At 50.6% G+C, this 138,952-nt stretch overlaps 4 protein-coding genes and 1 long non-coding RNA gene across 8 annotated transcripts in view; 3 read left to right on the forward strand and 2 right to left on the reverse strand.

Annotated features, from left to right (window-relative positions):
* Positions 1–18,953: 18,953 nt before the first annotated feature.
* On the forward strand, positions 18,954–26,569 carry Arsi (arylsulfatase family, member I). Its single transcript, NM_001047881.2, is given in 2 exon segments — positions 18,954–19,520; positions 24,383–26,569. Coding segments are annotated over 2 exon segments (1,722 nt in total). The 5' UTR covers positions 18,954–19,209; the 3' UTR covers positions 25,794–26,569.
* Positions 26,570–33,285: 6,716 nt separating this feature from the next.
* Positions 33,286–95,199, forward strand: Camk2a (calcium/calmodulin-dependent protein kinase II alpha). Of its 3 annotated transcripts, XM_087592199.1 has the most exons (19): positions 33,286–33,682; positions 49,190–49,284; positions 55,345–55,404; positions 59,491–59,545; positions 60,326–60,391; positions 60,478–60,550; positions 63,933–64,035; positions 65,740–65,823; positions 65,935–66,029; positions 66,870–66,992; positions 67,313–67,396; positions 68,536–68,578; positions 72,286–72,326; positions 77,350–77,382; positions 78,348–78,396; positions 84,746–84,821; positions 87,153–87,247; positions 91,596–91,824; positions 92,066–95,199. In XM_087592199.1, the coding sequence occupies exons 1-19, from the start codon at positions 33,621–33,623 to the stop codon at positions 92,067–92,069; spliced, it is 1,470 nt and encodes a 489-aa protein (XP_087448325.1). In that variant the 5' UTR covers positions 33,286–33,620; the 3' UTR covers positions 92,070–95,199. The 3 variants fall into 3 exon arrangements, with proteins under 3 accessions (XP_087448325.1, XP_087448326.1, NP_037052.1); XM_087592200.1 differs by lacking the exon at positions 92,066–95,199 and having other exon boundaries at positions 91,596–91,828; NM_012920.1 differs by lacking the exon at positions 77,350–77,382 and having other exon boundaries at positions 33,580–33,682; positions 92,066–92,101.
* Positions 95,200–99,217: 4,018 nt separating this feature from the next.
* Positions 99,218–102,715, forward strand: LOC147999823 (uncharacterized). Its single transcript, XR_015642572.1, has 2 exons — positions 99,218–99,534; positions 100,439–102,715. It is a non-coding gene; the product is annotated as an uncharacterized LOC147999823 (long non-coding RNA).
* Positions 102,029–121,354, reverse strand: Slc6a7 (solute carrier family 6 member 7). 2 transcript variants are annotated; one of them, NM_053996.2, is given in 14 exon segments: positions 102,555–103,490; positions 107,084–107,251; positions 107,785–107,885; positions 108,066–108,165; positions 108,636–108,767; positions 108,839–108,951; positions 109,655–109,779; positions 109,901–110,004; positions 110,811–110,945; positions 112,128–112,266; positions 114,586–114,820; positions 114,927–115,058; positions 116,598–116,781; positions 121,238–121,354. In NM_053996.2, coding segments are annotated over 14 exon segments (1,914 nt in total). In that variant the 5' UTR covers positions 121,271–121,354; the 3' UTR covers positions 102,555–103,277.
* A 5,274-nt stretch (positions 121,355–126,628) lies between these two features.
* The window catches only part of Cdx1 (caudal type homeo box 1), an 18,304-nt gene continuing 5,980 nt past the window's right edge, over positions 126,629–138,952 (reverse strand). The window contains 2 exon segments of the mRNA NM_001419633.1: positions 126,629–127,716; positions 128,198–128,343. Of these exon segments, the coding sequence (NP_001406562.1) occupies positions 127,486–127,716; positions 128,198–128,343 (377 nt within the window). The 3' untranslated portion in view covers positions 126,629–127,485.

Here is a 138,952-nt window from a genome sequence, read left to right on the forward strand (position 1 = left end):
TTCCTAACGCTGCTTCACAGCCACTTCCCTGTCTCCGCACAACCTCCACCTCCTCCCCTTTTAGTTGTTCCACGTACAGTGGCCCAGACAGCATCTTCCACTATCTCTGATTTTCTTTTTTAATGATCTCTTGGTCTATTTCTCATTTCCCTCTCTAGCAAGTCCATCCTGTGATGATACAGACCATGTCTGTGGTTATCTGCCAGCATTAGCAATTCTTGGCTCCTAGGTCCTTGGAAAGTCTTGTTCTGAGCTCTGTGCTCAGTGGCAAGCACTTAAGAAACACATGTTAAACAAAGGAATGAGTGATTGGATTAGGAGAACACAAGAAGAGACCCTGGCCATTGTGTTCTATTATCTTAGCCATAGCCACTAATCCCCCAGCACTTTCTCAGGGTCCTGTGCTATGCCTAGGCACTGCATAAGGGGCAGTGCCTTCATCTAATTCTGGAGAGGGGACCCTGGCTCCCCCTTTTTCAGAGGCCTAGAAAGGAACTCAGCCTAGAGAGTACTTAGGATGGTCTTACTAAGGAAGAGACAGAGTTGAGGCTGCAAGTCCAGCAGCTAGTTAGTCTGTGGCAGCCTATGCTTCTATCCCAAGCCATTGCCCCCCAAAATAGGAAGCCATTTGTTTAAGGAAGGGTCATTAGGATACTAGGGAAGCTTTTTACTGCCTCCCACAGTCCTCTCCAGTCCTCACAGTTTCTAGAAACTTTTTGCTTGGTGCATTCTCACAGAGAGCATGCAGGGTCAGTAACAAATTTCCAGACAGCAGAAGTGGCTGGGGTCTCTGAGTCATGGAATTGGTGTGGCTATCCCTCAGGCCAGCCCCCATGCCTTCAGGCCATGACCTGAATCCACTGTCAGACTTCCTTCATCTCAGCTAGCTAGAGGACACTCCAGGTTCGCCAAGACTTACAGGAAGAGCCTGAGGCTAAGCTCTCGGGCTCTGGGCTCCCAGGAACGCTGCTGACTCATGTAGCAGGACTTCTGTGACTCAGAAGTTTCTTAGGCTCAGTCCTCTGGTCAGATGAGGGTCTCAGTCCAGTACTAGACACACCCAGAGGACTACACACATCAGGGGTTGCTATTGTGTAGCTCAGAGCACCTGTTCTCTGCAGGCCTTCATTTATTTCCCTGTCTGTGCACATCATACACATGTCGTTGATTAGGGTAGTAGACTCAGCAAGACACAGGCAAGGCAGGGCCTTAATGGTTAGAAACAAGTCTGGACTTTATGGGTGCCAAATCTCTGGCCTGGGAGTCACAGGTTCTAGTCCCACCCCTGACACCCATTTGCTGTGAGACCTTGCGTCTGGGTTGGGCAAGCTACGCTACGCACTCCTTAGGTTCAACGCTCGACAGATTGGCTCCTGGTTTGCTGCTGAGGGCACTTATGAAACAGCAAGGCACAGGGCAGCCTTGTTGTGGTTCTGCTTCTCATCGGGCCCTGCTGGGGCTGTGAGAGGGCAGAGTGGTGATGGTAGGAACACTCAGTAGCCTGCACAGGTCTGTGATATGATGTCATCTTTATGTACCCCACCCCCAGCATCTATGAAGGCCAGCTTTTCGTAGACAGGGTACCCTGTCACCATCTGGACTCTTACCACATTCTGTCCTCTGCTGAGCAGGCCCTGGCCCTCACTCTGTCTCTCCAAGGGCCTGTGTAATGCGGTGAATCACTTTTAAGCCTTTCTGAAGCTTCCGTTCAGAATGCATCTCCCACAGATATTAAAATGATGGCAAGAATCTACAGCTGATGACATAAGAAATGTCTGAAATACATTGTAAAAAAAAAGGAGACAGAATAAAATGCATCTCTCTCCATATATATACCTCTCTATAAGTAGAAACGCATAGGGAACAAAGTCTAGTGGGATATGTATATATACATGCATGTTAATTAGGATAATCTCTGAGTCATGAAAATGATGTTGATCTTTACTTTTGGTGAGGTTTTGACATCTTCACGCAACAGGAATATTGCTTCTATTAACAAACAATTGAGCTTCTTTTCAATTAAGAACTTCACCTGTCCCCCAACACCAAGATCTGAACTGGCTGGCTGCTCCTGAGTTGTTGCCTGTGTTTAGGTAAGTCCCTTCTGTCTTCACAGCGGTGTCAAAACACCAGAGGACTTGAAGAATGCCTGAGATATCTTAGCTCAGAGTTTCAAAGGTCAGGGGTCCATGAACTCCTCAGTCTGTTGCTCCTGTGAGGTAGCACATCATGGCAAAGCAGAGCTGTCTACTTCCTGGTAACCGGGAGACAGAGATGTCAGAGAACAAGCTACATCCCTCGGAGGCAAGTCCCCGGTTGACCTACTTCCCACCAGGACACACCACCGAATGGCTCATTCAGCATGAGCTCATGGAGCTGGGGCTTTATGGGAACACTTCATAGGCAAGCCATTAACGCCAGGCCCCACTTTCTATAAAATGTAAAGAGCTGTTCTCTGTAATATCTGAGTTAACATTCTTCCTGATAGAACTCTTCACGGTTCGGGCTAGCAAGGTAGCTCACTGGGTAAACGTGCCTGCGGCAAAGGCCAGCCGTCGGAGTTTTATCCCAGGTCTTAAAGACTGGAATGAGACAACCAACCCCTTACAGAGCTGTTCTCTGACTTTCCCACAGGCATCGTGGCAGTTTTGCACCTGTACATTCACACACAGAATTTTCGAACGAATAGATAGGGGCTGGAGAGATGGTCACTTTTCCAGAGAATCCAGGTTCGATTCCCGGAACCCACGTGGCAGCTCACAACTGTAACTCCAGTTCCAGAGGATCTGACGTCCTCACATAGACAAACTCCACGCAGACAGACAGACAGGCAAATACCAATGCACATAAAATACAAATATATTTAATATTAAAGTTAACAAATAAATGTTTTTAAAGCTCAACGAAAAGATATACGTCTTTGATGCCCAGCAAGATGCTACCTGCTCTCGAAGCGCATCAGCATCATTTAGGATTGAAATTACCTGAATCTAAATAGCCACGCACAGCCAGAATTACTGGATAGAGCACTTCTAAGCTCCCTACACTCTGATAATTCATCGGGCTGTCTTATTTATAGAACTCAAGTCTCAATCATTTCAGGCATGTGATTCCTCTGAGCCATTTACCTTCTATGGGAACTGCATGTCTCCTCTAAATCCCGCCCCTAGGTTGTGTTCATTGGTCAGCGTAGACACTTGACCCAAATTTAGCCAATCAGCTCCTCTCTGGGGATTTAAATGTTTATGTGGTAAAATTGGTATAACCTAAAACTGAACATCTTATGGCAAACAATTCAAGGGCATTTAGTGCACTTATAATTTACAGTTATCATGTTGACCTAATTCCAAAACCTTTCTGCCAGCTCAGAAGGAAACGCTGCCTAGCCCCGCCCCGCCCCTGCTTCCTCCGGCCCTTGGCAATCACTGAACTGAACTCGCTCTCTACGGATTTAAACCCTGGATGGTTGACACACTATGCGAACCTCTGCTTGTGGTTTCTTTTAGCCCGTGGAGTGTTTTTGACATTTACCCGTGTTGTAGGTGCATTGGTACTTCATTTCTTTTTATAGACAAGTATTATTGTATGTATTTACTAATTTGTGTGTCCATCCACTGAGAGGACATTTGCGGTCCTCTCACCTTTGGGCGGTTATAAATAGTGCTGCTGTGAATATTCATATAAATGCATCTATTTAAGTCTCTGTTTTCAGTTATTTTAGGTGTTTACCTAGGAGGGGTGTTGCAGGGTCCTAGGCTTAACGTTGGGAGAAACTGTTAAGTATTGTGGCTGCTCTATTCTACGTACCCAACAGCAATGACATCGGGCCTTTTCGGAACTCTTGAGGGCAACTTACATGCAAGAGTGGAAATTATCCCCAGAGTTGTAAAGGCAAAACATGAACAAGTCCCAGACACCCCTGAAGCTTAGCTGCGCCCTGTGTCGTAGTCACACTGTTAGAGAATCCCTGTTTGCCTGCTTACTAGTTGGGTTGTGTCTTGATCGTCTCCCTCTTAGTGTTACAAGATCCGGATGGCCCAAGCTGGATGCTCGAGGTTGTTCAGGGGAGAACATAGACTCCCCAGTTGGAGATGAAGAAACCCCCCCAACACAGCTGGATCCTTTTTTGGTTCTTATTACTCCTCCCCAGGCCTGGAGACAGGACCCCAGGCAGAACTTAGATGCAAACTTGAATCCTGGCAGTTCATAGGACTGGGGAGAAGACGGAAGAGGCTTGTGGTTAAGGTGGGTGGGGGGTGGGTTGTGTGGGAGATGGCTGGGGTTCCCTTGAGGACAAGGTGGAACATGGAAATCAGAAGGGAGGCCAGAGGCCAGGCTGGGGGAGAGGGAGGAAGGGTGGAAAGAAAAACCCAGCAGGATTGCCAATGTTTAGATGCCCTTTACCTCCGTAATTGAGACAGCCTGTTGGTGGCCAAACACCGAGGCATGTTCTTTAGGTTCTGAGAAGTGACTCCAGTTTCTGGGGAAGGAGAGTGATGGAGAAGGGTGGCTCTGCCCCTTGATTCCCCTCCAGGCTTACATCTGCCTTTCAACCTCACTGCCTCCCCTACCAGGGGAGAGCACAGGCATCTGTTTTCCTTAACAGGACCCATGAAGCACAGAGCCCCAGGATGAGAGCCCTAAGAATGTGTGAAGGGGAGCCCCAGCTGTAGGGAATGGGGAAAGGGCCTACAGGGTAGAAGCAACCAGTGTCTGGAGGAGGAGGAAGAAGGGAGAAGGGGAAGAAAGGGAGCCATAGGTGAATGCTGGGCACGCCTTTGATAGGAATTGATTTCGGGATTATTATCCACAAAGAGAATAGAAAGATCATTTTGCCTTCCCCTTGGATGAAATTCTCTGTAGTATTTTTAAACTGTGTGTGCATGCCTGCATGTGTGCATGTGTGTGTGCAAGCATGTGTGCGGGCAGGGTGTGTGTGTGTGTGTGTGTGTGTGTGTGTGTGTGTGTGTGTGTGTGTAGGACAACTTGCCAGACTTGGTTCTCTACATCTACCGTTTGAGTCCTGGGGATTGAACTCAGTGGTCAGGCTTGTCAGCAAGCATCTTTACCACTTGTCCACATACACACAGTACACCCCTCTAGCCACCTTGCAGGTCCTCCTTTTAGTTTTGTGAGCTGGAAGGCAGGAAACTGGGCTTCACGTGGAGCTATGCTATGTGGTCTCTGTCATCCGCACTAATTTTCTTAGGACTGCCTTAACAAAGTACCTCAAACCAGGTGCCTTAAACAGTAGAAGCGGGCTATCCCGTATCTCTGCAGACAGTCAGAGATAAAGACATTGGTAGGGTTGAGCCCCTCTGAGAGCTGAGGAGGGCTTCTCTCTAGGCAGTTTTCTGGCCATCTTCCTGTGTTCCTTGGCTTGCAGAATCATCACTATGGCCTCTGCCTTTGTCTTCATGTGTCATTCTCCCTCTGTCTCTGTGTTTCAATTTCCTGTTTCTACAAGAACATCAGTCAGAGGCACCAAGGATCCCTCTGGTTACCTCTGTAAAATTCTTGGTTCCTGATAAGGTCATGTTTTCAAGGCCTTGTGGTCTAACATATCTTTTATAAGGGAATGCAATTAATTTAACCTACAGCATGATACTTATTGTATGACACTATATCCTCCAAGCAGGATGGTAGCCATTTTGTAAGACCATCTGCGTCTGCTTGCAAAGCATCATAGAACCTATCTCAAACAAAACACAACAAGCAAACAAAATACAACGGCTGCAGTTGGGGCTTGTTGACTTTTTTCTTTTTTCAAACATTTATTTATTTTATGTACATGAGTACACTGTCGCTGTCTTCAGGCATACCAGAAGAGGGCATCGGATCCCATTACAGATGGTTGTGAGCCACCATGTAGTTGCTGGGAATTGAACTCAGGACCTCTAGGAAGAGCAGTCAGTGCTCTTAACCACTGAGCCATCCATCTGTCCAGTGTTGACTTTTGGCACTGATATTCTTTCCTAGAAGGAGTGGATGGGGAGAGTCATTTGATCCTTAATTGAATAGCCAGGAACTCTTCCCAGTTAGTTGTTTGCAATTCTGACCTAATTGCACATGATCTTGGGGGTCTCAGGGAGAGTCTGGAGTACACAGGCTTGGAAAGACTAGGGGAAGGGGGCTCTATCCATGTAAGCCATTAAGAGGCCATCACCCATGCTGGGAATGTCCACTGCAGCTGCTTTAGATTTCTGTTTCTGCTCCTGCCTGTAACCCTTCACCCACACTCTGGAAGTCAGTCTAATAAACTCATTGGTTCCCTAGGGTGAGCTTTGGTAGAATAAAGCTTCCTTTTGTCATTGGGACTTTATGGAGAGGATGTGACATTGCATAGTCTCCCTCCAGGGAGAAAACTCTCGAAACCCCATCAGAAAAGAAAAACCAATTACAGCACATTTATAACTGACTGTATACATTATGTTAGAGAGCCTCGTTCTGAAGGGAAATAGTTCCCATTTTGTCGAAGCGTCTCCGAGCACTAAGCCTTCTGCTCCCAATTTTACAGGTCTGATAATTGGAAGAATTTTCCACAGCCTGCTGTCTGGCTCCTCTGATTTAGTGTGATGGGGCAAGATGGGGCCAAGGTTCCTCCATCTTGTGTTCTTGCTAAAGCCATTTCCAGGTTTAACTAGAATCTGATCTCCTTGATGGAGAATCTCATGGGAAAGGACCCAACTCTGTTCACGGAAGCAAAGGTCAGGATGTTCTAGCTAAGTTATCTTAGCATTTGTTAAAACTGCTCATGCGTATGGAGCCTCCTACAGCTAAACACTCATCTTAGCTTCTGTTAAAATTGTTTGCTTCAAACTGCTTGTTCTGTGAAGCTCCTACTGCAGCTGCTGAGTTGCCCGGACAAGAATTTCGCCCTTTAAAACTTTATGTTCTGGATACTGGGAACCATACCTAGGTCCCTGAACACTTGAGGACCAGCTGGAATAAAAACTTATGGTTGGTTCTACCCTGTGTCTGAGTGGCCATCTCTGATGGATTACCCATAACATTTGGAGGTCCCACTGAGACCCAAATGTTTGGGGGAGCTTTCCAGAGATGAATACTCCCTCAGACACAGTATATAGCTGATTAAAAGTCTTTATTCCAACAGGCTAGGGTCACACCCAAGTGGTTGGGGAGGAGGGTGGAGCAGAGGGCTGGAATAAAAACTTTCAATGGGCTATACACTGGGCTATACACTGTGTCTGCGTGGTTATCTCTGGTGAGCTCCCTGTAACATTGTTTCTATTGCTAGGCATGAGGAGATATGCTGGCGTCACCATCCAAGCTTGAGCTTTTGTATTGCTATGCAATGTAAGTCATCTTGTTGAGCCTCAAGAACAGTGAGAGAACTAGAGAGCTGGCTCAGTGGTTAAGAGCACTTGTTGCAGTACTTGGGAGGCAGAGGCAGGCAGATCTTTCTCTGTGAGTTTGAGGCCAGCCTGGTCTACAGAGCAAGTTCCGGGACAGCCAGGGCTACACAGAGAAACCCTGTCTCAAAAAGCAAAAAGCAAACAAACAAATAAAAGCACTTGCTGCTCTTGAAGAAGACCTACGTTCAATTCCCAGCACCCTCTGTCTCTAACTCCAGTTTTGGGGGATCCAATACCCTCACACAAACATACAGGCAGGCAAAACACCAATGTACTTGGAATAAAAATAAATAAAGTAAAAAAAAAAACCCAAAACTTAAAAGAATTCTGAAAAGAGCCAAGGATATGCAGGTGTATTCGTCAAGGTTCTCTAAAGGAAGAGAGATGATTAGATATTCAAGATTAGATGATTATTCAACCATGGCCAAGAAAAGGCCATGGATTGGATGGTTGTTCAGTCTATGAGACTGGATGTCTTAGCAGTCCCAATCTGATCCTGGAATCTCAGGAGGTCCTAGAGAGCTGCCAGTCTCCTGTACATGGTTGGAATCCTGAAGAAGTAGGTTCAAACACAAGCCAAGGAGTGGTTCAGCAACAGGGCAGATGGACATGCCCATGACACTGAGGGCAAGAGGGCAAAGAGCAAAGGCTTCCTTCTTCCCTGTTCTTTTACACCTGAAGGTACGGCCCAAGTTTAGGTTCTTCAACCCTCAAAAGATCCAGATTTAGGGAGGGATTTCCCACTTCCAACAATTCAATCAAGAAAAATCCCTCACACTTGGGATTTTAGTTCATTCTAGATGTAGGCAAGTTGACAACCAAGATTAGCTATCACGATGGGATTTAGAAGTCCACCAAATACAAATATTCAGTGCCCTCTCCCCCACTCCACCCTGAGTCAGAGCTCTCAAATGTCATAGCTATTCCGAGACTGCCAGACTTCAGGAAAAATGACAGTAAGGAGGTTGAGCGGAGAGAGGCACTGTCCACATTGGGCTGCAGTTAGCCCTGCACTGAAGCGAACCCTGGGCTGCAGCTGAGCTGACTGGGAAGCCAGTGGCCATGAAAATATACTACTGGGCCTCCTTTGGTGGCTTGGGGAGGGGTTCTGGAAACTTAAGATACGTGAGTTTCATGATGGGTGCGCTTCAGGTCTGGGTCTTACGTCTTTAATTTTTAGTTGTTAGTCAGAAGGTTGAAACCAGAGGATGAGAACTTTAAGACCTGCCCTCTCTCAAAATAAAAAGGGCTGGGATGAAACTCAGTGGCAGAGCATGTGTCCTAGGCCCTAGTTCAGTCCCCAGCACCACAAATATCAGTAGGTTAATTAATTACTTTAAATGATTTCAAATATCCCCCTCCCCCCGAATTGAGTCCCTTCGGGCAAATTTCAGGTCTTCCCCCAACCCTTTTCCCTCTCCCCAGTTTTGAACTTGCCACTGGAGCTAGGGATATTGAAACTGTTGGTCCAAGCACGCTCCTAGAGCTGGCACACCAGGGGAGGGTGGAGTAGTTTAATCAAGGAAACTCTATATTCCGACACCAGGAAAAAGGAAATGGCTATGACAGACAGCAAACAGGTCTAGCATACTGTTGGACAGAAGTCTGACGTCTGGGCAGACCCTCTGAGAGTCCGGGTCTCCCTGTGTATAACATGAAGAGCTTGGCGACACTGCCAAAGTTTAGTCTGCCCCGGCTCCCTGCTAGGAGCAACTGTGAGGTCTTAGGGAGATCAAGAGCCATAGTATTAGCTCACGCTGAGGCCTTGCCAGGCAGGCCCTGTGTGAAGAAGTAGAACCTTTACATCTTTATTTTTGTTTTACAGCCATCCATCCTGCTGATAAAACGCAGCCCGGGAGAGGTTACAAGGCTTGAACACTGTCACAGGGCCAGGAAGGGTGGAGCTGGTGTTGAAAGCAGAGCCCTCAAGCATGAAGCTATATATAAACTGTAAATAATTTTACAGGCATAAGGGATTATTACTAACGGCCTGTGCTGTTAATAATAGTAATTTAAAAAAAAAACCCTGAAAGGGAAATTCAAATAAATTCAAACAAATGTTTGTTTAGCACCTACTATGGGCTCACCAGGGGCTCTGAAGGAGAGACATAACTAACTGTGAAACAGACTCACTCTGATCTCCAGAACCATAAACAGGCCCCAGGGGAGTGTGTAGAGCGAAGGCCAACAGGGTCTAGAAGGCTGTCTTGGAAGAGGAGGCATTTGAACTGAGCTTTAACGTTTAAAGGGCTTCAAAAACTCTCTCTCTCTCTCTCTCTCTCTCTCTCTCTCTCTCTCTGGTGTGTGTGTGTGTGTGTGTGTGTGTGTGTGTGTGTGTGTGTGTGTGTGTGTGTAGGGAGGGAACCTACTTGTGAGGGATCTAGACTGATCTAAAGAGCTCTTGGGTGAGGATTCACTATTTCTATGCAAAACACTTTCACACCAGCAGGAACTTCAGAAGTGATTGCCCAAGTAGAGAGCAACAGTTACCATGGTAACAGAAGCATGCTTCATCCCTGTCATTAGTGAGCATCCCTGGTTCCTAGCCTTTAGCCAGGCCTGGAGGCAGCAGCCTGGGTCCCTGGGAAGAAAAGCTTGGCAAGTGGTCCTTGGGCTGTGAGTCTTTAACTGGGCGGCAGGTCTGATACGGGGTCTGGGAAGCCTCTGCCTATGAGGGCTTCATGACATCCTGAAGGAACCAGATCAGGTTGTGGTAACTCTGGGAGGGAATGGGAAGGACAGAGGCTCAAGAGTGGCTGCCAGGGAAGGAAGTGCTCACTGTGGAGGTTTGCAGCCCCAGCCCCCAGGACCAGCATCACTCAGTCCCAGGGCTCCTCAGACCTCCCAGGACCTCCGATGTCCCAGAAAGGGTGTTGGTCTCTCATGCATCACATGCAGAGGGAACACTGTAAGTGAAACCTCCTTGCCTGGTAACTGGAGAGCGCCGTGGGGAATCTAGTAAAGCAGGTGTCTCTTGGTTTGTTCCTCGGTGGGACCCGGGTGATAATTCATAGGACATAGTTCATAGGACTGTGAGAATGAAGTGAGGCCGTTGGTTTATAGAGTCACACTGATAACCTGGCACGCAGGTTCAGTAAATGTGAGCTTTTAAAATACTATTGCTTCTGTGTGTGTGGGGGCGCACTCGCGTGTGAATGCTTAGTCTGGGTCGGTATGCTTGCAAGTGTATGCGTGTATACCTGAGCTTGTGGAGGTCAGAGGACAGCCTCAGGTCTTGTTCTCAGATAGCATCCTTTATGGATGTGTGTGTGTATGTGTGTATATGTACATGTATATGTATATGTATATGTGTGTGGGGGGTGCGTGCATATTTTGACATGAGTCCCAGGAATCCACATGTTTCTGTTTCTCCAGTGCTAGCCAGTCTAAGAATGCACTACTGTGTGCCAGCTTTTTTTTTTTTTTTTTTTAAACAAAAACAAAAAACATAGGTTCTGGAATTGAGTCCTAGTGCTTGCAAGACAATGGCTTTGTTGACCGAGCTATCTCCCCAGCTGTGTTATTGCTTCTGGATGTCAGCTTGGTATGCAGGGTCCCTGCCTCTTGCAGGGCTTCCTAATAGTTTATGCTAAAAGCCTATTTTAAGAAAGGTAGATGGGGCTGGAGAGATGGCTCAGCGGTTAAGAGCACTGACTGCTCTTCCAGAGGTCCTGAGTTCAATTCCCAGCAACCACATGGTGGCTCACAACCATCTATAATGGGATCTACGCCCTCTTCTGGTGTGTCTGAAGACAGCTACAGTGTAGTCACATAAAATAAATAAATCTAAAGAAAGAAAGGAAGGAAGGAAGGAAGGAAGAGAGAGAGAAAGAAAGGAAGGTGACATAAACAGACATGGTGCCTGAACCCATTTGCCTCCCATGTGCCCAAGAATTGTCCCTAAAAAAGGGACACAGCTTATATTGAATGGCAGTTATGAGGATTACGCTATAGGCAGCTTGGCCCATTGAAAATGTCGGAGGAGGAAAACAAGAGGATCTTGGCAATGCAGACTTTTGTCCTTGTAGAAATGGAATCTAAGTGTAATGACAGTATAATCTGAGTATAGGGATGTTACGATTACAGCAGTGGATTGTGGGAGAGCCTGCCCCAAACTAGGCACTGTGCTAAGAGTCGGGGGAATCTTACCTGTCATCATCCCACAACAACCTCAGTTAATCGGTTTCCTTATTTTTAACTTTACAAATAAGGAAACGTCTGACACAGAAATGTTAACTTTGGTAAAATTTACGTAACTACCAAGTAGAAGAGTGGGATTAGAACATGGGCTCACGGGTTCCAGACATCTCATAGTTAACTAGGACATGTCTGCGATGCGTGGGTCTGTGCATATGGAAGTCAGAGGTCAATGTTAGACATTCTTTTTTTCGGAGCTGGGGACCGAACCCAGGGCCTTGCACTTGCTAGGCAAGCGTTCTACCACTGAGCTAAAGCCCCAACCCCTACGTTAGACATTCTGATCACCTACTTTCTACCTTGCTTTTTGAGACAAGGTCTCTCACTGGTGAGTGAGACCCAGAGATCCCTCTGTCTCTGCCTTGCCAGCACCAGCATCACAGGTGTGAGTTTTAATTTTAAAGGCTATTTAAATTTGTTCTCTTTTAAGTGGGTTATTGTCTAGTAAACTCAGGTCCTCGTGTTTTATAGATTGAACCATCTTCCTAGCCTGACATTCTTCTTTACTTTTCTGAAACCATGAAGCCCTCACTTTATGCAGAGGCTCTCTAGTCCCCTTGGGGACTGGGGGACTAGAGGACAGCTTGTCAACCTCTCTTTTGGGGGAGACTTCCATTTGTCTTGATAATCCCACTCTGTTTCTCTGGGATATTACCTTTTTCTTTGAGGAGAGAGAGAGAGAGAGAGAGAGAGAGAGAGAAGGGGTTGGGGGGCCACATAGAGGGAAACCTTGGCTGACCGTTAAGGATGGTGGCTTCCAGACATCAAAGTGGGCAGAGCCCCGGATGGATGGGCTGGAAGCAGGCCTAGGTCCCCTTAGGCTTTCCTTCCGAAGCTGGCAGAAGCCCTGGGGGGGAACTTCTAAGAGCCAAGAGAACAAGTCTTTTCATGTGGCCTTCCTTTGAGCTGGCCTCTGGGTGGGGTCAGGGCCGGTGGGTGGAGGGCGGGGAGAGTGTGGAGAGGTGAGGCCACAGTCAGGTTGGGAAAACAGATTGGGCAGCGGCTGTGAGTACAGGGCGTCCATTGTGCAGTTGCCTCTTGCTTTCAATAACTGGCTCTGAAGAATGTTTCATTGAATGCCAGAGAAAGGAGCCATTGAAATGCCTGGGGCTGGGGCTCCATGAAGGGTTAAAGACAGGGGCTAAGGAGCTGTGGCTCTTGCTGCTCCTGGCTTAGGGAGATGTCCCACACAGGGTTCCTGAGCACTAAGATGGGACTCAGGGAGGCCACTCAGAGGGTAGGATCTTGCAAAGATCAAGAAAATGTGGGGGCTGGGGATTTAGCTCAGTGGTAGAGCGCTTACCTAGGAAGGGCAAGGCCCTGGGTTCGGTCCCCAGCTCCGAAAAAAAAAAAAAAAAAGAAAATGTGTGAATTCCCCCAGAAATACTAATGGGTAACCCCTTGTAAAATAAGGAAACCCCTTTCTTCCATGAACCACATTGTCCAAGTAATATTTAATAATCGACAGGCCTCCAAAATGCTCTGTGGTCCTGCCTTTTGGGGACCCTGACCTATGAATAAGCCCGTCTCCCCAGGAATTCCTAAAAGTGTCCCAGGTGCTCCACCACTCTCTCCATGGTACAGACAGCATGACTTTCTTAAGACACCTCTCATCTTTCTAATGATCCTTAACTATTGCAATTATCACTGTCCTCCCAGAGAACATGGGCAGTCTGGTAAGAACAGCCATCACTAAAACAGGTGACTGAGGAAACCTGGGAACTTTCTTTGGAGGGATTTTCTCCAAAAGGAGCAGCTGGTTAGTAGGTTATGGTTGGGCTGTCAGAGGGTACCAGAAGTGGGGTGCAGTATCCTCATACTCGGGACCACATGCATTGTTTCCAGCTCTGGAGGAGTGTGTGGGCCAAGATGTGCATGCCTTTGAATGCAGGTACCTGTGTGGAGGCTACAAAGGACAGGAGAAAGGCAGGCAACACGGTCTACCACTGAGACTTGCTGTAACTAACCTTCAGTGCTATAATGGTTCAGCTCCTTGGTTGTCACAGAACTCTCAGAAGACTTTACTCTCGCCAGAACCCAAGTGCGAAGGAGGGATGACCTAGGACTGAAAGGTAACTTGCACTGAGCACTTTCACATCAACCATTCTGGGTAAAAACATTAAAAAACAGACAAGGGGGGTTGGGGATTTAGCTCAGTGGTAGAGTGCTTGCCTAGGAAGCGCAAGGCCCTGGGTTCGGTCCCCAGCTCCGAAAAAAAGAAGCAAAAAAAAAAAAAAAAAAAAAACCCAGACAAGGGGTTAAGGAGATATCCTGGTAAAGTCCTTGCCATGTAGGCCTGAGGATCTGAACTGGATCTCCAGAATACATATTAAAAATGTGAACATGGTGGTATATGGTGATTCGGTAGGAGGCAGAGTCAGCAGGATCCCTGAGACCTACTGGCCAGCCAGCCTAGCTGTTTCGAAAGGCAAGGTGAAGAGTGTTCTGAGGAATGATACTCTGATCTTTGAAGACATGGACACACAACACACACACACACACATACACACACACCATATATACATAGAGACACACAAAGAGACACTCACACGTACACATACACACATACCACATACACACATACACACATACATACACACATACCATATACACACAGAGATGCATGGAGAGAAACATACAGAGAGACACTCACACATACACACAGACCACACACCACACACACACACACACACACACACACACACACACACACACAGAGGCATTATAGATAGTCGTATAAACAGTCTCTCGAGTAGGTTTTAAGTAACCCATCACTTCCTCTGTTCTGGGTGGTGACTAGGTGATGCCCCTGGATCTTTTCTGGAAATAGAGGTCTTTGCTATAGTACCACATGCTAATATAGCATGAATTCTCAGGCTTTTGGAATTCACCTGCCTGATTTGGTTTATTCTTGTTATTTCCCTCTATTGCTTTTCTGTGTGCCTAAGTTACTGTAAAATAGGCACTTGCCTCAGCCACCTTTCTATATGTCCTCTGAGATGTGTCTGGTACTCTTGGAATGGGAATAGAATGATTTCCTTGTAAGAACTGTGTTTAAAGTAATAGTCAGGAAGCCTGGAGTAAGGAAGACTTAAGAGGCTCTCTTCCTACATAAGGGACTGAACTCTGTGATATTTCTGATGGTCAGAGGCCCACTGTAAATCTTGTAAGGCTCTGCTATAGTCCAGCCTAGACAAATGCCCTTCATTGAGATGCCAGCACTCATAATCAGTATATAGGGTCTTTGCCAAGGACTATAACCAGAAGGATCTATCTAGCCATATATAAAATAAGATAATTTTAGTTCAAAGATGACTAAATATATATTTACATCTATCCACTCACATGCATACATGCTGCGTATGTGCATTGTGCACACACACACATGCACAGATATAGCAACAACAGAGTCACAGAATAGACTCACCCAGTTTTTCACTTTAATGTTTCCGTACCCTAAAAAGCTATCTTGGGGACAAATAACTAGGATGATGTCCCTTTTAAGTTGGAGTAACCTTTCAAAGTCTTCTCGTATGTCCTTCTGTTTTGGTTCAGGAATCTCACTTCTAAACAGGTGGGCATCTTACTCCTTTCTTGCTTAGATCTGGGAACGGGGAACTCACTTCTTTCTGAGTCTAACTTCATGGGTGGAAATGAGATCTCTGACAGCTAGGAAGTAATGGGGCTACACCCCTGCCATGTCTGATCTGCATTTCGTGGGAAGATGTTAAGTTTCTTGCAGTGTTTTGATGTGGATGTCTTGTGGGGGGAACGGGATAGGAACACACTTATGTGAATGGGAAGCAGATATTACCTGAGTGAGTTGGGCGTCCACGGCAGCGTCATTTAGGAAGCAGCTAGGTCTAGGAAGCCCAAGGCCCTGGGTTCGGTCCCCAGCTCCGGGGAAAAAAAAAAAAAAGAACCAGGAAGCAGCTAGGTCTGGAGGCATCGGAATGTTCAAAGTCTGGATTAATTTGGCCAGAGGGTGGCCCTGAACTTGAGATACCTTAGCGTTCTGGGTATGTGTGTGTGTATTGGGAGGTGGGTGGGGCGGGAATACTGATGGACTTTGTCCCAGGAAAGAGGGCAAGTACCCTGGGAAAGACATCAACGAAGATAACCAGCTCATCTTGTTAGCCACTTGATCTGGGTCTGCGTCACACTGTTTATTTCCACCCTGTGGTTTCTGAGCCTTTGGAAATGTCTGCTCCAAATGTTCCAGCCTTGGAAGCTGTAATGGTGTTTAAGATGGAGCTGTGGGTCTGCATCTATTTCTCTAGAGCATTGATGGGGACGATGACTCCTGAGACACACTAGTTTTCTACCCTGGGTTTTGTGGATTACCATTAAGTGTGGGGAAACACTGCACCCCCACCCCCACAGCCCCAAAGTGCTCCACCCACCTCTTTTCCCTGGACATTCACCCATTGTTGACGTCCTTTTGTTAAGGGAGCTGCCTGAGTGTTTACAAAAGAAATCCCTTAAACTGGCCTGGAATCTGCCTCCTAGGGAGCAACTCTAAGCCAAAAGACTCGGTTCTCAAAAGCAAGGAGCAGAACAATGAACCATCTGCAGCCGCAGAGCGTTGAGCGCTGACTCTGAGCAGGACACTTCACAGAATGTGAGTGTCTCACATTTGTGTGATTATCTCATTTCACAGATGGAGAAATCGACAGGGAGAAAAAAAAAAAAAAAAAGAAAATAACTAGCAGGCCCCAAAATAAGTGGTAGGATTTGAACTCAAACAGTCTGATGTCAGACTTGTCCTCAAAATATTGTCTGTGTATGACAGCCCCCATGGGGTTATGCAGCCTTTGAACCTATCTTTTTAGACCTTTTGGTGGTGGTGGTGGTTGGGTAGACTAAAACTCCAGCTTGTTCACCTCATCTCTCTTTGTGTATGAGTAAGGGGGAGACCACTTGGGCCAGTAGTTTGGGACAAAAGCCCTGGTCCTTGTGACCTCTAGTGACTCACCTTGTCACCCAGGACAACCTTGTTGTAGCCTCCGGATCACCATTTTAGCAGCCGCTCCCTCTGGGGGCTGTACTTTTCCTGTCCTCAACATCTTTTTTGCCAGAACAACAGGCTGCCTTCCCTTTTGATAAATCTGGTCACCCTAAATATGGGGCTTGGAGCAAACAGGAGCACTGGCCCTCCGCAGCCTCATTTCCAAATGCAGATTCGAATGGCATATGCTATTTTGGTGGTCTGGTTTGCTTCCACACATAGTGGGTTTTAGCAGGAGAGGAGGGATCTTGGCAGGGGACAGGTGTTAGGAGGGGAAGACAGACCTGGGAGTCTTTGTTTCTAAGACACTGATGGTCACATAACAAAGGAAAGTTTGGCTTTGCCCGCCTCCTTTGTTGGCTAGCAGTGTCCGTGTTAAACAGTGAAGTCCTAGATGTAAGACGGCTCAGCAGGAAAAGCCACAAGCTTAATGACCTGAGTTTGACTTCCTCAAGTTGTTTTCTGACCTCCACACGCAGGTCACAGCAGTCTCCAACCCACCCATATACACACATAGAAAACTAACTAAAGAAGTAAATAAATACAGCTTAATAAAAACAAACAAGGGGCTGGGGATTTAGCTCAGTGGTAGAGCGCTTACCTAGGAAGCGCAAGGCCCTGGGTTCGGTCCCAGCTCCGAAAAAAAAAAAAAAAAAAAGAACCAAAAAAAAATAAAAATAAAAACAAACAAAAAAACCCTGAAACTTAGGCAGAGCCACATTAGTTCCTGCCCCACCCCCGCCCCCACCTGCGCAAAGGTCGGTACTACTGCCTGTGTCCAAAATGACAGTCTGTGGTCACCTCAGGCTCGATGCTGACAGGGAAAATGCTGACAGAGAGAAAACCCACTCTCAGCATTCCTCAGAAACCTGTGAAATGGGTCTCTGTGTGCTAGGATGAGCCACTTCCCTCTGCCCCCCAGGCAGTGGTGAATGGGGTATCTGGTTCTCCATTGATATATACTACAGTGACATAGCAAAGCTCATGCTAACCCCCAGGCTCCTTTGGTCCCTATTAACATATACCTGTGGTGCACATCAAAGCCACTGGCTCCTCTTGCTAAGCCATTCCTCCACTATGCTAACTCCTGGGTCATTCAGTCTACAGGCATCCCTTCTAACCCAGTGGGTTTCCTTTATGACAAGTATATCATCTCTCTGCCACCCTGATAATAGTCACCAATGTACTATCCTCACCACCACACATCCCCGGTAGCCATGACAGCCTTTGGGCTCCCCCAAATGCCTCTGGCTTTTTCTAGGACATGTGAGAGAGCCACTCAGCAGTTTTATATTTACAATAAACCCGTCTTTGCATCTGTGTAGTGGTCCAGTTCAGTGGTCTCACTGGGTCCTTGCACTTACTGGTTAAAGTTGCACATGGTCACTTGGTGGCCCGATCTATTCCTCGGCTAGGTTTGCTGTGACCCACACAGGGCTTAAGTTAGTTACAAACACTTAACGATTGGAACAGCCACTCGTGTCTCACCATAATGCTCGACTTGAATGTCCCATCTTACCTTCTCAGAGGGAAGTTGGCCCAGGTGACTCCAGGAGTCCATTAACTCATTCTTCCATTGCACTCATTCAAACAACAGGGTTGAGAACAGTGTTGAGCTCTTACTGTGCATGGAGGGAACCCATGGATATAAGATGTATACAGCACCTCTGCCGTCTAGACCTGGGCGTGCACCCTAAGCACCTAAGCTAAGGTGTGATGTGAGGAAGATAAGAAGTGAAGGGAAGGGAAGCTGGCAGAGCCAGAAGGAAGCTGCCACTCAAGAAATACGTCGCTCTGTGATTTAGCAGAGCGAGTTCCGTGTCATCTCAGGACCTTGGTCTCTCCATCTCTAGAAATGACCTAGTTGGCTCGGAAAATGAACTAGACTTTTCTAGGGCTGGCATTCATATGCTAAGACTCCATGATCAAGGAATGTCTGGCCGGACTATTCCGGAATTGTTCCACTGAATTCCAAGCAATCCCCCTCCCTTCTCTGGAGTCCCGGCCAGGAGCAGGCCTTAGAACTAGCGGCCACAGCGGGTCTGGGCTGCTTGCCTGGGGGCGGGGCCTTTTTCGGCGTCCCACCCCTCCACCTGGGGCTCAGCCGGGCAGATGTTACAACTTTTTCGCAGGCTCTTGGGCTGTGTCCCTTCCCAGACCCGCCCAGCCCGTGTCTCCCTCCCCTTCCCCCTGTGGGGTCCTGCCCACCTCCCAGCCTGAAGCACTGCTTTGCGGGGACACCGGGCGGGGTCAGAAGCTCAGCTAGGGGAATTGGGGATCGGGGGAGGGAGGAGAAATGGAAAGCAGAAGCGAGGGAAATTAAGAAGCGGGAGGGATCGGGGTAAAAGGGAAGCAGAGAGTCCGGGGATGGTGGAGAACACTTTTGGGAAGCTTCCACTCCACGACTCGGGCTGGCCCGTCATAGTTGGGGGAGAGGGAGCGGGGGCTGCGGGAGGAGGCTCGGCGCGAGCCTGACCTTCCCGGAGCGCCCTGCTGCAGGGCCTCGGATCCTGGACGAGACCCCCGGGGGCTCTCACTGCATCCAGGCGAGCGGGTGGGCAGGCGTTGCGCCCCTAGCGCGGCCGGCTCTAGGTCCTGGGAGCCCCGCTCGCCCAGTCCGGCGTCGCGATGCATGCCCTCTCAGGATTCTCTCTTGTCAGCCTACTCAGTTTGGGCTACCTGTCCTGGGATTGGGCCAAGCCCGGCCTTGTGGCTGATGGGCCTGCCGAGGCTGAGGATCAGCCTTCGGCGGCTCCACCGCAACCTCCACACATTATCTTCATTCTCACCGATGACCAAGGGTACCACGACGTGGGATACCATGGCTCAGATATTGAGACCCCAACGCTGGACCGGCTGGCAGCTGAGGGCGTCAAACTGGAGAATTATTACATCCAACCCATATGTACGCCTTCGAGGAGCCAACTCCTCACTGGCAGGTAGGCATGGCCCAGACCCGTGGCACACCCAGTTGGTAGGTTACAAGCCCTGCAGAACAGCTCTCTCAGCATGGACCTGAGAAACACGTGTTACTGACTAGCTTTACCTGCAACATCTGTTAGGTCATCTATAAGTCCCTTGCCTTCTTTGAGCCTCTGTTTCCCCAACTCTCATATTTCAAGGCTTCTGATCATCTTTGAGACCTTCTCGAGTTCCACGGTTTGTTCCTTTGTTTAATTAGAGGAATCTTTGACTCTCATTTTGAGTTCTGTGTATATCGACAGACATAGAATCAGTTCAAAAGTCACTTAACTCAGTATCCTGGTCCATAAAATGGACTGAAGGACAGTTTCTATCCTGAGAAGGAATAATGAAAGATGAATGAATTATATGTAACTTGCCTGGCTGTCAATAAATGACAGCCTCTGTCTGTATTACTGGAAAGATTTTGGTTCTATGCTGTTGATAGCTCCATTTGGGAGAAAACCAAGGAGCTAGTAAGATGCAGAGACCTGTAGTCTGAGACTGGTTGCTTCACTTCTCCAAATCTCCACATTTTTTCATCTGAAGAATCCTCCCAAACTGTCTGAAGAGACCCCAGGAGTGTTGTGTCCTCTGTAGGGGGCTGCTCCCTGGTGGGACTGGGGATTACCAGAGTAAAGGCTGGAAACAGAAGTTTGTGGAAGGCAAACTCCTTTTACTTAGAAAATCCCTGGGTTGGGCCGAAGCTAATCCTCTTTGGAGAGAGGCCATCAAGCTTTGGGATCACTACTGAGATCTCAGGATCATGGCCCATCTCTCTCTGTTTCCTGGGTGGGACAATGAGGCATGGAATCAGGGAGAGGCAAGCTTGATGCTTCTGCCCAACTTTAGAGTCTTGTGAAAGAGAGGGTTGCGAAGTCAGATGCTGGGCTGGCAGCATGAAGCCTTTTCTCTTTCCACCTGTATTCTGTCTGCCTTTAGATCCAGGGAATGTGAAGAAGGAGGGGGTGGGGAGAGGTGGGAGGTTTGTGTTGCAGATGTGGCTTGGTAGTGGTGGCAGACCCTGGCATGGGACAGTGGCTAACACCCCTCCCCCCACAAGAGGGAGGACAATCTGCATTTTGAGTTTTCCAGTTGATGTTTCTCTCCCCAGATTGATGTGACTTTGGTAAGCTGCTGAATGGGCATTTAGCGCAGCGCTCCAGGCTCTCACTGGTGAAATTAACAGAGCATTACAGGGCTAGCCAGTGTCTGCCCTCCACCCTCTGCAGCTACCTCTGCCTCCCGGATGCTTACTCCATGGCTTGGCATTTGCTTATGCAGCCAGTCCTGTTTGGTGTTGTTGGAGAGAGCCAAAGTTTCTTACGTTCGTTACTCACTGACAAATGGACTTTGGCAAGACTTAGCTGGCCCACCCACATTACAAATCCATGCTTCAGGCACCCCACCCTTAAGTGGAGACACTCAGCTGGGATTCTTCGCCTTACGGTGCTTCTCCTGTCAGTTCCAATCATCTCTCGGCTTGCCCAAGACCTGGAGAAGCTGTATCATTCACAGGTTTTGTGTATGAGTTGAATAGACCTGGGTCTAAAGCAGTTCTACTGTTTTGCCAGCTGTCTGACTTTTGGTCACATGCTACACTTTGGAGGCTTCCGTTATTTGTAGAATGGAGATTATGGTAATATTTCGTACATGTTTTACAAGAGAGGTTTAGGTTGGTGAGATGTCTTAGCAGGTACAAGTGCTTCCTGGGTAAGCCTGGTAACCTGAGTTCAGTTCCTGGAATCCACTATGGAAAGAGAGCTGAGCCCAGAAAGCGGCCCTCTGACTTGACATGGGCATGTCTTGCCTTGAGTAGGCCCAAACTCATGCACGTATAACACACACACACACACACACACACACACACACACACACACCCCTAATAATAAATAAATAAATACAATTAAAAACAAAAAGGAGGCTTAATAGTGCAGGTCTGTAATCCTGTGAACTATTTAGGAAACTGATATAGGAAAATTGAGAGTTCAGTGCTGTAGCCTGAGTTACAGAGTTCATTCAAAGTCACCTTGTGAGGTTCTGGGTTAAGATAAAAAGTAAAACAAACAAAAAAAAAAAAGAGCTGGGGATACAATACAACTAAATGGTAGAGTGCTTACAGAGCATGCTCAAAGCTGGAAGTTCAACACACACACACACACACACACACACACGCACACACACACTCACTCACTCACAGTCACTGGGTTCAGGGAGAATTAAATGAGATAATGCCCTCTGTGGCCCAAAGTCTTAAGAATGGCCTTAAGATAAGGAAAACAGTCTGTGTCAAATACCAGACTAACTCAGCTGCCTAGGGGCAAGGACAGGTGTGTGGAATTCTAACTCCCTTGTGACATTCCAGGTGGCTTTACTTGCTACTATTAAAGACACTTCAAGCAGATCTCAGCAGCAGAAGATGTGGTACAAATGTATAAAGGAAACTCAGGAACCCGCAAGGCATCCACTACTACATTGGTCTGAGGGAGGGCTTGAGCTCATAGCAGGTGTGGGTAGAGGGGAGTGCTGGTCTCAGAAAGTCTGGGAGCAGGGCAGCTCTCAGGGATTTCCCATTCCAGACAGCTCACTCAAACTTGCAAACATCAACTGGTCCCAGGAGGGAGGAGGGAGGCAGACTACTTTTGAAAACGCTGCTGCTCTGAGTGTTTGGTTCTGTGTTCAGGTCTCCGCGCTGCCCTACTGCTGAGTGACCTTGAGCAAAGCCCCTTCTGCCCTCTGACCTTTGTTGGTGCTTTTTTCTTTTCTTTTTTAAATTGATGAAAAAAACCAAAAGAGGATTTAGTTCACTTCTGGCTTCCAAACCCTCTGAATTAATTCATTCATCATTCATTCATTCATTTATTCATTTGTTCATTCCACTAGTAAATGAGCAAGCTTTAAATATCACTGAGGTATTAGGAATACAATGACAATCCTATTCTATATCTCTGGGCCCTAGAACATAGACAATTGTAATCCTAGGGCCAAGTAGACTGTGAAGGTGTGTACCAAGTCCCTGCTGCAGGAAAGGAAGAAACAATGTAACAACTCACTCTCTCTTAGAACCCAGAAACAATATAACAACTCTCTCCCTTAGAACCCAGAAACAATGTAACAACTCACTCTCTCTCTTAGAACCCAGAAACAATGTAACAACTCACTCTCTTAGGACCCAGAAACAATGTAACAACCACTCTCTTAGGACCCAGAAATAATGTAACAACTCACTCTCTCTCTTAGAACCCAGAAACAATGTAACAACTCACTCTCTTAGGACCCAGAAACAATGTAACAACTCACTCTCTCTCTTAGAACCCAGAAACAATGTAACAACTCACTCTCTCTCTTAGGACCCAGAAACAATGTAACAACTCACTCTTTCTCTTAGAACCCAGAAACAATGTAACAACTCACTCTCTCTCTTAGGACCCAGAAACAATGTAACAACTCACTCTCTCTCTTAGAACCCAGAAACAATGTAACAACTCACTCTCTCTCTTAGAACCTAGAAACAATGTAACAACTCACTCTCTCTCTTAGGACCCAGAAACAATGTAACAACTCACTCTCTTAGGACCCAGAAACAATGTAACAACTCACTCTCTCTCTTAGAACCCAGAAACAATGTAACAACTCACTCTCTCTCTTAGAACCCAGAAACAATGTAACAACTCACTCTCTCTCTTAGGACCCAGAAACAATGTAACAACTCACTCTTTCTCTTAGAACCCAGAAACAATGTAACAACTCACTCTCTCTCTTAGGACCCAGAAACAATGTAACAACTCACTTTCTCTCTTAGAACCCAGAAACAATGTAACAACTCACTCTCTCTCTTAGAACCTAGAAACAATGTAACAACTCACTCTCTTAGAACCCAGAAACAATGTAACAACTCACTCTCTTAGGACCCAGAAACAATGTAACAACTCACTCTCTTAGGACCCAGAAACAATGTAACAACTCACTCTCTCTCTCTTAGGACCCAGAAACAATGTAACAACTCTCTCTTTCTTAGAACCCAGAAACAATGTAACAACTCACTCTCTCTCTTAGAACCTAGAAACAATGTAACAACTCACTCTCTTAGGACCCAGAAACAATGTAACAACTCACTCTCTTAGGACCCAGAAACAATGTAACAACTCACTCTCTCTCTCTCTTAGGACCCAGAAACAATGTAACAACTCTCTCTCTCTCTTAGGACCCAGAAACAATGTAACAACTCACTCTCTCTCAGTGAGTTGTGAGAGACTACAGACAGGAGTACAGGGTCTCATGTACCCGGGCTCTGTGCTAAGTTTATAGCTTAGAGCTCAGGGATTCACTCAGGTTTGGAGTCTGTGTTGGAATGCAGAGCCTGCTCTTCCTACTAGCCATGTGAGTCACTGAGCTTTAACGGTTCCTTATTTGGGAGGTGGGAATAATAATATGTACGTCCTAGTTTGCGGTGAGGATTTGGAGAGCCGATTCAAAGGGACCGTGATGCTGAACACACAGCAAGAGCTTTGTGTTAGCTCTTGTGGCTGTCATGCTCAAGCCTGCCTCGACTCTTCATGCACCAGCTTCCTGGCTGTGAGGTCCTGGGCAGTGGCTTCACTGTTCTGAGTATTCCATCTCACCTATAACTTGGCATACCTACCTGCCCCCCAGATGTGATAATTTGAGGTAAAGTAGTGTAGGTGCTTAGCTCTCTGCCAGTATCTGTTGCTTTTGTTACTCTTCTGGCTGGTGTCACTGGACTAGGGTCCATCTCAGGGTACACTTAGAGGTTGCTTATTGAGAGCACTGTGGTCTGTAGCTCACTTTTGTTTCCCCTATATCAATCTCTCACCCCCAGGTACCAGATCCATACAGGACTACAGCACTCCATCATCCGCCCACGGCAGCCCAACTGTCTGCCTCTGGACCAGGTGACGCTGCCCCAGAAGCTACAGGAAGCAGGCTACTCCACCCACATGGTGGGCAAGTGGCATCTGGGTTTCTACCGGAAGGAGTGCTTGCCTACCCGCAGGGGCTTTGACACCTTCCTGGGTTCCCTCACAGGCAATGTGGACTATTACACCTATGACAACTGTGATGGCCCAGGGGTTTGTGGTTTTGATCTGCATGAGGGTGAGAGTGTGGCCTGGGGGCTCAGCGGCCAGTACTCCACTATGCTCTATGCTCAGCGTGCAAGCCACATCCTGGCCAGCCACAGTCCCCAGAAGCCCCTCTTTCTCTATGTGGCCTTCCAGGCAGTACACACACCCCTACAGTCACCTCGAGAGTACCTCTACCGCTACCGCACAATGGGCAACGTAGCGAGGCGCAAGTACGCAGCCATGGTGACCTGCATGGATGAAGCTGTGCGCAACATCACCTGGGCTCTCAAGCGCTATGGTTTCTATAACAACAGTGTCATTATCTTCTCCAGTGACAACGGTGGCCAAACCTTCTCAGGGGGTAGTAACTGGCCCCTTCGAGGACGAAAGGGTACTTACTGGGAAGGAGGTGTGAGGGGGCTGGGTTTTGTCCACAGCCCACTGCTCAAGAAAAAAAGACGGACCAGTCGGGCCTTGGTCCATATCACAGACTGGTACCCAACACTGGTGGGTCTGGCAGGTGGCACTACATCCGCTGCTGATGGACTTGATGGCTATGACGTGTGGCCAGCCATTAGTGAGGGCCGGGCCTCACCACGCACAGAGATCCTACACAACATTGACCCCCTCTACAACCATGCCCGGCATGGCTCCTTGGAGGGTGGCTTTGGCATCTGGAATACAGCAGTGCAGGCTGCTATCCGAGTCGGAGAGTGGAAGCTCCTCACTGGAGACCCAGGTTATGGTGACTGGATTCCACCTCAGACACTGGCCTCCTTCCCTGGCAGTTGGTGGAACCTAGAGCGGATGGCCAGCATCCGCCAGGCTGTGTGGCTCTTTAACATCAGTGCTGACCCTTATGAACGAGAGGACCTAGCTGACCAGCGACCTGATGTAGTCCGCACCCTGCTGGCTCGCCTGGCTGATTATAACCGTACTGCCATCCCTGTGCGTTACCCAGCTGCGAACCCTCGGGCCCATCCTGACTTTAATGGGGGTGCTTGGGGACCCTGGGCCAGTGATGAGGATGAAGAAGAGGAGGATGAAGAGGAGGAAGGCAGAGCTAGAAGTTTCCCCCGGGGTCGACGCAAGAAGAAATGCAAGATTTGCAAGCTTCGATCTTTTTTCCGTAAACTCAATACCAGGCTGATGTCCCACCGGATCTGATGGCTTGGGGTGGCAGGGAATCTCAGTTCCCCTCAGATACTGTCCCTTTGCTGGTTCTCAGGGAGAAGGCCAGGGTCAAGTCTTCATCTGCAGGCATGTGGAGGAGGGAGGGCACAGAAGCCCTCAGCTGATTAGGGTGGGATTTGTGGTAGGGCACAAACCAGGCTGGGATGCCTGAGTCACGGTCCTGCCTCTCTCTTGATGTGTTTGTTCTTTGCCCTCAGGTTACCTATAGCAGCATTCTGCCTCAGTCTCACCCCTAAGATGAGCTCTGGTGACTTTAGAACTCCAGTATACACCTGTGTCTGGGGCCATGGCTGACCTTGCCACCTTCCAGAGGACATGAGTCCATGACCTTTTTTTCAGGTTTCTGTGGTGCTCTTAGATATCAGCTGGAGTAGAGGCAGCTGGCTGCTCTGTTGAACAACTCAATGAGAATGGACAGTGTAGGCTCTGAGGATCTTTAGATTCCTGGAGCCTCAAGACTTGGGAGACTAGTAGAACTCTTTTTGTCCCCAGTGTCAGGGGAAACTGGCTGGGCCCTGAGCCGCTGCATAGAGAGGGTGGGGAAAACAGCTATGAAAGGAGCCTTTGATTTGGCCTTGAACACAGTTCTTCCCCACAGGGCCTTGATTTCCCTACTTGCAAAAGCATAGGGAAATGTTAGCCCCGGCCCTGCCTACCTCACGGTGCTTTAGAAAACTGGCCAAGCTGATGGTTGTGGAGGAGCCTGTGAACTTGATTAAAGTGCCGTTACCCAATGGCAAGAGACGCTGGTCTGCGTGTGTGCCTGTGTGTCCTGGGGACCTGTGAGAGCTCACTGCTAGCAGAGGGAATAAGAAGGAAGGAAGGTCCTACTAAGGTTCACTATGTAGCTGCAGGTAAACCCCTGACCCTCTTTGGGTCTCAGTGTTTCTCTACACACAGTGAATGATTCAAGAGTCCTTACTACAGGTGGTTCTGGGCACCCCTGTGCACAATTGCATCTGGGGGTGGGGGCATAGGCTCAGTAGCATTGAGGAGGGGGTGGTGCTTGCAAAGCCTGCTAGCTGCATAGCACCGCTCCATCCGCACACTGCGTTCTGCATATCTCCCTTCAGGTCCCAGTCAGCGCAGTGTGTGTGTAGGCGAAGGCCCTGCTGTGAATTTTGAAAATAGTTATTTTTGTCACTGGCAAAGGAGGCCTGTTAGGACTCGTCAGCTTGTGGATGAGCGGGATGGGTGGAGTGGGGTGGGTGCGGTGCCATGGGGGGTTGCCACTGCTTGCAGGGCTGCATCACCCGGGCAGTGACTGAATCCTGCAGGAAGGACGTGACCATTGCACCCTAGACCTTTCCTTAGCCCAGCGCTTTATTTTTTATTTTTTACCCTTAAGATTTATTTTTAATGATGTGTAGATGCGTGTGCTGGTGTGGGGGCATGTACACGTGAGTAAAGGGCCCCCAGAGGCTACCAACATCAGACCCTCCTACAGCTGGAGTTAAAGAGGGTGTGAGTTGTCCAATATGGGCACTGGAAAATGAACTGTGTCCTCTGAAAAGGCAGTGTGTGCTCTTCACTACCGAGCCACCATCTCTCCAACCCCTGTTCTCTTGCTATTTCTCCTCCACCTGTATGTTTTCCCTCCCTTAATAATGTTGATGCCCAGATGGTAGGCCCAGCAGAGGATAGGCAGAAGTCTCTGGGCTCCAGTGGCTGTCGAGTTTTTTGTTTTTTGTTTTTTGTTTTTTTTCTGTTCAGGAGGGAGGTTCTGAAGAAGATGCTGGCTAAGGTGGTATCTTAGTCTAGTGTATCCCAGAAGGGCTATTCATAGTCTGCCCACTGCCCAAGACACTCTAGGCCTGCTGGGAACTGTTTTAACTCTGCCTGCTAGCTTGCCACACTGGCATACAGTTTAGGCTTCCCTGTAGACCCAGGCTTTAGAGAACTGCACGAGTACTTACCTGAGAACCCCTGCCTGCCAGGACTTTCCAACTTCCAGTCTTGTCATCCACTTTGCTTCTAAGGACCCCTTTAGGTCCACAGGAGCAAGACTGTAGATAGTGCTTTCTGTTCTCCCCTGGGCTCCAAGCTCTATTCCCTAAATATTCTATTCAATCTGGCCCCAAGATGTAAGGGATGATTGGTGGCTGAGGCTGGTGTCAGTTTCTGAAGTTTTGAAGAGAAGGATCGGCTCAAGCCCCCCTCTGTTCAGTCTTCCATTCAATGCCAAACTCCATGAACTCAGAGTTCTCAACCCAGATGCCAGCATAGCCCAGAAACCACTTGAGTCTCGGTCTGAAATCAGGTCCTGAAGAACTAGTGGGCAACAATATATGAGGCCAATAGTTTCTAGGGTATTGTATTGAGAGGTTCAGCTTAGCAGTCAGCGTGGCCACAACCTGTTCTTTACGGTGGTCCAGGTTCCCCCTTAACAAGCACACCCGAATCTTTACTACCTGCTGGTTCCCGGTTGGCGCCTGACTTAGCATTACTATGACTGTGATGAAACACCATGACTAAAAGCAACGTGGGGAAGAAAGAGTTAATTTTTACTCAGTGTTCCGTAGAATGGTCTATCATTAAAAGCAGTGAGGGCAGAAATTCAAGCTGGGCAGGGACCTGGAGGCCAAAGTTGATGCAAAGGCCATCGAGGGATGCTGCTTATGGGCTTGCTCCTCATGGCTTGCCTAGCCTGTTTTCTTATAGAACCCAGGACCACCAGGCCAGGGATGGGACCATCCACAATGGGCTGGGCCTTTCTCCATCAATCACTAATGAGAACATTTCCTGCAGCTGGATCTTATGAAGACATTTTCTCAGCTGAGCTTCCCTTCTTTCAGATAATTCTAGCTTGTGTCGAGGCAACTTAAAATTAGCCAGCACAGCACCTCTAGGCTTGTGCTTACCTGGGTCCCTTTGGAGAGAACAGGGTGGAAGGGCACCAGAGGCAGTCCCTAGGCTACAGGTCTTTAATGGGGCCCCTGTCTCTCTCTGGACTGGATTAGATGGCAGCAGACCTGTTAGCTAGAAGAGTGAGATTCAGGTGAGAACTTGCTTTGGCTAGATCCCAGCTCTGGAGTCCTGGCCTCTAATGGCCAGCTCCCTAACAACCAACTAGAGCCATATACCTGTGTCCCCTCTTCTTCCAGGCACTCCTGGCTTCCCTAGGACACAGGCTAGCATCCTGGCAATGCCAGGAAGGGGCACAGCTGGGACAGAGCAATGCTCAGGGAGTCAAGAACTCCAGGCTGTTGGCTTGCCCACCACCAATGTGTGTACCTGTTAGAGAGTAGTCTCTGCCCCTTGGTTCCCAGATCTAAGGGATATGTGTCTCCTAAAGGCTTCTCAGCTTGATATGAAGGCCTAAGAACAGGGCAGGAGTGGTGAGGTCACACAGACCTGGATCTGGTCCCTGGGTCTGAGACTTTATGGTTCTGTAGAGTGGGATCAACACACCTATATTTACTGCATTGCTGTACAGTCCAAACTGGCTCTAACATAACTGCTTCATGTCCTTGGGGGTCCTAGAAGGAGTATTTTGCCCCTGATCTTTCCAGGAGGGAATGAGATGGGGAAAGCCCTATCTCCAGCTATCTTAGCATAGGAACTGAATCCCCATCTGCAGGGTGTGCATCTCTGCTCCCCTCAGGGAGGGCCTCTGCGTGGGGCACCTTGGGGCACAGCGCTTCTTCCCTTTCCTCCTCTCTTAGGCCTGGCATTTACTCCATGTACTGCCCTGACTCAGTTGTTCTCAACTCAGACCCTCACAGCATCTCTCTTCTTTCCTGGCCCACTTTCTGCTCAGCCTGCCCCCAACTTTTGCTGCCCTTAGTGGGACAGGTCTCATGGGGACCATTTGTGTTTTTTGTTTTTTTTCTTCCTGTGGTGATTTTCTGTGGTGGTGGTATGTGCTCAGGCCCTGCAAGACCCTGTGACATTTAGCATATGCATGAGAGCACAGGGAGAAGCTATCACAGGGTGATTAGGGTTGTAATCCTCTCTCCCATCCTTCCCTTGTCTCCTGGAACTCAGCCCAGACTCCTGTCCCTCCCATTGACACGAGCCAATCTCTTTCCGGTTTTGCCAGTGCTGGCTCAGCAAACTCCAGGGCTCCCACCCCTGGCCATCAGCCCTTGGCACACAGGCTTGTGCCTGAGTGCTGCACACGTGTTGCAGACGGGGTACACGTGCTGGACTGTTATGCCTACCGTGGCCCCGGGGTGTGGGAAGTCTGGCAGAACCAATCCCCCTCCTCCCGCCCTAATGCAATCATCAGCGTATTCTATCATTGCCACCCAGGCATGCTTGACTCCTTGATGCTGGCCACCACTAGGCACAGCTGCCAGCTTTGTGGGCACAGAGGATGTGGCGAATCAGTGGTCATGCCTCCTCAGTGGAGTGGCAATTGTACTCAGTACGCAGGTGTCTATGACATGGCAGTGCCCACATCCCCGATGTAGTCTCTAGACCCATCTAAAGACTAGATTTAGTTTCTAGAAGGTCCTAAGAGGTATGTACCCATGCAGGTGTAAGACAGATCCCCACAGGGTGCTTCTGTCCACTATCAGGTGGGTCTAAGGTCCTAGGACCTGCCTATCCCTTAGCCCTGCATGCAGGAGAGAAAGGCATCAGTGAGAGAAGGGATAGAGACGGAAGGACACCAGAGAGGAAGGAAAAGGGCATGAGTAAAAAAATAAGGAAAGGAAGCTAGAAGCATGGAAGGATAAAGATGGTGACCACAGTGGAGTTAGGACCCCGTGGTCCCTGTCAGAGACAGGCAGCTGTCAGGCAGTCTGTGTCTTCACATGCCTCTCTGAGCCCCCGGGGCTCTTCTAAATGCTTTGCTAGTCTCTGAGCCAAGCACTGCATATCATCTGTGGGGAGTGACAGGCCAGCACTGGTCCACGAGGATGGCTACTTCTGTTCACATTTCCATGGTTACAGCCTCAGCACATTCCTCTTAGAGCTTTACTGATTTTAAAGCAGTTACCAATGCCCTCGTCCCCTAATAAGTGAGGGTCCCAGGGCCCCCCCTTAAAGTCCTTGCTGTTCGTTTTGCGGAATTTACTGCAGATAAAGCCAGCTCCTGGCAATGTCTAAACTATGAGGTAACCCCCAGTAAGGTCTCAGAGATCAGTGCCCCAGAGAACGTCCATGGTTCAGGGAGGAGTATGAGGAGAAAAGAGTTCTAGTTCCTTAATAGTTTCATCTGTATCAGCCACTGTGTTCATCTTGTTCCAGCCACAAAACTGCCTTACTGGTAAGGAATATTATTTACCCAGTTTTGCACTTGAAGAAGTCCAGAGAAGTTAAGACATTGATTCAAAATCACAGTCTGTAAGTCAATTAGCCACTGATCATTGATTGACACTGTTTCCCCTGGGCAGTGGCTGGGTGGTCCCAGGGATCCCCTTAGAGCAGTGGTTCTCAACCTGTGTGGGTCATGACCCTCTTGAGGGGAGAATATCGAACAACCCTTTTACAAGAGTCGTCTAAGACCATTGGAAAAAATAGATATTTGCATTATTTTTCACAACAGAAGCAAGATTATAGTTATGAAGTAGCGACGAAAATAGTTTTATGGTTGGGGGTCAGCACAGCATGAAGAACTGTATTTAAGGGTTGCAGCATTAGGAAGGTTGAGAACCACTGGGCTAGAGGATCTGAATCAGGAATATGGACGTACGGCTCAGCTCCATTCCTGCCTTCCTCTGGTGCCTCTAGCCTTGGCCATGGTGTTCTGTGCCTGCCTGCTACCCACCAGCTGTGCTGCCCTGCAAGCATAGGCCTTTCTGCTCTGCTCTGAATTACCACGTTGGCGGCAGAAGCGGGAAGCGTATTGTGCGCAGAAACAAAAACGGAGTGGTTTTTCTTTTTTGTTTGAAGGTGGTAATGGTGCAATTAGTGGCTAAGCCATCACCCCCCTCCTCCCTGGCTTGCCTCCCTCCTTCCTCTCCACCTCCTTTCTTTTTCTTTCCTGAGAAAAGTGGCTGAATTGGAAAGATCTCCCGTCAATCTTTCTTTCACTGACTCAGGAAGAGGGATAGAGGGCCCCCTAATGTTTCTAGGATCCTTGAGCCTCAGTTGGGTCAGGTACTTGTTGGTACCACTATGTCCCCATAAGTGAGGTAAGCAATACAATGATTTGTGGATTCTGAGGAGCACATTGGAAAGAGAGAGAACTTGCACTTCCAGGTCCTTTTATCTGTCCCTTGTTCACTGGGGCAAATGCCAGCTTGAGACCATGAGACCTCTGCATGGTCACCTGTGAATGGAGGTCTGTGTGTGTGTTCAAGAGCAAACGGTGGTGTGGGAGTGCTCATGGACTCACTTTAAAACTTCTTGTTTTTTTGCCTTCTGGAAACTGAGAACCCTTCCGGTTTTCCTACTTCGCAGAATCCATTTATGGCCTTTGGCCATTCCATCTTCCTGGGGGTCTTCTGCTAGGGCGACCACCTCCCAATTTTCTAGGAAATTAGATGGGGCTCAGAGAGCTTCCTCAGTGATTTGCCCAGGGTCACATGGTAAATGTCAGGGCAAGAACTTGAACTCAGATTACTAGTCTTAAATTCCATGCCTTGGGGGCGTGATTTGTGGCTGCCAGTGTGGTTGATGTACACAAGTGAACTCATTAGGGAAGAGGACCAGTGAGTTTGGGAAAGAAGACTCCAGGGCAGGGTATATCCATGCCACTGGCCCAGCCCTGGGGGTGGGGGAGGGGGTTGAGTCCGGCCATGCTCACCTCATTATAGTTGCCTCTCCCCAGTCCTACCTTGATGGGAAGTACAAGCAAAAACTGGGACATGAGCCCCAGGAGACCAAGTCTTCATGGTCCCTCTGGGAGGATGGGTGGGGAGAGCTTGTGCAAGAGGCCTCAGGAGGGGCCCTTCCTGCACGGTGCTGGCAGGTAGGGGTGAGAAAGCAGACAGAGCCGTTCCTTCAGAGTTCTGGGTTTGCTCTGTACTTTTCCTCAAGCTAAGGTGACAGTGTGATACACACAGTGGCTAAAAAGCAGAGAGAGAGAGAGAGAGAGAGAGAGAGAGAGAGAGAGAGAGAGAGAGAGAGCAGGAGAGAAATAGGGACAGAGGCTGAGGCCAAGTCAACCAGACCAATTCCCAGAGGGAGCAGAGAAACCATTGCAGAGACTACAAGGGGGAAGGGAAGGAGAAAGATGAATTAGCCATCCTTCCCCCTGTAAACCTTAGAACCCAGCTGTTGCCAGGGCAACGGGGCAATACCTGTCTCTCCAGAGGAGATGAAGTTGCCAGGGTAACTACATCCTGTCTTTCTCAAGGACCATCCCAGAATGTGGCACCCACTAGCTGTTACCATAGCAACTGCCTCTTTGCCCCACTTAATCCCATCCCGTCTGTTAAAAGGGCCCTATAGTTGGAGGTGGGGGAGGTAGGAAGAGAAGATCACTTGTGGACTAAGTTTGTTCACATCCCCTTCTCCAACCCCCTCAGTACATCACCCTGGGAGAACAAGGTCCACTTGCTTCTGGGCCCACACAGTCCTGCAGTATTGTGTATATAAGGCCAGGGCAACGGAGGAGCAGGTTTTGAAGTGAAAGGCAGGCAGGTGTTGGGGAGGCAGTTACCGGGGCAACGGGAACAGGGCGTTTCGGAGGTGGTTGCCATGGGGACCTGGATGCTGACGAAGGCTCGCGAGGCTGTGAGCAGCCACAGTGCCCTGCTCAGAAGCCCCAAGCTCGTCAATCAAGCTGGTTCTCCATTTGCACTCAGGAGCACGGGCAGGCGAGTGGCCCCTAGTTCTGGGAGCAGAGTATCAGCATCCCAGTCCTAGTCCCGAGCCTAAAGCCTCGCCTGCCTGCCCAGTGCCAGGATGGCTACCATCACCTGCACCCGATTCACGGAAGAGTACCAGCTCTTCGAGGAACTGGGAAAGTGAGTCACACCTCGGGCAGTCCTAGAGGGCATGGGGATCAGCCTCTTGGGCAGGGGGGCGTGTGCCTATGTGACTAAAGCTCTCCCGTGCATGCAGACGGAGGCGTGCAGCATGATTTGGAAGCACTGTGTATGCATAGGCTGTCCAGAGTTAGGCGTTGACACATTTATGTGCCCAGTCAGCCTGGTTGTGTGTGTGTGTGTGTGTGTGTGTGTGTGTGTGTGTGTGTGTGTTGGAAAGGAAGCAGATTGATATTGATGGTATTTGCACACACCTATGCATACAAGTACACACGACCTGGGTTCACAAAGATTTTCAGAAACTTGGGGTTTGAAAGGGATTTTCCCACTTGGCTGGGTCTGAGCTGGAATCTTTTCTGTAGTTGTACTTAGAAACCTCCAGTGACGGAGAGACTTCACCCCCGCCCCCTCCCCCCTTCCATTCCCCCTACTTGGAGATCCTGACTTTAGACTCTATGCAGGGCAGCTAGCTTTTCTCTGACACATTCCTTTCTGCTTTCCCAGCTTCCTTCCAGGAGCGAGAGCTTCAGTGCTGAAGGAGTTAACGTAAAGCAATCGAGGTGTTGGGAGGAGGGGAAGGACAGTCAGCCAGCTGGGGGTGCCACTGTGGCTGTGTGCACAAAAACTGTGGTCCTTTGGCAAAGTTGCCTTTGGTGTTATACCTCTATACCTTGGGAGGCTGCGAGGAGAGAGGTTCCCTCCAGCAGAGCAGCAGGCAACAGACATAAGAGGTTTCTAGATGTTCCCAGCTGGGTTGTGGGGGTCCTGGGATGGATCAGGAGTTGGGGAGCAGTTTGGCAGAGTGCCCCACAGATGCATAAGTGATCCTACCAGCCCTGTTTGGTTCCTGCTGTAGCAGCAGGAACATGAGACAAGGGGCTCTGTGAGCAGATGCGCCAGTGTGAGGTCCTGCAGGTACAGTTATGTTGAGGAGAGGCTATATATGAAATCTGTGGGGAGCAGATGGAGTTGTATAAGAGCTGACACTGGGCACACTGCGAACTAAAAGGGCAAACACTGGTGCAAGTAAAACATGAAGAGGTGTGTGTGTGTGTATGTGTGTGTGTATGTGTGTGTGTGTGTGATATTTGTATGGCAAGCCCAAAAATGTCAGTGTGCACTGCAAGGTTGCATGCATGCAATTATGCAAGGGTTGCTCTTGGCTAGGTGGTGTTGCAGCAAAGGTTTGAACATGCATCTGTGTGCACATGTGTGGCAGGTCAGAGATGGGTACTCTCAGTGAACATCGTGTGTGTGTGTGTGTGTGTGTGTGTGTATGTGTGTGTGTAAGGTCACAGATGTGAAATGTGAACAGAATGTTCTTGAGGGTGCATGTGACTTGAGGAATATGTAAAGAAAGCTCTCTCTCTCTCTCTCTCTCTCTCTCTCTCTGTGTGTGTGTGTGTGTGTGTGTGTGTGTGTGTGTGTGGCCTAGGCTCATGTGGGTGTGTGGGTGTTGTAGGCATGTGTGAGCTTATGCTGTTGCCTGCATATGTGTGGGAGGTGGACCTATGGCTGTGTATAAGCATAGCCCCTGAACACATTCACACAGAGAGAGAGAGAGAGAGACAGAGAGACAGAGAGACAGAGAGACAGAGAGACAGAGAGACAGAAAGAGAGAGACAGAGACAGAGAGAGAGACAGACAGAGAGACAGAGAGAGACAGAGTCAGAGATAGAGATAGAGAGATAGAGAGAGACAGAGACCAACATCAAGACCAAGACTGAGACGAGACCAAGACCTACACATATCCTAGCTCCCTTGTGCAAATGTGTATTCATATTTGCCTACAGACTTCCAGCTATTCTGCACGTCTTTGCGTTGGAGGCAGGGGTGGGGGCAGGAATACAGTCTTTAGGTCTGCTCAGGAGGACTGTCTCTTAAAGTTTATTGGGAGACCCCTTTCCAGAGCATGTCTGGTATTCACTTGGAACCTAAGAATTTCTTGAATAGACAGGAGCTGCCTTTCAGGGGCCACCGAGGCTGGCTCAGCCAGGAGTGCGTCATAGAACATAAGGGAAGGAGTTAAGATGGGACTTCAGGGATCACAGTGACAGAGAACTGCTCCTTTGCCCTGAGGAGAAATGGGGATCATTAGGATTGGGCTCTGTGGGCTGACTTGGCCTTCTCAGCTCCTCTGCCTTCCTGGATACTCAGAGGTGTCAGAGAAGGGGCAGAGGAAAACCGAGGGTGGCAGACACCAGGTCTTGTCCAATCAACTTCAGACCTCCTCCTTCCAGAACTATTGGTGCTTTTAACCTCTTTTTAGGTCACTTATTCCTCCAGGATTCAGAGGAAAGTCTAAATAGACATTCCCCAGGAAAACGTATAAACCTATAAAATGCTGCTTGCGGTGTCAGAGCTTGTGGGACCTCAGGAAACGGTGCATGACCCTGTGCTTGAAGAGGCTTGGGTGAAGAGGAAGGGGCTGTAGTGGGCTGGCTTCTGCCTGGGCTGTCTGTGTGACACAGGCCAGGGTACCCTATGAAGGGTGAACCCTGTGTCTTTTGCAGGGAGGGGCTGCCCCACATGACCCTTAGCTCTGTGACATTGGGCAGGCTGCCACTCTTTCTGCCCTGCAAGCCGGAGACTCAGAAGGCTGGTCGAATTATGTAGATGACCTGTGAAGACGTAACCTCAAGCTTGGCACGCAGTAGGCATCTGGCTGGCCGTTGCCGCTGGGGTGGCTGTTGTCCTCAAGGATTGGACAGGCCTAAAGAAGGAGGCAGTACCTTCTCAACGTTTATCTTTTGTTTAGGGAATGCTGTTCAAGGTCTCCCTGGGCTCCTCTTCCAGGAGGGGGGCAAAGAAGACGTGTTTCTGTAGAGTTTACCCTTTAGTGGATGATCCTGTGTCTTCTAGCTAAGACACCGTGTGACTACCTAGATACTAAGCCCCTGCCCAATACTGTCTACATAATCAGCAGGTTACCTAGCTGGGCCGGGCCTTAAAAAAGACACTTGAGAGACTGCGGTTGACCTCTGACTGGGCCCTGGCTTACCATAACATAGAAGAAGGCTGGTGCTTCATCAAGACTCATTGGCATCCTGCCCAGTGAAGACTGCCTTGTTACCAGCGGCCTTCCAGGAGTCTAGGGTGGAAGCAGAGATTCCTCTCCAGCCTGGAGGTAGCCCTGAATAGGGGTTTCTGGAACTTCTAGATGTTTCTATACTGAGGACCGCCCTCCCCCACCAATGCCCTCACACTGAAGCACATAAATTCAAAAAAGCTAAGAAGTTGATTCTGCATCCCATATAGGATTAAGAAAGGCTGTTTCTAGGGACCCAGAGATGAATTCCCTCCCTTTTCCCTTGACCCACTCCTCTGCCCTCCTTGGAATGAAAGAAATTGAAGCATATGCTTAAAGTGGGCTGCAGTGTCAGGCAGGGCCAGGCTAACCCTCAGAGTTCCCTCCTACTCATTCAGTCTTCTCTGATGTCCAGAATCAATAGAAAGGGAGGGTGGTGGGTGGAGAAGGGTAAGGGAAGCTCTGGAGAGCTCAGGCAGACCCCTGGGTAGAGTGTCTCTTCTAGACACTGCATCCCCAGGCTACCTCTGCCTCCACCTGCAGAGGTTAGGTTAGAGACTTGCTCTGCGGACCTACAATTGTTGCTCTGGACAAAAGGAACCTCAGAAGGAGATTGTATTTAAGAGAGAGAGAAGGGAGGAGAGAGCTCAGCCCACTCTTTTCTCTCTAGAAACAGGGATCTGAAGTTGACTCAGGCAGTGCAGGGTAGGGGAGGCTGGTAGGAGTGTGGGTGGCTGCAAGGTTGACAGGGACTTGGGGGCTGGTCCTGAACCTGAACCCCTTCCTGCACAGCTTTTAGTCCTGTACCACAATTGGGTGGGTTGATTTGTGGGTGGTGGCTTGGCTTAGAGGAAGCTCCTTACACTGGGCTTCAAGGTGCTAGATGTGCAAGACCTCATGCTCTGTATGTAGCATGTGTTTGGTCACTTTGCCTTTCCGTATGGAAGGACAAAGAACAGCATCATGGCGAGAGTAGGCTACAGCACCAGGGCCTTACCTGGACAGCTTTGTTTGCACCTAAACCCTCCTACCAGCAGCATTGGGCCTCACCCTCATGGTACCTTTCCATCCATTAGCTCCACCCCTAAGGGGAAGTGGGGGAGGTTTACTCAGCCATTTTACAGATGAGCAGACTGGGGCTAGAGGAGGGGTAGGGAAACCTCAAGGGACTGTGACCTGGTCTCTGGGAGGTTGCTGAGCAAGGCCCCACCTAGTGCTGTATCTGAGACACAGCTTTCCTCTTGTCTGGGAAGCAGAGGAAAGGGGCAGTGGTCTTTGTGGTGGAGGCTGGGGGCAGTGAGGGCAGATAACCGAGCTGCTGTTCACTTTCTGCTTTGACTTTCCTGGGCTACCTTGGATGAACCACTTGCTCTTTGTGTGTTTCAGCCTCACTGTCAGTAAAGTGTGTGTTTGTGTGGGGGTGTCCTATCTCTGGAGACGGCTGAAGGGCTGCCCTCTGCGGCCTCCTTCCTTGGAGGACTGGGAGAAAAACCGCAGCTCTTATGCTCCAGCATTGGATGGGCTGTGGAGACTGTGCATGTCCTGCATGGACAGAGACCACTCGTAGAGCATGGTGCTTTCTCCTAGGCTACAGCGATAGCCAAAGGATGGGAAATGGGGAAACAGATAGGACCTGGATGGCAGGGAGAGGTGCGAGGACAGGGGAAGGGACGTCCTTTCCTGGCTTCTCCACATCAACAGAGCAGCACAAAGGCACATGTTCTTGTGCATGCTGCAGCCCTCCACCCCCCACAGGCGCCCCCACACAGGCTGAGACACACTGACACCCTCCAAGCCTCCTCCCTCCCTCCTGCCTTCCTCTGAAGCACAGTGACAGTGCTGTCAGCAGCCCTGCAGCCTGAAGCTGCAGCCCTCTAAGTGCTGCGAGGGCAGCCCTCTGGGCTAGTGCACGCATGTACACACACACACACACACACACACACACACACACACACACACACACACACCACACACACACAAGATGACACAGAACATGTAATATGAATCTAATTTCCAATGTGGGGACAGCAAGATGGCGTTGGTTGGACTTCTGGACTCTATCTCATCATACATGTCTCTTCATTTCTTTGGTCTATTTCTTTCTCACCCTTTTCTTGTCTCTGGGCAAATCCTCTGTTCCAGCTCACACTGTCCCCGAATGCACACTGCCCAAGGCCTGCCCTCTTATGATAACTACTTCCATGAACTATTACGAGCCCACCTCAAGCAAACCAAGTGCCACCCACACCAAGAGCCCCAGCCTGGCACTCTAGACGCTCAAAGTCCATGGCTGCACACAGTATCAGGAGGTGCTGTGCAGCCCCTGGGACTCACTGAGCCGCAGAATGTTGATGGCCTTGGTACCTTGGTGTCATTTTATAAGGGTGGAGTTTTTCTGTGATCCTTGTGGCCATTTCCACGTGCATTTCTCAGTCCCCGATCTTGGGCAATGTTCATTGTGCTCCGAGGCAGGACTTACGTGGCCTCTGTCCTCGTGGGTTGCACAATCCAGTACAAAGCCAGAGACAAATCTCTTCTAAACTGATTACTTAGATGCACTTGGATGCTGACCATGGTGGTCCATGCCTGTAATCACAACACTCAGGAGACAGGGGCAGGTGGATCTCTATATGAGTTCAAACTCAGCTTGACCTACACAATGAGTTCTAGATTAGCCAAGGCTACACAGGAAGACCTTGTCTCAAAATACCAAACAATAGCAACAATAACAACAACAACAACAACAACAACAGAATGGGTACCCCAACATCCAGTCCTTAAAATGCAGCTGGACACAGGGCCAGCAGCACAAACAGGGGTGGTGAGTCTTGAAACTCTGCTAGAGAGGAACAGAGGTATTATGGGGGACTGCCCTGAGGTGGCCCTGGGAGCTGGAGGCTGAATGAGACCTTGCCAGAGGGAAGAGGGGATGAGTGTGTCCCCAATCACAATGCTGCTTGGGGCACATGGAGTCCCATTCATTTCTGGTCTACAGAGTCCACTCCCCAACTTCCAGATGCTAAGTCCTGTCTGTAGAAGGCAGGGGCAGGACTGGCAGAGTGGTGGAGGTCTAGAAGGTAAAACTGAGGAGTGGGGAACTTGAGCAGGGCTTGTCAGGGACTAAGGATCATAGAGGACAGACTGTCAAGAGGCAGGTTTAATTCCAACACCAGAGAGCACTCTCTAAGGATCAGAGCTGTCCCTGTTGCCAACAGCCTCTGGATATGGGATCAATGTGGCTGACAGGCAAACTCCTGTTCACAGCTCTTGGCCTCCCTGGCATCTTCCTGACCAACCATCCTGCCCTCACCTTGTAACAAGCTTGTAAGAATGATTTGGGGGACGGTGAGGGTGCTGGGATACTCTTTGTTCCATTGAGAATAACCCAGGGCCCAGTCCGGGTGCACTTGCTCTATGAACAGTGGATTATGACCCAGAAGATGGGTGACTCACAAGAACTGGGCCTTCCAGACTCCGCTTACTCCAGGGCATGGTTCTCTGCTCCTAGGGCTTCTCTAACACTGGGGCAAGCTCTGTGGTGGGCACCACGGAAGGGATAGGCAAGGTCTGAGAAAGAGCTGAACAAGGAAGCCTGTTTGCCTTTCTTCTGCTTTGTCCATTTGTGCTTCTCCCCCAAGGGGTTGAGTATATTATTCCCCTATCTTCCCTTTTTGTAACCCATTCAAGAAAAGGCACGGGCAACCAAACAGGGACTATGTTGGAACTTCTGTTGATTCAGTGTTCCCTTCAACAAACAGACTCTTCCGGTTCTGAGGCCTTCTGTGTCCTCCGAGAGACTTCTGCTGGGTTGGCGGTGGAGTGGGGGGTTCAGGACAGCTCGTCCCCACAGCATCTTCTGGAGTCTGGGAGTGGGCGGTGCAGCACCACTGCCGGGGACAGGAGGAGCGAGGCGAGGTTTCAGCAGCAGGTCCTGGGATGTTCTGGTTGTATTATGCTGTGGCATGTGGCCATCTGCTCACAGAGGTACTGTGGAGACAGGAAGAGAGGGGCACACAAAGCACAGGGCATCCTGGGTCCTGGCCTATCTCATCAGTTTGCTCCCTGGAACTGGCACAGCTCAATTTTGCTTGCCCATTATTAAGAAAGGATACCATTGCTTAAAACAAACAAACAAAAAGAAAGAGAGAGGGATTTATACACAACTTCATCGACCGTTGGTGTCACTGATGGGAAAGACCTGCTTAAGGTTGCAGAAGGCTGGGAGCTGTGAAAATGCCTTGTGTCTGATTCCCTTTTACTTCCAAAATGGACTCTGCTGGCCACAGCTTTTTGGTGACCTTGAGGATTGGGGGATGCTTGTATAAGCTATGGCCATCCTCCCTGCGCACTGCTCTCTTTTTTTAACATGTGGAATCTTGCCCAGTTCTCACAGACTTAAAGCGCAGCTGCGGATCCAAAGTCAGGGCTCTCTCCCACCCTGACTGTGTAGGGAGATTGAAAACAATGGTCCGAGTCAGAAGGCCTGGTCCAAGTTTTCTCGGCCTCAGTTTCTTTACCTGTTGACCTCTGTGGTAAGATATACCAGGCATGCCAGCTCACCATATAGCCAGATGGGTCTCACACTGTGGTCTACCAGGTGAGACAATGCTCTGGTGCCAATCTTAGCTCTTTGCCCTCCTGTAGATGTTGTAACCATACCTGCTCTGAGTTCCACACCTTGGGCAATCAGATCAGCTTGCCTGGGCTAAGTTCCCTCCTAAGAACTTGCCTGGTCCTAAGAACAATAGGACAAGGTTCAAATCTTATGCCAGACGGCAGGTCCATCTGTACTGGGCCAGGAACCTTCTGAGATCATCTCAGCTTGGCTCGGAGTGGTAGAAGGCTCACAGATCTTAACAGAGGGAGGTTTTGGGGGTTGGGGGGAGACTGGTTGGAAAACACCTGCCATGTAGCCAGCATCCAAACAGGAGGATGGATAGCTCGAAGGATGGGACTGGAGCTCTGAAAGCAAGAGGAGCCCATGTGTGTAGATCTCTAGGGGTGACAGCCAGAGTGATTAAACCCTTCAGGGGGAGTCACGGGCTCCTTTGTGACATTGAAGAAGAGTGCACAGTCTTTGCTCAGAGCTCATACAGACATAGGATCATTTTTAATGACATTGTAAATGGGTTCATCAAAGTTTAGGTCCTTCCTGGAGGCCTAGCTTATAGCCCTGGCCCAGGGCGGGAGGAGGAAGTGGCCAGAGGACAAATGCAGAGAGAACAGGGAGTGGCAGTTGGTAGGCAATGGGCGGAAGGAGTATTATTGCTGAGGATGAACCACAGAGCCATGCGTTCAGGGTACCAAGTACCCATAGGGTGGGGCAGGAGAGGCAGGTTAGGCCCAAGGGGTGCTGCCAGGGCTGGGGGAAGGGGAGGCACTGGGTGGGTGAGCCTGGCATACGTATTTCTTCCTTGGCGCCTTGGGGGCGGTGACCAGATTGTGGTGGGTTCCCGGAGTGTAGGAGGTGGGAAGAGGAGGCAGCGGATGTCGGACATTTGTTCTGGAAGTTTGGCAGCATGAAGGAAGAGGGAATCAGGCAACCAGGCTGCTGAGTTGAGAGGACGCTTGTTTCACTTTATGGGGGGGGGGGATGTTTATGAAAGCAGTCAACGCAGGGAAGTCCTGAGGACTGAAAGCATCCCAGACAATAGGACCCCAAGGGTGTAGGACAAATTTGCATGTAGACTGTACCCAGAAAGTCCCTATGCTGTCCCTACACAGACATGTTCCTTTCTGCTGAGACCCTGAGAGCCTACAGAGAAAGATGAAGTGACCTGTTGGGGTGTCCAGGAGGACGTAGGGCTAGAACTTGTCTTCCCCCTCTTTTACATAGGGAAACTGAGACCCATCAGGATAAGTCAGTTGGGTGAGGATTCTGGTCTTCTCATCTCCCATCTAGTCCCCTGGCTGCCATGGTAACTCTTCAAGAGGGTCTAGGCCAGAGATGATTATGGGCACCTGTGCTTGGCAGTCAGCCACACCCAGGCCACCAGGACACCAGCTCTGATTGTCAGCCAGAAAACAATTTCCCAGCGCCAGTCGCTCTTCACAGCCCATTAGCGCTTTCCCACATTCTCAGCAACAGACCCACTTTGCTGTCCTCGTACTGCCTGTGTGGTGCTGGGTGGGGCCTCCTTGTCCCAGCTCACGTTCACTTCTGGTGCACACACCCAGGAGAGACTGTTCAGCCCTGGGGAGAGTCCCCTTCTCTCCTTGCCAGGCTCCCCCCACCCCCTGCAACCTCAGCAGATTGGGTCCATTTTGTAACGGTTTTCATCCTCTTGATCTAACGATGCCCATACAAGGCATCCTTTCTTGAGCATTTACTATACCCCAGGGACTCTGCTGAACACATTGCCTGCCTTATTATCGCATTGAATCCTTGAAGCAACTGCTCAGGGTGGGGACTCTATTGTCCGCATTCTATGGGAGGGAGGAGGCAGACAGACTGAGATGATGTCACTTGCTGGTCTGAACAGCGATGGCGATTTGAACTCAGGCTGGGCCACTCTTAACCCGCCCACAGAATAGCAGGTGACATTGACTAGGATATAGTACTGAAGCAGACAGGTCTCTGTACTGTGGAGTCTCAGTCTTTCCTCAGCCTCAGGATGCCAGTGAAGAAACTGGAGCCCACAGGGCCCATCCCTATCAAAGTACTCCCAGAATGACTGAGACCCGAAAGTCCCATTCTCCGGCGCTTGCCTACAGCTCCTGGACACATGGAGAAAGTCTGAGAGCGACACACCTAATAACTCATGGTATCACAGACTCAGCTAGAGCCAGGTGCTAACCAACTCTGTGTCTAGGTGTCCTCCCCTTGTACCTGGAGCAGGCTTCCACCCTCATCCCCTCTCTACACCGAGGAACACCATCTACCCTCCCTGTCTACACCATGCTTGCCCTTGTGCTTAGGAACACAGGCACACGTTCATAGGTATTCTCAAGAAATCCCCCTCGCCCCACTCCAGCATCCTCTCTTCCCCTTCCTCTGGAGCCACTTCTTCTCCGTCTCCTTGAGGTTCCTACTCCGCCTGACTTCCAATTGCCAGGCTCTGGCCTGCCGGGTCACTGCTAACCCCCTGCTCAGCTCAGAACCCTGGGAGGGGTGGGCTAGCTTCTCCATTTGCTGAAGCTTCTGGGCTGCAGGACAGAAAGGAACCAACAAGCTTTTCCTAAACAAAGAATGCAAGGAACCGAAGGGAGAGCTCCCCGGTGGCAGCCTCACTCTCAGCTTGGCTCCTGGATTCTCACCTTGTGTGTCTGATTCCTATCCTGACAGGAAGGGAGCCTTCCTCAGTGTAGATGGGACCATAAAGCCTAAGAGATAGGAGGAACCCCCACACTCAGGCCTCTGCTCCCTCAGCAGGCCGCTTTCACCCTCTACTCTGTCCTGTGTTCTGCAATCCTAGTCCTGGGTCCAGTGCTCCACAGTGAGCACCTCACCTAATCTCCCAGAGCACCCAGAATGGGTGCTGCCACTGCCCTCTTAAGGGGAGAAAGATCAGAATCTAAGTGTAGAGTCACCCAGGTCCATTGGTGGCCAGCCAGGAGAAGACCTCTGTGAGCCAGAGCCCTAGCTCTGAGGACTCCACCTGCCTGCCTTCAGTGGAGCCGGGAGGAAAGGCTTTAGTGACCTGAGTTCTCTTTGCTGCCTCCCTAGACATATTCCTTCTCACTTGGAGCTGCAGTTTCCAGACCTGTGAAATGGGGATTTTAATTCCTATTTCTTCAGGTTGCTGTAGGGTCACGAGGAGTCTAGCAGTACCCAGGCCTGAGAGTACCCTGTATCCTGGGGTCAGGAGATGGGTCTTGACTTGGGAGGTGCTTCCTCCGAGTACCCCAGGAAGGCTATGCATCCCCACCCTTGGGCAACAATCTCAGGATGTCCTTCAGGGGCTCAGCACCCCTGCCCAGCAACCCCTGACTCATCGGAAAGCTATGTTGTTCTTGTTCAGCGAGAGAGGTTTGTCTTCTTCAGTAGATGTGGTTCCTAGGCCCCCGCTCCTTGGGATCCATGAGGCTGCCTGCACAGAGCCCACTTGGTGGCTCCATAATGTTGATTCCAGGAGGTAGAATATGTACAGGGAAGTCTCTCTCTCTCTCTCTCTCTCTCTCTCTCTCTCTCTCTCTCTCTCTCTCTCTCTCGTGTGTGTGTGTGTGTGTGTGTGTGTGTGTATGTGTGTGTGTGTTTCAGATGTTTGACATAGGCTCTTGTGTACCCAGCATGACCTTGAATTCTGTGTAGTTGAGGATGACGACTTTGAGTTCATGATTCTCTTCCTTCCACTTACCAAGTATTGAGATTAGGGGCATGATAGGGGCATTCTATCAACTGAGTCACATTCCCAAGTCCCCCACCTCCTGGCCTCAAATTTATGGTCCTCCTGCCTCAGCCTCTGAACTGCTGGGTATTGCAAATGTGTTCCACATCCAACTGCTGGAAGTCTTACGGGTTTTTTTGTTTGGTTGTGTGTGTGTGTGTGTGTGTGTGTGTGTGTGTGTGTGTGTGTTGTGTATATATTAATGTAGTAATTGATTGCACCCATCTGAGCCACACTAAAGGTGGTCCAGCTATGAACTCACCATGGGCCAGGTATTATTGGTGAACAAGGCAAGGCCCTACCAGGTCTAGGCAGCTCAGAATCCTGCCCAGATGAAGCCACAAAAACACTTCCCTCTAAGGCCTCATGGGAAATCAAGGTCTATACAGGAGCCTAACAATGGCTTTCCAGCCCATTCCTCTGCATAGGTAAGATGGATGCTTCTTAAGTACCAGCTGTCTCCTTGTCTTCAAATGTCTATTTCTGTCCCCAATGCTCCTGACTGAGATCCTCCCTCCTGCCTCATTTCTGTTGCTTTCACTGTTTAAAAATCACTGCCTGATCTTGCGAGTTCTGTTCATGGGGGTACTAGCAAGTGGTTCTTGGTACTGGGTGCTAGATGCTAGGTTATAGATGTTGGGTGTTGAGTACTAAGTGCTAGGTAGGTACTAAGTAGTGCTAGGTACCAAGTACTAGGTACCAGGAGCTAGGCATAGGAACTCACTAGTTGGGTTGGAGAGACAAGAAAAAGGATAAACAGCTCTCATGAGGGCCAGGTCAGGGATGGGGGAGGATCATTAGGCTGATAGAATATAATACACATTTAGTCCTTTTACTTAGTGTTTTGGAGCAGGGATGCTAAAATCCTTTCAATTTCCTGAGTAATAGCGGTAACTGGAGCGGTTTTTTTAATTCTCATATTTAGTCTTTGACCCCAGTTGCTGACACAAAAGTTTTATCTCCCCCGGGATTTCCAGGTGAAGCACCTTGATCCTTAGGAAGTGACTCATTATGGGTTTCTGTATGGAGGTTGGTTTCAGAAACACAAAGCGCTGATTGGAAGCCTGGAACCTTCTGCCTTATTCTTCATTCTCTGGGGAGATGAGAGGACCCAAAATCAAGTTCGTGATTGAACACGGTTATGGGAAGAAGTCTCACAAAGGCTCCCCACGCGTGGAGCCTAGACACCTTCTGTGAGAGGGAATACAGCCAAGGGCGGGAGGTGGAGCATCTCAGCTCCAGTGGGGCAGAGCTCCTGTGCTGCAATCTCCCAGGCTTTGGCCTCTGTTCCGCTTTATCCAGATGCTCATCTGTATTCTTCGCCATGGCTTGTGTTATATAACACACTAGCAAACGTGCTTTTCTGAGTTCGGGGAACCATCCTAGAAAAGTCTCCCATTTGAGAGCAGTGGCAAAGACTCCCTGTTGTTAGCAAAGTTGTACAGGAGTGTGGGCAACCCAAGGGACCACTTCCTATAGGGAGTGCACCTGAGGGAGGGCATAGTGCTATGTAATGGAGCCCTTAACCTGTAGAGCGTCCCTAACTCTAGAGGGCATAACTGACTTGCAAGAGATCTAATGGGGGTACAATTGGCAGGAGGACTAGTTGGCATAAAAGAAACCATCTTTATTTGATGGCCAGTATTGGGGTGGGGGTGACTAGTGGCAGGTAAGTGTTTTCTACACAGGGGCTTCATGGAGAACAGTGAAGACCCTGTACCTGAGGCAGTGTCTGAAGGAGGTGACTGGGGTCTCTCTGCTTTCTTATCAGTGAAGAGCTTACGGAACCTGACAGTCCTAGCATAAGCTATTCTTGTGTGAGGCCTTCGGTGTACACGTGATTCAATCCATTCCTGTCTGTCTCATCCTTCTCTGTCATTTCCCAGCCACTTACTTCTTGCTGCCCTATGTTGAGCCGGCTAGAGTATGTCCACTTAGGGTCTATGCCAGACTGAAAGCTTCCTTCTGCCAGCAATTGCTCCTGCTTCAAGCATTAATGGCAAGAAGAAAGACTGTGGACCAGCTTTTCAGATACCAGGAATCATCCAACCATCCTGTGGCATAGACCTGCCCATCATTTTAGGTGCGGGGGTGGAAGTTTGGAGGCTATTAGGAACTGAGCATGGCCAGCAGTAGGAAGTTGGAGAGGTGGAAAGGTACTCAGTGTGGGTGTTAAAAACCCAGAAGTGCAAATATTCGAGGCCTAGGTACAATGTTGCTTGTAATCTTTCGTGTGAACTTGAAGCAATCTACACAGAGTCATATCCACTGAGTGGGGCTCAGTGTCTTGAGGCCCGCTCCACACATGAGGCCTCTGCACTTTGGTTCAGTGCTGTGTCTGGATGATTCATACAATAACAGCACACTAGAGTCTTCCTAGGCTCTCTCTTCTGGGTTGGTCGTTAGTGAAAGGACAGTAAAAACTGGGACACAGTACCCACTGCTGTAACATGCAGAGTTGACAGGTTGGCCTGCGTGGAGAAGTGCAAAACGGTAGCTCACACTCAGATCCAAACTCAAACAAGTTTTCTTCCGTTCTGTGCTCAAATTATTTCAAAATAAGGAGCCAACATTTAAAAATCAGGAAATTTCTTGCCAACATCCAGACTTTCCCTTTTCCTTGAAAAACTGAACAATGTTCCATTTCATGTGGCAACAGTGATGCTCTTCTTGTGAGCACTGAGGCTCCCATCCCTCATCCCCAGATCTCTTCTAGTCACTGACACTTCGAGGATAAGATTCCAGGAGCTGCTTTAAAGCATGTTTAAGAAGATGTTCAACTTCACTCCTAAAACCGAATGTAGGGACTGAACTAGGGATATGACTTACTGGGCAGGACCTGAGTTCCCATACCCAGCACTCACATAAAGAGCCAGGCATTGCTGCCTCCGCCTGTGTCCCAGGACTTGGGGGAAAGAAACGGGAGGATCCCAAGAATTTGATGGGCAGCCAGTTCAGCAGAAACAGCCAGCTTCCAAAACAGTGCCAGCAGCTTCAGAACTAGTTTCAAACCACGGGTCTGTGGGGACATTTCAGATTCAACCCATAACATATAAGTTCATGAAATCTCATTATCAATCAAAGATTCCAAATATATATATATATATATGTAGGTAGAGCTTATCCCAGAGACTCACATACAGGAAATGCGATACTTTTTAAGGGGAGAGGGGCTGTTTTTTGTTTTTATTTTTTGAGATAGTGTCACTATGTAGCCCCAGCTGTCCTCCAACACACTAGGTATACCTGGCTGGCCTTGAACTCACAGAGATCTGCTTGTCTGTCTCGAGAGTGCTAGAATCAATGCAATTCTAATGCACACATTCAAGGCCATTTTGGGGCATTGATTCTAATAGCTAGTGATTGAACCAACCTGCCTTTCAGTGGGGAACCTCAATCAGGAAACTGGCCAGGACACTAGACTATAAGACAGTCATATAATTATGTATTATGTGATGAAGAGTTTTTAAATGGAGGATGATGGCCTTTGAACTACATTAACTGCATTGGATGTGGTGGTGCATGCCTTTAATTCCAGCACTTGGGAGACGGAGGCAGGTAGATCTGAGTTCAACACAGTGAGGTCCAGGTCAGCCAGAGCTACAGAGTCAGACCCTGTCTCAAAGGAAAAAAAATCTTAACTCTAGAAAGGAGGGAATGGAATTGTATACCTGCCTGGGGCTGTGTGTGAGGGGAGATCTGTAAAGAGAGACTCCAGGCCTTAGGAAGGACCCCTCACAGGCTGGGGTCTAGGAGTGGAGGCAGGACTTCTCAGGTTCTACATATTTACGTCCTTTGAACTTGGAGCTGTGTGATGTATTACTTGTTCAAAGAACAAAGCTCTAAAGATTCTCAGAGACCTAGATTCTGTGGTTCTCACTCCAGGCCTCTAACGTTTTATAACTTGGTGACCTAACTTTTATAGAACCCAGAAGGCTCATCTTGCATGAAGCCAAGGATCTGGGCCCCTCTCTGGATCTTCCTGACCCTATGCTGTGCAGGAGCCCTTGTGCTATAGGTGACTCCAATGAGCGGCTCCCTTCTTGCACGGCACATCTGTAGGAACTCTTGGTAGCCTGGGGAGATGGGTCTCAGGCCCCTCTCTACATCATGTTGTTCTCTGTCCTCCAGGGGAGCCTTCTCCGTGGTGCGCAGGTGTGTGAAGGTGCTGGCTGGCCAGGAGTATGCTGCCAAGATTATCAACACCAAGAAGCTCTCAGCCAGAGGTAGGTTCTGTGCTTGCCTGCCCACTGCCGACTTTCCTGCTCTGTCATAGTTCTTGCCATAGACCTGAACCCCACGCTTGACCCCTGGGAGACAGTGTGGGCAGGCTAAGAGGCTCTTCCTTCTAAGGGTGTGATGAAAATAGACCCTTCACTTTCCTTCCTCAAGGATTCCAGGCCCAATGTTACAGCATCTCCCAGACAGCTCAAGCCCTCAGTAGTACTCTCTCTTAACTCTGCCATGCCCTTCATGGCTTGCCTCCTGACCTCTGCTTTTGCTCTCTCTCTGTGAATGTTTAACCTGCTTCCTTTTATGGGGGCAGCCATTTTTTTCTCCTTCCAGGTCTCCTCCACTCAGTCATATCCTCAAAACTTTCTTTACCCTCTTTTCAGTCTCCATTTTTCTCTTCCTGCTGTTTTTTCTTTCCACGTGGCCCAACCCACTCTGTTCACCATTGTGGCCTCGTGTTTAATTCCCAGTTCCTGTGAGCCCCAACAGAGCAGACAGGACTCACCCACCGCTGTGTGCTCAGCACCCAGGACAGCGACCTCACCAGGCCTTAGTGCTTGCTGCCGGTGAACTGTCTGTGCCTCTGCTCCCACCATTCCAGTCTTTGAATAGGTGCTCTGAGGTGTGGCCTGGTTTTGAAAAGGTCTAAGTCTAACTTGCAAAGGCTTTAGGAACATTGGCTCCTAAAGCTTATAGCCGCAGCCTCCCTGGGAGATACTGCCTATTCCGACCTAAAATAGTTAAACTCTCCTCTAAATAAGATGCTCGAGGGCACTGGAGTTTGGAAAGTCTGCCCAAAAGACTCCTGTCACTCCTGCGTGTTTACAGCAGTAGTGGGTCACCAAGTCACATGTAAGCTGACATCCACCCCAGAGAGAGGCCTTGAAGACTGTTTGGTGTGAGGAGAATTCTGTTGGGTGAGGTGGTTGCAGAATCTTGGGAAAGAGTTACAGTGTTTAGATGCTTTGAAGACTGCAACTGTGTTTGGATGAGAGCCCAGCAGGTGCAGAGCTGAGGGAGGGCCTGTGAATGCTGGATTGGGTGTTCACACTGTTCTCCGTGGGCCTCTCAGCAAGACCTAGACTGGCCTGTGGTTGCTGCCTTTTGTCTCTAGCTCGGCTGACTGGCCGACAATGCTGTCTGTTTATTTTTCTGCATTGTACACTGAGCAGAGGTTCTGAGGGTCCCCAGTTGGCATAACTAGTGTAAAAAGGCCAAACCTGTGGAAGGTCCAGAGGCAAGGAGCTAGGTAGGCAGGAAGTCTGACTGAGTGCTGCCTCCTGTTGGCAAGCTTGGCTGGAGCAGCCTTCTGTTGCTGTTTGCCTGGGTGTTACCTTAATTCCTGAGACGCTAGAGATAGGGCTAGAGCATTCAATGGTTCTGAGCCTTCCTAATGCTGTGACCCTTTAATACAGTTCCTCCTATTGTGCTGACCCCTAACTGTAAAATTATATTTGTTGCTACTCTGTAACTATAACTCTGCTACTGTAATGAATTAAAATGTAAATATCTAATATATAGGATATCTGATTCACCACCTCTGTGAAAATGTCGCTTGAGTCTCCCAAGGGGCCTGCAACCCACATGTTAAGAACCCCTGGACTACAGTAATGACAGATCAAGTTTTGCCCTCAAGAGGAGCATTCAGGAAGTAAGATAAGAAGGGAGCATCACGCTGGATGCTGGAGTTCTTGGACCGGCTTACCTCAGGGGCCGTACCCTGAGAGACGGAGGCCATTACTCCTGTTGGGAAGATGACTAACCATCCCTGAACAGAATCTGGCCTGTGTCAGGTAGCCATTACCAAGACTTTGGCCATCCAGGAGGAAAGTAACCCTGCCTAGGGGACTAGGAGCAGGGGACTGGAATGGGAACTTTTTGGATGCCAGTAGGGAGGAGAGCAGAGATTCCTTGAGCAGTCTCCTCATGTCACTCGCCTCCACAGGGGGCTTTACAGCTGTCACATTTGGCAATAATCTCTAAACTTCTCCTGCTGCTTCTCTGGGGTGACATCCTGCAGCTCACTGCAGGAGCTGGACCCACCCAGGGCTTCTATTCACCCACTCCCAGCAAGTCAGGGCCTCCCCTGGCACACCCTCCCTTCCTGGCCTCTTCTAGCAAGTAGTTCCCAACTCGGGGAGATATTTTTATATGCATTTTAAGATTAGTTCTTAAGGGGTTGGGGATTTAGCTCAGTGGTAGAGCGTTTGCCTAGCAAGTGCAAGGCCCTGGGTTCTGTCCCCAGCTCAAAAAAAAAAAAAAAAAAAAAAAAAAAAACCAAAAAAAAAACAAAAAAAAAACAAAAAACAAAACAACCCCCCCTAGTGTCATTCAAAGAAACTGTAAGCAAATAAAATGAAACGTAAAATTTTTTGCCTGTTTCCATCCCTGACAGGCCCCATTTCCAGTCTTAAAATCAAAATGTAACCTTCTGGGCTCCACCCTGGAGTTGAATTGTCTCCTAAGGCTCAAGGACAGCCAGCCTCCTAGCTGTAGATGACAGCCATGTGCTCTGAGCTGGACTCCCACCAGCTGCTCTGTGAACTTCGGCCACACAAACTTGGTTGCTGCAGTGGTCAGGCAGGGGCCTTCTCAGGCTCTAGGCTCAGGAGCTGTCTCTGAGGTTCACTGAGACCTCTATACGGGTGCCCTCAGGCTTTGAGTCTCATAACTCTGGCTTCCCCACACTCTCCTGATATGTAGGATATCTCATACGTGACCCTCGTGTAAAGCTTGCTTGACCCGCAAAGGGGCTGAGACCTACATATTAAGAAACCCTGGTCTTGATACTCCATAAATAAACTTAGAGAAAGTTTAGACAGTTAATAGGCTTGACTCCTACAAAAAGATACTCCATAAATAAACTTAGAGAAAGAAACCCTGGTCTTTAGATTATTTCTCTTAAATCCCAGTATGGAGAGGGGGCTTTCTCATTCTTAGTGCCCTCCCTCATTCATCATTCCTCTGTGTTCCCCCGCTTGCAGGCTACAACCTGCACATACCTGCTTGCAGGAGCCTGATCTCTCTGAGGCAAAGTCTGTATGCTTGGATGGCTCTGGCCCTGCCTGCTAGGATTATCTGACTCCCGGGACTCAACTATTCTCCAATTTAGTCTCAATACACCAAGGATGACTCAACCAGAGTGGGGTGAAGGTCCCCAAATTGTCGGCCTAGGTATTAGGAGTCCTGTTCTCTAGTACCAGGCAGGGTGTGGAGATTCTGATCTTGCCTGGATGTCTCATCACTGTGGGCTGAGGCTGAGTCACGCATGCATTGATTACCGGTGCTGCAATTATTAGCAGGAACTGACAAGAAGCTCTGGCACTTGCTTGTGCTAGGAGCTTGGATAAGCCTCTCATCAGCTCCACGCTGGGCCCCTAGAATGAGGCAGTGACTGGTGGACAAGGTTGTGTTCCCGGGGGGCCTGTTTTCTTAGGAATGACACTGAAAGGCACATGAAATACACCTCTAAACTAGGTATGCCAAAGAAGTGAAGAGTGTTACCAAGGAAATCAGATGGGTGTGGTGACACACACAATTTAATTCTAGCACTGGGGAGGCAGAGGCAGGCTGATCTCTGTGAGTTCAAGGCCAGCCTGGTCTACACGGTGAGTTCTAGAGCAGCTAGGGCTGCAGCATTGAGAAACTCTGTCTAGGGCTGGAGAGATGGCTCAGCCGTTAAAGGCTAGGCTCACAACGAAAAATATAAGAGAAACTCCGTCTAAAAGGAAGGTCAGAACTGGTGATGGAAACATGATTGGCAGGGGGACGATCTTAGAAAAGGCAGCTGGGGAAATGCTCTGAGGAAGTGACGTACTTGGGTCTGTCTGAGAAGGAAGAAAGCAGCATAAGAAGGCCCAGGAGAGGAGTACCCCCAAGAAGAGGGCACAGCAAGCCAAAGACTCAGATAAAAAAGAAGCTTGGAATAGTCAAGGTCAGAAATAGTGGAATGTGAATGGGCTTCATGGCTAAAAACCTTGGGTTGTATCGTAAACACGTTAGGAAAGCGGTTAGTCAGTCAGACACCCAGGAGTGGCAGGACCTTATTTATACCTTTAAAAAAAAAAAAAAAAAAGGCCTTGACTACCAGCGACAAACAGCTAGGATGGAGAGTTGGTCAGTCAAAGAGTGAGGTCCCCAGAGCTCTAAGTTCTGAAAGGGTTCTGCTGTTTTGACCAGTGACGTTGAGGAAGGGATCACGCCTTCCTCACCTGGCCTCACTTTCTTTTCCTGCATACGCCAGAGCAAGAATGGTCAAGAGCAATGCAGCTGGAGTGCGACGGCACCTGAGCCTCTCAGTGTGTTAGAAATGCAACCTTCACGAACGGGGCTATGAAATCCTGCACAACGCTCCCCTTCACATACAGCAGATGGGCGTGGCTAACGGGGAAAGTCACGATGCAGGGTAGCTGTATGGCTGGTGTCACATTCAGCAGTTCCAGCAGAGAGGCCTGATAACCAGAGTTTAAGGTTTTGTGATCAATGTTTTTTTTTTTTTTCCCCACCCGTGTATATAGTACGTCATCAATGGGACTGCATTCCTGGGTCATCTCATGTAAAGGAAACTGCACAGTTCTGGGTTTAGACTTGCACCCCACCCCTCTGAGTGTGTTGCCTGGGCCAGAAGATCTCATTCCTTCTCATAGGCAGAACCTTGACTCTGAGGCTCTCTGGTTCCATTGTGGGTGAAGGTGAAGCATATGTGGGTCAGGGGCCTGGTTGGGATCCCTCCTCTGCCTAGGAACCAGCATCCTGTGCCTGAGGGTGTGGGGAGAAGGGTATCTGGAGGTAATCTGGCCTTGCGCCCCATCCCCACTCCACCCCCCCCCCCCGCAGCCTGTAGCAGATTTTCAGCTGGGGAGTTGAGCCTATTGAATCAGAATTGGGCTTAATTGCTTTGCTGATGGCAAAGCCACATTTCGGCATTGATCTCGGCTTCTGTAGTCTGCAGAGGGCAGCCAGCAATTGCTGTAGTGGAAAAAGCAGGGGGAAGAAGAGCTTTCTCCATCCTTGCAATCCTCCATAATACCAACCTGTTCCAGAGGAGCCATCCTGTGGTGAGACTGTGCAAAGCCACTGCAGCCCTGAGGCTGCCACTGGTTCAGGCCACTTGTCCTTATCTGTGCCACGGGTCACCATGGAAGACACTGACTGGGCTTGTGGTTACGATTGTTCCTAGCAACCTGAGGCAGCAGAGTTTACATGAACTCTTGTAGGTGGGTAGGAGACAGAGGGTCTTGGACAGAGGTCCTGACAGGCATACAGGCTCTGGGCCAGTTCCAAGGGAGGGAGGAGGGACACACCAAGTTCTTTCCAGTCGTCTGTCCTTGATTCCCATGTCTTGTGAAATGGAGGGGCTGCTGGGGTACAGCTCTTTTGAAGAAAACAGTCATTACCTTAGGAAGCTTATTGCATCCATCCATCCCTCCATCCATCCATCCATCCATCCATCCATCCACCTACTCACCCAGTGACTTCTTAAGTAACTAACATGTACCAGGTGGTACAACAAAGTCCCTACCCAAAGACGTGTGTACTGTGAGACACGAAGATGTTGCCTGGCCCTCTAGAGCCCAAAGGAGGGTCCTTACAGGCTTGAAGTTGGGGTGGATTTCAAAAAACCAATGGCATTGAGGGGTGGTAGGGTGGAGTGATGGCTGGCGATGGAGTGTACCTGCTGAGTGAACTGGTAGCTCCCAGATGAGAACCAGGAAGGGCAAAACTCTGCAATTCATCTGCCTGGATCTGGGGTCTGAGGACGAGGCTGGAGGAATTACACGGATTTGTACGGGGTCTCCAGACCTTGGGATGGTTGGGTCATACAGGAAGGGGTTGGAGGAGAATCTCCTCGGAGAGCACTGAACGCTGAGACCTAGAGAGGGAGAGGGGCTCACTTGGGTCCTTACTACCCATTTGCCTTTTCTGGGAACTCAGAAGCCTTGGTATATAGGTCACCTTTTCCAGTACTTAGGGCCACCCTGGGAGGAAAAGACAATAGAGACAGAGTAAGGGTCATCTCTTCGCTGGGATTTAAATGGGAACCTGCATTTCAGATCACCAGAAGTTGGAACGCGAGGCCCGCATCTGCCGCTTGTTGAAGCACCCCAATATCGGTGAGCAGAGGGGTGTGAGAGGTCATGGAACAGTGTGGGGTGGTGGGGAGCAGTCACTCTCTTCTCTGGGGATGGAGGCTGCAGAGGGAGCTGGGAAAGGGGGCGTCTTGCTCGGGACCAGCTTGCTTTGGGGGAAGGTGAAGAAAGGACCCTTCTTCCCACCCACGCTGCCAGCGCCTCCTTCGGAAAAGCTGTTTCAGGAAAACTCTTGAAGCCGAAAAAGAAAGATGAAAATAGGCCATGGGAAAGCTTGGCCCCGACCTACCACATGCAGTGTCAGCCTGGATCTGTGGCCCTGTCCTGCTTCAGAGTCCTGCTCCTGCCTGCCTCGTGCCTCCCCAGGAGCTTGGCTAGTGCCCTGGAGTTAGACTGAGGCCATCTTCCAGAAATGCTTAGCTCATGGTGGTAGGAACACAGGGAAGGGCTTGAAATACACTTCATTATCTCACTGCTCCTTCCTTCTGCTCCTTCCTTCTCCTCCTCTGTGTCTGGCCTGCAGATCCAGGCTGGTCAAGGAAGAGCAAGGCTTGTAGGTCCGGTTCTGTCAGGGAACAGCTGCCCTCTCAGAGCCACTTTCTTCACCAGTGCCTGTCCTTGTCTAGTCACCTGTGCCATCTCGTGTCATGGTGGCTTCTGCTCCCATGGGCCTGAGATGGGCTGAGGTGTCACAGCTTTCACAGCGTCTCACAGAGGGAGGAAGTTAAGCTGCTGGTTCCCAGAGCACCCAGGGCAAGCTTCCACAGCTGTGCCTTCTCCAGCAGAGGGGAAACAGGCTCCTGCACCCCAGCTGAGCTAGAAGGGTTAACTTTCCCCAGGGAGAAAGCTCCATCTGCTATTTATATCAGAGGCCCCTCCCCTCCTCTCCCCTCCCCTCCCCTCCCCTGCACAGCAGCCAGGGACAGGCCAGCAACAGAGAAGAGGTCAGGGCCACAGCTAGAGGAGGATCCTAGCTGGACCTTACTTTGTTCACCTGAGTCCTCCCTCTCTTACTGCTGATGGAAGGTTTCGGTGAGCTCTGACAGAAACCCTATGTTCTCAAGAAGGCTGTCAGCTTGGGAGGAGGAGAGTGGGGTGTGTGTGTGTGTGTGTGTGTGTGTGTAGTACCTCTGTGTTTCTCTATATGTGTCTGTATATGTGTAGCATCTATGTGTGCAAATTTCTGTATGCATCTCTCTATGTATGTCCTATTATGTGTGCATGATGTCTCTCTGTGTCTCTATACATGTATATGTATCTAGATGGGTTTGCACGTGGCAGGGGATCTGTCTGAGCTCAGAGTTCTATCTATCTCTCTCTCCCTCCCATTCCCATCTATAATGGGAATTCATAGGCCAGGTCATAACAACCTGCAGCTTAAACACCGCCATCACTGTGTGACTGACCCTAGACACATTGCCTCACCATTCTGAAACTTGAATTTTTCTGGAGAATTATTCCTACCTCGCTGGGTATGGACATTCAATAGATGACAGTGCAATGACAGAATGAGCTTTACCCAGCCCAGCCACCCCACAGCCCCGACTGCCCATTCCTGCAGCAGGCTCTCCACACAAGACAAGGTTTGCCTGCGACCCCACACAGCTCACTGCTCTGCGCCATCCACACAGGGAGACATCTTGACCTGACGAGGTACAAGAGCCCAGAGATGACAGTTAGCAGCTTTCCTACTGTCTCCATGGAGCTGTTTCCTCCTCATTCACCCAATGTCAAGTCCACTGGAGGCTCTACCACATGGCCAGAACACTTCCAGGCTTTGAGGCTCTGGAAAAATGAGGGCTTGAGTAAACATGGCTCCTCGTGGAGAACAGAGCTGAGCAAGTAGCTAGAAGTATCTCAGAGCTTTTGCTGGAGGGGTGGAAAGACCCTGACCTTACCCAACAGCTCACCCTAAGCTGATGAACTCTTGCCAGAGAAGCCTAACCTGGTATAGATGGGGAACAGAAGCCCAGAAGGCTTCATGCCTGGAGAAACGTCAAGTGCTCTTAGCCTGCTTTGGCAAGTCCAGGCAAGGTAGATGGGCTGTTATCTGCTTGTGTCCACTGCCCTGTCTGAGGGGTCTCAGCAGGCTAATCTAGCTATGCCTGTAGACCTTTTGCCTCTTGGTTTCTGCTTGGTATGGCTTATGGTTGACAGACTATAGAAGTCCTATGCCCGTGCCAAAGTGGGTTGGGACTATGCAAAAATCTGAGAGTTTAATGAATAGTTTGGGATGGGGAAGAGAATTTGAGGATATTCAGGTCTCATGTTCTACCCCCTGATAGGCCATTCTGCTATGAACTTCTCAATGGAAGCATAAATCAATTCAGTGGGGTTAATATCCTCCTGATCCAATCACACACACCCCCAGCACTGCTCGCTGGGGATCAAGCCTTTAACACATGAACCTTCTTGGGAGACACTTCACACCCAAAGCAATAACAGCTTTTATCACCGTTTAAGAATGCCTCTGTGAGCTCGGGGATTAAGAGCACTTACTGCTCTTGCAGAGGACCTGATTTAGGTTCTCAACACCAACATCAGGTGTCTGCCTCACCGCTCCCTGGAATGAAACTCCCGTTCCAGCGGACCTGACGCCTCTGACCTCTGATGCCACCTACCCTCACGTGTGCATACACACAGAGACATGTAAATAAAAACAAGACCAAAACTTTAAAAGAGAATGCCTTCACATTTCGCTCAGCGTTTCAGGCACATCCATCCTTGAGATCCCAGCACTTTGGAGGCAGGAGGATTGTGAATTTGAGGCTAGCCTGAGCTACACAAGGGGTCCTTTCTAAAAACACATAGCAACAACGACAAACAAAGGTCTTGGGGATGTAGCTCAGTGGTGGAGCATATTTATTTTTTGGCTTTATTTAATCCCCCACACTGTAAAAAGGGGGAGAAAAACCAAGAACATTCCTTTTAGTCTGTGAAAGCACCTCTCTCCACCATGTTCCTAGGGTAGAGCTAATGTGCAAGTCTGGGGGCCATGAGCCACTCAAGGGCTCTGGGATAGTGTGTGCTCAAGGCCATTGGCTCTCACGCTAGGGTTTCCAATGAGAAGGAAGCCTGCCCCCACTCCCTCCAGGCTCCCTGCTGCCCACTTCTCCACATCTTCCCAGAAAGATTCCCATCATGCCCAAGCTCAGACATCTCCTTAGGAAGAACACCAAAGCTTTCCACTTGGCTTTTTCACTAAACGACATAATTTGGAGAAGCTTCCAAACCAGTGGGCGCTAACTGCCAAATCATTCCAACAGCTGTGTGACTTGCATTGTGCAGAAGACTCCCGGTTGTCCCGGCCAGCTCTCCCCTACCCTGTGTCCAGGACACAGAGAAGGATGGGCACCCTAGCCTGTGAGAAGCTGACATGACATAGCTTCCAAGAATCAGTCCTAGGCCACGGGGCTTTCTTTTAGAAGCGGAGCAATTTAGGGAGCTCTGGGCTCCTGGGAACCTTGTCTCTGTTCCTGGGAAAAGAGGTGTGGAGATGACAAATTCTCAGCCATCAGAGTTCAGGAACCAACTGCTGTCTCCCTCTTTCTAGCCCTGGGAAACACTATTGTTTTTCAGCCTGGGAGTAGGGCGGGGATGTCAATCCAGGGCCAGCACTGACTGGTTATGGCTGTGCACTTCAGGGTACTCTTGAAACAATGTTGCAAAGTCTAAATAAGGAAAAAAAGAGGCTCAGAAAGGCACAGCAACCTGCCCACCCACCATCACACAGCTGCCCTTGGGGCAGAGACTGGAATCACAGTCTGTTGTTGTTGTTGTTGTTGTTGTTGGTGGTGGTGGTGGTGGTGGTGGTGGTGGTGGTTTTCCCCTCTCTCTTTCTTTTTACCACTCTGGCTTGCCCAGTAACTGAGGCCTGGAGCAGGGAGAGGACCAAGCTAACACAACAGAGATCTTCAGTCTTTATGCCTAGTTTCCCTCAGTAATGCTGGAGGTCTTGGTGTAATGAAACCCTTGCAGTTGCCTTTATTTATCAAAGTTTGTGCTCCTGGACTGAGGGTTGAAATGATAGCTTCAGGAGTCTGACAGGAACCGTGGGGATGGAGAGTAGTGAACCCCTGTGTAACCACTTGCTTTTGACCCTTCCCACAGTCCGACTCCATGACAGCATCTCCGAGGAGGGGCACCACTACCTTATCTTCGATCTGTGAGTCTTTCTATGCACACCTTGCTATGCCATGGGAGACGGGGTGCCTGGGCAGGGATGACCGTTATGGACTCTTTGATCTGAGGGTTTCTGAGTGCTCTTAGGCTGTCCAATGGGCTCCTCCCCAGGCTGCACAAGTTGGTCTTTCTGTTTAAAACACCAGACACATCCCAGCCGGTACCATCAGTTTATTTTTTGCTTCTCTATTTGTGGCCAGTGATGGTGCTGCCTTGCCGTTCCGTGGTGGGGGTATCAAGTTTCATTTTGAAATCTGGTTTGTCAAGGCAGGAAGGAAATGACAGGCTTCATTTGTTCCTGGGTGGGCAGTGAGAATCAGTGAAGATGCTTGTCTGGTCTGTAAAACAGTGATGTTTAGAAGAGGGGACAGGAGCACATGGGAAATCTCCATAGCTTCCACTCAATTAAAAAAAAATAAGAAAAATATATAAACATAAATAGAAAAGTGTAAAAATAAGCTGGGCGAGAAACCAAACAGCCCACAAGCTTCCAGGAGTCTCATGGACCCAACGATTGCTTCTGAGCAACTATCCCCACCAGCCTGGGCCCAGTGAGAGAAAGGAGACAGTAAGGGAAACCTGGTTGTGTCAGAAGACAGGAACAAGGTGGCCGCAGGGGCCTTCATGATTCAGTTCTTCCTTTGGGGATTGAGGTTCTAAGGTCCCTGGCCCTGCCCTTCTCAGATGATTTCCAGAAGGTTCCTTCAGGCCAGGTGGCACCGAGAGTCTCAGTGGGAGGGTGACGTCATGCCTGTCTCCCCAGGGTCACTGGTGGGGAGCTGTTCGAAGACATTGTGGCCCGGGAGTATTACAGTGAGGCTGATGCCAGGTGAGTACCGGCTGCAGCCTGGCTAGGGTGCCCTTGCCTGCAGTCAACTTCCCAAGGGGCCTGATTCCCTCCCCCTTTCTCTCCAGCCACTGTATCCAGCAGATCCTGGAGGCTGTGCTACACTGTCACCAGATGGGGGTGGTGCATCGCGACCTGAAGGTGAGTAACCCTGGAGAAGCAGCTTTCACAGGTCCCCAGCCTCTATACTCCCTTCCTGCCCCACAGAACGGGCGCCACCCAAATTTCTTCCATCTGGGGCCCCAGGAGGGGCCTCAGTAACTCAGCTGAGGCCCTCTGCATCTGCATTCCCAGAATTCCTTTCACTTCACCTGGAGGTGGGTGGCTGTTTTCCAGCTGACAAGACTGACCTACAGCTCAGGAAAGTGAGCTCAGGAAGGAAGGACTACCAGGGGGTCTAGTCTGTGCCAGGAAATTTAGGCTGAGGCTGCCCTGTGGGTTGGAACAGAAGTAGATCTCAGTCTGCTGCCTTCCAGCTACTTGGATTTTTTTTTTTTTTTTTAAGATTTACTTACTTTTTGTGTATGAGTGTTTTGCCAGAATGCTTGTATGTGCATCACACGTGTGTGTACCTATGTGCACCACACACCTGCCTGGTGCCTGTGGAGGCCAGAAAAGGGCATCAGATCCCCCCCTTGAACTAGGGTTACAGGCAGTTTGTACAGCTTTGTGTGGGCACTGGGATTCAAACCCTGGTCCTCTGGAAGGGCAACTAGTGCTACTAACTACTGTGCACTTTCGACCCTTCAGTGGGACTGTCTTGCAAGAGACTCGGCCTCTCTACAGAAGGAGTTGTCATGGCAACCTCTGCCCCCATTGATGATGCTATCAAATGAAACCACAAAATTCCTGGGATAGAGGCACCCTGATACTCTTGCTCCTGGCTCTCTGTCAGGCAAAGGAGAAGGAAAACAGGGTTGGGGGTGAGGAGAGGGACTCTGTACCACCTTTTGCTCATCTGAAGGAAAGGAATAGCACTCATAAGTCTGTCTAGCATTGTCATGGGCTACACGGCCTTGCCCAGTAAGTGTGGACCTTGTGGGTCTCCTGTGCCTTGTGGGTCTCCGTCAGCAGAGTAGCTCACAGAGTACTCATCTTACAGAACAGGAAGCAGACTGAGAGAAGGATTTGTCACAGATATGCATGCATGTCAGTGGAGCCTAAGCAGGGACAAGGATCCCTGGCTTGCTTTCATCCCAGAGCCTGTGACCCCACCATCTAGGTCTAGACCCCTCTAGGCAAGCATGCCAGGTGTCCAGGGACCTTGGCCATCAGCACGACTGTGCTGACATCCTATGCAGTTGCCCTGGCAGGACCCTCAACTCCCTTTGCTTATAACAATTGTAGACATTATTTACAACCCCCAGTTTGGAATGCAAAAGAAATTGGGGGAATCCCCTCAGGCTTCCCAGGGCTTCAAACCCTCATTCCCACCATGACTGACCCCAGGGCTTTTGGAACCTGGATAACCTCCATGGTGATCAACCAGCCAGTTCCCATCCTTCAGGGGACAGTGTTCTGAAAAGGCTTCCTACCTCTTTCTTACTACCCTATTCCCTCCTTGAGGTCTTACCTGTGGCCTAGGTGACAAGAAGGTGGGCCCAGAAGCAAGGTCTCAGTCCAGGGCAGTGTGGCTTTCCCCGAGGGTCTGCTCTCGTTATGGTAACAGACCATGCTCGGGAAGAGGAAGCATGAGAGCTGAGAGGTGGCCCAGATTTAGGCCACTCTGGAATCTCTAATTAGTGGTACATTCGTCAAATCAGGACAGGACACTACTGAGACACAGGACATGTTGGGAACACAGCTCCTAAGGACAAAGGAGGCCTCACCAAGCCAGGTAGAAGGGCCATATTTCTTTAGACTAAGGCTAGTTTTGGACTGGGAAAGGTCTAGTAGGGTCCCTGCTAGGGAAAGGGGGTCAGAGTAGACAACAGCTGTCTCTATAGAGTTTTAGCCCAGCCCCCAGCAGGAAGTTTGGGGACTGGGCCCTGGTGCTCACCAAGCTGTTCACACACCTAGGCACCATGCTACTACACATCAGGTATCTGTCTCTTTTCCCCGAGAGGAAACCAACCATCAAAGGGAAATCATTTCACCAGTTTCTGTGGCAGCAGTGCACAGCACTGGAATTAAAAGCTGAGACTATCTTATGTGTGGAATCCATACTCTTAGCTCCCCCTTGCCCAAGTAAAAGAATCTGGGGGTCCAAGACAGAGGCAGCAGCCTTGATGCCCTAGAAGACACACACACACACACAGACACATACATACACACACACAGACACACACACACACACACAAACACACACAGACAGAAACACACACAGACAGAAACACACACAGAGACACAGACAGAGACACAGAGACACACACACAGAGACATGCAGACACATATACACAAACACACATACACACATACATGCACACATACAGGCACACAGAGACACACACAGACACACACACAGACACACACACATACATGCACACATATAGGCACACACAGACACACAGACAGAGACATAGAGACACACAGAGACACAGACACAGACACAGACACAGACACACACACACACACACACACACACACACACACACACAGTGTCAACCACAGTCTCACATACAAGCCCCATCATCCTTCAGCCAAGAGACGCATGCCTTTCAGCATGGTGTCTAGGTGTGTAAAGAGAAGTGCTCTGGGTCCTGCTTTATGAACATGAGGCCCAGGGCTTAAACTATAGAAATAGCTTTTCTCTATAGAAATAGCTGGTGCCTATTCTGGCTCTCATCCTCTCTCCAGCAGGACTCCCGGGGACCCTAGTTGACCACTCACAGTCCAAAGTTAACCATGTCCTTTCCTCCTTGTCAATCATGGCTTCATATCCAAGTCCTATTGTCTTTAAGATGGAGTCAGCTTTTGCCTGCATTCTGACACCTATCGTCTTACGGCTGTGACAAGTCACACACACAGAAGCCTCACTTTCTCCATCTTGTATAGACGATGAACACATGGTTAACGACAGGTGCTAGGGGGCACTGAAGAGGGCCTGGCTGGTTGAGAGAAAGCTCTTTGGAGGGCTTGACATGAGACTGAGAGCAAGCCATACACGGAACACAGGGGACACAAAGGCCATGACTGTTTCAAGGGGTGGAAGAAGGTCACTGTCCTGAGGTCCCTGGGGTGACCAGTGGGAAGGTGACAGTAGACCACAGCACTGTGCTGATACTAAAAGATACTTCTGAATGAGGTTAGGCTATGCCACCCTACTCCGTTTCAACTCCCCTCAGCCGCAGCTCTCAACCCTGGGGAGGCTATGAGAGAAAGAATCCTTCTGTTGCAAACGATGAGAGTCTTGTTACAGTCCTCCATCTTGGGCACAGAAACTTAGGACCCTGGGTCTGGAGGTGTGGGAGGGGTGAGGCCCTGGACCATTCAGCCATTCTTCATTCTTCCTGTGTCCCCTGGCAGCATGTGAAGTTCTGAACCTACTGACTATCCTTCTCTCTCCCTTCCTGGTCCTGGGAAGCCTGAGAATCTGTTGCTGGCTTCGAAGCTCAAGGGTGCTGCGGTGAAGCTGGCAGACTTTGGCCTGGCCATAGAGGTTGAGGGAGAGCAGCAGGCATGGTTTGGTGAGTGGGGTGTGGGGTGTCAGGGAGGGAAGGGGCATACTTTGGGTGATATATGTGCCCCTGGGAAACTTCTGTCTAAGATGAGATGGCCACTGAGCCGTGTAGGACCCAGGGAGCACAGGCTGCACCCAGCCAGCCTCTGGGCCAGTGAGCAGTGCTGACCTCTCTCCCTCAGGACAAGGTATGGGAACCGAGCCTTCATGAACCAGGTAGCATATCTTGTTTGTGGCAGCATTCACTTAAACATTGGTGGGAACTCTGTAGGCTTCCCCTTATCCCTGGATACTGGGTGTCACAGAGGAGAAACATAGTAAGCAGCTTGGGAAAGGTCTGGAGAAACTGACAGGTGTAAAGCCCTGGTGCTTGAGTGCAGATGGCCCAGCATGCCTTGGGATTGGTAATGATGGGGCATGCGTCTTTTATCTGGGTACTTCTTGCTGAGCAATAGTGGTCAGTGGTTGAGACCCAGGACTCTTAAATTGGGTGTGGTAGCGCTTGCCACTAATCCCAGCACTTGGAAGGTAGAAACAGAATAACTGGGAGTCCAGGGCCTACAGATATGGCTTACAGATATGACATCCTACCTTAATACAAACCAAACCAAACAAGAACCAGAGTTCTGGGTTCAGATCCTGACTGTTACTTACAAGGTGTGTGGTTTTCTTTTTTTTTTTCTTTTTTCGGAGCTGGGGACCGAACCCAGGGCCTTGTGCTTGCTAGGCAAGCGCTCTACCACTGAGCTAAATCCCCAACCCACAAGGTGTGTGGTTTTAACCAAGTCTTGTTTCCCTCATTTCTTAGAAGAGGACAGTAGCATATCTTACAAGGTGTGTGGTTTTAACCAAGTCTTGTTTCCCTCGTCTCTTAGAAGAGGACAGTAGCATGTTTCTCAGGGAATCCAAGAGGGTTACTAATAGTAGGCATGTGACATGCCCAGTCCAATGCTTATCACACATCTATACCAACTAGTAACTGCTCCTGAGACGACTAGTTAAGGTATCTAGTTAAGATAATCTCGGTGTTCATTGTTCCAACAATCCTCTCAATTTTGAGAAATATTAAAGGTAAGACCATCTAATTCTTTGCTTGGTGGATCAAGAAACCAAGGTCTGGAAAACACACACACACACACACACACACGTATACGCACATGTGCGCATGCTCGTGTGCACATACACACACGCATGCACACACACATTCACAGACACACACATGCATGCACACACACACACACACACACACACACACACACACACACACACACACACATGCACACGGGAGTTAGCTGAATTAGGACCAAAGCTCTGACTTCTTATGAGCAGCCCTTGAGCAGGGTATGGGGTGTGGGCAGTAGATCAGCTCTTAAAGGCCACCAGCAAGTGATAGGTAATGGGTACAGTAAAAGTTGGAACCCAGGGGAAAAGGAGCTCTGTGACTGATTACTGGGTACCTGAGACTCTGGACAGAGTGGGGAGTAGAATGTAGGTGTGGTGTATACCTGTCTGTTGGTCCTAGCCTGGTATGTAGGCCTCGCCAGCTTACCAAGGCCCCTGGGTTGGCACAGTACAACCCCAGCTTTGGGGCAGGGCTGTGTTCTCCAGCTCCAGGGCTATCCTCGTCCCCTCTCCTGCAGGGTCTTGCTCCAGGCTACTCACGTGCCAACCTCTGTGTGTGTGTCTGCCTGTCTGTGTGTCTGGGGAGCAGGGTTCGCAGGGACACCTGGATACCTCTCCCCAGAAGTGCTGCGGAAGGACCCATACGGGAAGCCTGTGGACCTGTGGGCCTGTGGTAAGTCCATCTGGAGGGCCTGTTTGTCTTCCAGCCATCTGGGCCTATAGGTCCCTCTCCACTTCCCGCCACTCCCCTGCTTCATCTCTCCTCTCCTGCTCCTCTCCCCAGGCGTCATCCTGTATATCTTGCTGGTTGGGTATCCCCCATTCTGGGATGAGGACCAGCACCGCCTGTACCAGCAGATCAAAGCTGGTGCCTACGATGTGAGTGTTGCTCCCCTCTCCAGCTGATGCTCCCCTTCTGGTGAGAGCCAGTGGCCTAAGAGGCCAGAGATCTGAGGACCACTGCAGAGGATGAAGTCCAGGGATGCTCCGAGACTGACCGTCAGAGCCAGACTATGACCACATGGTGGCTAGGATCTAAAAGTCATGAAATGTGGGGCACTAGAAGGTAGAGGTTCGGGACAGGCCCCAAGCATTTTATTTATCTACATATTTATCCATAGTTAACTAATATTCAGAAGCTGTCTCATGGGACCAGGGTGGTCTGAGAGTCACTGTGTAGCCAAGGTCTCCTGTCATCCTGCCCCCACCTCCCTCGTGCTGAGGTAATCATTGTTTCCCACCGCACCTGGCTCTGAGACATGCTTTTTTTCTCTCTCTCTCTTCCATATATTAAACCACCGGGGGGGGGGGGGGGGGCTGGGGATTTAGCTCAGTGGTAGAGCGCTTGCCTAGGAAGCGCAAGGCCCTGGGTTCGGTCCCCAGCCCCGAAAAAAAAGAAACCCAAAAAAAAAAAAAAAAACCACCGGGCCCTTTTGTATCATTCTTCTGAATGTTTGACATGTAATTATCCCAAAAGCTATGACATAGTTACTGCTCTTACCCCCTGTTATGCACATAGGGAGGCCGAGGGCAGAGGCTTAGCATCTGAGACTCGAGTGTAGCAGTCTGGTTCTGTCACCCGTGTTTCTAAGTACTTTGTGGATACCTGAGTGTTTGGGCATGAGAACCCCTGCCTGCTCCCCTGCCAGTCAGGGGATGGAGAATCGCAGGGGTGGCCTGGGGCAGGCTAGGCAAAACTGGCCCCTCTGCCCCTTCCAGTTCCCATCACCAGAATGGGACACCGTCACCCCGGAAGCCAAGGATCTGATCAATAAGATGCTGACCATCAACCCGTCCAAACGCATCACGGCCGCTGAGGCTCTCAAGCACCCCTGGATCTCGGTGAGCTTTCATCAGTCACAACCACTCAGGAGGCCCAGTCCCTCCGGGTCCAGTGTGGGGTGGGGGGCCTTCTCTGAGAATCTCTGGCTCACTGTGGGTCTCAGGGACAATATATAAATGGGGCATATTCTGGGTTGACATCTGTTGGGAGTGTCGCTGGCATTAACTTACTGGCACTCCGATCCTAACTATCCTACACCATGTAACAGAGTGAAGGGCCATCCTCCTTAAGATATTGTCAAGCTTCTGCTCAAATGATATCGGTCCGGTCTGTGGCCCCGCAGGCCTTCCGCTCACACAAGTTCTTACTCTCTCTCCAGCACCGCTCCACTGTGGCCTCCTGCATGCACAGACAGGAGACCGTGGACTGCCTGAAGAAGTTCAATGCCAGGAGGAAACTGAAGGTAACCCATCCTCATGCCTGGCAACCGTGGGCTTACTCTTTTCCTCATCGTTTTCATGTATGTTTACTGGACGTTCTTGCATGCCGGCCACTAAGGGGCTTAGGGGAGCAAGCAGCATATCTGACCCCATCCTACCCTGTCTGCACCCTGGCTGAGAGGGCACACAAGCAGAACTCTGCTGAGGACTTTCTAGAGGACCACAAATGGCTTAAGAGAGCTTGGGCGGGGCTTGGGGGACAACATGGGACGAGACTTGAAACCCCTGCTGAGAGAAAGACCCCAGTTGCAGAGCACGGAGGAAGAGTGGATGAACGCATCAGAGATAGGTTGGAAGGCCTGAGAAAGCCCCTGCGGCTTCGAGGTGGGTCCTGAGCATGTTCTGCACTCAGCAAGGCTCTGTCACGATAGACAGCTGTCGTCGCGTCTGATAGGACGATGAGGGCACAGGTGGAGGCCCTGCCTCACCCGGAACCCCCTTACCCACTGCTTCCAGACCTGGAAAGGAGGATGGTGACCTAGGTGTCTGACTCAATGTCAGGGGGAACTGAGTCTCACCCTCACCCAGTGGGAAGTGTCACAGAGGAAGTTTCCAAGTGTGGGGATCAGCGATTGATTCTTAACGTGAGGAGCTATTGGATTTGGAGATGGCCCAAGTCAGGTCTTAATGTCACAACACAAGGATCAGTTGGGCTATGGTTTCTAGTCCTTCCTCAACAGAGAGGGCTTCTTCACATTAATATCCTCCTGGTCTGGTCCAGGGGCCATGGAGGGAAGGACTGCTTCTAGAGCCAGTTCCTCCAAGCCTAGCAGCAAAAGTATTGTCTGCGTTCTCAACCCAAGCAGGAAACTCCTGAAGCCTTTAATATTCAGAATGTTCCTGAGTCCATTAGTTTTGGCCAGGCTGTGGGACCTAATGGTGTCTGTCTCAAGAGCTGGGCCTGCCAAAGCTACCTTCTCCAGGGAGAGTGGATGGGCTCTGGGCTAGAGGGTGGTATGTGGTCAAGTGGAGGAGTGGGGGGAGGGGGACTTTGGCTTATCTCTGAAGGGCACACTGACTTCTCTTCGCCATGTCCTTCTGTTCCTGTCTACGCTCCTCCCCTCACCTGTGCCTCTTCTTGGGCCCCTCTTGTCTGTTTCAGGGAGCCATCCTCACCACTATGCTGGCCACCAGGAACTTCTCCGGTAGGTGGTGGGGCTAGCGTCCCCTGTACACCCTGCACAGGTCTGCTGGATTCCATTACACTGCTGGGTAGCTGGGTGTCCACAGAGACAGGGCTGCAGAAGATCCTAGAATTAGGTTTAGCTCTCCCACCACGATCAGCAGGAATAAAGGAAAGAGGAGAAGTCAAAAGCTAGCAAACCAATGCCTAGTTAGAGGTTCAGTCTGCTCCCCAGTCTACAGCAGCACTGGGCTTCTCAGGCCAGGCCAGAGAGGGGAAGACAGCTCTTGGAGTCTAATCCAGCAGGAAGGAGCCAGACCCAGGGAGCACTAATGTTAGAGACCTATCGTCCAGGCCCTTGGCTTCAGCTCACGTTGTTTCACTACAAGGCAGGGAGGGTTAGCCCTTTTTTCCATGTGGAGATGACAGGAACCTGTGCTCTGTCTCCTCCCTGGTTCCAGAACTCGAGAGAGAGAGAGGCAGAACCTGCCTTCGGCACAGGTCTGACCAGTTCTCCGCTGGAGCTTTTATACCAGCTGGGTTACCCGGCAGACCAGAGCAGGAAACTCTCAGGCAGGGAGAGCCCAAGTACTTGGGCATGTAGCTCTAAACCGGAGGGAAAGGGATTATTGTCAGAGCTTAGCAACTCCTCTTGGCACATGGGTTAGTGACAGGCCAGTGCCGCTTAAGGCTCTCCCTGGGGAGTCCTGCATGCTGACGGGGCAAAGGAACAGACAGTGAAAGAGGCAGGGCTCACTAAAGGGGTCTTGGCACTAGGACTAGGCCAGCTCAGATTGCTGGACAGACAGACACAGGCCCAAGCCATCGGTCGCTTCTGAGCAGGGTCCTGGGTCCCCTAGGAGGGTCCAACCTATCCAGCCAGAAAGGGAAGCCCAGCTTTAGGTGTGGGCTTCATCCACACTGAACTCTCCTGAGACATGGTTCTGGCCATTCCTTTCACTGAACACAAGTGAAAGTCGCACAGACAGACGGACGGAGGGTTGGCTCGGCTTGTTTTGTTGTTTTACAATTATAGCACCCTGGAAAGTACCAGCCTCAAAGCCCACAGACTCAGAGCCCATGCTCTATTGCTCCATAGGCCAGGGCTGTGTAAGAAGTGGTTCTTTGTTTGTTTGGGGTGGGAGGATGCTAGAGTGATGCTGCAGCAGTCAGGAGCACTTACTACTCTTACTTCTTACTTCTCAGGACTTACATGGAGGCTCACAACTGCCTCCAGTCTGGGGGCTCTAATGGTCTCTTCTGGCCTTCACACATGTGGTACATACACATTCACACAAGCATACATAAATAACTAAATAAATTTAAAAAAAGAAAGAAAGATTTTTGGATCTGTCTTTGGTTTCCAATTTTTAAAAAAAGGGAAGAAGAGAGAAGAAAAAAGGAAGAAATAAAAGAAAAATTGGGGAATAGATTACTAATCATTAAAAATCAGGAGATTTGGGAGCTGGAGAAATGGCTCTGTGGGAAATGGCTTGCTGGACAAGTGTGTGGATTGAGTTCAGATCCCCGGCACCCATGTGAAAAGCTACTGTCTGTCCCTGCCTGTAATCCCAACCACTGGGAGACGGGGCTAGCTGGCCAGCAGTCTAGCAGACCAGTAAACCTAGGCTTAGTGAGAAACCCTGTCTCAGGAAATATGAAGGAGCTGGTGGTGTGTGTCTTTCATTAATCCCCGCACTCAGGAGGCAGAGAAGCAAGTGGATCTCTGTGAGTTTGAGACTGGCCTGCTCTACATAGCAAGTTCTAGTCAGAGCTAAATAGTGAGACTCTGCCAAAAAAAAAAAAAAGGAAAAGTGTGATCAAGGTATCTAACATTACCCTCCACATGTGCACACAAAGACACACATAGCAGCTTAAAACAACAAAACAAAACAACAAAACAAAACAAGAGATTTTACAGACCCCCCCACCCCTCACCCCAGGTTTTTGTGATTTTTTTTGCCGCCCCGCCCCCCTTTGTGTGATATTTTGAAAATCAGTCTGGGATATAGGGATGTAGCTTAGATGGAAGAGTACTTGCCCGAAATGCATGAAGCCTATCTCCAGTAACAAATAAGAAGCAAGGCTAGCCTGGTCTGCAAAACGAGTTCCAGGACAGCCAGGACTACACAGAGAGACCTTGTCTAGAGAAACAAAGCAAAACAACAAAGCCCAAACCCAACAGCAACGTGTGTGTGTGTGTGTGTGTGTGCCTGTGTGTGTGTGCATGCATGTGTGTGTGCATGCAAGTGTGTGTGCCTGTGTGTGTGTGCATGCATGTGTGTGTGTGCATGCATGTGTGTGTGCATGCATGTGTGTGTGCCTGTGTGTGTATGTGCGTGTGCCTGTGTGTGTGTATGTGTGTGTGTATGTGTGTGTGTGTGTTTGTGTGTGTGTGTGTGTGTGTGTGTGTGTGTGTCTGGTATGGTGGCACATGGCTGTAATCCCAGGACTCAGGAAATGAAGGCAGGAAGATCAGAACAAGGTCACACAGTGCATCAGGGCCAGTGTGGCTACATTGGACAGGCCAGTCTGGCTACGTTGGACACAAACCTGTACAACACTGGACTGAGAGTCTACAAGGCAAACACACTCCCCTGCTGGTCTTTCTGTACCCACTTGTGCAGCCTGGAGAGACAGACTCCAGTCCTTTCAGACTTGGCATACAGAAATGACTTCTACCTCTTGGGAGTTTTGACAGGTTACCGGGGGAGTTATACAAGGACTAAGAGCTGGGCTACCTGGGAGTTCACCCCTCAGAGCCCCATGGCCATCAGTGTCTCCACCCCAGTTCACCCTCTTAGGGCTTTCTGGAGAAGGACTAACCAGAGCTGTAATTGAGCACCGACTGTATATGCCCTGAATGCTGTGCTAAGCACTTCACAGAGCCGTGTCTCATTTAAGGCATTTTTTAAAAGTCTGAAGTGTCCAGATAACACAGCAGGGCAGGGCTGGGCGTTCATGCTGCCCGCTGCCCTGCCCACTGCCAGGGCTCCAGCCAGGAGATGAGGGAGGTAAGGGAAATGCAAGGTACAAGCCTCTGTGAGAGCCATGGCTGGGTTTTTGTCACCACCGTGATTCAGCCAGCTCCACAATGGGCTTCCAGGGGTTGAGCTTAGTTGGGCCTAGACTGCTTGAGAAGAAAGGCAGGGGATGAGTGCTCAGGCAGGGGTGGGCCCCAGCAGGGGGACATCTGCTTCTTGTCACCAGCAAAATGCAGTCCGCAGCTGTCCAGAGTGAGTAGGCAGGGCTGACACATGACCTCAGCAGCAGCATGGGGCTAAAATTAGAGAAGGCCGGGGCAGGTGGGGGCCAAAGCAGGGCGCTTCCAGCTCTCAATCAGACTGCAGGCTTCTGAGTTGGCCACCAACAGCACTGGTGTCAGGGATCCAGAGGGAATCCCCAGGCTGAAACAGCAACCCTTCAGTCCCGGGGCACACTGGACACCTCTCCAGGCCCCAAAGTCACAGGGCTGTCCCTGGGACTGCTGAGAACTGGGGATCCCAGGCCCACCCTGTGGGTTGTTGACGAGGGAGTAGACGGTGGAAGAAGACACGTGGAAGGAGGAGGAAGTCTCTCACTGGCCGCCAAGCCGACTGTGTTCCAACAGTCCACCTTCCACTACTCTCAGCCGGCTGCTCTGCTGCCTGCAAATGCTGCTCTTCCTCACGCTGTGGGCCCTAGTGCCCTGCCTGGTGTTGCTAACTCTCTACTTTCTCTCCTCCACAGGAGGGAAGAGTGGAGGAAACAAGAAGAATGATGGCGTGAAGGTAAGTCCCCAGGAGCCAGCAGGCCTGACTCTGGCAGAGACCTGCTGTCAGGCCTCAGACAAGCCCTGGCCTCACCAATGGTGACACGTCAGATCCAGGACGAAGCCCTCCCCAGATTACCCAGTCTGTGCTCTGGTGCCCACCTCTCACCGAGTTTGCTGAAAGCAGATTGGGGGTGACAGGTGGCCTGGGTTGCCCACAGCACAGGAGAGGGGCAGATCTTAAGGAGGGTAGATCTGGGGTTCTATGGGACTGGAAAACTGTGCAGAGGTGCAAAGGGGACAGAAATGGTCACTGAGGTGACCTCCTCCTACCCAGATGTGAGGGATGGGCCCTGGCCTATGCGTACACTAGTGTAGCCTGAAAGGCCCTTGGAGAATGGACAGCTATTTATTTCATCAGGCATTGGGATCCAGAGGGCCCTCTTTTCCACCAATGCCTGTCACCCTGTGCCCACCCCTGATGCCCAAATTGCCTCTCTCCATACTTTCTGGCCCCTCTTTCCTGTTTTCCTCACTTCTTCCTCTGCTCTCTGAGGCCTAGTCCCTCTGCTCTCTGCAGCCCTCTCCTTCTCTGTTACCTGAATGCCTCGTGGGGTGGGAGTCGGGGGTCTCGTCCCCGGAGACTGCTTTATTCTGGGCTCTGTGCCCACCCACCCAGGGCATAAGAAGGTGTGAGGTCCTGAATGGCCTGGGTGGCCATTCAGTGTGTGCTGGTGGCTGCACAGCTTCTATCAGAATGGCTATGGGCTGCCTGGGACTGCATGGGGGAGAAGCTCAGGCCGGAATTGGGCTTCCCCTCTGCCCATTCCCCCTTCCCACCTCAGGTTCTCTTAGGTGCCTCAGGTGGGATGTGGACTTGGTGATAATTTCTAAGATTTCAGCTCTGAAAACACCCCCCCCCCAAAAAAAGCAACCTTTCTTCCCAATCTAACCATTCTCCTGTCTCATGGTATGTGCTTGAGGTCCGTGGCTACATGCTGTGTAACGATGCTCAGGCAGAGACAGACCTTATATGTAATGGTGACCCTCCGGGATTATGGTGGAGCCAAGAAGCTCCTGTGGCCTAGCAGTGTTACCATACCTCGCCCCAACTGCTCCCCTCCTTTACTCTGTGAAGACAGAATCACTGTGTAGCCCAAGCCAGCCTCAAACTCCCCATCTTCCTGGCCTGGCCTCCAGAGTGGTGGATTCACAGGTGTGCACCGCCACGCCAGGCCCTTGCCATACTTAGACATGCTTAGACTTATTGAGAGACATAGTACTTACCAGATGCCGTCTGTGTTTGGTATAGTAACATGCTGTGTGGATTTGGAGTCTAGGATCACTAGAGATATCATGTGGCCTAAGGTGCCTATATAGTGGTCTGTGGTGCCTATATAGTGGTCTGTGGTGCCTATATAGTGGTCTGTGGTGCCTATATAGTGGTCTAAGGTGCTTATGTAGTGGACTATGGTGCTTATATAGTGGACTATGGTGCCTATATAGTGGTCTAAGGTGCTTATATAATGGACTATGGTGCCTATATAGTGGACTATGGTGCCTATATAGTGGTCTAAGTGCCTATATAGTAACATAATGACATAATTTATGTAGGCATAAAGATGCCTACATGGTGACATGACATAACCAACTCATGATACATTTCTCAGAATGTGTCTCTGCCATTAAGACTGTACATAATTATTTGATTATTAGACAAAAATCAATGCTTCTCAAAATGAACTTTTTGGACCCAAATATTCTAGGGAGGGTCCTGGAGTTGAGAGATTTAGAAAGGGGAAGACCCAGTTTTCAAGGTCCTGGGTCTCCTGCAAGTATTTTAAGCTCAACAACTCCACGCTGGAGTCATCATGCTGGGTTACAGAACAGGGTGGGTTACTGACGCCTGGGGGCATAGCTGGTTCAAGTCCTGGGGCTGCGCTTCCTTCTCTCCCTCCTCGGATGGTTGTGAGGATCAGCTGGGCTAACACAGGCTGAGAGTGTGAACAGTGCTCATATGTGCCAGGAGATCAGGGATATCTTTCCTGTTTTGCATGTCAGACTGTTTTCTCTCAAAAACAAAGCATGCTCAAGGAACCACTTGGAAACCTCAGATGAAAAGTTAACAATCTGTCCCAGAGTTAACAGACATCTTATGGTAGACCCTGCTCTGCTCTCTGAGGGTCCTGACTCAGCGTTCCTTCCTTATGGTTCTAGAGGGATGTACTGTATGGGGCTGCAGGTTTAAAGAGGCTGGGACCCTCTCTATCCATGAGGTGTAGCCGCTGAGTTGAGATATTCTGGTCTGGATTGGCTCTGGCAGACTATTGAAGGGCCACTGGGTTTGGGATCAGGAGAGGCTCATGCTGGGCTAGAGCTAAGGCTGAAACTGCAGATCTGGCCACCCCTAGACAGAGGCAGAAGGAAGCACTGGCCAAGATTAAGAATTGCTTTTGCAAGGTACTCTGCTAGTTACCGGGGTGATTTCTAGGAGCACAGCTGGACAAAATGTGCCTGCTTCTTTCAGGGCAGGTTGCACCCTAAGCGACTTCTCAGGGTGGTCTAGATGTGACTGAAGAGAAACACAAAGGTTGTCCCTGGCCTAGCCACCTCTCCTTACCTCAGCTTCCTTCCCTTCTTAGACATGGAGGAGGGAAGAGTAATTGGGGGCTGGCTTAGGACTTGGGGTACTTGGCTATACCTTGTTCCTCCATGGAGCAGAGAAGCTACCAGGACTGGGGGAGGTAGCAATTATGCACTCAAATCCTCAAGTCCAAAAGCCATGGGGTTGAGTCGGAGCCTCACTGATGCTTCTTCCCAGGGGTTAGCCCTGGTCCTGCTATCTCTACCAGGAGAGCACAGAGTTGTTTATAAAGCCTGGTGAGGTGGTCTCACCAGAGAGGCCTCTGGGAGCTGCATCATACAGACACACCCCCCAGCTTAAGGTTCCCCCTTAAGAATCTGTGCTCTCTCCACACCGTTTCTACAGTTGTGTGCTGAGAGATGAATCGCTCCATGTGGAGCTTGACTGGAGAGGCTGTGCAGCCTGTTCTGTCACCAAGGGAAGTGACTGGGCCTGACTGACAGGAGCTCACTCTTGTACTTCCTGAGTCTTTACAGGCTTTTGAGGGCCAAGATGGACTGTGATTCTTTTCGGCAACCCTTGTTGACCTTAGAGCCCGCTCTAAGGTTCTAGGAGAAGTAACCCTGCTTTTGCTGACAGCCCTCACTTTCATCCCCAACTCTTAAGTGCTGGTCAGGCGGGATAACCGTCACCCTCACTTGTCATTCTAGGAGATAGAGTCACTGTCCCCACGGAGCAGGGTCCAGCCCTGGCCTCCTTTAGGCTTGGTCTCCATAGGAGGAGTCCACTGTCCCCACCCCTCACCCCACTCACTGCCCTGTTGGTGTCCCATCCGTGCCGTTGTCCACCTCTCCCCCATGTCCCATCCTGTCACTGTGCGTCCGAATCTGATACAGTCTCTGCCCTGTGTTCTCTCTTCATGTCCCGCCTGGAACCTTTCGGTCCGTGTGGGTCTCCTTGGGTTTCTGCTGACAGCTGGGCTGTGTCAGCCTGTCCCCCTTCCCTACACACTGTCTGACCAAGCTGTAGCCATGGAGGGAGGCCAGCCTAGAGAAGGAGAGGGAGAGAGAAAGAGAGAAAGAGAGGAAGAAAGGGGCATAGAGGAAGAGAGGAAGAGAGAGAGGAAGAAAGAGGCATATCGTGCTTTGTGATGAAACCACACTACCCAGTCACCTGTGTAGGAGTCATGTCCCATGAACATGAGATAAAAAGCTCCAGAGAGGTATATTTCCCAGTGTGTTGAGGCCCTAGTTAAAGGGTATACATTAGCATACAGACGTTTACTGGAATATACAAGCAGGAAGTCCCAAATCTAACCTGAGTCTCAAGGCATATCCAGTGCTCAATGCCGCATAGGCCTACACTGGAGAGACCTTTTAAAGAGAGACCTTTAGTCTCTCCTTTACTCTCTTCATGGGGTAGTAGGAAAGGGGCTTCTGGCTCTCAGAAGGAAGGGTATCTAGGACAGCACAAACTTTTGAGGATAGTCTGTTAGAAGTCCCGGGCAGAAGAAAGAGCTTTGCTCTCAGCACCTATGTTTCCCTTTAGCATGGCAATTGACTTCTGAGAGAGACTGTGAAGACTACCATTCCTCTCAGGGCTCCCATCTGTCTTCTCTGGATGTAAGTGTCACTCAGGACCTGTAGACTACCTATGAGCAAATCTTCAAGATGCTTGGCTCTGAGGACTGAGTGAAGGAGAAGAAGCCTACACTGTCCCCACTTCTTCCCTGGACCTATAGTTAACACCAGATTGGGACAGACTGCATAGACTAGACTAGGCCAACTGGCAGGGACAGCAGGCTCAGTCCCATACTTCTGGCTGTGCCTCAGTCTCTCTATCAGCATGAAGGAGCAGAATAACACAGTTGCTGAGAAGTCATGAACACAAGGGACTGTCAAGGTGCCCGCGGGGTCACCCAAGAATATTCTTGAAAGTGGACATGACCAGGTTCCATCAAGAAAAATTTATCAAAGTCCTCAGAGGGGACCTGCTCTTCTGTACAGGACTCAATAACAGAGCACTCGTCTGGCATACATATGGCCTTGGGTTTCACGAGGAACAAAACTAGAAAGACAAACTTCCCAAGTGACAGTGTGCCTAGGAGCAGGGTTTGTTTAGTAGAAAACCATGGAGAGGCTGGGGTTCATCTCGGGTCTGAGCACCCTGCTGTCCCCTAAAAGGACTAGGCAGCCAGCATCTAAGATACGAGCCAAACTTTCCTCTTAGACTGAAGCATGGCAGTCAGCCCTAGTGGAAGCCAAGCTTGGCCTTCAGCTCAGAGCTTAGATCAATAGAGCCAGATACAGGCCTTTGAGGATCCAGAAAATACCAGGCTAGACGTTGCTGATCAGAAAGGACCACAGGGGATGGCCCCGAGGCCATCCTCCTTCCTAACCTCCCTGCTGTTTTCATGCTGTGTCTTTTCCTGTCCCATCTCTTCTCCTTGTTTTTCCAGAAAAGAAAGTCCAGTTCCAGCGTTCAGTTAATGGTGAGTGTCTGCCGTCTCCCAAACACGGGTAAATGCTGGGCCTCAGACCTTTGCTCCCTCGCTCCTGCCTCCCTCCTGCAGGCTGCACAGGAACCCAGGGCGGGGGAGAGCGTGCTCAGGGCATGCGTGGTACGTGTGCATTGTGTGACAATATGTGTGTTGTGTGTGTGTGTGTGTGTGTGTGTGTTGTTTGCGTGTTTCTGTTGACACCTCCAATTCCATGGCCCAGACCAGCAGGCCAACAGCAGATCCAAGGCCTTCCTCCAGTCCAAAGGTGGATTCGAACCAAGTCCAGCCCTTGGCTTCTTGCTTCTCCCACCCCTCTGCTCAAGAGCTCATCTCAGGGCTTGGTTTGTGCCGTTGTTGGCTGCTAGGATGGGGCTCCATTTGGCCAAAGCAGCAGACATCATGGAGGCTTCTTGGGCTTGTGCTACTCCAGCAGAGGAACCACAGCCATGCCTCTGTCTAGAGTGTGTCAGGGGCGACACGGTGGCTCGTGTTCCTCTTCTTCTGGTTTCATGGCTGTCTCCGTTGGTTGCGCGGTTTTTCTCCCCTCTGAAAAGCCCACCCTCTCTCACACTGGGCCTCTCTCTTTCTTCTTTTCCTGCCAGTGTGTGTATTTCTCTCCCATTCTGCGGCTTCCATGGTGTCTTTCTGCTCTTCTGTAACCCCTTCTTTGCCCTCTGAGCAGAAAGGGCCCCCAAAGCCCCCTCTCAACCCTCCCAGAGAGACCAGGGATCTCCTTGCAGGGACCGCCTCATACTGGCCCTGCTTGGCCACCTGTTTAGTTGGGTTCCCTCAGGCTGGAGGGTCTGGCAGGGTTCGTATGAAGCATCTGGACGGCAGAGCCGGGGAGGCCACAGAGTCCATCGAATCGCCGGGCAGCCAGGCAGTCAGGTCACCAACCTAACCCAGCCCCTCCTGCAGCCAGGCCGTCCTCATCGCCTCCCTCTTCTCTTTGGCAGGAATCCTCTGAGAGCACCAACACCACCATCGAGGATGAAGACACCAAAGGTAGGGGGACTTGGCCTGCTGAGCAAACCCCTCAAGGTTGTTCCCACCTACCATGCTGTGGCTAGACTTGGCTCAGGATAATCAGGACATATTGTGGGTATGGCTTTTCCCAGCACTGTGGGTAGACAGAAGGAACTCTCTTTAGCTTATGGGTTTATTTCACTGTCTTGTCAGAGGAAATTAACATCTTTAAGCATTAGATCCACAGTAATAACATGGATTTTCCATTTGAGATAAGTCGTTTTAGGTTTTTTTTTTTTTTAAACTGACATCATTTTAAAAACATGAAGCACCAGGAATAACAGAATAGAGCACAAAAAAAAAAAAAAAAAAAAAATCCAGAAAGTCATCAGCTGGATGGAGCACATCCCGTGAATCCAAAGCCAAAGGCAAAGTTAAAGATGCAGAGGTTTTGTAGCTCATGACGTAGTGGTTTTCAGAAATGCCCAGGTCAGCCTGCCGGGGTGGCATGTCCTCAGTCTCGGTGCTTGAAGCGCCAAGGCAGAAGGAGCAGGCTGAGGCCAGCTGAATCCTGGGCTCACAATAAAACCCATCAGGTGGATAGGATAAACAGGAGTCTGGAGAAAGGAAATAGCAAGAAGTCATCCTCAGCTCATAGGTTCTTACCAAACCTGCGGTTCCGTCTGGGCCAATATGCAGGGGGTGGCCAACCCGTAGTCTTCAGGCCGCATACGGTCAAGGACAACAGAAAACCACAAGGTCACTTCAAAGGTGACATCTTTAAAAGCTTCGTTTAGTTTTGATTTTATGTGTGTGAGTAGTTTGCTGACCTGTGTAAGCATCCCAAGGACTGTGTCCTTGGAGGCCAGCAGCAGGCATTGGACTCTGTGATTGGAGTTAAGGTGGTTGTAAGCAGCCATGTGGTGCTGGGAACTGAGCAGGGGTTTTCTGCCAGTGCTCATAACAGCTGAACCATCCCTCCAGCCCTAAAACATTAGGGGTTTTTCTGTTTTGTAATTTAAAAAAAAAAAAAACTTTTGTGACCGTATTGCACAGTTCTTGTTTTTTGAGCACTGCAGATTTGTGACGTTATTTCAGTGTAAAAAAAGCAGTGGTTTTCCGCCTTCCTAATGCTGTGACCTTTTAATATAGTTCCTCATGTTGTGGTGATTTCCCCAACCATAAAATAGTTCTAGTGCTACTTCGTAACAGTGATTTCACCACTGTGGTGAATTGTAACATAAATATCTACCACATGAGCCCTCTGGGGGGTCGCGACCCACAGGTTGAGAACCACCAGCCTAACGCCTTCCCGCCATCTCACTGTTCACCCTCCCATAAACCCTCTTCTCCAGGCAAGAATACAGAGGCTCCTCCTGCCTCTCACATTTCCCAAGTCAGGGAAACTAGAGCACACTCTGCGGTCTGCACACTGGGGAAGGAGCCAGAGATGCCTTGAGCCGGGGGAGGGTTTGTTGCAACAGGAAAAGGCTCTCTGACCTGGAGGTAACTCACCTGTACTAACTGAGGTGGTTGGTGGGGTTTGTTTGTTTGTTTTTTAAGAGTTTTGATACTTTTGCTCTGAAGAAAAATATGCAGTGTGGCTAGGATTACAGTTTGATGGTAAAGCATTTGCCCAACATGCAGGAGACCTGGGCTTAATCGCTAAACAGAAACAAACAAACAAACAAACAAACAGTTGTGTTTATATGTTAAGTGTTTTATAAAGTCACGGGGGAGGGGAGGCATTACAATGTAGATAGATTTGCAGGTAGTTTTCACACAGGGTGATTGCTTCCTGATCTGCAGGGACCTGGGAGAAGGCGTGAGTCTGTGGCTGTCCCTCTCTGGTCACTCTCAGATTGGTGAGGGGAGCAGTCTAGCACTAGTAAATTGGTGCTCTGTCATGGACAACCTTGCAAATGTGTTATCTTAGGGAACTGCCTGCTGACACCACCCTTATCACTGCCTGACCCTACGCCACAGGTCTCTGAGGACTAGAGTGTGTTGCTTCTTAGAGATTCACCAAATGGGAGACTCTCAGTCCCGGTGGGAAGAGATGGGCTCTGGGATTCTGAGGGACAAGATTCTATTCCTGGCCTTAGGGCAGATAGACACATTGGGGGTGTATTGGCTCTGTACTGCATTGGCTGGGTGACCTTGACGGCTTGATCAACCTCTCTGAGTCTCTGTTTCCCTCATGATTAATAGTAGCAACTTCTGTGACTTCGGTGCAGACGAAACGACAGCTGCACGCACAGCACACACACAGCATTTGCCACCTGGTGATTGCTTCAAGAAATCTCTTCATTTCTTTTTTTGTTCAAACTGGAGTTCGTGGTTGAGTGACAGGAAGCCCCATGACATTTTCAATTGGATTCAAAGACTATTTTAAGACAAATATTTATATGTTAAACAGACAGAATATTTGGAGTAGAATACAAAATGTGTATGCACTGGCAATGGGAAACGGGAGCTGTCAATGGTATATTCCACCTGGATGCTGACTTTGGGCTATGCCCCGAAGCCTCACGTTTGCCAACAGCCGCCTTCACTTTAAAGAACCTGGGGGACAATTTGTCTCAGATTTTAATTTACTTCTCCCTTTTACAGAGGGAGGAAAGGCCCACATGGGTTATGGTATTACCTATTTTTCCCCAGTACTGTGGGGGAAAAAAAGCAATTTTAAGGAAGGGTTTGCTTTGGCCCATCGTTTGAGGGCACTGTCCATTATGGTGGGCAGTCATGGCTGTAGGAGCACAAGGCAGCTGAGGACTTCAACTTTGCAGGCAGGAAACAATAGCAGAAGCACAGAGAGAGGCTGAGGCTCAGCTCACTTTTTCCTGTCAGCCAGCCCGGGGTCCCAGGCCTCGGCATGATGACCCGTCCCCCTTCAGGTGGACCTCTGTGGAAACGCCTTCAGAGACACACTCGAGGGTGTGCTTCTGTGGTGATTCCAGGTCCTGTCCATTTGACCGTCAAGGTTAACCGTCACGGTCACTAGTCGAAGATTTGGGACCTTGTTCCCTGCCTCAGCTTCCTTTCATGCACAAAAGACTCAGTAGCTGAGCGTGCTGGATGCTGGAATCATCTCTCTGTGTGTGCAGACTTCCCCCCAGCTCAGAGAATGTTCCCGGGCTGCCACACTATTTCCCAGCACCAACCCATTAAGCCTTCTTACCAGGTGAGAATTGTAGTCAGCTAGGGTACTCTGATCCAGTGTTACGGTTAACTGGAAACGGTATTCTCCGGGACAGCACCCTTGGAGGGAAGTAAGGCTGTGAGCTGTTCAGAGCTCCTCTGGCTTTGTGTGGGGACCACTGCTCTCTGAGCTGTGCCAGGCTCTCCCGGTTTCCTCCTTAGGCCCTTTCCTCTGTGCACAACCTGTTCTCTCTCCAAGCTGAAGAGCTTCCCCAGATGCTGGGTAGACACTAGGAAATACTGGTCAGGAGTGTAAGCCCCAGCTGGGCCTCAATGTGTGGTCTGATCTTAAAAATTTATTTATTTATTTATATATATATATATATATTTATTTATTTATTAATTATATATAAGTACACTGCAGCTGTCTTCAGACACACCGAAGAAGGCATAAGATCTCATTACAGATGGTTGTGAGCCATGTGGCTGCTGGGATTTGAACTCAGATCTCTGGAAGAGCAGTCAGTGCTCGTAACTGCCGAGTTATCTCTCCCAGCCCATGTGGTCTGATCTTAAGAGAGAGTCTCTTCTTCTTTCCTTCCTCCCTTCCTTCCTTTTTTTCAAGATAGGGTTTCTCCATGTAGCCCTTGCTGTCCTGGAACTCCCTCTGTAGAGCAGGCTAGCCTCAAACTCAAAGAGATCCACCTGCCTCTGCCTCCCAAATGCTTGGATTAAAGGCATATGCTACCACCACCCAGCCACGAGCTTTTCTTCATCTCTCTGGGACCTCCATTTTCCTGTCTGTAGGGGAACGTTCCAGATGCTCTGGGTGAGGAGCCTGGCTAGAGGCATACGGTGGACAGCTGAGAAGGCCGCTTGTGCAGCAATGGAGCTGCTGGCATCCTGGGAAGCTCCAACCAGAGTGGCCTTCAGCCCCACCAAGCACCAGGCCCCAGCCAGGTCTTCCATCACAGAGGACAGAGTTAGGGAAATTCCTGCCCTGGTGACTTTGGCTTTTGGAAAAGTTGGTATCCTGGTGTCTGAAAGTATAGCCAAGCCAGCCCCAGCCAGCACTGAATTCACGGAGGTTCACGGTGTCACTCCAGCGGGGACTGTGTGTCAGATATGTCCAGACAGCTTAGGGAGTTTTGAAGACAGGTGCGAATCTGCAGTGGTTCTGGAGACCCCGTTCCTGAGACGAGAAGCCTGGTCAGGGGAGGATGGAAACTGGGGAACAGGTGCTTATTTTGGGGTCCTAGGAAGAAGAAAGACCAAGTCCTACATGGAGGAGCTTTCAAAAGCAGACTTCAGCCAGGGAGGCCCCAAGCCCAGGGGGCATTCTTAGTCAGGTTTGCCCGGACTCTCTGGTTTGGAGCTGTCAGCTCATTCATTCACTCCACACATGTGGAGACACGTGTGAGTTGGGTACAACTTCTACCCTAGTGGACCCCAGAAAAAGGAAAACAGCCCCCACGATAAATGCATTCAGTGCCTTTTAGACACATTCCCGGCACAGATGATTCCAACCAGAGTCCGGGCGAGCCGGCAGAGAGCACTGTGGGAGTGCTCATTACAGCTCATTGCTGGATCGTCATTCCCTCTGCCAAGCAAGCACACACCACACACCAAGGGCTATGCTGGGTATAGATGTGGGTAGAGTGCAGTTGTGATGTGGGGGTGAAGCCCTGACACTCCACAGGCTAAGTCCTTGGCCACAGCTGTGCACATTCATCTACTCGGTCCATAATGTAGCCTGCAGGGCCATGCCCGTTCCAGATCTCAGGGCCTCGCTTCTATTAGCCGGCATTGAAGTTTAGAGGTAGGTAGTGAGTTCCAAGCAGCTGTGTGGGGTTAGTCTTCTGAGAACGTGGGGTGTGAACATGTGGGCCGGAACACCAGGGTCCTGTGGAAAAAGCTCTGGGCTGTGAGTCAGACTGCACCGTATGTTTCATGTCCTTGGGAAACTGTGACCCTCAATGGGCCTCTGTTTCCTCAGTCGCTCAGAGAGGACAGCTTCTGGCCCGCTGTAAGTTCTTCCAGCCTGGATGCCCTCAGATTCCACCTCCTCTGGGCCCAAGATGAGTGTCTGAGGCAGCCTAGGTAGCTGGCAAGGAAAAGTCAGAGTCTCACCCAGGCTTTGTACCCCACCTGGTTCCTAGCGATGTTGAGACCCGGTGAGCCCAGTTCCTGGGTTTGGAAGAGAGCTGCCTCTGAAAGGAAGAAGGAAAGAGAACCTTCCAAAGCTTCTAAGACAGCTTCTGTTCTGCTCCGCTGGGGCCCAGGATACCTGCTGAAGATTCCTTCATTACTGAGGACCCGGCTTCTCCTGTGTTGCCTAACTGCCAGGGTCTGGGAGGAGCTTGCAAGACGATCTTAAGTGGGGGCTGCCAGCAACGACACTGCTTGTCATGAGCACCCATGATGGGCCAGGCTTGGGGACACTGCTTCATGCTCATCACACTGTCCCACCCTCAGACCAGCTCTGGAGGAGGACACTTTTCTGACAAGCCAGTCAGTCTTGTGGCTCTCAGCCCCACAGCTTGTAAGGTCACGGATTGGAATTTGGGTGATGATCTGTCTGGAATTCAAGCCTGAGTTCTTTGGGCTATTGTGTGGGTCTGATTTGATTCTTACCCCAGGTTTGGGGATGCCGAGGCTCAGGCCACACATCTAACAACTCTCTGCCAAGAAAAGCAGTTTCTTGTGTTTCTTTTCTGTGGCAGATGGGAGAATTCAGTTAACCCTAGATTCTAGACAGCTCTGCCTGAATCTTCATCACCCAAACACAGCAAAAACTACCCAGATGTAAAGGTTGACTTACTTTCCTTTGTAGTCCCATGTTTGCTGGTGTGGGAGCCCTGGTTTGAGATAGTCAGTAAATCAGGCAACATGTAACATGGCTTTGATTCACACAGCAAATCAAGGTAAATAGCAGAGACACATATTTTGGAGTCAAAACCTGGGTTCAAACAAGACCCGGAGTCTGAATGTCCACTATCTTTACCATTCGTAGCTCTTGGGACCACATTCCCCACCTCCCACCCCACACTGGGCCTCAGTCTCTTGTGTGAAACCAGGCTAATGATCTTTCTCTCTCAGGAACAACGAAAGGATGGGTGAGATCATCCGTATACAGTGTCAGGTCCCCGCAGAGCCTGCCTGGCACGAGTTGGGGACTCGGAAGCCAGTACTTGGTTCTTCATGACTGTCACTGTCATTATTGTTTGTGTCCCCTCCTACCTTACAGTGCGCAAACAGGAAATTATCAAAGTGACAGAGCAGCTGATCGAAGCCATAAGCAATGGAGACTTTGAATCCTACACGTGAGTTAGCCAGGCTCATTCTGCATGTGCTGCCTGGATTGGGTTCAGGGGCGCTAATCTGTGGGTTTCCGAGCCCACTCACTCTGCATGCAAATGAGATGGAGTCTTTTCTGTTCCGCGCTCGGGTCGGAGCAGCTCACGTCACTTCCTGTCACTCTTCCGGCTAGCCTGAGTCCTGGAGGAGCTGCTTTGCCTCTCCCCAAGAAATAAGGGTGGTCTGTACCCTAGCACGGGGAAGTGGGTAATTGAGGCCAGTCCTTCTCTATCCTACCCAGTCCTTCTCTATCCTGCCCAGTGGGTCTGAGTCTTTGCCGTGGGTCTTTGATCTCAACTGAGCAGGAGCAGGCAGGGACCCAGAGAGTGTACATCTTTAGTGATCAAGAGTGAGCAAGGTGGAACCCGCTCACTCTTAAACCCGCTGGGGGATAAGGCACAGTCTCGAACAGAATTAATTGTCCTCTGCTCACATACCTGCTCCAGCCCCTGGAGACATGACTGTGTGCATAAGCTGGGCTTCAGCGCCCCCTAGTGGTGATCACACCTTTGCTGGTCTGGTCCAGAAGTAAGTCTCCCGCCTAGCCCAGAGAGAATGAATGGATGTTCTGGATGTAGGCCTACGCATTTTGACCAGCGCTAATTGGATCTGGACCTGGCAGTCCCACACATGCTTTTTTTTGGTGGGCAAAAGCGTCCAACCAAGACAGTGTGACCCTTGCCTGTGGGGTGAATGTGAGGTGGGAACAGCCTGACAGGCATGATCTCAGGGTGACTGAAGCTGCAGTTGTATGTTCTAAACACGGGAACTAAATTCAGTCACTGGAAAATCACTGGCTGTCTCTGGAGGAATAAGGTATATGAGAGGCACATGTGTAAGCCCAGGATGCACGGGTGTGTGTGCTGGAGGATATTAGGGTGTCTCATTAAAGAATGGGAGCTGACTGTTCACCAGTCTTTTGGGTAGACCTGGAAAAGCTAAGTCAGGTTGTTATCAAGTCAGAGTGATTCTGAAAAGCCACAGCCAGGAGCAAAGTAGTGATGTGGCCTTTCTTGCTGTCACAGGAAAACTCTCCCCCTCTGTAATGTTATAGGCTATGATGATATTTTGCAGCCTGCTCTAGCCTCTGAAACTTACCATGACCTCGGGACCTGTGGTACCCCGGGATTTAGCCTGGTATGCCCATGAATTAGCCCCTTCCTCTCTGAGCCTCAGTCTCTACGTATGTATGATGCACTTAGAGAAGGTAGCCTTCAGGTCCTTCAGGATGCAGAGACCCCTGACCACCCCTTAAGGAAGTTCTGCAGCAGGAGTGTGCTTGAGTCACCCTCAAAGACTTTGCCCATCTCAGGCAAGGCTGGGCCTGATGTCCTGTTATGAGAATGCCAGTTCTAGTATGAGCCAGAAGCTTAGCCTATGTGGGGACATTTCCTTTGCTATGGTCACAGGGGTTTATGTTGTACCACAAAATATCCTCCAGGTATGCAAATGGGAAGGCTATCTGTATTCTTCCCCTGCCTCCAGTCACCTGGAAGAGGGCAGTCGTCTGGAAGCACAAGCTTCCTTTGGCTTCCTTTTCCTTTCCCCTGCCACACTCTCTGCTTCCTCACTGACGTCACTTCCTAAGCATTCACTATCATATGTGGATGGGTGTTTTGCCTGCGTGTTTGTCTGTCTACCATCTGTGTGCCTGGTGCCTGCGGAGGCCAGAAGAGGGCCTGGAGTCACAGATGGTTGTGACCACCATGAACCTAGGTCCCCTGGAAGAACAACCAGTGCTTGTGACTGCTCAGCCATTTCTCCAGCCCTGTGGAATTCATTTTCTTTAAGCTTCCCCCCCCCCATTTAAAGCAGAAGAGACAGTCAGGGTGTTCCAGCCTTAGGACACTTAGCCCAAGTTAGTGAAAACACTCCTTCCTCCGTGTGCACGCTTGGTGTGGGGAGCTGACATCATTTCATGTAAAGTGACTTTGCCCCTATACTCCAAGAGACAAATTATGAAAAGCCCCTTTGGATCACTGCCGGAGACGGGGTACAGTATAGAGAATAAAAGCAGGCTGGACAGAGTGATGCCTTACCCTCTGCAAGGACTCTAGGGGCAAACAGTGATGGTGACCTTGTCATGAGTGAGTGGCAGAGCCAGGGCCTGACCCTGGGCTTCCTCGATGTAGCCAGTGCCCACCTGGTGCTTCGCCAAACGCTCCACACTTGGCAGTGTGTAGACTCCTCCTTTATTGAACTCTTGAGGAAGGCATGGTCGTATCCATTCACCCTCTAAAGGGCAAATGAGAAGCTGCCTTTTCAGGTCTCTCTTCCCTCTGGCTTCCTTCCCCCAGGAAGATGTGCGACCCTGGAATGACAGCCTTTGAACCGGAGGCCCTGGGGAACCTGGTCGAGGGCCTGGACTTTCATCGATTCTATTTTGAAAACCGTGAGCAATCCCTTCTCTCTGGGGTGCCTGTTGTCTGCTCTCCTTCCTGTCCTGCTGGATGGCACAGCAGGGTGACGGGCAGGGCCTCAGGGGCGGCTCAGGAACCAGTGAAGAGGAAGATCCAGTGTGGACAGGGGTTGGTACCTCCCTGGTTTCCTCTCCATTCACTGCAGCTGGACTGTCAGCTGCTCTTCCTATGGCTGAGGATGGGGTGAAGCAAGGGTGGGTCCCCCAAATCAAGGACACATGATAAGACTCCCTAGTCCTCTCCTGCCCTTTATCGTCCTGGGAGAGTTATGTGAAGGGTCTTTATTCCCATTTATATTCAGGTAACCTTCCCTAACTCACACCGCAAGCTACAGTCACCTGGATGCTTGGGGGTCATCCCAGATGCCCAGTTGGTAACATGGTGGCTCCTGGGTTATGCTGCATATGACCTTATAGGTAGGGCGAGCCAGGGATTTCACACTGCTGTGCCCTACCTGTTTGTCTAGGTCTCTGTCCTGCATGTGTGTCCTTCCTGGGCCTCTCCTCTGCAGGAGAGATCTCAGCAGCTTTGCAGGGTGGGCAGGGTGCTGAGGCTGGGCCTGAGCCACTGAGCTTTCTGCTTGTCTGTGTCTTACCCAGGCCATGGGTCAGAAAGGGACCAAACCAAGGTTAGGATATGGAGGAAGGACCTCAGAGGCGGTATATCCAGTCTCCCCCCAAATGACAGGTACATTATCACACACATGATTCCTGGTATTTTTAGACACCCATACATAGAACTAGCTCAAACAACGAGAAAGCCCTTCCTGGTTAGTTCTCATGAGTGCCCAGGCAGAGAAAGGCTCAGTTCACACCTCTCTGACCCATCCCAGGTTCCCTCCTGTTCAAAGGCTTGCGAGGGCTCAGATGAGCTTGGGGGAAGAACATCCTATTTGCTCTTCCCTGGGCTTGCTGTCCCATGTCTATCCCGTGCCAGGTCCACATTCGTGGGTGTGCTAATCAGCTAGTGATTGCACCAGAAAGTTTCCTTTAAAAGAACCACATTAGGGCCGGGGAGATGGCTCAGAGGTTAGGAGCGTGCACTCTTGCAGAAGACCTGGCTTCAGTCCCCACTGCCCGTGTCATGGCACAACTGCCTGTGACCCCAGCTCCAAAAGGTCTAAAAAGCCTCTTCTGACTTCCATAGGCCATTGCACCGATGTGTACGTACCGCCCCAACCCTGACAAGCACACAGGTACCTAAAAATAAGACCTTAAAAATGAATAAAATAAACATATCATGAAGCTAACCAGGAAAACCGTCCCTTTAAATAAGCACACATGGCATCCCCCTATGGTTGAAAACTCAAAACACACAGGTGGTACTGAAACAACTCCAGGTGAAACCCAGCCCTGTCACTCAGAAGATATTTCTGTTGTGGGCGAGAGAGAAGTGATTTGTCCAAGAGCATCTACAAAGCAAGTTGTGGACCAAGCTCTGTCTCATTCTAGTGGCCTTCCTTTGTGGACAGGGCCATTCTGTCATCATAGCAGCAACTCCCCGGCCTCTGGACTTGCGTCACCCCTCCAGGCTTGCACCTCTCTGACTGTATTTCAATTTACAGAGATTTCAAGCTTCCCTCTTTATAAAAAAAAGCGCTTAAGGGAGACGTTTCATTTTTTTCTTCTTTTTTTCTTTTTAAAGATTGATTTCTTTATTTTATGTATATGAGTACACTGTCACTGTCTTCAGACACACCAGAAGAGGTCATCAGATCCCATTACGGATCAGTGTGAACCACCGTGGGGTGGCTGGGAATTGAACTCAAGACCTCTGGTAGACTAGTCAGTGCTCTTTTTTTTTTTTTTCCAAAGATTTATTTATTATATATAAGTACACTGTAGCTGTCTTCAGATACACCAGAAGAGGGCATCAGATCTCTTTACAGATGGTTGTGAGCCACCATGTGGTTGCTGGGAATTGAACTCATGACCTCTGGAAGAGCAGTCGGGCGCTCTTAACCGCTGAGCCATCTCTCTCCAGCCCTAGTCAGTGCTCTTAACCACTGAACCATCTCTCGAGCTCCAGAAGCTATGTTTTCTTAAAGAATCAGACCTGATCTTCCTCACTGAGTGACGGAGATGCACTCCTATTAAGAGAGGAAGCTGGATCTTGGGCCCTGTAACCCTCTTGGTGGTTTCCCACAGTTGGGATCATCGTGGCTGTCATGATGCCTCTGTGCTCTAGGGGGCGCTGTTTCTCTGTGGCGATCCTCTAGTTTCCACCTAGGCAGAGACCACCAAGGGGTTCAAAGGCAGAAAGAGACTCCTGTTTCTGGCCTGCTTCCTGCAGCAAGTGTTGTCTTAGCACTGACTCTAGGCTTGACCCTTTACTTACTTCTAAGGAAGACTCACAGGGGCATGACCAGTATAGCCTCTCTCTCCTGCCTCCTACTGCCTGCTCTTTCCTGCCCAGCACCTGGCCCTGTCCCCCCACCTTGTCCTGGAGAACGGAGTACCCTGTAAGCTACTAATCTGCTCAAGTAACACCACGTTATGTCAGGGTCCCTGGGATCCCAGCCATGAACAACAATGACAAAGCTTAGCTCCCACCACTACCACTGCTAAACTGTTTGTCTCTTCTGGAATGGATCGGGACCTGGGTTATCCTAAACCACACACTCTGAGTCTGGCTTCTGCATTTCTTTCAGAGATCGATAGCTTGGACCAAGTGAGATGGTAGCTTTGGATTTAATTTCCATACATACTTATGGACACATTCCTTCCTTCCGCATGCACCACATTTAGGGAGGCCTCATGCACTTTGGAAAGGGGAAACTTGGTGACCTTTAACCTCTAAGGTTACTCCAAGAGTCTATATTCTCTGTGTTTGAGAGCTCAGAATCCTGAGCCTGTTATTCTGTTTATCTGAGACTTGAGCCTGATTGCTGGGTCAAGGCCTGGGCACACGATGATTACAATACCAGAGGGTGGTTGCCAATAGCTGCTTCTTCAGTCTGGGGGTGGGGGTAGCTCACATTTTTCAGGAGATCATAGTTTGCAAATTTCGTTGACTCTCAGAATATGTGGGTGGGGAAGAAAGACTGGTGTCACGGGGTCTCAAATTGGGGTGTCTTGGGTATGGTGGGAGACTCCACATTTGAGGCTAGCTGTCCGTGCGGTTAGGATCATACTTGGGCTACAGCAGGGGAAGTGCTCTTGTCAGAGTGGGAGCCTGATGGCCTCTGTCTGCCCCCGGGTCACTGTCCTTCTGTGCTTTTGTTTTATATCTTGATGAACAACGTGAGAGTTTCTATGTATGGTGATGTTGAAAATGGAGGTGGGAACCAGCACCAGGCACCTTGGTTAGCTGTCATGACAACAAGATCTTCCCGTGTCTCTCTAGCCCTAGAGAGCTCTATGACCTCACGTCATGATGACCAAAATGACCCCCCAAAACTGAAGCTTCGAAGACTCTGAAATTCCATCCCCGCTCCCCCGTTTCTATAATTCAGTAGACCCAAAATAGAGTTGATAAACACAGGGTGGGGCGTGTCAGGATTACACACATCTCACGTGGTTCGAAAGCTGGGCTACATTTGAATAATGTAACAGTGGTTAAAAGTGAAGGCTTTTCATGTGACAATCCGAGAGAGATTTCCAGATTCTCTTGAGCAATAAGATGTGAAACATGGGAGCCCAGAGGAGCTCTGGGCAAGGTCCCTTGTAGGTGGGGCACGTGTTCTTTTCACCTCAGCCCCCCTCACTCCCTACTGTCTCCCTGACCCAGAGGAAGAGACTCAGTTGCTGTTTGGCATCTTTTGCTTGGTTTTTCTGAGACAGGGTTTCTCCATGGAGCCCTGGCTGTCCTAGAACTTGGTCTGTAAACCAGGCCGTCCTCAAACTCACAGAGACCCACCTGCCTCTTCCTTTGGGACTAAAGGCGTGCGCCACTACCCCTAACTGCCATCTAGTGTCTAATACCCAGCTTAGCCTCCATCATTTAACTGCCGGCCTGGTCCCAGTAGGGATCTGTGTTCAAGAAAAACCAACCTTACCTGGCTCTGTAAGTTGTCTGGAATAGTGTTTTCGTATGTACAAGACACTGATTCTAAAGTCCCCCTATGTTTGAACAACTTGGCGTGTAGGAAGTCCACTGTACCTTACATGGGGTGTAGTGTCCTGTCAGCTAGGTTATGTAGTAGTTTCCACCCTGGATCTCAGGTAGCTGATCCCTACCCCCAGAGATCCCCCTGCTGCAAATGAGTCAGGCAGATGTGTCTCCCTTGAAGGGGAAGCTGGAAGCTGAGAGAGCAATGGAATGAGGCAGGAGTTCTCCCTAGGGGTGTATCTCCTCAGCCCTTCCCGTTCCTGCCTCTAGTGTGGTCCCGGAACAGCAAGCCCGTGCACACCACCATCCTGAACCCTCACATCCACCTGATGGGTGACGAGTCAGCCTGCATCGCCTACATCCGCATCACTCAGTACCTGGATGCGGGTGGCATCCCCCGCACGGCCCAGTCAGAGGAGACCCGTGTCTGGCACCGCAGGGATGGAAAATGGCAGATCGTCCACTTCCACAGATCTGGGGCGCCCTCCGTCCTGCCCCAGTAAGAACTCTTTCTTCCTGAATCTCTGTTGTGTGTGTGTGTGTGTGTGTGTGTGTGTGTGTGTGTGTGTGTGTGTGTGTGTAGGGGATTAAGGGTATGCCTGGGGGACCAGGCTGCTGCCTTCAGCCTCCAAATTGCTACAACGAGGGTGAGAAGACTAGAACTGGGAGGAGAGTTGGGTGGAAATTCCGGGAGGTGGCACTAACTGTGTCTAAAGTGGTGCCTTTACTGTGTCTTACAGTTGAAGGACCAGGCCAGGGTCCCTGCGCTCTTGCTTCGCAGAGATCCATTCTTTGTCCATGGAATGTGGCTGCTGGCTCTCCCTTGGATGTTGCTGGAATTCTCCCTGTCCTATCACCCTACCGTTGCCATCTCTGTATTTGCATCATGGAAGCCTGCTTGTTCACAGAAGCCCTCATGACGTCACAGCGAATGGCCAGCTCTCTCCAGCTCCACTGCCCACGCTCTTCCTGCCAGTGGGGACCTTCTTCAGGCTTGAGTACCCAGGGTGCTGGCCCCAGGAACCCCCATCCCCTACCCACTCTTGTTAGCCTGGCCTAGCTTTGGCCCTAAATGAGGAGGCCCCAGCTGTGCATTTGGCAGGAAGTAAGGCAAGGAGAGGAGGGCGAGCTGTGACCAGGGCCCCTCTTGTCAGTTCCTTCCCTTCTGGGGTCCCTGGGGAAGCGTAGATGAGCCCCTCAGTCTCCAAGCCAACTCCTTATAAGGGAGACTGAGAGAGGAGTCAACACCAGGAACTGCTAATCTCATCTGCTCCCCTCTGGGCTGGCCTTGCGTTTGATCAGACCATCCACCATGGGGGAAGAGAGGGAGTGGGCTCTACGGTCTGTCCAGGTACCCCACTCACTGCCTCAGTCCGTCTGTGAAGTTTGTCTCCAGTGTTGACCCACCCACCCTGCCCTTCAACGTCCTTGGAGAATTCCAGCCTCATCTGTCTAAGAGGAGATCTGATGGTGTTTCAGGGGCAATAGCAAGCAACACTTAGGTATCACTTCTACTTGGACGCATGCCTTTTTACAGCCAAACCTCTGTGTATTTCGTAAATGGATTTTGCGTTAACGGACATTTATGTGATAACTAGACCTCTCAAGTTATTGTAAAGAGTCGGATGGGTTGGGAAGTGGGTGGGAAGAGGAGTGAGGGGAAGTTTTTACCCTGTTCCAGAGGGTTTTTTTTGGGGGGGAGAGTCTTTTCTGGGGTGGCCTCAGCTCCCCCACCCCCCCACCAGGGAGCACGTCTTCCTTCCATTCTGGTCCCCAAGGTCAGCTGACAAGATCTCTTCCAGAGCCAGCATGACTAACACACAGTGAGTCAGGGCAGGGGAGGCCATCAGGATGGGAACATCCAGACTTGGTATCTCTGGAACTGGAGATCTCACTACCCTACTTCCTGGGAAATCTTTCTCCAAATCTTCGTGCTCTCCCTCCCCATCCCGGTGCCGCTCACTACCATCTGGGTACCTCATTCCCATTGCCTCTCTCAACTCGGCCAAGCAAGAGTACCAGAAACTTATTTTCCTACTTCACGCTGAATTTGGGCTGGTGTGCGCTCTTAATTGCGCTTGCCTGATTGCCCGGCCTCCCTCCCCCAGCCCCCCCTACCCCCTTCCTCTCTTTCCCCTCTCCCTTCCTTTCTCTTTCTCTTCCTCTCTCTCCATCTTCCTGGGTTTGGTTCTTATATGGAATGCTGTGTCTCATCCACGGGGATCCCTTGTCTGCACTGTTTTCTTTGCATGACTTTATATGCAGTAAGTATGTTGAGAAAAAAAAGAGCAAAGACAAAAAAGAAGAAAAACACTCAGCAAAATCAAACGACACGTTTTGGACAAAAAATATAATAATAACATTCAAGGTTATATTCTCAGTGTCCAACTTGGAATTACGTTGCTGCCTCTCTGTGCTTTTGGTCTCTGTGTGGCTGTGTTTTGCCAGCATGAGACCCTGTCCCCTCTGGAGGTTTCTAGGGGAGGAAGAGCCGTGTGTCGGGGGGGGGGGTTGGAGACAGCTTTGTCCTCTCAGCTTTTTGGGGGGGGTTGATTGGAGCAGAAGTGGAAGGGGATGTTTAATCCAGAACTTTCTGGTATTTCCCTTTCTCCCACGCAGTGAGCTATACGCTGGGCTCTTCTCTCAAATCCTGCTGCCCAGGGACAAGTATAGGGTAGAAGGGTGGCCCTATTGTCTAAGCCACTCCACTGTAGCCCTCTGCCTTTGGTAGAGACACTGCTACCCAGACCCAAGAATGGGCCCTTGTCCCACCCCAGATCTAGGCTTCTTCATAAGGCTCAGCAAACTCATTGTCCCCAGCCATTCCCCCACTAAAGGTAAAAGAAGGTGTGGCCTTTACCAGGGGACACTGCGATTATCAATCAAGCCCTCTTCAAGCCTCAGTTTCACCACCAATGTTCCTACCCAGACTGATGGAAGGTCAAACTAAATGATGTCACAAGTGCACACCATCTTTGAGAACTTGCTGGGTTTGTCACTGGCTGGCCTTCTTATGCACCAGGCCCGGCCAATTCCCATCTTTTCCCCTGTGTGCCCCCTCATTTTCCTATTTGGTGCCAGTCTGTTGAAGACCAGCAACAAATGCAGGGGAAAGAAGTGTCTGGGGGCTTTGGTAGGCTTTGACCCCCCGTTCTGATCAGAAGGGCTGTGTGGCTTTGGGTGAGTCCTGTGCCCTCCTGGGGCCTTAGTTTCCTCAGCCAGAAGATGCCTATGCCCTGCCTTCTGTTGGCTAACATGCCCCTGTCCACTGTGTGCCTGTCCACATGTGGAGAAGTGGAGGCAGGTCCCTGCCCCAGTCTGAGACGGCCCGCTCTGCAGAGGCCGCTCCTGTGGGTGGGCAGCCAACTCATGTAGACCTTGGGACACTACAATGGCCCCAAGGTAGCAGGCAGGGGAACTGGCAGAAAAACTGCCCTCCTCAGACAAGCTTCATGCTCCTTCCAAATACCCTCCAGATGAAAAAAGAGAGAGAGAGAAACAGAGTCAAGTCACATTTATAGGAAAAGCATCTCCAGGCATATGTGCCGTAGCTCAAATCCTGCCCCATGGCTTCCCCACCCCCTTCAAAGGGAGAGTCTTGGGGGAATTTGTTTGCCAGGCCCCGTGCTGACTTCTTTGTTACTACTTGTTTAGGGTTTTGTTCTAGTTCTCTCTCTCTCTCTCTCTTTCTCTCTCTCTCTCTCTCTCTCTCTCTCTCTCTCTCTCTCTCTCTCTCTTTCTTTTTTATTATGTGGCTGTGAACTTGAATGACCATTGCTCAAACTTTCTGCTACTGGGGGTGGGGTGGGGGAGGGGAGAAGAGACGTCTGTTTTATTCTTGGTGTTTTCAGTGGAATAAATAGCTACAAATTTATGTGAGTCCGTGTCTTCCTGAACTGGTCAAGCACAGAGCTCTAGGGGCTGGTTTTTTGTTTTGTTTTGTTTTGGTTTGGTTCCAAATCTCCCCTGTTGCCAAATAAAAGTCCCCGGTCCTGTAGATTGGAATAACTTGGTTCACATGCTTAAGGCTGAGCCAGTCATGGTCATGAGACTGTCTGGACCACAAGCATGCACCCTTAGGGCCAAGGATGGCGTCTGCTTTTTGTCAGGCATTTGGGGTACCCTTAACAAGAACTGTTGGGGGGCAGGTGGATTGCGACAAGCAGACAAGAGCTCAAGCATCTCTGAGGGGCCTCTGAGTCTCAGCAGAGCCATGTGATAGTGAACTAAGGGGATAAAAGATCTCCAGACTATGAAGATGTGAGCCTAGAGCCTGTGGAGGAGCACTGAGCCTGGACAGCCAGATACCAGTGAGCTCTCCATGGGCCACAGCAGGGCCCATGTGCCAGCGCAGCAGTGCTGGCCCCCCTGGCACAGTAGAAACCTGCAAATTCATCGGGTTTGCTTGAGGCTGCCCAGATGTTGACTTGAGATTTTTGGTGCTAAATCTAGGACAGTCAGCCAGGCAATGGTGGCACACGCCCTTCATCCCAGTACTTGGTGGGCAGAGACATGTGGATCACTGACTGAGTTTGAGGCCAGCCTAGTCTACAGAACGAATTCTAGGACAGCCAGGGCTACACAGAGAAACCCTGACTCCAATACACCAAACCGAAGAAACTAGGACAATCCCAGGCAAACCAGCCATCCTAAGCCTGGACCCCCTCCTCTCCAAAAGGTTTGGATTTCATAGGGCCAGGGCGGATTGTCCATTGAAATTCACAGTTCTTTTTTTTTTTTTCCGGAGGTGGGGACCGAACCCAGGGCCTTGCGCTTGCTAGGCAAGCGCTCTACCACTGAGCTAAATCCCCAACCCCTCACAGTTCTTAAACTGTGGTTCTTGTGCTGGTATCTCAGAGTCCCTGTATCAACTGCTTTCCAGAGCTGTCCTTACTGATGGTGTATGGCATAGTCAGATGCAGGCTCTGAGAGGAATGTTCCCCTCACACATATCTAAGAATCTTCACAGTGAGAGTACAAGCCAAGGTTCAGTAGAGCATAAGAGCGCAAACATTGTCTCAGCTCTGCATCCGTAACCCCAGGCACCAGGGCAGTGCAGAGGGGGCTTGAGAGCTTGTTTAGGCTGCCATTACAGATTCTCACCAGCAGGTGGCAGAACATGAGTGGGTTAAAGTATGTGTCCTAGCAGAGCCCGTGCAGGTCAGTTGATCTCAAGAGAGCATTTGAATTCTCAAAGCGTACCCTCTCAGATTAGAACGGTGTATTTACCTCACAAGAACATGCTATGCTGCCGTTCACAGTGTATCTTCACACCACTTGCCCTAGTTACAACAGTCTTGGGGGAGCAAGAAAGACAGCGGGACTCAGAAGGGGGCTCTGGAACCCAACCTTCCGACTTTTAGGTTCTCTAGGGACTCCAGTACGGTGCTTTTCCAACTCTGGGCATTAGCAACTAGTGAGTGAGCGTCTTGGCTACTCCTCAACTAGTGAGTGAGTGTCTTGGCTACTCCTCACCTTTTGAGTCTCGGTCCCTTTTCAGTTGCACCTTTACTGCTTACTTCTGTAGTTTCCACACACTTGGTTAGGTTCCAATGCCCTCCTCCTACCCCACCATGTGCTCCTCACAGGCAAGCAAGGCAACAAGTCCCCACGCAGGACACAGGGGGCAGGCATTGCCACTCTTGCATGAAGCCAACCCTGGTGAGCACGTTGCCCGGAATGAAGAGGCAGACATGATACAAGCAGACGCATCCTTCTGCCAACCTGCAACTGCAATGGCCGTCACTTACTGGGTGTTGACCAAGTCCACCTGTGTCCCCTCTCCTTTACTTGAGTGCTCTCAATCCTCAGTGCAGTCCTGTGATGGGCCACACATAAATAAGGTGACTGTGTGGCTAAAGGGTAAAGGAAGTCGCCTGATGGGGAGGGGGTGTGAGGGGAAAGGGAGGGGGTGCACTGGGAACTACCACAAATGCTGACTTTTCTGGGCTATGCTGGAGCTGGGTTGAGGTCTCAAGAAGACTAAAAATGAGCTAGAAATATTATCTGTCTTCTTGGAACTCCTGACACTAAGTCAGACCGCAAGAGCCAAGAACCCAGGACAGGGTGGGAGGAGGCTGGACCTGGACCCTGGAGGAAAGAGGAGGTGTGTGCCTTGAGGACTTGGGAGGCTGTGTGGAGACACTTAACAGGTGGTGGTGGCGGCGAAATCTAGAAACAAGACCACAGCTGACAATCTAGAAGGTTGTGCCTGTGTGGGATGCAGGCTTAAGGAGGAGGTCGTGGGGACCAGAAGTAAGAGAGCGAGCCCTGAATCTGTAGCAACCTGGTTGTGCCATACCAGGACATGGATGGGTCCCCAACAGTGGAAATGGACATCCCAGGCCTGGGCTGTAAATCCTTCAGAAAACACCCCATAGTAGCTTCTGGGAATGTTGTCCCAGGGAGAGGTGAACAGGTTATCAATCCCATGCAAATGGCCCCCTCCTTATTCTTCCTCAGTCCCCTCATCCAGACCACCAAAGTTCCAGAGGTCTCAAGGAAGTCTAGCCCAGACAACTCACTTCCCAGGTTCAGGTGGAGGGAGCTAGAGGGAGACCAGTCCTATCAGTCAGGGGGAAAAGGAGGAAGGACCACTGTCCTCTCCTAGAGTGGTCTTGGTGAGTCACTGCCCCTCTGGACCTTTGTTTCTGCATAAGCATGACCTCGAACCTCTGGTCTAAAGTGTGGGACTGGGAATGGCTGCTGCAGATTCAGTCACAGAACCCACTGGACAGAAATGTGTACCAGGTCCCTCTCTTGGGGAGTAAGATCTTTTAGGCTGGTGGGGGCTCGGGCAGCTGTGATTTCTACAAGCACTTAGGTTAGGAGATCTGCCTGTCCCCTTCCAAAGCTCTAAAGCTGGGCTGGGTGCCCCAAGATGCCACTGTGGGAAGACCGACCCAAGGCTTCCCATTTTATCTCCTCTGACCCCCTGGCTCAGAAGGATTTTGATGATAGGGCCCTCCCTGCCTCAGGTTTCTGAGTCCCAAACCTCTTTAGGACCCTGACTGCAGCCGTTAGAATAGAGATTAAGACAAAGCTTGGACTCAGATAATGACCCCAAACTTCAGATCTTCCTGTCTCTAACTTCCTGGATGCTAGGATGGTAATCATTCACCACCACACTTTTTAGATTGTGTTATGGTTTGAATTCAGAGCCTTACACAACCTGGGCAAGCATTCCGCTCCTAGGCATATAACCCGATCTGGAGAAGCGATGATATTTCCTTCCCACTGAGCAAATCCATCTCTGAAGAAGGGAGTACAAAGATCTTTTGTCCCCAGGTCCATGGCAACGGTAATCAGCAGAAGGCCTGTAGAAATGGATCAGGGTGGCCACTTCCTAGAGTTCTTGTCTTCCTCATCAGGCACCTTGGTGGGAGGCCATGATGCCTATTGAGCTCACTTTTCAGATGGGAACACTAAGGCCTGGCCTCTGAGGAGTGTTGTCCCAGTGCTGATAAGTCCTGGGCTTGATGTCAGTTTGTCTCAGGCTCCAGACCTGTGACCCCTGACCTCCTCTTCTCTGGGCTGACTGGAAGTGGAAGCTGAGACTGCCTCTTGCCTGCATAATCTTACCTGACGGGTCTCTGCATAATCAGTCTTGTGTTAGGCTCCTTCATGATCATGTTTTTTCCAAAGTATGGTCTAGGGACCTAACAGCATCTCACTTCATCCCTTGCAAAAGGAAAGTGTCTCTCTCTGTTTTAGAGTGGAGGGGATTTGGGTTTGCAAGCATGAAGAAGTAGATTCTCAGGATTGTGGGGCCAGGATTTGACTGACCTCATGGCTCTCTCTCTGCCTTGGCTCCTACTCAGGGCGATTCCCTAGGGGTTGCAACTCTCACAGATGTTGTGGCCATTAATGGGAAAAAGGTTTTCTTTCCTCCCAGCAAAAACCAAGCCTGGATGAGGGCGCTGGAAGGAGGCCTCTCTGTGGAGCAGGGCAGAGGAGGCGGACTGCTGCCCAGTCCCTTGGAGAGAAGTCAGCTTATAGGAAGGAAGTCAGGCAGAGACAGCAGGGGGATGCGGGCCAAGGACATGCTGTAGGCAGACATCCCTGGATGACTTTTCAGGGCAAGACCAGTGTCATCGAGAGCTTAGGCCCTGGAAAAAAAAAAAAAAAAAAAGCTTGAAGCTAACAAAGTCAAACTTTCCATGAGCCACCAGCAAAGAATGAGTGTTTGAGGTCAGCACGCCACAATCCGGTAAGCGAGCAACGCGGGAGCCCATGGTGTTCCCAGGAGCCTGCAGCTCTCTCAACTCGTGATGGTTCCCCCTAGAGCCACCAGAGAACTGTGCTCAGTTTGCTACTCCACTGCACATAACCGTGAAAGACCAGGGTTGTCCAGGGTTGGTTCTGGAGGACTGGGGCAGGGCCTTCAATCAACATATGTATTCCTTGGCCTGTGCTGGGGCCTCATAGCATCCCCCCACTCCCGTGGAGGTTGTTGCTGAAGAATTGTGGCTACCCCACTACAGGGAAAGAGCCGAGAGCTTGGAGAATAGTGACTCCCTCTGGGCACGTGGCTCAGGCAGCGCTGAGAGCAGGCCAAGCCTGTGGGTAAGCAGCCGGAGCCCTCTGCATAGCACCCTGCCACTTCCTAAAGTGCTCTGAGGTCCGAGGAGTACGAGACAAGAACCCCAGTGGCATAGAAATAGACTTCGCTGTCCCAGAAGGACATGAGCGCCATGGACATGAAGGCCTGGCTGTCTGGACTCACCAGATGTGGGGCTGAGTCAGACTCAGGAGTCACATGTGGCTGAGAGTTGAGGAAAGCTCATGGAGGGGGTTGGCCAGGATTCAGGTGGCACAGTATCAGGGTGGAAAGCGTGGTCTAAGCAGAGGAGAGCTGGGTCTGCATGGGCACAGATGAATTTGCTAGCCTGGTAAATGGTAACAGGAGTGGGTGAGGCCCATTGAGGACCTGTTAAGGCAACCAATCTGTGTCTCTGTCTCTCTGTCTCTGTCTCTCTCTCTCTCTCTCTCTCACACACACACACACACACACACACACACACACACACACACACACACACACACTGCTAGTGTTAGGAATGTGGCTATTTTTAACTGGACTGAGGAAGAGACCCTTTCCCCTTTTCATCCAGGTTGCCATCCAGAGAGCAGAAACTAGAAGAAACTATAAGGAGTGAGGAGCTTCGTCTCAACCTTTCCCAGGACCCAGCACCCAGGGCAGAAGTGCAGGGCCCCGTGGCGTCCTGTACCACATCCCTGCTAGACAGACATTCTCTTTGTGCTTCCCATTATCTTCCCCAGTTCAGAGGGACATGGGTAGATGGCCCAGTGGGAATGGAAAGACTCGACCTGGCCTTGCTCCAGCATGCTCCGGAGAGACTTAGGCAAGTGCTGCCCTCTGAGATGCTCAGCCCCGAGTCTGCTGACAACCTGTACCCAAAATCCATGCCGCCAGCTATTCTCAGGAAGCTAGGACATGCAGGAAGCAGGCTACCTTCTGAGACAGAGCATCGCCTGAGAGACATGCTGAGTTCTCCACTTCAACACCCGAGCCTCCCTCTTGTCCTGCCAACACCCACTAAGGATCTCTTGCTCAGACTCCAGTTGTGGTCCTACTGTGGATTTAGCCAGTGTTCCCTTTGGTTTCTGTCCTATACTGTCACAGAGCCCTCCAGATGGTTCCCCGTTAGGCTCTCTGCCTGGTGTCTAGCCAAGTCTGTTGTGACTCAGAGAGGTCGGAAATCAGTAAAGGTTGCCCTGGTTGGGTGGGAGACTGTGGCCCAGCAGGAAGGGCAGTTAGAGAGCACAGAAATAACGAAGGAGTTCTGGGCCAGAAGACTGAGCACAGGTAACATGAGAACCTGGAAGTCTAGGGCTGGGAAGGTGGAGGACTCAGGGGTTCAAGGGAAACCCCAAGAGCTGAGGTAGAGCCCACAAAACTGGGGTGGCCCATAACCTTCTGACCCTTTTCTCACTACAACTTGGAAGAAATAATGTTTCATCTCCAAGATCTTCTCGTCATTTCCTGGTTGCCGGCTGCAGCCATGACCAGGTGCCCAAGGCAAGGCCCTGGAAACCATGGCTCTGAGTGGACAGAGTGAATCAACTGCCCTTATTGGCTATGGAAAGAAGGCTGCAGGCCAGAAGGTGGAGGCTGTACCTGGTGTGGAAAGAGGAACCTGCCTTGGGAAAGGGGTCCTGCATCATCCTTTTCCTACCTGGAGTACCAACAAAGGGGTGGGCGGGTCTGGCCCTTTGTAAGGGGAAATGTATTAATACCCAAGTATCAGCCACCTTCCTTTCTTCCCCATTAAAGCCTTGCAGGCACCTGGGTCTGCATTAGAAAGGCTTAGGCTCTTTCATGTGTTGAGGCCCTCAGGAAGCCGGTGAGAACACCAGGAGATTCCTCGGCTTAGAAAACCCTAGCCAGGACCACCAGCTCCAGCCTCACTTTGGAGTGGTGGAGGATGCCACCACGATCTGCTACCCTCCCCACTTTGGGCAAGCATCTCTCCTCGGGGGCTCCATTTGTCTTTATGTGTAATGGGAGACTGAGCACTTTCTACGGGGTCCAGGGTTTCCCCCAGAGACATCACAAAACGAGCACCAGAAGCCAGGATCGCAAGAAACAGGCGGCCAACCTTGGGCCCCTCCTCTGTCCACTGGGAGCTGGCAAGTGTTCTGTGCCACCCACTGTGCCCTCCATAGCAGTCAGATAAGGATGATGACCTCATTTGGTATTTATTGACAATCAACCAGCAGAACACAAATGGACTGGGGAGATGCCAGGAGAGAGGTGGGGCACAGAGGCCACTATGCTGAATGAAAGTGTCCTGCTCTCCTGGGAATGCAGTATGCAAGCCACACCTGAACACCATCTCACAGGGACCCAGGGCAGAGGCTGCCTGTCAGGTGCCCGGCAACATCTGGACATATGTCCAATGTGTGGACCATCTCCAAGTCTTGGTAGCCATTGTTATTGGAAGCCACAGGGACGGGGGAGTAGGGTCCTGACTGGAGCCCTCATTCCTATCCCCTTGGAGGGTGCTCCTCGGGCCTCCTGCCAGCCCAAGGCATCGTGTCCAAATGGAGATTCCCACCCGAGTGCCTAACTCCAGCCATTAGTACCTCTCTCCTGTCCTCTGTAGGCCTCCTGTCTCTATACCTGTCCCTAATCCATACCAAACAGATCTAAAATGCTATACAGTGCCATGCAAGTCATCCCACCCTGCCTCTCTGGGTCCCCTTCCCTGCAAGTCTTTATTCCCTCTCATAACCCGGGAGCACCACAATCTCCAGCCCCTCCTGGTCTCTGCTCTGGCAGGTTGGGCCTCCTCCTGGCTCAGGGGCAGCTCTGACCCGCAAACCTTCCCTCTAGCCTCTTCTGCAATCTTTCACACCTCTCAGCCCTAAAGCTCCCACTTCTTCTGGGAAAACTGGCCTTAACACAGGAACCCACAAAGACTTTTCTACCCAATTTGGTCGCTGCCATTCTATCTATATCCAGGGCCTTGGGGCTCTCCAGGTTCTCGCTACCCTGAACCTGGGGTTTAAAGTTGGCTTGTATGGAAATGTATCTTGTCAAAGTGTCTGAACAAAGATGTCAGATATGGTGCTTGCTCCCCCAAGGGAAAGGGAGTTGACTGGCTGGAGGAGGCTTGGGAACAAGTCCTCTTGGGCATGTCACCTTGGTCCAGCTCTTCTCTCCCTGGCTTCAACGCACCCCCTCACAAACTGAGGGCTGAGCTGAATCGTTTCAGCTTTGAATGGGTTACCTAGTATATGTATGTCCATCTAGAGGTTCCAGGAGATGTAGAGGCCACAAAGAGGGACTTAGGCTGGGGACTGTCGTTGCCATGGCAACCTCCCATTGCCTGTCAGAATCCCAACAGACAAAGCTATCCCCTGTGGGCCAAGGAAGGGACAGACGGGGAGGCCCCGACCAGCCCTCCTGTTTGGAGGTGTCTGGTCTCACATCATGGACTCCTCTTCCTCCTCTGCGATCTCACGGTCCACCTCAATGGCTGTATTCTCGAAGCTGGTGATGCCCCCATATTTTCGCATGTGTACCATCAGTGGTTTTGGTGACTGGCTCCCAGCCAGGGTGGCCACATACATGCCCGTCCGGTTCTCTTCCAGTGATGGGCCCCAGTCTATAGCAGGACGGCTGGCTTGCTGAAGTCGCTGTAGCAAGGCAATGATAATGGACAGATACTGAGAGTTTTTCATGGCCAGCAATAACAATGGCTACCAAAGACCTGCCTATGCCCAGTGAGAATCTTCTTTGTCACTTCTGGATGGGTGGTTCCAGGAACCCATCCACACTGGGGCATTGTAAAGAGGATATGACTCTTTGGTGTTGGGAATAACATGGCTGCTCAGGTTGTGAGATAACACACATATACACACACACACACACTGACAAGCATTTAAAGATAGACTCAGCTCCTTTCTAGCTCCCTTCTGCACTTCTGCAGAAAGTAGAATCCAGACTTGTTGAGGACTTTTAGGCAAAAGCTGGCAGCCAGAACAGAGGAGAGGCTGAGGCGACTTCCTTAGACACTTCCCAGAGCCCAGCGTCTAGGCAGGAAGGAGCTAAGGGGCTGACCAAGCCTAGACTTCCAGAGATCATCCTTAGCCACATTCCCAGGCCCCTCTGCCCATTCTGCTGGAGCAAACGCCCTGCACCTTGAGGAAAAAGGAGGCCACTGATGAAGCCTGGATACAGTCTCCAAGGGTGCAGGGTGTGACTTGGTCCAGTGGCAAAAGCATTTTGGCACCCAGAGTGTGATGGCATTTATTTAGCTGTTAGAGCCAGCTTCCCACAAATTTGCCAATGGTGTCTCCTCTTCCACGGAGTGAAATCTGACTGCCTGTCATGCTCTCTGTGGCCCGCCCTGTCTACCTTCCTGTACTGAGTGGGTTTTGTTAACTTGGCACAAACCAAATAAACCCTTTCCTCCCAACTTGCTTTTCTTCGTGGTGTGTCTGGGTTTTTTTTTTTTTTTTTAAGTTTACTTTTAACTTTAAATATACGTGTGTGTGTGTGTGTGTGTGTGTGTGTGTGTGTGTGTGTGTGTCAATGTAGTGTCTGAGAGACCAAAAGAAAGTGTCTAATCTCTTGGAAATGGAACTACAGACAGTTGTGAGTTACCTGATATGGAAACTAGGGTCCTTTCCAAGACTAAGTGCTCTTAACCGCTGAACCATCTCCAGCATGATTGTGGTGTTTTGAACACAGCAATAGGAAACAGAAACTAAGATACTCCACAACCTTGGATGTCCCACTCCCCCCACCCCATGTCTGCTCCAGTCACATGGGCTCTTTGCCTCCCTCTTCCCTCAGGGCTGTTCGACCTATTACCATCCATTGGGTCACCTTGTCCATCTTGACATATCTCTCCCTGACTCCGACTGCCCTGGCCAGAAGAGCATTCTCTCTCTCTCTCTCTCTCTCTCTCTCTCTCTCTCCATTCTGCTTTCAGCCCAGTGTTTGTTCTTTTGAGGTACACTCTTAGCAGCACTGCTGAGTCAGTGTTGCGTAGCTCCCACACTGTAATGGGAGGTCCCCGAGAGTAAGGATTTAGATGTGTCCGCATATGCAAAACAAACAAACAAAAAACAAAACAACAACCACAAAAAGTAGACCATAGTCTCTGAGCCTGAGCACTATAGGCCTTCTGGTAGGGACAAGCTGTGATACTGTCCTGTACATGGGAGAGTACAGTACACTGTCTTGGTCTATAGTCCTTTCAGTTACCCTCCATGACAATCCAAAATGTCGCTGGATGCTGCTCAAGGGAAAACCACCCTCTGTGGGAACTCCTAGTCTAGCTTCAGCATATAGTATACCTCAGCTATGTGCTGGGTGCTGGCCTTTTAATATTTGTAGGACCCTATAAAAGAGTTATTTACGTGGTTGGGGATTTAACTCAGTGGTAAAGCGCTTGCCTAGCAAGCGTAAGGCCCTGGGTTCGGTCCCCAGCTCCGGAAAAAAAAAAAAAAGAAAAAGAAAAAAAGAGTTATTTACCTCCCATCCCCTTCACTTCCACAGATATTATCTGAAAGTTGAAGCTCAGAGAGGTTGCTTAAGTTGGCCAAAGTCACACAGGTTGTAAGTAGGGCACTAGGGTTTAAACCTAGATGGACCCCGTCTTGAATTTTTCTCAAGTTCTGTTTTTCTGTTCCATAGTCTGGCTGACTCCTTGTCTCCTCACAGCAACCTTATAGGCTAGCATTCCTGTCCTTAAGGCTAGAGAGATAACCAGAGTAGGGCCATAAAGCTGCTGGGACTCTGACACAATGAATAAAAAAAGGCAGCCCTGAACTGGAGAGACTGCCCCTGGGCTTAGCCACAAAGCTGATGAACCCAAGTGCTGACTTCCTTGGCTCCAGGCTGCCCTGTCCTGCTGTCCTCTGCACACACCTGGTTCTTGAGCATGGGGGCAACTGGCAGATCTCTGGGAGGCTAAGGAGGACTCTGAGATTCAGAGAAGGGAAAAGCCTTCCAGTGGTTGGAAGCAGGGAAAATGGCTGAACTCTAGGATGCCATGTGGCTGGGGTCACCTGGTGGGCACTCTGTGTGTGTGTGTGTGTGTGTGTGTGTGTGTGTGTGAGAGAGAGAGAGAGAGAGAGACAGAGAGACAGAGACAGAGACAGAGAGAGACACAGAGAGACACAGAGAGACACAGAGAGACACAGAGAGGCAGAGAGAGACAGAGACAGAGAGACAGAGAGAGACAGAGGCAGAGAGAGACAGAAACAGACACAGAGAAAGAGAGAGACAGAGACAGAGACAGAGAGAGACAGAGATTGGCTGTGTGGAGGCAGGCATGTGGCAGCAGTATGCTGGGGCACAGGCCTGTAGAAGGGACAATGGGGACTGTTTTATAGGTCATTTCCCTGCAGCTCCAGCACCCTCTGATAGGTGTGTCGCAGGAAGGGTCTCCAGGCTCTATCTGGCCCGCTTGAACCACGAGGCTCGCTTGAGCTCCGTTCACGATGAGTCTCTGGCCTTTGGAGGACTCCAGACTCATAAGGGCCAAAGTGAAGGTTCTATGTACAAAGAGTGCTCTGGGCAGCTCAGAGAGAGCCCAGGATGTCCCTGTGGTCATACAGCATATCCTCTGGCCCACAGTGGGTTGCTACCTGTCTCTCAAGGCCTGTTGGCTCCTATGCCAATTGCATTCTCCCTGTCTTGTTTTTTGAAACAGAGTTTTTCTGCATACCTTTGGCTGTCCTGGAACTCTCTCAGTAGCCCAGGCTGGTCTTAAACTCGCCTACCTCTGTCTCTAGACGGCTGGGATTAAAGGCGTGCACCAATGTGCCTTTTGCTTTTGTTAACCAATTGCTCTCTTTAGCACAATCATTCTAGGCTAGTACTTATGGACCCAGCAGGGATGCTGAACACAAGACAAGGGGGATAACCTACCTTCTGGGGTATTTCGGTGTTATCCACTGGCTCTGGTCTCCAAATTCAAGTCCTGACCCTTACACTATGATCAATGGTCTTTGGATTAGTCTGTTCTATTCTATTCCCGTAGACCCATGTGCTGTGAGGTTCAAAGCCCGATCCCAGCCCCAAGTGAATCTAGATGTCATGGACCTTTTGCAGTCTACAAGGATCCTGCCAGGTTCTGGATAAATGTCCCAACAGGTGTTTTTGGGTGTTGTTGTTGTTGTTGTTGTTTGTTGGTTGGTTGGTTGGTTGGTTGGCTTAATTGAAAGCTGGGCCACAGAGCCAAAAGGCTGTAGGTAGGCAGTGAAGGTGGACTCACCTCCCAGAGCGAGCCCTCCTCTCGAAGCACAGCTACCAGCATGCCAGCTGGGATCATGAGGCAGGAGAGCAGGCCCATCAGGATGCCTAGCAGCTCGGCCCAGGCGGGGAAGCGATAGCTACCGTATTCCGAGGGCTGGTACTTGACGATACTGTACACCAGCAAGGCCTGCAGAGTGGAGACTCCAGCATCACTGTTCCTTGAGTGGGGCCCAGAGTATGGCGTGGCCAGGGTCTGGACCACCTTAAGGCTTGAGAGAGCCTAGTTGGGACCTACCCATAGTCCTCAGCTGTACCAGAACTGAAGATGGTCCATCTCTGGGGTCTTTACCAGACCTGAGCTATAGTCCAGCTCCAAGCTGACTCAATAGGAAGGTTTGTAACAGCCCAGCTCAGAGATATCCTAGTCCTGAGACAGCCTCTCTCCCAGTTACTCCCACCCTATGACAAGCAAAACACAGTGCTGAGGCCCTAAGAACTAGAAAAGCTCCACCCATTTGCTGACCAACTATAAGTCTAGGTCTAGCACAGCTCAGAAAACTGGGGTTTGGAGTCGGGGATGTGTCTGCTAGGTTCCCATCCTCCACAGCCTCGGGAAAGCCTCACTCAGAGCCAAAGTTACCAGCTAGACTAAATGCACAGAGGGGCCTGCCCTTGGCCTTAGGGCCCCAGCCAACCACCTTCCCTCCCACCCCTGGTTACCAAGAGTGTGGCCGGAGACAAAAACAGCCAGCAGGCCCTGAAGTAGAGTCCTGGCTTGAAGCCCAGCATCATGTGGATGTCACGACAAAACCGCTGGATGCCTGCACAGGGGAGAAGGAGTGTCCCCATGCTAGATCCCATCGGTGCCAGTGACCCCCTCCTCCATGCCTGTCTCCCTGCCTGGCTGCAGTACAGGGCCCACACCCTGTTCTCTCACTCCTGGGAGTGTCAGCCTACCCCCCCCCCGCCTGTCCCTACCCCACCCCCAGCGCCCTTCTCACCATATACCCGGGTGACAGCGAGGCATGTGGTAATCACCACCACCATGAGTCCGAAGCTGGCGCTGTAGTCATCCAGAAGGACCAGCCAGTACATCCCCCCCTATGACACAAAGCACAGCACTGGGCCTCCAGCCTCCGTCTCTGTCTCTGCTGTAGCCCATCTCCTTCAGTCAGGAGTGAGTGGGAAGCAGCCAGGGCAAATGCTGAGGGGGTTGGGGGTAAAATCCATGGAATGGTCGGCCTGCTCAGTGCTGTAGAGATGATGTCCCTTTCTGCTACCCAGCAGCCTAGTCTCCTAACAGGACCCATGCATGCATGAGGAAAAATGGGTTCAGAGAGGGGAAGTCACTTGTCTGGAGTTACTCAGCGAATGGAGGAGTGAGGTTTGAACCCAGGTCTTTCAAACTGATTCCAGAGCCAGAACTCAAGACCAAGTTGCCTGCCACAGGAAACAGGCCCTGGTAGGACCGGAAGCTATTTGGTGACTTCTCAGCCAGCCCAAAATACCCTCAGGTGGTAAACGACACCCTGCCCAGCTTCCCAACTTGGTGCCCCTTGCAGGCCACTCACATCGGTGGTGAGGATCAGTCCCATCAGGTACATGGCTACACAGATGAGGCCTGAGAACACTGCCTTCTTGGGCCGTAGGTAGTATGGGAACTCATCGGTCACTGCAGTCACTATGGTTTCCAGAAAGGCAAACTGCAGGGGGTACTGAGGTCAGAGTTGCACCCACACACACACCAGTGCCCGCACCCATGGCCAAGGCTTACCTGGCTATCGAGGCCAAGAGTCAGAAGCATGAAGAAGAAGAGGAAGGACCAGAAGGGTGACAGAGGCAACATAGTCATGGCCTGTGGGTAGACAACAAAGGCCAGGCCAGGGCCTGGGCCCAGGGCATGCAGGGTCAGCAGCCTGGGGTACACAGTATGCCTCCACATGCATTCAAATACATAGGGTTGCTTGTGTCCATGTGGGGGCGCACTCACTCACCACACCCAAGTCTAGAGACCAACACTAATGGAACACACTAACCCCTTTCTTAGTTCCCAGGGCCTAGGTTGGCAAGTACATGGGACTATTGAATAGGAATTAGCAGTCATGCACAAATACACACAGGAACCAAATGTAGCACATAGTCAGAACACAGGTCCGCGTGCACAAGAGCCCCATCAGTACACATACTTACATTCACCCACTGAAAACAAAACATGCTGATTCAGATTATTGGGACCCTACATTCACTGCCACACATACATCTCAACCCAGGATGTGACAAACAAGACCTGAAAGATAAGACAGCTTCATACAGAGACGCCTTTGTCTCCAGAGAAGATTGTTGTTTACACACTCATTTGCACACCCATGTATCTACACAGATGTCCCACACAAGTGTGTGTGCACGCATGGACACGGGTGCACGTGCACATGAGCACACACATATACACACCAAAACAAAACAAAAACACCCTCCCTGGGGAAAAAAAATAGCTAGCTATCCCCCATCTTGCTAGTCTGTGTTGATAGCATACCCTAGGACGCGGCTACCTCTCACCCCAGCTAAACCCTCACATGCAGCCTCTACCTACCTGCTTTGGCCACTTGGTCCACAGGCACACCCAGCTCCTGCGACATGTAGCCCAGCACCGAGAAGATAGCAAAACCAGCCAGGATGCTGGTGATGGCATTGCCCAGAGTGACAATGAAGGTGTCTCTGCCAGGAGAGTCCAAGCCCAAGCCAGGGTGAGCTGGCCAGAGCCTCAACCCAAGGGAGCCTCCTGGGTAACCAGCCTCCTGAATTTGGCCCCCGGTACTGGGAAGTCGCAGGCACTGACCTGTAGATGTTCTGGTGGAATGTGTTGTAGGAGGCAAAGGTGAGAAGACCCCCAAAACCCACTCCTAGAGAGTAGAAGATCTGAAGAGCAGCTTCAATCCACACCTGTGCCAAAGAAAGAAGGGGCAGGGAAGGCAGGGAGGGCCCAGGAGGAGGGTAAGCGTGAGACAGAGGTTCAGGGATAAGGAACAGCCAGGGTTACAAATGAGGGCCAGGAGCAGACCCAGCTCCAGCACTTACACTGCAGGATGTGGGCAAGTCGTTCCCTTTTCTGGGACTCAGTTTACCACCCAGGGTCTAGTAGACGCTCTCTAAGCCTGGTCCAGTCCTGAAGGAAGGTGTGGCCAATGCAGAGTGGCCAGCAGATTGGAGTTGAGCAAGGCCTAGGTAACCACTTTACTCCCTGCCTGGAGTCAGAGGGATCTGAACTGGTACTTGTCTTTACCAGTTTCTAACTCCATCCTGTACGAGCCCCATTACTGCTATGCGTTCCAGGTCCCTCATCTGTGGTAAAGGACCTAAAACAGTGCCTACCTCATGGGGAGGCACAGTGATCGTGAAATCATTAAGTGAGTAAGAAGTGTCAGGTACGGTCAAACGGTCGATTAGTGTCAGCTGTCAGTACCATGTTGTGATTGTCACTGGGACTAACGTCCCCCCTGGGCTTTGAAGCTAGACTGATGTGAATGGAACCCCTGCCACGAGACCTTACACCCATCACTAATTCTTGTCTGCTCCCGGTTTGGTTTTGTCAAATGGAGAAAATAACCCCTGCGCCCTAGGATTTTAGAGAATGGATGAGGACACACAGGAAGGGTCAGGACGGCGCTGCAGCTGGAGGCTCCGCCGTGGAGGGTCCCCCACCCCTGCTCTCTCTCCCATGGAGCCTTCCTTTCATGCTCCCTGCTCACCTTGGAAGACAGCAGGTGGTGGAATTGGGGGGTGAGATAGAACTGGATGCCCTTCCAGGCCCCGGGAAGGGTCACTCCTCGAACCAGGAGCATGAGCAGGATGAGGTAGGGAAAGGTGGCTGTGAAATACACCACCTGGAAGAGAGTAGGTTGGAGTGGCAGACAGGCATCCACACAGCTCTGCCTGTCATGACCTTGATGCCAGAAACCCACCTCTCATCTGTTGGTGGGCCCGAGCTAGGGAGCAGCCACCACTCTGGGTATCTGTCCTTCTCTCCCTCCCTCCTATTCTCCCCACCACCAGTCCAGAGTTGCCATCCTGCTTCCCAAAACCACCCTGTCCCATCTCTACTGATTCCTCTGGTACAGGCTAGTGCCACTGGGGATGAGTCTCCCGCTCCTGTGTCCAGCCTGTGTCCCTGCACACTGCCTGACATCCTCAACCTCCTGAACATCCAATCAGCCTCGTCTCTTTCCATCGCAGCAAGCCTCACTGTCCTCTGCCTTGCTGGTGACCACGGTGGTCCCTCCTTTCTCTAACACCTTCCACCTTCTATTGCATAATAATGTCTTCTTGCTTAGCAAAGGTCCTTTAAAATCTGGGTCATTTAAAACGACCCAGATTTCTACACCCTAACCAGCCTATTGCCCCTTTCTCAGCCCAGCACCTGCGGTGCATGTTGGTCTCCTTATGTCTCGCTTGTCTTTCCTTGGTAAGAGTAGTCCTGCTTTCCCTACATGGGGCTCACTTAATATCCAGCTCTGCAGGTAAGCTCAATGAACAGGCCCAGCCAAACAGATTATCCCTTCCTGACACAAAGACTGGGTCTGAGCTGGGTACACAGCCTACCTTATCCAATAAGGTAAGCTCTACAATATCTGCAGACTGGGAAGCAGGTGGAAGAAGCCAGTGTGGAGCCAGGCTTCACCGAGAGGTCAGAGGAGAGGACTAGAAACAACCATGAACCCCATACCCAGCCATGCCTACCGTCCTGGGCTTTCCAGTTAATGAAACATCTGAGTATGGGTGACCTGCAACTCCAAGAGGTCTGATCTACTTATCTATCTCATAAGCATTCCACAAGCCTCACTGAGTCTCCACAGAGTGGCAAGCTCTAGGCAAAGGTGCCAATTTGAATAACCTATAGGTATTGCCTGAAGCAGGTAACTCGCCTGAGAAAGCAGGGAGGCCCGGTGCCACTACTGACCTCCTCCCCCACTTCAGGCAAAGCCCTTCCCAGGTCCTCTCTGGGTAAATTCCATCATCTTCTCAGCCTTGGCCAGCACCCACTTCCTCCCCAGCCTCCCAAGCCTTACCTTGCCCGAGGACTTCACCCCCTTCAGGATACAGAGAAACACGATGACCCAGGCCAGCAGCAGGCAGAGGCAGAGGTTCCAGCGAATCTCCCCGGGTCGGCCGATGCCCTGGCTGCCCTGAATGTGCAGGACATATCGGCTGTGGGAAATAATGGTTAGGGAATCCTCTGGTCATCCTGCCACATTCCATTGGTATGGGAGTGGGGAGGGAGCCATGCTTAGCCTTCTAGGACAGGTAGCTCCCCCATGGGGTGCTTTCCAAGCCCCCTCCATTTGTCTTGGAGCCTAAGAAGCTTGCCTCTATCCCCTACCCCCGCCTCCCACACTCCTTTCAGAAGCCAATAGCAGATATAGGCTTGATTGCACACATACACACATGTGTGTACACGTACATACACACACGTCCTGCTTCCGAGGCTCCAAAGACCACAGTCCCTCCCTCTGCTCCTTGGTTCTGCATGGTAGCAGCTCTCTCTGCTGCTAGTTCCCATGCCCCACCTCTCCATGTGGATTCCCCAAGCCTCTACAAAGCCTCTTCATTAAAATACCTCCAGTTAACCCTCTTGGCAATGCCATCTGCCCCATCTATACCTCACCCAATGTGGCCAGTCTTCACACTGCCCCAGAGACCCTTGGCATTCACAGCAGACCATGTCTTGAGTTTTGCGAGACATACTCAAACTATTAGGTCACACTTAAGCAGATGCAGGCCCTTCTGGCTGCCCTTGAAATGAACAAGTGAGTGGACCTAAAAGGCTATGCAGGCTGGGAGAGAAACTGGTTCAAGACAAGAACCTATTGGGAGCCTTTGCAGTGGGAGGGAAGAGACTATCCATCCAGCGTCTGGGATTCTCTAGAATATCCTGGAACAGGACTAAGTCAGGAGTCCTTAGTGTCATCATTACTGCCACTAAGCAAGCCTCTGACCCTTGCTTTCTCAGCCAGGATAGGCTGGTGAGACTCAATGTCTTTCTGTAAGCTGCCATTCCTGGGCTTGTGAGTTCCTGCCCACGGCAATGATGGTTTTATCCATGTTGCCTTGTTTAAACCTCCCAGGCAACCTTTGTCTGCTCTTACTCTAACCTGAGATGGTTCTAACTTTGGAAGGCCCTGGCTCTATGTTAAGCACTTTACCAACGGACATAGCACCTCAATAAATGCTTATTCAGAGAATAGGTATGTGAGTGACTAAATAGATAATGTCTTGGGACACCCTCTCTGTGACAGTGGAAGAAACTGAGACTCTCAGATGTCACTCTTGCTAATAAATGTCACTCTTGTCAATAAATGGGCACTTACTTACTAAGTCCCTTCACCCCTGAGGCTCGATTGCTGTTTCCATGCATTCTTTCCTCTAAACTGCACCAGCCACCTTCTGGATTAGTTTACTTCAATTGTCCTGTTCTAAAAGTAGCTGGCCAGGAAAGGGGGAAAGTTTGTCCAACCCCCTTCCGGCAACACATACACACACACACACACACACACACACACACACACACACACATACATACACGCACATACACACATATATATACACACATATACACACATACACATACACACATATACATGCACACACATACACACATACATATACACACATATATACATACACACATACACACATACATACACACACATACATACATACACACATACACACACATATATACATGCACATACACACATATATATACACACATATACACACATACACATACACACATATATACATACACACATACACACATATACATGCACACACATACACACATATACATACACACATACACACACATACACACATATACATATACACACATATACACACATACATATACATACATACATACACACATACACACATACACATACATACACACACATACACACATACACACATATACACACATACACATGTACACACACATACACACATACACACACATATACATACACACATACACACATATACACACATACACATGTACACACATACACACATACATATACACACACATACACACATACACACATACATACATATACACATACATACACACATATACACACACATACATACACATACACACATACACACACATACACACATACATGCACACATACACACACATATACACACATACATACACACATACACACATACACATACATACACACATACACATACATACACACATACATATACACACATACACATACACACATACACATAAACATATACACACATACATACATACACACATACATACACACACATACACACATATACACACATACACACATACATATGCAAACACACATACACACATACATATGCACACACACATACATATACACACATATACACACTCTCACACATACCGCCCAGGCAGGCCATGCCAGCACAGCACCCCTCCTCCTGCCCACCCTCAGTGGCTATCCCAGTCAGGCTGACCTCCAGTACTCCTCACTGGGGCTGACAGTGCTGCTGAGGTTAAGAGGCAGTGCCCCGTTGCCATCCTTGGGGCCTCTGTGCTCCAGGCAGCGTTCTGTGTTCCACCAGTTGCCGCAATGCTCCCAGGGCAGGTTGCTGGTGAGGGAGGCGAAGAGGTAGAAGAGGACGTAGGCGATGATCATGTTGTAGTAGATGGCCACCAGGCCCACGATGAGCAGCATGGCTGCACCCGCACCTGGGTAGGGGAGAGACAGCATCGCCTCCCTGTGAGAGCCTGGGAACAGGGCAACTCCCCATGGCTCTTGGTGGCTCTACACCAGCCAAGAACTACTGAGCCTTACCTTTGAAGAGGGGGCTGATTTTCCAGACAGCCAGGGGTCCCAGGCTGGAGAACTGGCCCAGGGAGAGCTCAAGAAAGAAGAGGGGGATGCCACAGATGGCCAGCATGAGGAAGTAGGGCACGAGGAAGGCTCCTGCAGGGAGGTAGCAGATGGGGTTGGGATTCAGGTGGACCAGCCCCTCCAAGGCTCCACGCTGGCTGGCCCACAGCTGTCTCTAGACAGCAGCCACCTACCATCCACCTGCAGGGGATGGAACACGTCTCCCAAGGGTCACTGAGGCTGAGGGAGCTGGTGGGTAGTTACTCACTTCTGTAGCTAGAGAACCCAGAACATGGGTGAGCACACAGCAAACACTCCAGAAACACCTGCTGAGTGGCTGCATGAAGGGGTGGGTGAATGAGTTCTCTTCCACAGAGTACCAGCTCCACACCTCCAGAATCTGGCTCCAATGGTCCCTTCCTCATGAGTGCTGCCTCAGATGCTCTGGCTGGCACCTGAGATTTCATGGGCCCTGCAGTTTCTTGGGCCTGGCATTCCTCCTCTTCTCTTCACACATAGACAGCCACCTCCTTCAGACAGCTGCCTACCACCAGATGGCTCTGGTAGGCCAGTAGTCATTCAGCTGGCCCACTGGCCTCCCTCCTGCAGCTTCGAGGGTAAATATCCCAAGTGATGCTGACCACTTTCAATTCTATATGGATTCATTCAGGTGATCTCCTAAGGGGCTCTGGGTGGCTAAACCCTCCGGAAGAGAGTCATTCCAGAAGTGTTTATGTTTGGGCTCCCCACCCAACTTCATGGAGAGGGGCTGCCTATCTGTGGAAGAAGTAAGATCAGCACACAGGAAAAAAAAAAAAAAAGTAGGGAAGCAGGGAATGGGAGAGGGGAGAATCCTGGAGTCCTGGAAGCTGGTGGTGGACTCATAATTTTGCTTGGTCTAGTGTTATCTGGTTTCCTCTTTGCCAGTATGCACCTCTTTAACAAGTTTGGGAGAGGGAGTTGGAGACACACAAGAGCCCTGGAGAAGACAGTTGGAAGGTTGAATCTGCACTGGGACTTCAGACAGGGAACTTGACCTCTCCAGACCCAAACTACTTCAGTATTTCTGAGACACCCACCCAGAAAGGTTGTTCTCAGGGCATGAGGCAGTCACCAAGCCCAAGACCAGGCGCTGGCTTCACCCTAACTATTGTTAAGGAGGCTTAGACTGTTAACTTGATGGAGAATCAAGGACAAAGGGAATGATTTGTAAAAATAGCATAGATCTTGCATTTTCAATCTGAATGGAAAGAACCAGGAGAGGAGGGAACATTGAAGATTCTAGAGAGGGAGCTGTGGATGGAGCAGGGCCGTGGGGGAGGTGGGGGAGGGGACAGGATACACTGCAAAGTACATGAATAGTGACAGTGGGTACCACCCTTTACACCCACCACAGGCAAGTGGGCAGCAATTTCTGCCCACCATAGGGTCTAGGAAAGCATTAGGCCCTAGGGAGGAAACCTGGGTATCATGCTGGGGATGCAAAGCAGGAGGAGGGGTTTAGGTGGTGAAAAGGGACATAAGAGAATAAGCTTCCTCCCTCTAACCTGAGGTCACTTCAAAGGCCGTCCTATAGCCCCCAAGCCTTGGTCAGTCACCCCAGCTACTCCCAAGAGGTTCCCAAGCCCATACCGCCTCCATTGGTGTAGGCTCGATAGGGAAACCGCCAGACATTTCCCAAGCCCACACAGTAGCCGATGCAGGACAGCAAGAAGTCCAGCTTGCCCGTCCAGTTGCCTCTGTCTGCTGCAAAGTCTACATCCAGGTCCACATCGCCCTGGTCACTGGGAGTCATCAGCAGGTCTGGGGTGACAGGCTGCCAGTAAGAGAGAGAAAAAGCAGAGAGGGAAGAGGGTGAGGCCAAACAGAACTGGGAACCCAGGTGGAGACCGTGGAATTGGACAAGGCTGAGTGGGAAATATCCCATCAGGTTCAGATAATCCAGTGATTTCACCTGAACTCAAGAGAGCCTAGCTTGCAGATCCTTAGAGATCAGTAGCTGGCTCAGGCCTTAGGAAGCTGCCTGACTTCGTCTTGGCTAGCAGAAACAAGCCAAGGCTGACCCACTTTAATATCAGTGCCAGTGATGATGCTGTTTGTGGCAGTTACCATGTGTTAGTGATCACAGCAATAAACATTCTTCACCTGAGCAAACTACTCACCCACACTCCATTCCAAGCGTGAGGCTCCAGGAGGGGTTATGACCTGAGGCTTTTGACTGTTTGGCCAGGAGAACCAGGCCTGCCACCAGAACTCATGCTAATGGCCCAGTCTTCACCTACAGTGTGGAGCTCACCCAAGGGCAGGTGGCCAGACTGGAAGGTGTTCAGGGCAAGAGGCTCCAAGGGGGACAGAGGGAAGAAGCCAGGGTAACCTTGGTACAGGAAGCAAAGGACTTCAGAGAATGTGGGCTCCCTGAGAAAGGGACCAGAAGTCTGTCTGGTAGCTCAGAGGACATAGTGGGGGCTGTGGGTTTTGCATAGCACTCAGGAAGAAGCCTCTTACACTTTGCTTCAGAAAGTCGCCATCCAACTATCAGTAATGCAGAGAAGAGTGCAGAAGAGAATGAGGCCAGTTGTCTTGGCTGACTCCTTCCATGATTCACTGTGGTCAGAGAGGTCCACTGGGTAATCTCCCTGTGGTTGGGACTGAGAGGTGGAGGTCAGCTCCTTTTGGCCGCAAAGAATGCAAGTTGGCCTATTTACGAGTTACTCTGGTTTATTACCTGGAGGGAGCTCAGAGGCACTAGAACCACCTAAAATTCAGAGAGGAGCTCCCAGCAGGGAACCTAGGAATGGGTCAAAAGATGGCAGCCCACCTTGCCCACTTGCTTCTGAAATTCCTTAGTGCCTAGGGGAATGGAAATACAAGGTAGCCCAATCTGTAAATATCCAGCTACGGTCGGTGTGTGTGCACCCGAGGAGAAAAGCCCCTCCCTCGGCTTTCTATCCAGATACATTTGTAGGAATTCATGGGAACCAAGAGACATTCTGACTCATGGTTTATGCTAACACACTATGTGACAATAGCCTTCTGGGTCTCAGTTTCCCCATCAAGACAGGGTGGAGATTCGGTAGATCCGTATTTCCAGAAACATATCCTTTGAGATGCTCATAATACAGGCATTCTGTGGAAAGATTCTTTAGTCAAAAACTGGGTTAGTTAACACAATTTGTATGTCTTCACTTGCAGTACTGGTCAGCTCATATAATGGGCCAGAGCATTCCAAATAGGGACTGGAATGCACAGTTCCTAATTTCTGTTTGAGGAGAAGGGTCCCAAGGAGCCAGCATGCTCCTTCAGAGGTGTGAGCCTAGACAAAGTCAGGGAGCCCTCTGCTAGACGTCTTAGCCAGAGGCTCACAATGACTGAGGGCCATGTCAGAGCCGCCCTAGAGACTCAGAGCCAAGCCACTGACCAGATGAGTTTCCATCCCAAAGTCTTTCCACCCAAAACAGGTAGTGACCGAGGAAGCTTCACTGGGTACTGGCCACAAGAGTGTCACTAGGATCAAGACGAAAGGAGGGCTGGGGTGTGGCTCAGTGGTAGAGCATCTGTTCCACACGCACCAGGCCTGGCTTCCATCCCTGGCAGGAGATCAGGGTGAACAAAGTATCACACAGCTGGAGATGTCTGCTGCAGTGTTGGGCTGTGTTGAGCCAGGCTGGGCAGTGGATCACAAGGCTACCCTGAAATTACAGTGCTGAGCTGACTGAGTGACAGTCATGTGACCATGATGGCAATCTTATCTGTGGTTGGATAATGGTGACAGGATCAGCGTGATATGGCTGTGGGTGATGGTGATAGACAAAATGAAAAAAAGTACTTTAAAACGGTGATGGTCACTGGAGCAGTGGTTTTCTGCTGTAACCTAGGACATGCTGATGGGAGGGTAAGCGACTCCCAGGCTTGGCTGAGCTCTTCCCTTTCCCCACCTCCTCCCTCCTCTCTATTCTCTTCCCCTAAGACTGCCTCTCTAGTTATGAGAACCAGCCTTTGGGGACCCTCAGGCTTCTACAGGAACTCTAAGAGGTAGTTGGTTGCAGCCAGCTGACGTGACCCCTGTCGCTACATTGCAAGGTAGGCCCGTCACTCTGAGACCCTCTGCCCCTTTCAGGCCAACTGATAGGAGGTCCCAGAAATGAGGCTCCTCTGATCCCCTCAGAGATGCTGCCCTTTCCACACTCACAGAGCAGTCCGATCTGTTTCCATGGCGACAAGAGTTCTAAGAGCAGGAGGCTGCCAACTGGTCCTCCCCCAATCAGAAGGAAGCTTGCTCCTGTACCAGGGCCAGGGAATGGGGGTCCCCCAAAGATAAGCCAATCAGGAAACTACATGGAGCCCTAGCCCCACCATCAGGTGAATCCCAGGAGGCTGACACAATGAGGATGGGGGCTGGTGCAGAAGCACCAGACAGAAGGCAAATAAATGGGGCAGGGCCAGAACCTATCTGGCTTGCTCTCCATGTCCACCTGTTTGGGAGCTCCCACTCCCCACTCTGGGTCATGCAGAAACACACTTCTGAGCATGCACCTGCACCCTCTCTTTTGGGACCAATAGATACAGGTCCCCAACCCTCAGGCATCGAGAGAAAGGGGGATTAGGAGAGAGTGCCCTGCCAAGCCCGGAAATATCTTCTACCTTCATGGAAAGACAAAAGGCATCCAGGATTCTCACTTCCCTGCAGGAGCTCCAGAGAGAAGAGGGAGGGGCCCAAGGTCAAATGGCAATCCAAGGTCAGAGCATCTACTAAGGCAAGATCCAGTCACACGACGCTTCTGCTGACCCAGCCTGGTCTTGCTCACAGAGGCCCCTGCTTCTCTCTGAGACATTGGGAGGGTGGGTTGTCAGTACCGCTCTGCCTGTTCTAGGTAGCTTCTACTTCCAGGTAAGTGAGGAAGCTCTCCTGTGCCTCAGTTGCACTGTCTATAAAATGGGGCTAGTGTGGTCTAATGGATGGCGGAAGGAGCAGAGGCTGGAGAAGCTTCTCTGGGGTACTCAGCAAGAGCTTCCTATCATGTGTGGCTGTGACAGAGAAGGGCACAGGGGCTCTTGTGGAAGGGAGAGCAAAGAAGAGAGAGAGAGAGAGAGAGAGAGAGAGAGAGAGAGAGAGAGAGAGAGAGAGAGAGCGCCCTGGGGAAACTAGGGACAAGACCAAATAGGATTCAAGAGACCACAAACAGCTTCAAGAAATGACTCCTGACAGCCAATAGAAAAGAGCCCAGTGTTTCCAGGTCTGCGAGCGTAAGGTTGAGAGCGAGCATAAGGTCAGAAAGCTTGAATGAAGGTGTGCTCGCGCGCGCGCGCGCGCGCGCGCGCGCGCGTGTGTGTGTGTGTGTGTGTGTGTGTGTGTGTGTGATGTGATACCAGCAACCAACCCCTATGTAGTCTTCTCACGTGTACCTGCCCCTTCCAGTTCATAGCATCTCTAAATCGCACACGGCCCAGTGGGGGAGGGGTTCTTATCTCCATACTGGAGATGGATGGTTGGAGAGTGAACTTGACCAGTCACCGCCAAGAGGAAGCTTCAGAAACAGTACTCAGGAGTTCTCTTTCCTTGTCTGGGGCTGGGACTTTAAAGCTTGTCGCCAGAAAACTTACCTCAGTACACCCCCTCCCCCACAAACAACTGGGAGGTCCAGCATGGCCAGGTGGGGAGATAGAGGTCTGGCTAACATCTCTGCTGCTATCCCACCTCCCATTCTTAGGTTCCCGGACCCCACCCTTGCCTCCCTTCAATCTGATTGCGGACTGTCTGGGGACTCTGCGGGGGAGGGGGCTTCTCAGCAGGAAAGGGGGGGTGCGGTGAAAGGGCCAAGGGAGACACCGCAGGGGCCCCAGCCGGCAGGGGTCGAATCCTTAGGACTGAAATGGGTCCGCTGGAGGCTGGCAAAGGCCCTATTGGTAAAGAGTGCCCAGGTGAAGCCAGGGCGAGATTCCAGCCCCAGGAGAGCCCAACTCAGTGTTGACATTCAGCTTCTAACGCCCCCACCCTAAGTCAGGCCCTGATAGAACAGATGGAGTACCGGGAGAGGGGTATTTGACCCCTGCCACCCACCTGCACCTCTGGAGCTACAGACACCTGTTTGCAGGCCAGTGCACAGTGAACCCAGACCCTAACACTACACCCCGAGCCACCAGGAGAGATCGTGACCCCGCCCCTCCCCGTAATCTAGTTTGGGAGGTTCTCTAGCCCAGAGCAGTTGGGGGCATCCCTCTGGCCGGTCGATCCTCCCAGCCTCCCTCAGGTGCGCTCCGCCCTCCTGCCCTACCTTGCGGAGGTGAGCTTCCTGGAGCTTCTTCATCTTGGAGAGCTGGCACCGGTGCTTGCAAGAGCGCAGTCAGCCAGCCAAGCGGGCGCCGAGCACTGGTCCTATCTCTGCGCCTTTGCCCCCACGGCTCCCGCGCACGGGTTGGGGAGGGCGCAGGCGCTGCCGTGGGGCCGCTGCGGGCGTGGGGTGCTGCGAATGCCCTGCCTCTCCCTGCGCAGCGCCCAAGGCTGAGGAGACACCCAGACAGATCCGATGACGGACAGACGGTTGCAGGGGGATGGGCGCGCCCCCGCACGCAGAGCTGCGGATTGGAGCGGCCCAAGCGGGTGGGGAGGGGGTGCGTGACAGACACCATCGGCCGCAGCTACGGTGACCTTGGGCAAGTGACTCCCATCTCTGGGCCTCCCTTTCATTAGTTGGGCGAGGAGAGAGGCAGGCAGAGTGCTCCTGTCCATTGAAATTCCTGTGTGGGGTTCCAGCACCGAACGACATCGTTTTTTTTGTTGATGACCTTAAGTTTCCTGCAGGGCAACCTCAGCCCGTTATGTCACTTTACGGGAGGCTGGGGTAAGAAATTTAGCAAGGCCAAACATGGAAAACAGCCAGCATGGAGCTGCCACACAGTAGGCACACAACTAAGGTTTAGCTTGCTCACCCTCCACCAGCCAATCCCCCAGTCAATCCGTGCTTATCCAATATCCTTAAAACGGTCCTGCCACATCTTGTTTTCTCAACCCAGAGAGGCGGTTGTTAAGTCCTTCAGTTTCAAGGAAACTAAATAAATGATAGGGAAGGTAGTTACTCACTCAAGGCTACGTACACAGTTAGCATGTGACACCAGGGACAGAGGCAGTCCTAGTAGACTTCCCATATAGACATAGCAGTCCTCAGCACGACTCCTTTTCTTGGGATGAAAGTGCTGTTGGGAGGTTTGGGGAAGGAGAAGGGACAGGCAGGACTTACCATGTTGTGGTGGCTTGTGATGTAACATTAAAGCAGGTTCCTGCCTATCGGCACTATGGCCTGGGGGCCACCCATTTTATCTGTGATCAGGGCCACCAACCAGCAGATGTCTGGCTAAGCTCTCAGAGGACAGCATGACCATTCTTTGGGCCTTCTCCTAGATGGGAAAGTGATAACTGGAGTGGCCGGGCAATCAGTGAGCTGGTTTGCTGGGATGAACCACCATTGAAAGCCAGGTATGGAAAAACCCATGCCCCCTTTAGACATTCACCATCCAAATTTGGGAGATGCCAGGGTAGTTTGCTCTGACCTTTGGGGTTTGAGAAGAGGGCTGAATTCCAGGGTTCCAGAGCTCCTGAGCTGGGGGTCGGGGGCATGTTTCTCCTCCCCAGCCTCTGAGGTACTGCTAGCCAACCAAGGCTTCCCTGACTTAGGAGGAAGGAGCATCTTTTCTGTTGCTTCTGCCCCTAGGAACCCCAGGTGGCCAAGATGGGTCACACGTACTCCCTGAGTCCTGCTGTATTGTGATGGATGCTCATGTCTAGTATCCAATGATTAATTCTTCCCAACAGCTCCAGAAAAGCGGGTACGTATAGACTACATTTTATACATGAAGAAACTTTTTCAGAGGAATGATACCCCTGTGCCCAAGACCTCAGAGAATCTCTGAGCTTTAGGAAGAGAGGAACAGAGGCTTGGAGCCTAGGAAGGAGGCTTTCCCTTCCCTCTCCCTCTACCCTTCCTCTGACACTGGAAGGTCCAGAGAACCTTGAGAACAGGGGTTAGGGTGAAGCAGCTGACTCCAGATCTCAGAAAAATGGCCTCTTTCTGGCCCCTGCACAGCGGCAGCTGCTTGGGAGTTAGGGGTAAGATGGAAACTTAGCCTTCCTCGAGCAAGTTTATTGTGTGATGTCCACTGAGCTTAGGTGACAGTCAGAGGGTATGGTGTGCGGGTGCACTGAATCTATACTTCCCAGATGGGGAAACTGAGGCCCAGAGAGGGCAGGACTTGCAAAAATCACTCAGGGTGGGGGAGAGCCATACATGGAATATAGGACGTGAGCCTACCCAGGTTATACTTCCTGCCTCTCTGTCACCATCTCCCAGTCCCCCACCAGCCTTGGGTGGGGGAAAAAAAAAGCAAAACACTAAGATTTTGTGGCAGAAAATGACGTCAGTCATTCTATCCCCTGAAGCCCCAGGTTTGCAATGATGTAATAACCAAGGGTTCACTGACCAGGCAGCATGCCTATTTCCTGTCCTCCACTGGGAGGGGGAAGGGTCGTGGTAGCTGCCACTCTTAAATGCTCCTCTCTCCCCGCCCCCACCCCTCCCCTTCCTTCTCTCAGCATGTCTCCGGGGTCTTACCACACGCCAGAAGTGAAATGGAATGTGTGCTGATTTAAGGAGAGTGTTAGATGAAAATGTGCTTCCTTTATTATATAGGGAGATATTTTTAAAGGCATATAAATAAACATTTTTAATTTGCTTAAACGTTCAGATTTTTGTCACCGTAGAGCATGTGTTTTGTTACACGAGGAGTGGTGACTGTGGGAAACGAGGCTCCAGACTGCCGGTCCATCTGGTGCAGCGGGAAGGACGCTCTTCTCGAGCAACCCCACAGGCCAGAATCACCCCCCAGGGTCACTTTGGTGGGCTGCCAGCCTGTGTCTCACTGGCCCCAGGGCCACGCTGCTTTTCTCAGAGATTGAAGACCTCCCTCAAGTTTCTGCTCTCGCACGTGTGTAATCTCTCAGCTGATGGAGCCTGCCTCTTCCACGGCACTGGGCTTCCGACATGGAGCATTCCTGGGCTGCTGCTAGTGGCTTCTTAATTCTTCCATGGGATGCGAGTTCTCAATGGGGAGCTAGGGTTTGGTGGATCCAAGGGAACTAAACACAAAATAGTTGTGACAAATGTTCTCATTTGCTCGTGCCCAGCTTTGTGCCTTAGACGGCCAGTCCGAGCCAGGTCTACTGTGGAGCCTAGGTTCCCAGCAGCAGCTTGGGACTGCCACCCAGCAGAGGGACATGTACAGCTCCCCTGTACAAAACAGCATCTGCTGTCCCCAGAGGATAGACAGGTGGAGAGCTCCATCTTTAGGGTAGTTGCAGGGCCTGATGCGACCTGAAGAGGTCTCTTTCCTTAGTTACTGCTATACTGGGACCTCTTCTGGAACTCCCCGTCCTCTTCTTCCTCCACTTCCTCCTCCTCCCCCTCTTCTTCCTTCTCTTCCTCCTCCTCCACTTCTTCCTCCCCCTCTTCCTCTTCCTCCCCCTCTTCTTCTTCCTCCTCTTCCTCCTCCACTTCTTCTTCCTCCTCTTCCTCCTCCTCCACTTCTTCCTCCTCCTCTTCCTCTTCCTCCCCCTCTTCTTCCTCCTCCTCTTCCTCCTCCTCCCCCTCTTCTTCCTCCTCCTCTTCTGCCTTCTTCCTTCCTCCTCATCCTTCTTTCTTCCTTCCTCCTTTTCTTCCTTCCTTCTTCCTTTTCTTCTTTCTCCCTTCCTTCCTCCTCCCCTCCCTCCCTTCCTCCCTTTCTCCTTTTCATCATCCTCCTCCTCCTCTTCCTTCCTTCCTTCCTTCCTTCTTTTCTTTCTCCTTTTCTTCCTCCTCCATCTTTCTTCTTCCAGGACAAGATGTCAGTATCCCAGGCTGGCCTTGAACTTACTATGTGACCAAGAATGACCTTGGGTTTTTAATCTTCCTGCTTCTGCTGTTTTAAGTGTCAGGAGTACAGGGCTTGTGCTCCCATACCCAGGTTTTCAGTCCTGGAGACTGAACTGAGAGGGGTTCATGCATCTCTACCAACTTCATGCATATATCCCCAGCCCCTCCAGTGGAATGGCAGAAAGATCATAGCGTGCTCGGAGAGAGATATAGGCAACTTCTCTTCCACATGGAGTTGGAAAGCTAAGGGACAAGTGACCCACAGCCAACCTCCTGAGCTCCCTGTGGGTGACTGCTGGGCAGAGGTCTTCTGGAGCCAGGGCTTCGTCTCATGCCATTAACTGTCCTCCTGTGGTGGTTACAACCGCAGCTAGATATGTAAGCGTCTCAAGTGGGGTCCAAAGCATGGGTTGGACTTGCGCTCCTCAGTCCCAAGAATAGCTACCATAGTTCCCCTTGACAGACCGGGAGAGGCTAAGCACCTTAGTTAGCTTCCAGGTCTCATAACTTATTGGCTGTCCCACTTGACTCAAAACCTGAGGCTCCACTCAGTCGTGGAGACACTATGGCCCACCAGCCCCAAGCTTCCATAACTCCCTTGTGTGTGGGGTGCTCAAAGGTACTGGTGAGTTTCCTGGGGGACAGACAGAACATTAGCTCAAACCTGTGATCCCAGCGTTCCAGGGGCTAAACTAGGAGGATCTCCGTGTATCCGAGGCCAGGCTAGGCTACATGGTTTAATTTCAGGTCAGTCTGGCCAGTGGAAGGGCTCGACAGGTAAAAAAGAACATTTGCTGCATAAATTCCATTTACACCAAAACGACTGTACCAGGGCAGAAACTGGAGGCCCAGAGACGGGAAGTATCTACCCTAGGGGTCTGCAGATCAGAAAGCTAAACTCATTGCCAGCCACCAGCCTCTCTCTACTCCAGTCTTGTGGTGCCAACCACCTGGCTCTCTAGGCTCAGATGTAAACTGCTACAGAGGGGCCCTGCCTGTCTCCTCAGTGGATGAGGAGGAGACGAGGCTGGGGCTGGGAACACCTGCTGTCCCCGGCCAGGAGCAAAGGGCAAAGGCTGGCAGGCTGCGTATGGTTTTTATGACCCAGCCACCTCCCAGAACAGTAAACAGAGGGGCTGGCACCAGAGCCCTGTGGGCAAAGAAGGTCCTAGGTAGCTGACTTCTGCCCACCTCTGGGGGAAAAGTCAAGGAGAGTACCCACCCCTCAGAAGCTTAGAAAGTGCTTTAAATTCCCATTGCTTCTGTTCCTTCTTCCCTTCTGGACCTGACCAGCACAAACAAGTCCTGGTTCAAGTGCTGCCTCTTCCAGGAAGCCTTCTAGGTCTCCTGATGAGCAGGGAGCGTGCTCTGCTCTCTCTCTCTCTCCACAGATGCAGTTTCCTGCCATGTTCAGAACAAAGTTCTGTGCCTTTTTGTTTTATGCAAACACCGCTATGCATGTGTTCCCACCGGGCCAGGCACTTTTGGGGGGCAAGGACTGTACTCTTCCCAGGCGTAACCATGCCTGGCACACAGTGCCGTATGAACGACAATGCCGAAGGAGCAGCCTGAGTGAAAGTTTGACGGATCAGAAGGTGGACAGGGTGGGCGCTGGAGCTGCCGCTCACACAAAGAGCTGTCTCTTCAGCCCCAGACTTGTCTTGGCAGGGTCCTGTTTGATCTGCCTAGTTTTAAAGGTGACCTCGTTGGGGGAAACCACAGAAGGAAGAAGAGACACACAATCACGAGAAAGGACGTCAGTGATTAAACTTTTTTTTAAAAAAATTCCTTTAATGCTATGTCTGATTTTCATAAATTGTTTAAAAGGGGAAAAAAAAATCTTATTCCTGAAGCTGCATCCAAGAGATTCCACTCTACTTAACCCCCGTACAGGTATGAGTTCTCCATGGTCTGGGGGCTCCCGAGGTGTGATGGTGGCCTGTGGGAAGGTGGGTGTGAACGGGAAGGTTGACTCATAGTCTTCCCAGAGAGGCTTCCTCCTTTCCATCCGCAGGCCTCCTTGGAGTGCTAAGGAGGGGGCAAGAGCATGGCCAATCGCCTCCACCTCATGCCCAGTCTTGATGGCTTTGTGGCTACCTCCAGGCTGGGGAGAGCCAGAGCAGGGGATGACAGGGCTAGCAAAGTTGAGGCTGGAAGAGGGGACAGGCGGGACAGATATCTTCCTTGTGCTTCATGTGGGAGTCTACTCTCCTGTGTACCACCCTCTCTCAATGCTGACTCCTCCCCAGGCCAGTCTGGCCCATGCACCAGCCTCCCACCTCACTCTGGAACCCTTGGAGGAGACAGTGGAGCCTCAACCTTGTCTTGACAGCTCACTGAGCTCTCTGAATCTTGCAAAATCTCCAGGTGATTGAGACTTCTCACTGGGCCTCCCCATGACCCTGTGGCCTAGGACACAAGCGCTTGTCCAATCAGCTCATCACACGACCCAGCCAACGGAAGGCAGGGAGTGGGCAAGCTACTTGGTCCTAGGTAGGCAGTTTGTCCACAGTGACCCCAAAGGTCAGCAGCAGGGCTGGAACTCAGGCTCCCTGGGCCCCAGCATAGCCAGGTGTCCAACATTCAAGTCCCTAGATCCCTGGACCCCAGGCTGGAAGGGGCTAGGGTAAAAACTCCTCCTTGACCGGCACTGGGGAGGGGGTGCCCAGAAGACCAGCATTGGTGGGGCATAGACTCCCCAGGGGTGGCCCCGATGGTGTGGGGGTGCCATCCAGGGGCAGGGGCAACTGTGTGGGAGGCATGGGCTGCTGCTGTTGCTGCTGCTGCTGCTGCTGTTTCTTCTTGTTTACTTTACGCTCCTTGGCCCGACGGTTCTGGAACCAGATCTTTACCTGTGGGATTGCAGAGAATTTATGCTGCAGATTTTAGGAAGGAGCTGGGCTGGGAGAGGTGGTCTTCATGATCCACTTTCTGCTCCAGTCACCACTAAAATACATTCTCCCTGTGCTCTAGACACCCTTCTCTGAAACCTCCTACAAGGCCCCAGTCCTCCAGAGCCCCCATGTTCTGTGACTGCCCATCCTCTGGGTTTGAATAGCATTGATCACCAGCCACTGTAGCCTCTGTGCGTGCGTGTGTGTGTGTGTGTGTGTGTGTGTGTGTGTGTGTGTGTGTGTGTGCGCACACATACATATGTCTGTTTGTGTGTATGGAATAATGTTGGGTTTAGTTGGTGGTATGGCAGTGGTTCAGTGTGTGGTTTTGTGCCAGTAGTCTGGAGACTACCTTTTTTTTATTTTTTTTTGTGGGCTCTGTCCATGCATGGCAACCTGAAAGCCCAACTACTTGAGCTGAGTTGGAGGGCCCACATACCTGCCGCTCTGTGAGACCCAAGTTAGCAGCCAGCTCTGACTTGCGCCGAATGGTGATGTACCGACTGTAGTGAAACTCCTTTTCCAGCTCTAGACGTTGGTGGTCTGTATAGACCACGCGGTACTTGTCCTTGGTCCGAGTCTTACCTGAGGAGCAGAAGGGCAATGAGGGAAGGCAAGTGTAGTGGATGCTCAAGGAGGACCAGGAAACCTCTGGCAGGAAGCTGATGACAAGGTTGTGGTCTGAAGCCAGCTATGTCAGCTGTGAAAAGTGAGGCTTCAGGAGATTCCCTGACTGTTCACTCGGAGGGCCTCAGAGCTGTGTGGTAACAAACTTCCCAGATGGGTTTTGACTCAGGGGTCCCCAGACCATAAGTCTGAGCATAAGTCACGAAGGGGACACCTGACTGGCCAGGAGACACCTGGTTAGTTAGAGGACACCTGGCTGGTGAGGGAACACCTGGCTGGTGAGGGTAGACTAAGGATAAAGGGGATTCCCAGACGCTCTTCCCTCCTGTGCAAGAAAGATCCAATGGTGAGGGAAAACAGGATTTGGAAGTACCCTGTGATTGGGGGCTTCCCAGTTCTACTGAATGCTAGCCCAAAGTAAGACTGAAAGGCCTAGAGCTGCTGGTAGATGCTAGGGTCTGCAAGGAGCCCAGAAGGAACACTCAAAATGCCACGCCCTACTCTAGGGTTGCATCGGGAGCCCTAGGGCTGATCTAGCCGAGCTGTCCATACGCCCCCTATGTTCCGTGTGCAGTGACTTAGCTCATTCCACTGGACAAACCAAGTTCCTGTCTCAAGCTACACACTGTGGTGGGCAGGGAACAAAATGAAAAGTCCTTGCTTGGATGCTAGGGGGAGAGGACAGACAAAAAGAAAATAAAAAGGGAAAGCATTTGCTTTGTTCGCTGGCAATTAGTTTGAGGAAAAGAAGGAAGATGGGGAGCCTACAAAGTTGGCAGTGGGAACTTCAGAGTCAGGTGGCAGGCACCTACTGTCCTAGCTACTTGGCTGGGTCACTTGAAACTAACAATTCAAAACCAGGGCAGCACAGGTAACATACTGGAACTCTAGCTTCAAAAACTCACAAAACGAAAATCCAACACAGTGGTTTGAAGCCTAACTGAGAGAGAGCGAGAGAGCAAGAGAGTGAAAGAAAGAGAGAAAGAGAGAAAGAGAGGGAAAGGGAGAGAGAGGAAGAGGGGGGGTAAGAGGGAGGGAGGGAGGGAGAGAGAGAGAGAGGGAGGGAGAGGGAGAGAGAGAGGGAGAGAGAGAGAGAAAGAGAGGAAGAGAGGGGGGGAAGAGGGAGGGAGGGAGAGAGGGAGGGAGGGAGGGAGGGAGAGAGAGAGAGAGAGAGAGAGAGAGAGAGAGAGAGAGAGAGAGAACAGGCAGATTCCCAGAGAAATAGAATCTGGCGAAGTGAACATGGAGGGCAAAGGCCCTGAGGTAGGAATATGAGTGAGGAGGAAGCTGGTGGTACAGGGGAACAAAGAGGAAGGGGGGTGGGGACAGATGTCAAGGGAAGGGCCTTAGTTTTTCCTCTGTCTGTAATGGGAGAACTGTTGCAGGGCTCTGAGCAGAGGAGACGTGTGTCTGCTGCAGGCTTTCATGTTTCTCCGGCAGCTGTGTGGAGAGTGGGGACAGGGGGCTGCCATGTCTCAGGACAAGAGGGTGGTGACTTGGCTTTTAGATGGTGCTGCTTGGGCCAGGAGCTGGACTTAGGACCATCTGAGGTTATTAACATCAGGGTTGTCTTTGGAACTGAGCTTAGGAGGCTGTCTGGGGCAAGGATCATGGTATGGGGCCTGGGTGAGCCCCAGCTTTCCCTGGAAGAAGTTAAACACATGGCTAAACTAGGTGCTTGCTGACAGCAGGCATGCTCACACACTAGGGAACACCGGATCGTGCCATAACCCTGGAACCCCTCCTGCCAAGCGCCCACCAACAGCTTGGCCTTGGCCTCCCTGCTCTGTACCTTGGCTCTCCCCCACCCTACCCATGCCCCTGCACTAAAGACCTGCATTGGGCCCACCTCCATCCCACACAGCCTGGCAGGAAAGACCTAGGCTTTTCTCCAGCCAAGTGGTTCTGTGGGGAATGGGAGACAGCAGCTGTTCCTAGGCATCTCCCTGGGCTTCTGCCAGAGCAGCAGAACCACACTGGCCATTTCCATATGCACCAGGCTCACAGTACCACCTGACAGCAGAGACAGCTCAGGACAGCCTGCAGTTCCGTGCCAGGCCTGGTTAGAGGAGGGGCTGAGGGAGAGGTTGCTGAGGTGCTGGCTCCAAGCACGGCTCCTCCTTGACCTAGAAAAGTCAATCTTGCTTCAGAAACAGCTCTCCCTGAGGCTACTACCACCACACCCTAGCTGGGCTCTGAACCCATAGCCCACTGGGATCACTGGCTAGGCCAGGAGCCCTGGGATTTCAGTCCCTTGCCATCTTAGAGATGACAAGACCATGTTTTAGGGTGGCCATGTGGCTGCTGGAGTTCTAAATAAGAGGTCTGTGAGTTCTTCCAGGCATGTCCAATTGTGGATCACAAGTGTTCTGTGGTAACTATAAATGTGGTCCCACACATCTTCAGACTACTTAATTTATTCTATGTACTCTATAATTCTTACTTCATGTCAAAAGGTGATTTGGTCCTAGCTCCAGAAAAAAAAAATAAAGACAAAATAATGTTGAAAGGCTAAGCACTTCCAACCTCCCTGCAGTCAAGGTCACCCTCTAGTCTAGAGCTCTCTCGACTACCTCCAAAACACAACTCCAACCTCACCCTAGTTAAGTACCACTGAGCTACCCGGCACCCTAAGTGTAGCAATAGAAGCTTACAGAACAGACCACACCTCTATGTCCATTCCCTGGAATGGAGGGTCAGACCATGGCAAGGGCAGACTGTAAAACCTGGTTTGGACTGTGGTTGATGGGCTTGGGCTAGAACTTTCAAAAGCCAGGAAGACTCCCAGCTGTCTCCAAGAGGATTGAGGCAGCAGATGGAGCTCTGTTTGCGAGAGCCCAGGTTCGGTCATGAAAGCAACTGTTCCCTTAGTACCTATCTTCATTGCCCCGTCTCTGTGTCTGTCTTTGTCACCCCGACTCCTGGTGGTAAGCACAAGGGACCCACAACGGTCATTCACAGCTGGGAGCCAGGACACAGAAAACTGCTCTCACTGAGGCCATGAGCCTGGTGATGACATGTGCTGAGAGTAGGGCAACCTGATCTCCATTTGGCTTTTCCCACAACAGAGAGAATGGTAACTAGACAATACAGGCTGTTGGCTGCATTTCAGTACCTCTGTCCCCACCAGGGTCAGTGGAACCCTAGTCCATAGGCTTAGAGAGGGGTTGATAGGAATAGGAACCTATTGGCAAACTTCTATGTAGTCCAGCTGCTTAAAGAATATTGATGGGAGGGCGGGTGGTAAGCGGGGGTTGGATGGGGGAGGAACACCCTTATGGGGGAGAGGGATAGGGGGCTTATGGATAGGAAACCAGGAAAGGGATAACATTTGAAATATAAATTAAAAAAATATATCCAATTAAAAAAAAGGGAATATAGATTGATTCTAAGAGAACAGTCTGGCAACAAACAAAACATTTGATTCCCTATATGGCCCAGGAACAAGGGACTCACATCTATCCTTGAGGGTGAGCACTAACTGGAGAGCCCTCCCAGGACCCGACTAACCACTATGTGGTCCGGCTTTGCATGCACAGAGCTTTTGGCCACGAGCTCTACTTCTAGGACATAACCTCACCTAGAACTGCCCACAGCAGAGAATGTTACTACTAGCACAAGACTAAAAACAAGGTCCACGAGTAGAGAGCAGCTGAGCTACGACACAGAAGACCAATGGAGAGGAGCACTAAGCAACAGTTAAGACGTATGTAGGAGGGAGCAAGATGCAGGAGGCCGTGAGAGAAGCCTGCTCCCACGCTGGGGAAATGGCTCTGTTCAGGAAATGCTTGCCACAAGAGCGTGAGGACCTGGGTGTAGATCCTATGAAGCCAGCCGCAGTGGCTCCTTCGCCTGTGGTTCCAGTTCTGCCAGTGTAGGGTAGAGGTAAGTAAATCCCTAGGACTCACTGGCTGGCCAGTCTAGCTGAAATGCTGAGCTGTGGGTCAGTGAGAAACCCTGCCTCAAAAAACAAGTTGGAGAGCAATAAAGAGAGATACTCTGAGTTAATTTCTGGTCTCCACAAGCCGAGGTACAGGTGAACACATCTGTTTATGAGCATACACACACTCATATACACACACGAAAATTCACAATCTTTTAAAAAACCTAAAAAGTGAGCCCAGTGGTTAAGAGCACTGACTGCTCTTCCAGAGGTCCTGAGTTCAATTCCCAGCAACCACATGGTGGCTCACAACCATCTGTAATAGGATCTGATGCTGTCTTCTGGTGTGTCTGAAGAAAGATACAATGTACTTATATATAATAAATAAATAAATCTTTAAAAAAAGCTTCAGGGGCTGGAGAGATGGCTCAGTGGATAAGAGCACTGATTGCTCTTCCTAAGGTCCTGAGTTCAAATCCCAGCAACCACATGGTGGCTCGCAACCATCTGTAATGAGATCTGATGCCCTCTTCTGGTGTGTCTGAAGACAGCTACAGTGTACTTATATACAATAAATAAATAAATCTAAAAAAAAAAAAGCTTCAAAAGTACGTCATAATTCTGGGCAGTAGTGGTAACACACCGTTAATCCCAGCACTCTGGAGGCAGAGGCAGGTAAGTGGACCTCTGAGTTTGAGACCAGCCTGGTCTACAGAAAGAGCTCCAGGACAAACAGGGCTACACAGGGAAAACTTGTCTCAAAAAAAAAAAAAAGTAGATGTGTATAATTTTTTGGTTAGTTTTTGTTTTCCTGAAGATATATACAATACAAGAAGCCAACAACAGGAGTTGCCTCCTCTGGGAAGGCAGGTGAAGGCAGAAAGCAGGGGGTGTTGGACTTTAGAGGGTTTCAGTGTTCATTGTGCAAATGTCCAATGCATTATTTGTATATGTTCTGTGTGTACGTGTGAATGTGCATGCGATTGTACATGCACATGCCTATGTGCACGTATGTTTCACTGAGACTGACTCCAGGGCCTGATCATGATAGACAAGCATTCTACCACAAGGATAATATCCCCTGGGCCTTTTTATACTTTTTAAACTTTGAGACGGAGTTGTCCAGGCAAACCCTGAATTCACTTTGTAGCCCAGGCAATTCTTGAATTTGAAAACTTCCTGCCTTGACCTCTTGTGGGTAGGGTGACAGATGTGCACCACCGAGCCTGCACTTTAATTAACTTTGTAGGCTGGCCCTGGACTCACTCTACAGTGAGGATGGTTTTAGGCTCCTGATCTTCTTGTCTCACCTCCCAGTACTAGGATTACAGGTGTATACTACAACACCGGCTTATGCTGAGAATTGAACCCAGGGCTTTGTGCATGCTAAGATACCATTTACTAAGCTATATTCCCAGCTCTGAACTCTCATTTGTAAAGAGATTTTACTTATCCTTTTAAACTTCATACATAAATACAATAGACTTTGATTATATCTACCCCTGTGCCCTCCTCCAGCTCCCCTAAGATCTCCTTCCCACCTACATCTGCCCCCTCCCTCTCTTCTTCCTCTTCCTTCTCCTCTAACCCAGAGTCCACTTAGTGCTGTTTGCATGTGTGTGGGTGTGTGTTCACCTACTGGGGCATGGGCAACCTATAGTGGCCACACCAAAGAAGAATGACTCTCCTTTTCTCAGTGGCCATCAGCTGCCAACAGTTCCTCAGCCAGACGTGGGGCCTTGTGAGCCCCTCCTCATCCTTGGAAACTCTTTGCAGTGACAGTCAGGAGCCCTGAGTTCTGAAGCTCTGGACAGGGCTCAAGCCTGTATCCTCCCTGATAACCATTTGTGAGCATCTGAGTCCCCTCTGGAACCCAGAGAGGAAGGGCAAGGTGGCACATGAAAGGGACAGAGCAGGGAGGAGGCCAGGGTGAATGATTTACAGGTTCCGGGGACACTGGGGGGAAGTCCAGGCTCCTGTAACAGGTGTCTGATGAGGGGCCGGCCACTCCCAGGCTCAGAATGAGTAACTCGTAGGCAAGATGCCAGTGAGAATTGGTAAGGGGAGTGGGTGCAGACCTTCAGGACTGAGCACAGTGCCAGAGCCTTAACTCACTCACCTAAACGGAAGGCTTACCCTCTGCTCTGGTTGTCATAGGCAGAAGGTCTCATCCCCATAGGACAGGCTGCTTTGAGAGGCGTGAATGCATCTCCACATCTAAAGCATGTTCAGTTTGAGGTCTAGAGAAGCCACCAGCAGAGCTCTCAGTGCCTGCCCTTTAGCCTCAGTCCTCCTAGTGAGCTGTCCTGAGAGTCCTGGCCCCCAGATTTGGAGTGAGTAGAGCTGACACTGGCTCCTGGGGTTTGATACTTGGCCGACTCTCCAAGTGTCTCTGGTATGTGCTCGTTTGAACAAGCACTCCTCTATGGATGTCCGTGCCAGGGTGGCCCATCTCTGGGCCCCATTTTCTGAGTCTGTAATGTGAAGATAGCCATTAAGGACAATCATGGTGGCCACGGGCCAAACACTTGTGTGTGTGTCTCAACACCTTGGCTTTTTGTTTGGTTTGTTTGCTTAGGTTTCTTGTTTTGTTGTTGTTTGAGACAGCGTTTCTTCATGTAACAGCCCTGGCTGTCCTGGAACTTGCTTTGTAGACCAGGCTGACCTCAAACTCACAAGAGATTCACCTGCCTCTGTCTCCCCGGTGCTGGGGTTAAAGGCCTGTGCCACCACGCCAGCTATGTATCCAGTTTTTGACATAAAACATACAAGCAAACAAAAGCAATGGGATTTAACTCCCGGTCTAGGGATGTGGAGACGGTTCAGGAAAGTTGTTTACTGCCAAGCCTGATGTCCTGAATTCCATCCCTGGGACCCTCAAAGCCCAAACAAACGTAAGTAGACATGTTTTAAAAGCTAGCTCTATTTGTTCACGAGAACCCATCACAGAGAGAATGGTTTTCCCCAATCCTCTCCAGCCTTGGGATGTACAGGGCTGTACCTTGGATGAGGAGGGCTCCCTGTGCAATACCTGGCATACAGCAGGTACACAGAGAGGGAGATAGGGTTCATTCTTTCCTGATGGTGATGGGGTGACCCCTGTACGATTGCCAGGAAATGGGGGCTGTGTCCTACTGGGATGCTGCATTTGTAAGGTTCCTTCCAACTTGGAAGCAGGAGGCTCCCAGTGTTTGTTGATTTTTAGATCGTGTTTGTTATTACTGCCGAAAGAATTCTAAGGCTGATCTCCCAGTCTGAGAGCCTAGACAACAGGCCTGCCCAGCTGGAAGACAGGATAGTGTTGCTGCAGCCTGTACTGTGGACCTTATCCAGCCCCGGGCAGACAAGGAGAGCCTGGCCTCTGCTCCAAGACAGACTGACTCCCAGAAAACCAAATGGTCTCTAGGTCAACACTCCTGGATTTGTTGCTCCAAGTGTTAACTAACTCTTGACTATCAGGCTGTGGGCCTCAACCCCAGACCCTCTGTGACCTCTCACTGGGTGGGCCACCTCCTGTGGCTGTACATTAAGATGACACTCCCACCAGGCATGTACACAAACACACACACACACACACACACACACACACACACACACACACACACACACATGGGAGTTTGCTAATGCTAAGTTCTACCATTTTGGGGGGTAATGGTACTGAGGACCAAGCCCCACTCTTCCTCTCAGCTACACCTCTGCCCTCTCATCTTTAGCAAGCTCCAGCTGGAGTGTTCTTAACAAGTGCCTCAGTTGTGGGTCTCAGTCTTTCCTGATGAGGGGTGGGTGTCAGCATCAAGGTGTGGAACCCGGAGCTTCATGTATGCTACCTATGCACTCTTCCATTGAACTACAACCTCAGAGCACAGGCTCTCGACGGTCAAGTTCTATGCAATTCTGAGTCTGCCTCACTACTCACCCACTACCCAGGTACACGCATAGGGAGGGCATATCCACACACCCTCCAGTCTTGTAGAGCAGGGGGCAATGGCCTGCCCACCTATGTCTGTGGTGCCTGCTTGGGGGATGGTTAGGGAGGTGGGAAAGGAAGCCATTGGATGGTGCTTCAAGATGGAGATGAGAGAACAGATTTAGAAAGGTCACTGGGTCATGGGATGAGGACAGCTGCAGAGCCAAAGAACAAAGAGAAGGAAAGAAAGATAGAGGGGTTCAAAGGTATTGGAGGATCACTTTCCTTGCCACCCCTTGAGCACATTGGCCAATGCCTTTTCCAGGCCTTGTGCAGACCGAGGAAGAACATCAGAGATGGACAAGAACAGAGAGAGTGGCCATCTTTTGTACAGAAAAGATGAGAAGAAAGAACTCCAAGTTTGCTGAGCACGCAAATAACTTTAAAGACCCCTGGGGTGTCATCCAGATTCACACAAGAGGGCTACCAAAAAGTGACAGGTGATGAGCACCCCCGTGATATTAGCACTCTGCCATTCAAGATCCTCGAAGGCTGGGGTGCTCACTAAGGGTCCAGACCTAGCACTAAGAGCTGGGAAGTGGAAGGAGCAGAGAAGTGTTTGAGCTTTCGTGGGTCACCTCCCTGTCCAGCACACAGATGTGAAAAACAGTTGTAAAGGGCAAAGGGCTACAGACACCGCCCCCACCCTCACCGCCCCCCCAAAAAGCGGAACTGAGCTATTTGTAGAAGTAGATGCTGGAGCACTCGCTCCCTCAGGAACAGGAGGAATGTTGCCTGATGGGAAAGACATTTCAAAGAACGCCCTGGAGTGAGGAGATTTGACTATGCCATCAGTTGCTGTGCGATCTCAATTCGAGCCTTTTCTCCCATCTGTGTCACCTGTAGCAGGGTCTCTGCTGCAGCAGCTCGGGCCCTGCCTGTCCTCAGGACACTAGAAGCCATTCTGGAGCCATGGGCTTCCTAAGCCCACCGTTCACCCTCATGTTGGCTGAAGGGAAACTACAGCCTATTCTGTCATGGCTGCTCACACGAGTCCGGGAGGAAGGATGAGGCTGGCAGGATTGGGTTAAGCAAACCAAGTCTGAGGAAGCCCCAAGAGGGAATCGGTAACCCCTTAAACCACCTCCTCTTCCCACTCAAGAGTCATCCATCCTGGTTGCACCCGGCAGCTCTCAAGTAACCTGTGCATCTTGACCCCCATATTTTCCTTGAGGCCCACAACCCAACCTGGCTTCAGGCAGCAAAAAGAAGGAATTTTAGAGTCTTGGGCTGGAGAGATGGCTCCGAGGTTGAGAGCATTGGCTGCTCTTCCAGAGGGCTGGGCTCCCTGCACCCACATGGAGGCTCACAGCCATCTGTAAGTCTAGTTCCAGGGGAATGTGATGCCCTCTTCTCACCTCCGCAGGCACTAGGGACACGCATGGGAAAACATTCATACTCATCAAATCATAGACTAATCTTAGAAGTTTGGAGTCAGATGTCCCTGAAAACTTCACCTAGGTTGGCCATGCGCTGCTGGTACATCCCCACATAAGCCACTAGAACCCTTCTGGTTTCGTTTTTATTGTTTTCTTTGTGGCAGTGACCAGATTTCAAGGGCTCAACTGCTGTCCTGGCAGCTGGCTGCTAGATGGTTCAGATCTGATATGCTTTCCCGGTGACAGGAAGCTCTATGAGACACCACTGCCAGTTCACTGCCCACCGGGGACCAGGAGCCCAAGCTACCTAGCTCGCCTCACTACACTGAGGTCACACTAGCTGCAGCTCCTGCCACTGTTCTCATTCTTCCAAAGTTATTCTGCAAGGACCCTCAGTCCAGAGTACAACTCTGCCCCTTCTGCTGAGGGCTCAGCCTCCAAAACGGCCCTTCCTGCCTGGTGTCCTGCTTCCTCATGACCTCAAAGCCAGTCATAAAGCGTCCCATTCTAGGGTCAGGAATACTGCTTTGGAAGAGTGGCTGAGCACAGAGTGTCCTGGGTGCTTAGCAGCAGTCTGGTCTGTGCTCCTGTGACAATCAAACAACTACCAACTGTGATCGGGAACGCGGAGGACCACGGATAAAGACCTGAGGCTGGGCCAAGTTGTTAGAGGGTGGACCTTCTAGGCCTTGGGGAAGTCTCTTGGAGGGAGTGGCTTATAGGCCAAGAGCTGAAGGTTGAGAGGGAAGCAGCTTCTATATCCTATATGGGAATAATACTCCAGAAAGAGAAAATGGCTTCTGCAAAAACCTTTGGATGGAGGAGCTGAGGGAGGAGCTGAATTCCAGTTCTCTGAGGGCAGGTAAAGATCCCACCTTTGCTCAACCATACCTCCCATCACCCAACGGAACCTTCAGCACAAAAGAGAATAATATTACCTGCCTACCTGGAAGAATGGATAAGGGAAGGAAGGATGTACTGGGGTGGAGGGTGGGGGGCACAAGCTGTGGCTAGAGAACTAACAGAATCTCTGGCTGAGGGGAGTCTGGGCTTGATTTCAGAGCCCAGGCAGGCCTGAGGGTGGCAAACACAAAGAGGCAAGCTCAGGCTTCTCCTCCCTGCTCCTGCCAAGATGAGGGCTGAGGGGAGACACAGGGAAAGGGTAGCGACACATGGCAATGACCCCGACTCCAGATGTTATGGCTGCTTGTGAATCCCAGGAGCTCCAGGCCTGTCCCCAGAGGCCTGTTGAAGAAGAGGACTTCCTTCCCAAAAGCTGGCCCCTGCTGCTAGCAAAACTGTCTGGATGTGAGAACGGCTCCTGAGGCTCTAAGCACA

The sequence above is a fragment of the Rattus norvegicus genome, chromosome 18 (assembly GCF_021556685.1).
Source record: "Rattus norvegicus strain SHRSP/BbbUtx chromosome 18, alternate assembly SHRSP_T2T, whole genome shotgun sequence".
NCBI lineage: Eukaryota > Metazoa > Chordata > Mammalia > Rodentia > Muridae > Rattus > Rattus norvegicus.

What these genes read in the sequence shown, in the direction of transcription:
- Camk2a (XM_087592199.1), top strand. Translation starts at nt 33,621, where the DNA reads ATGGCTACCATCACCTGCACCCGATTCACGGAAGAGTACCAGCTCTTC. An exon ending in CTCTTCGAGGAACTGGGAAA is followed by an intron (nt 33,683 to 49,189) that starts GTGAGTCACACC and finishes TCTGTCCTCCAG; the next exon opens with GGGAGCCTTCTCCGTGGTGC. An exon ending in GGCCACCAGGAACTTCTCCG is followed by an intron (nt 68,579 to 72,285) that starts GTAGGTGGTGGG and finishes TCTCCTCCACAG; the next exon opens with GAGGGAAGAGTGGAGGAAAC.
- Slc6a7 (XM_087592061.1), bottom strand. Translation starts at nt 110,903, where the DNA reads ATGCTCCTGGTTCGAGGAGTGACCCTTCCCGGGGCCTGGAAGGGCATC. An exon ending in TTCCACCAGAACATCTACAG is followed by an intron (nt 109,780 to 109,900) that starts GTCAGTGCCTGC and finishes CTCTCCTGGCAG; the next exon opens with AGACACCTTCATTGTCACTC. An exon ending in AGGAGGGCTCGCTCTGGGAG is followed by an intron (nt 103,491 to 107,083) that starts GTGAGTCCACCT and finishes GCCTTGCTACAG; the next exon opens with CGACTTCAGCAAGCCAGCCG.